This window comes from Anticarsia gemmatalis, chromosome 3, assembly GCF_050436995.1.
Source record: "Anticarsia gemmatalis isolate Benzon Research Colony breed Stoneville strain chromosome 3, ilAntGemm2 primary, whole genome shotgun sequence".
Lineage (NCBI taxonomy): Eukaryota > Metazoa > Arthropoda > Insecta > Lepidoptera > Erebidae > Anticarsia > Anticarsia gemmatalis.
This window is the reverse complement of record NC_134747.1, coordinates 3703938-3821705: the sequence shown is the minus strand read 5'-3', so window position 1 is coordinate 3821705 and position 117768 is coordinate 3703938. Positions and strand designations below refer to the sequence as shown.

The following is a 117768-nucleotide window of genomic DNA, read 5'->3' as shown; positions in this document are numbered from 1 at the left end:
GCATCGTTGGACGCCACGCTCTAACTTTATGTGTTTGTCTTTTATGGTTCTGCTTCCTCGATATTTTTTGTTCAATGATTTACAACACTGTTCCGAATATTCTTTTTAAGTTTCTCTAGAAAGAGTTATTGTGATTTTTATGCGATATCGATTCAATCAAAAGTTTTATTCTACATAAATTATACAAATCTAATTTCTATTTCGTTCGATTCTTGTAATAATTTGGAGACGTTTGTCACCATTTTGATCGGAGAATAATAATTTATAGATATTAAAAGTTAACTGCTAATTAGATGAATATTAATTATTTTTTAAATGGAATCAATTTTTAATATTTTACAACCCTGACATTATAACTTGTCTGGTTTGCAGATGTTGGTGATAAGCAATCAATTGAAAAAAAAACACATCAAATTACTTGACGGCAAGTGTACCTGACGATATCGCATTATATAATTAAAATACTGTTCCAAAAATACCCATAGTGTTTTTTTAATACCATTCCTCATTTGTAAGTCATGAAACAAGGTTGTTCTTGGACTTTCTGTCACTCATCATCAATCAAAATTATCGGCAACAAATTGTTTCAAAGAAGACAATTTTTAATCAAAGGATTGAACTAAAAGCTCAAGTTAAAAAGTTTCAAAGTAACAGCTATTTCACCAATTTCTAGTTCTTCGAATATTAACCAAATAAACTCAAATACAAGCTGTTCGTCTATTTCCTTCATAAATTCACCTACAAACAATTATAAACAGTTTAATTACCAACAGACACCATATTGCGCCAAAACATGCACAACGATTAAGCCATAACACGATTTTATAAGCACTAATAATATCCAATTACCTTCACAAACTAATAGCTTGCATTAGAACTCGGTCCCGAAACCCAATGGTACCAATTAATACTAAATTATACATACTATATACTTACCTATATAATTTTTTATGGCATTATATTGATTAGTATAACGAGGTATTCGACTGTTTGATGATCGAATTAACATAGAAATTAATCGATTCTGTATTTATATCGATATTGTATCGATTGCCATAAATGTCTAGTTATCACTGATGGTTAACAGATGGCGTTTGTGTGAGAAGGTTTCCTGTCTCTTTGTAATCGGTGGAATGAAATAATTGTGGATAGTTATTCGAGCATTAGTTTAGGTTTGATGATTTCTTGATGTCTCGATACGCTGATGAGACTCATTGTCTTAGACATTTTCTTTTTTCTCTTAAGCCCTTCTCCCATTACGATACGCCCGCGCGACTCTAGTCTCGGAGACTAGTCGCCACGAAGTATCTCACATACATTTGTATGGAGACTCTCACATTACGATACTGGTATTCTACGCGTTCGCGACTAGTCTCGCGATACCCGCCGTGTTGGTCGCTTGTGCGTCGCGTCTCGCGTAGACATGCGCTTAACATGTTCGGGAGCGGATTGAACATGGAATCATTCATTTCCTAATTGGAACTATGTTCAGGAAACATGTTCGCGGAACTATATAGTTCCACCACGTTTCAAGTTTGACAGAATCTAACATTTGATAATATAGGTAGTTCCTCAGTTCCTCACAGCTCCTAGGTGCTATAGAAACTGTGAGAAATTGAGAACTGCTTTATAGTTTATACATTATTTGTTACTGTATAAATGTAGAAAATATCCCTTGATTTACCTTCATACTTTACACAGGCTTAGGACTGTCAACCAAGAGATAAAATATAAAAAAATATGCAATCTACAGTTTTGACTTTCCTACGATTTTATTACCTATAATAATATGTATAGATTGAAAACGGCTCAAGATGCAAGTAGGACTCTTTAGACATTCGGTAAAAAGATAAAAATTTCTTATCATCGTGTTGTAGTTCTTGTGCGGCTACAAAAACTCTACAATTTATGTTTCTTTCAATATATGGATGAATCCAGTATTTTCTACTCTTGCGTTGACGTCTTCTATTTCTATAAAACAAAAAAACTGCAAGAGCTTCATCGTCACTGGAGTCGCTCGACATAACGTCAGTCTACAAAAAACGAGTTTGCACAAATGATGAATTTAGTAACTTTTAAGTTGCATAATATGCGAGCATCGGGTAGCGAACATGTATCCAACTAGTATTATACTCGAGTATCGTACCCTACAAGTATCGTAATGGGAGAAGGGCCTTAGTAATAAGCCAGTCACCGGTTTTAGTACACAAGACAAAGTATAAACCGGTATAAATCTGTAATTTCCTTTGGTAGTTTAATGCTTATTTGAGGATATGATGTTTGATACATAAAAAAGAGTATCAATTTCTTGGTATTTTTTACGAAAAAAGCTGCTCACATGGGACATATTTTTGCACCTGGCCACAAATGAATTAATCATTGACATATTTGTAACGCGATTCCCTACAATCGATATTATCAAGTACTAAGTGATAACAAATTGATTGAAAAAAGTAGTGTGATCAATTTTACATACATGATATTAATTTCAATAGCAAATGCGGTAATCGATAATCCAGAGTGGTATGAAATTGACTTTTGTATATCGTTGGGTAAAATATTACTATACCTTTTTTTGTAGGTACTAAAGTTTAACTTTTCCGTTTTTACAACTTTTATTATACCTGCTCCACTCTTGCTAGGCACAGCGTGATTTTATATAACCCATAGTTCTCCTTAAGAAATAGACTATTTAACACAATATCCTTTTTAAATTCAAAGTAGTAGTTATAATTATAGTATGAATTAAACAAACAACAAAACAAGCCAGCTTTACAATAAACTTACGTTCAAAAACTTCAAAGCTGAATATGAAATAATTTTCAACATCATTAACTCGGTAATCCTGCATTATAAGTACTTTCCGTAATATTATCGTGGCGAACATTGTACTATAATTGCTTTAAAAACTAAGGAATCGCCGACACCTGGGCTTATTAATAGTTTAGGAATAATTAGTTGCCAACGGTCGTGAGCTTTCTAAGTGCTTGCGCTGGTCTCTGACATTTGCAAACGGAATGAGGAAATTGTAAAATATTCCGTAAGTTAAGTTGAGAGTACGGAATTTAAGAGTTCGATGATGTAAGACGAGATAGGGTAGAAATTGGTATCACGACATATAATCGACAATATCGACAATGGTAGTACGACTGACTTACATGGTAGATATGTTATTTAGAATTAATTATTAAAACCATGTGTGTCATATTAAAAGATAAAATATAATGAGTAAGGTAAACATGAAAGAAAAACTGCGGTGAAGTAGTAGTAGAGACGTACTAAATCAGAAGTAAGCGATTCTAATAATATTTTCTACAATACATTATATATTTTAAAGAAACCTCCAAACTAGGCACCTAATAGAATTTGATGAGAAAATATAAAAGTGACTAAAGAATTCCTTGACGTCAAGAGCTAACTATGTAAGAGCCACATAGTTAGCGCATGTGTAGTGCCGTCTTCATACTTCAATAAACATCGTATTAAAATCCAACCTATCTTTTATAAAACCTTACACACGTACAAAGTTCTAATACCTTAGTTAATAAGCAGTGAGAGCCATCTATCGGTATTAATCAGTAAGATGTTGTACGATAAACTAATTACATGTATTGCAACATTGTGGTCTGTTTTTATGAGTTTCTTTCATTAGCGTTATTACGTGGATTGAAGCAGATGTTGGATAGACCTTTGACATTAATACATCACCGACTAAATCTAATTGACACGTGTCAGTTTATAATTCAGGGGACTATCACGTATTTCAGTTGACAACTATTTGAAAGCCACTGTGCTGTACATTGTTTTCTCCCTTAATTTATAGTATTAACACGTTACTTTTTACGTTAAAGCAGCAATGAACTGAATAATGACAATCAATATGACGTAGACTCATTGTCAACTTAGATACGTGTTAACCCCGCTGGATGGATTTTCTGACATTTACTATCGACAACTGACTATCGGAAAATATTACTTAAAGTAAAATTTTGGACTGATTTTTCCGTTTTCGCTACGATTTTTGAGGCGCATGTTCTCGTGAGAATGAATGAACATCAAAAATTATCAAAACATGATAGAATATATACGACACTAATGAGTTCACTACTCAGATCGTGCATTTTTTACTTTTAATGGCTAGCAAAATCGGCTTATTTTTATAATGTCAAACACCAATTTTATCGATGGTTATTCAGATCTTATTTTCCATGTTTTCATGCGAATTTCCGAATAATGATATGCAGAAAAGGTTACAATTCACTTTTTTGCACACTAATCTTGTCGCAGGGACTATGACAAAACTACGAAAACTGGACAACAAAGAATGATAATAAATATACCTGCTGAACGTCATAAGCAAAAATACGACACTTAGTGCTGAAAAAAAGGTCAAAGATTTGCATTGGCGACCAAATAAATCTCCTAAGATCAAAAATATCCAAGCCCATTATACCCGAGGGTCCTAAGACCCACAGTCATTAGTCTAATTATAAATCAAAAAACTAACCCTAAAATTTTGACATTGGACATGTTTACGCAACACATATATTATCCATTCAATTCTTTTAATTTGATACTAAATTATAAATAAACAAAAAAATTGATTACTCATAATCAAGGTGGAATCAGAAAAACGAATGATCGCGTAAAGCCAGTTGCACACAGTAGTAAGACGCGAGATTGCGTTATGCGATGCGTGAAATTAATTTTTTAACACATTTAATATGTACGTGATAATTTATTACTATTATTATATTAAGTTTACTTTTACGGAATATAACGTTTCAAACAGTATTATTTAACTAGTTATACTTATGCAATTTAATGTAAGATTAACTAACAACTAATAATAGCTTACTTACTTATCTCAGGTGGAGTAGTAAACCTTATAAAATTAAATATTAATGGATTTAAATAACGTAAGCTTATAATGTTTTGCACAAGCTTTCAAAAGAAAAAATACTTTTTTGAACATAAATTCGATTTTTTTTAATAAATATAATAAAAATACTAAAACATGACTAAACTTGTTTATTTATAGGCTTACATCAACATATTTTACTATAGTCGCAAAATTATTTTACCTTATATTTTATATTTTTACAGCAAATTCAAGCCGATTGGTATCCAAGTATCTTGCAGTATACCACCGGCTTTAAAAGCCGACGAAACGAATCCGTAGTCAAGTCGTCATCGGCTAAATTAAAACTAATTTATGTTGATTGAATTCATAATAGAAAACTATCAACACGGCATCGGTACGGCGCTTGTACTGGCCAAACAAGCCGACTCTTTTATGATCATCTCTGAATCGTGTTATGAGTACGTTAGAATATACGAGGGATTAACGAGTGATCAAATGTCGTGGGATTTTGGTAATAGACTCGATATTAAAGTAGTGCTTAGTACTTAGAATATGATCTAGTGAAATGGCAGTTAAGTAAACAATCTTTGGCGATTTGTAAGAGTGGTCAGGGTCTTCAAGCTTTTTTCTTTGGCCCTACCTTCGGAACTGACGGTAAATTTTCCTACTGTAAACTCCAAGTTTTTTGAATGTTTCCCTTCTTTACAGTGTTCGCCAAAAGTCAGTTGGTCTATTGTCTTCAAACAACTTACAACTTGTACTCTTTGACTACTGAGGTAAAGAACCAATAAGCTTTGGCCCTACAACAATTTTTTTACAATTTATCATATAATGCTTTAAGAATACATTTTGACGTAGCGCAAGTACAATAATAATGCACTAATTACAGTTACCGTGTTACAAATTAGTATAAAGACACAGGCTCTCCATCACAAAGAAGTTCTTCTCACACGAAAATAAAGCAAAACTAAGATCGTCCGTCACTATAATCACAGTCATTACGCAGTTTTAGTCGGTCGACTAGACAAACCGCTAATGGGCACAGCACTGGGAGCCGGCAATTTGGCAGACCGCAGCACCGACTTGTGCCCACCTGATTAACTTGAATGTTCGACGAACGAGCCGTAACTGTGTCACGAAATACTTCTATTTGAAATAGAATTATACGCTCGAGTAAATAAACCGTAATATAACTGTTGCGGATTAAAATATTTTTTTCTAAATTTATGTTTTTTTTTAGATGCAGGCAATGCTGAATAAAATACATCCACTTTTGCCGTGTGCCTGTATCATTTGGATAGTGTTCAGTTGTGTTACCAATCTATCTACTTCTATTGAGAACATTCGAACAGGAATATCATTCAAAGTACCTCGGATTCGGGTGGCGTAGACTTTACAAGTCTGGGGGACCTGTTACAGTAGACATCGTTTCGTTGACATGGTGATGAATACCACTTACGTTGCTCGAAAATCGAACTTATAAACTGTATTCGATATACCTTTTTACCTACCTAGTCTAATCCTTAGTAGAGAGCCGGGGTATGCTCGGGATGAGGGGTGTTAGCAAACGCAACGACCATTCATACAATCTGTAACCAAGTAAACCCTAATCATCCACCGACCATAAAATAGTTTGAAATTACACAACAGTTTTCAAATCAGTTTGCATAACGATAATTTCCTATAATAATTTTATGTTTTAACATTTCTAATGGCTGCTCTGTTCAATTGTCTCGGATGGATAGACAAACAGACTGGCCGATTGTGGTTTTGTAATCGTTACGACGCTTAGAAAGAACATTTCTTTTATTATCTCCGAGTTTCACGAATCGTGTTGAAATTGGATTATATTGATAACCTAATTGTTTTTACTTGATTTATTAGGCTTGACATTTTCACCTCCACTCGTAGAGTTATTATAATACTGTTATATTAACCGCAAAATATACAAGTTAGATATCTACTGTATATTATTATGTAAATACGAGCTTGTGCTTTTAACTGCCTCTTGTTTATGAGGTAAACAACCCTATGTTACTTCAGGTTACAAACTATCTGTGTGCCAAAATCGTGTTTCGTTAAAATCCGTTTAATCGTTTTTACATGAAAACTGAGAATGTAACAATAATTCTGACTTACATAGACTTAAGTCAGAATTTTCGAATTCATAATATGAGTAGGAAAAAAAACGGTTACATGTCATAGTTCAACGATCACGGCTGTAACTTTTATACCTAACTCAATTTCAGAGCTACGTTCAATAGCTGCCAGAACACAGTTAAAAATTTGACTTGTAATGTATCAGCGAATACAAGTAATTCCATCAAAACTATGCCAATAAATCAAGCTTTATACAAATTCTGAATGTCTATCTACATTAGATTTCATAGCTCTATGTCTGGTTACAATTGCGAGCGCGTTCAATTGGCATCGCACGCGACTTCCGACGCTCACCACAATCGCTTCAGAAACATCGACAATGATGTTTGCTTTTGTTCTTATCTGTTATTATCTGTGGTGTAAAACGATCCTGCTCTATGTCTATGGGTAATCAATGGTTTCGATTGCTTTATTTTCTTTTTTTGGCGCGAATTATGTTGGCTTTGATTTGAAAATCTCTGTGATTAGGCGTGTAAAAAATGTTAAGAGTTTTTATATGTTTTTCAGGTAAAACTGTTTATTATATAGCAACGTATCTAATGATATAATACAGAAAAGCAATGCATAAAAAACTAAAAAAAATACTATAAACAAACATTATTACAACTAACAACCCAATATTCAAAGGCTCTAAGATCTATAAACAGCTTCTAAGTTACTTTTGTGCCCGCTATCTACGTTTTTCAGAATACCATTCTAAACATAACATTTATTTCTAAAAACACTTACCTACCTATTCTTTGAATTGTCGTCGTGAAACAGAGTTTAAAAAACCGCAGTCACGCATAATAATTTCTTAAAAGCACAACAATAGGTACAGAATTTAAAATGCAGATCATATTTCGTGGCTAAGTTACGTGGTCGCTCGGGTTATCAAAAGTCTAGACGCCATTTGTATCGACGGAGACGTTCCGATTTCAAACAAATTTCAAATCGAGTTCTTTATAAATGTCATTTGTTTGTCGACTCGGCGCGTGCCCGCTAATGGAAAGCTTTACCCAATGATTCGTTTTTCGAAAAAAATTAAGAACTGTCACGAACTACATCTATCAATCTATTTCAAAGTCAATTTTTTAAGCAGTAAAGTCTAAATTCGAATGCAGAAAAAAGAAATTTCGGATGATTCGACCCGTGTTCGTGCTAACGTTATCAGCCAGCGTTATTTGCTTCGAGTTTCGATGTTTCTTTTAAACCTTTTATCGAATTCCCAAAGAGTGTTTTGAATTAAAACATTATTTGCGTGTTGTGAGCGAATTTAAAGTGCTTCGCGATTAATCGAGTCGAAACACAATCGAGTGTTTGATTTAATCGATATTAAGATTGGTTCCTAATTATTTGAGTGTGTGCATGTAAAATACAGTAAAGGTGTCAATGTGTGCAGTTTATTGATTGGATTTCTTATAAATAAATGATATTGATACCGAATGTCACAGTTCCATTGTGTAGAATTCAGACAAAAAATTATAATAAGCAAGGACGGAACTGTAAATGTTGTCTATGTGTATGATTCATGAAGCAAACGATTGTTATATTTCTTAATATTTTTGACGTCAAAACTGTCTAAATAGGTTAGGAATTGCAATTATGTTTTGTTCTAAAGTTCTCAGTATAATAAGAGTAATCATTCGGACTTTTCAAATCAAGACACTTTAAACACTTATATCCAGTTGCATTGTCTCATGCATTTGCGGTCTCAAAAATATATACAGGTACATTATACAAGGAGATACAACACATCAACTATTATCATAACGTCACGTTCTCAAAACTAATTAAGAAGGAGCACTCCGTGCCTATTACCGTCCGGCTATAAATTGGACCAAATTGAGTTATCGACAGAGATCTTCGCGTTTTTTGCCGTGCCGTGTCGGCTTTGTGCCGGCAACGCGACGCAAGGGTTGTGGATCGAATCGGCCGCCGTCCGGCTTTTTGTCAAAGTTTAATGACTCCCGGCGCAGCCTTGAGACGACTCTGATTGAATTTTCGTCGAGTTTAATGTTCATACCAGTTATGTAATGTGTTTTTTTGTTATTAAATAATATTAATAATGTTTTCTCTTGAAAAAAAGATGTACAATATGTACTTACCTGTATTTACACGAATGATTATTATCAAATCTTTGTGTTTCAAAAGGTACGTTACATGTCTGTACCTAATCTATACTAATATTATAAAGCTGAAGAGTTTGTTTGTTTGAACGCGCTCATCTCAGGAACTAATGGTTCGAATTGAAACATTATTTTTGTATTTAATAGACCATCTATCGAGGAAGGCTTTAGGCTATATAACATCACGCTACGGCCATGAGGAGCGGAGTAGCAACGAAAAATGTTACAAAATCGGGGAAATCTTTCTCTTATGTGACGCAAGCGAAGTTGCGCGGGTCAGCTAGTATCATCTATGTTAGCAGTTCTTAAGTCGTGTCAGAGAGCTTATTCTTAGGGTAACCTGAACAGACTCGACTCTACTTACTCATTATAACGATAATTCTTATCAAATTCGGTTCTCCTTTCGCTGTATATGGCACAGACCTGCGGCAAAGGGTAAATAAAGTAAACCTATGGATCTTTCCAGTCTGAATGGCAATATATACAAGTAATGTTTCTTTCACTTTTTAAAGTACGTTATATGTATGGCATATACCACACAACTTTACAAAAACAATATCCGTTAGGTACATGATATATGGCGGGCTACTATATACAATATTCCATCAGATATCAGTAAAAGCCTTACACAAAGTACCTAATCAAGTACCGTACTAGATTTGTCTCTACAAAAAACATTTAAAACTCGGAGAAATGATCTCGGGTATCATTGGAAGCCGGGTCAGCTAGCTACCAGTTATGAATAGTGTCGGTAGGGCCGGCGCCGGCGCATAATTACTAAGTATTATACCGGTGTGTTTCGCAAATCATCGTCTCTCGTTTATACAAACATTGTATCGAGTACTGGTGAGAGCAGGCGGCTTGTTACCTTACCTTTGTTTTTATATTGCATACTGAAAAGATACGCCTATAGATACTTACATTTGGATGCCTAAAGCTCTAGCTTTTACATCTGCAATAACACTCCAGAAAAAAAATTGTAGTCTTTTTATAATTTTTCAGAATATGAAGTGTAGAAAATAACGTGGTTTTTGTCTTTATCAAATATTTTTTAGAAGTCAGCAGTGTCGTCTTTTTACCTATTTACAAGTAAATGGAATTTTCGTTTTTTATTAGAATTTAAGTACCGATATACTTAGTTTACATGGGCAGATAATAGGCACAGCAAAATTTGTGAAAGCTTTAGTATATTTTAATTACATTGTTGAGATATCTAATGTGTATTTTTTACACCAAAAATTTTGCAAACATGCCTAACTTAATATAATTACGCGCAAAACGAAATCTTACAAATAATTATGATTTTGAACAAAGTAAATGAACAAAGTAACTTAAACGAGGTTGTAAGCGATTGTATGTTACTTCACATGGGGCGATGTAAATTGAATTAGTGGGCGTGTACACGGACAGTACCGTACCGACTGCCGTCTGCCGAATGCCGAGAGCCTAGAGCCGACTGCCGAGGGTCGTGTGCCGCATTATAATGTGTTTGTACCTTAAGCTGGATTTAAGAAATATTTATATCGAAATAATTGACAATGCTAGGACAGATTATTATAGCTAATATACCTATTTAGCTTTCATTCTGTTCCCCAGAATAATATCTCAGCCTAAGATAAAAGTAGAATTATCAGGTTCATATTACTTGTTTATGTTTTAAGATCTTTAATCGTGTAGTTCCTACGATTCTGCAAAATAATTCGTTTATTTATAATCTGTAATTTAATTAAAAACACGCTAAAGCATGCATAAGTTTTCTTAAAACGTCCTACAACGTCAACCTCAGGTATTAAAAACCTAACTCAATACAAAACTCTAACTTAAATATTAACCTTTTGGTCCCATCCGTAGATTTACAGTCACATATTGTGACAAGTGTCTTTAAATAAACGTCTACAATAAAATATAACGTATAGAGTTGCCTTAAGTAAGGCGTTAAACAATTTTATATTCCTACGGCTTTTGGCAGTTAATTAATGTTAAGTTTATGCGCACACGCATACATACGGTTGGTTATAACTTCCATAATTTAGAAAAGATCTTATCGTACGTGATGAGGTTTTATTTGAGAATCTCAGATTGTTTTTTGTAATTATGTTAGTTTTAATTATGTGTCGTCATCATCATACGAAATCTTTATTTTATCTTTATAGTGTATTTTATTATTTTTCTTTTAAAGGCACCGTTTAAAAGATTGATGTTTGTTTGATGACAAGTTTATTTTAAAGTTTTGCAAGACACAAGACGTGTCTTGCAAAACTTTAAAATAAACTTGTGAGAAAATGTATTGTGTGGACCACCTGATAAACAAATATCATTCAAATAGAAATAGTGATCGAACTTTCACATGAGACACTACTCTTTACATAAGTAGCTAACTTTATGCTGATGATAGATTGTCATAACATAAAAAAACTTAAATTTATTGGGTTATGAAAGCCTATTGTGAGATGGAATAGAAGCGGAAGATAAGTGTTGTTGGAAATAGACATAGTGAATGACCCGGTGAGTCATATCAGCATCTAAAAGGAAAAAGATCCTTCGGTGTTGCTACATGCCAGCACACACTATCGGAAACTGTACCTTGGTATACTGCAACTCCCTTAGACACGTTGAGAAGTCCTTATGCACAATAAGGTTATATGTATAGATACTCTGTGCAGCTGGCTTTAGCTTGCACGGTAGACGCACTCTGCATATAACACACACACGCAGTTAATTTTCACAGTCAGCAGAAATAAGTGCGGTAAAATTTAAAAGAAAACAAACATTGTATTCTCATATCATTAATTCGGCATCTCATTAAATAGCTCCCATTTTTCGGTGTCCTAATGACGAAATTCGCCATATTGTTAGCGGCACCGGTTGGCGCCGAGCGGGGCTTTGAAACAAAGCGGCGCGGGCGCAGGCTGATTGCGCGCCGGTGACTTGCGCGTTACATCGCCCCAGGCTCGCCGTGAAATTGGGCACATCTTATGTACACCCACCTTTATATACCTTATAATATAAATGATAAATTAGGAGGAAAATTGTGAATTTTAAAGAATGAGTCAATCTCTGAGTGTGAAAAATTGGGGTTTTGTAGGCTTTTATTTCGTTTCATTGATGTTAGTTACGGTTAAATATTAGCGGGCAAGAAGTAGGTATGATTTATAAAAGCGCTGTAATTTTGTTACGTTGACTTTGGGTATAGAGTTTTTTATAACAAAAATAAGGGTTTACCATTAACGCTGATAACAGTTAAGATATTGACCGCATGAGAGACTTTAGTCAATTATTTCATGAAATGATTAAAAAGTAATTTCCTCATGTAGAAAATATATATCTTCCTTTAACACCAAATGAGGATCAACTGATTCTAGTAAGCCCTAAGATCTGATGAAACACATACACCTATAAATTTAAAAAATACACCTACACGATCAAGGAAAAACCGTAAGCAAACAAAAAGCAATCATCGCAGCTCCCCACTATCAATCAGACTTTCTTCTCAAATCTTTTTCTACATCATGTATAAGTTATAGGCGGTGTATCGCTTACAAAGTACGTCTTACTAATGTATTTATTGATTCAATAGTAGTTCCGCGCCCGCCACAATGCACAAACAAACAACAGTAGTTGATTGTAAAAACGTCGGTCTCTTTGTGTCCGACTAAACTGGGATGGATTTAGGTTATACGATACGAGTACGACACGATTACGATAAGGTACGTTACCCAAGACCCTTAGTAAATTCATTGTTACACAGTTTAAGGCTGAAAATATATTGAACACCTGACCAAGTATTGATTTATAAAACAAAAGATTTCATTAGGAACGTAACATACGTTCCTAATGAAATCTTTTTGCGGGGGTCGAAATGAATATCGACTTCTATAAGCTACTAATAGTCTTACTTACTCCTATAAATAATGTGTGCTACTATTCAAATTAATAAAAAGGATGATTAAAGTTAATTTGCTTTGATATTTCTTTCCCCGAGTTTAACTGTCTTGAACCTTGCCAACCATCATCATGATGATATCATAACATCATCGTATCGGCAACCATAAAAAGCTCTGATGACTATAACATTTCGCTTTATTAAACCAGATATAATACTACTTATATAAAGAACTTACATAGCTTCATTGTAATAGTTCAATATTAAAACATGTTGCTTTTATTTCCTCTCTCAATTGCTTTTATACTCGGTCATATTTGATATTTTTTGTTGTATAGAAAATCGTTGATAATTTGAAGTGGATATGAGACGTATAAGAAGTTAATGTGATTTGAACTAGCGTTAAATTAGGTAAATAAGAAGCTGTATGTAAAGTAGGTATTGCTGTCGATTGCTTCCTTGGTAGAGAACTGTATACTTATGTTGTTACTATTCTGTATGAAATCATAATAATATATGGAGATTATCAACAATTAAAATATGAACATGTAATTATAAGGCAAACTTTTATTATTATAGAAAACTACCGCGGGACTCTTCCAATAAGTTACGCTACTCTACATTCTTTCGAATCAAAATTACAACTAAAAGACTCTTTGTACCGTCCTTCAAACAATATTTTGAAACAAATTAAATTTTGATAAAAAATTTCACAGATTTTTTCCAAAAAATTTTTTCGTAGCATTGGAGTCAATTAGGATGCTCTCAAATTCATCTATTCACCTACTCCAAAACCACACACATGACAATTAAATCTCCAAACATCCACAATAAATCGAGATTGGTTTTTGTCTTTAGTAATGAGTGCATTACCATACAAATAGAATCAGCCGCGTCCCCCGTATAATTGGGTAGAGCACCCCGCTGGCCGCTTTGAACGGCCGCTTGGAGCCGCGTGGCCGCATGTACCCGCGTGGCCACTTGGACCCGCGTGGCCGCCTCGACCAATGCAATTTATACGTTACTAGCTAACGCCCGCGGCTTTGTTTGCTTGGTGATCTGGAAACGAAAGATTTATGGGAATCGGATGAACAAGTTTTAGCGAGAAATTGTGGGAAGTATGTGTTTTCGTATAATGAGACAAGGTGTAGGAAACAAATGTGCACATATTACAAGTATCTATTTGAAATTGTACTAGATATACATCCTTTATTAGAGTATTAATTCACTTTTTATGTACGTGGTTCTCTATATAGAGAATATAGAACCTGCCCTATGCATTGGAAACACTAATAAAAAAAAATACTTCAATTTCCTGATTCTTTACACTCACATTTCTTATACAATTGTATCCTACAACATATCTGATCACCTGGCATTTCATCAAACAAATCAAACTAAAATCGGTTCAGCAATTTAGAGACAGCGATACAAACAGACAATCCTTACAATCAATATTAACTTACCTACGTTAAAAGTCTGTTCGCTCCACAAATATTGGTCATCAATGATTGGATGCGTTATTTGTTTATTAGCCTGCACTTTCTATAAAAACTGTTAATTGTTTAGCTTGAGGCGCGGTGGACGATAGCCGATAGAGTCATGTTTGTTCGAGTGAATCCTAATGATTTTCAGCGATGATAATATACGTTAGTAATTGTTATTTGCGTTTGTTCGCAGTTCTTTGTTATAGAAAAGGGTCGTTGCAATTATAGTTCATTTCATAAGTATATAGAAAAGTTGTTTGTTTGTTGTTTTTAAAAAGACAACTCCCGCACTAAAAATTGCTCTTGTGTCGCGGGGACTTTTACAAACATACAAACAACGGACACAAAGCACAACCAGACCCGAAACAATTATTTGTGGATCGCACAAATAATTGCTCCGTGTGGGTAGTAGATATTGTTCTATATTACTTACTTACAAGGGCTTAACACAACCATATTTACCCCAATTTCAATTGACGTTTCGGCACAAATGCGGCTCAGAAGTACGGTGTAGTCGATTTTATTTTAAAAACTCGAGTTATTCGATCATTTTAATAACTAGAGAACATTGCTACGCAATCTGCACTTGTCGATAACTCAACTAATTCATCTCCATTTGAGTGACAAATTAAAAATATTGATTAAATAAAAAAACGGATGCGTATAAATAGCAGTTGCACCTATTTCTACACAAGCTATGACATTTACAATACTTGTTCTTGATTAACATAATATTGCAACGTCAAATAAACTCGCGATAATATTATCTATTAAATTATCTGCAATTTAAATGTCTGTCAATAGCACAATAGCAATGCAATCAAAACATTTAATAACATAATTTTCAAACAATCATTGCACCACTGTCCTTTAAAAGGACAATAAATAATTATTGAAATATTGCAATTACTTGGTACTGCATTAATATGATAATAAATAAAAGGTAGGCTGAACGAAATTTGCCTTTGCCTGAAGCGCTGCCATAGACAAGATACTAACTAGAATTTATGGCGCGTTGACAAAATTGCGGGCATAGATAAATCTGTGTTTGTTTTGTTAGGGCTTAGTACTTTGTAGACTATACACTAAAATAAGATTTGAAAGCTTCCTAAAACGATAAAATTGTCAAGTCAAGATTGAACAAGTTCCCTAAAATTTGGTTTCAGAAGTAATCTAGAAAAATGGTGGTGTATTCATATATTTTTTAACTTCATGTGTTTACCCAAAGTTAGTCTTAAATATGTACTCACTTTCCTGTCTAAGTTCAATTTACCTAATAAACGACGGTCCTTAAAATAACAGTATTTATTTTCTCATAGGTATAGGTATGTTGTGACTTTGTTGCAGCCCTGCAAAGCCTTATAAATAGAAGTGTCGATGTAGATTTATCAAAAGGTATCACGCCAACTTAATTGAGGTATAACTGGTTGAGATTAGATTCCTAGATTGACAATTTGTTTGCATATTTATCGAATGTATTATTAGATTAGTATAGATATTCAGGGTTTCATTCCTTTCTCTTATCATCAGCATAAAGATGCTTGTCCCGCGGTGAGACTGTAATAAGTCAAATTTATTTGAGTAAAAAATATCATATATAACTACTAATATTTTTGTACGAAGACAAATACAATGTGTAAAAAAATACTCACAGAGTTAAAAACTTTCTTTTCGACCTAAATCATCTTGTCATTGTTTGCAGGATTGTCTTTTCTTGTCAGGTAAATATCCTCTGAGAAACAAATCATTTCACACCTTAAAAAGCATTTTGACCGACCGACTTGATGTTAAAGATCTTTCACGCTTTTGACGAAAGGCGAATGAGTTCGTGTATCGCAATAGCTCCGATGGAATGCAACGTTAATTTGACGGTTGGACATAGAGACGTAAACATGAAAACATCACAATAATACCATCTGAAAAACTCTTGTCTAATAGCTTGTAATGTCGACTTTAATAAGAAGTTTTCTCGTGCAAGGAGCCCCTGTCTACGGTTATCATAACTCCCTTCAACTTATGTATACATCGTAGTGACACATGAAGAATTCAATTATTATAATACCGACAACTAGATATCAACTATAATTAATTCTTAAACAATTTACAAATAATACCATTTAATAACATGTTTAATTGACAAAAAACAAACAAAACATTCCATTACAATTATCTTTATTGATTTTTTACTATTCATACGACGGAGGTCGCGCTCGCCGCTTGTCTAATTATGAAAATAACGTGACACCTTCTTACGTACCGCTGCAATTATGTCAATAGAACCACCGCTCCTAATAAATAAAGCTAGCATAAGAAACTTCAACACAAGTATGCAACACATTAAGAAAATTACGACAACCGGTGTCTTTTGTAACCTTAAACACATTGCACTTATCAATAAACGCAATTAGGAACTCATTAGAACAAATCGATCGAGCGGAAAAAATCGCGTCGTAATTGACGACTAAAAAGTCGCGCGGTTGCATTTGCCCGTTCGTGGCGCGATGAGGGGCGTGCGGCTCCGCCTCCGGAGGCGTAGGGAGGGCCGCGCGAGTGCGACGGCCGAGGAGGACGGAGGACCAGTCGCCTTCACTACCGCGGAGTTACCGCGCGTTGCGCGCGATTGTCGCAAAAATTCGCGCACCACTCGCCGGCGGGGAACATACGTGTTGTCTCTATTTGTGCAACCCTATTTGCTTATCATTTGCATCCGAGTGACATAAGTCTACGCATATGCCTACTTCGGTGGTAATCCGATAAAATAAAAACACGTAACAAATCTTGTAAATAAGGAAGAAAATTGCAAGCGCTAAAAACTGTGACAAAAAAAAAAACAAAGTGGCCAGTGACTCGATTAGTGAAAAATTTGAAACTTTCTATAGAAAACAAATACTGAAATGAGTTCGAATAACGAATTGTGTAACGGACTTTCCCGCGCGGCGTGACCGAAAATGTCAAAGAAAAACAAAAGTACTGTTCGAAGTTTGAATTTGTGTGCCAAGACTGTTGAGGTAGCTTTTGAAGATGGACTTGACGACTCGCCGGGGAGACATGATCGAAGGTGGTGGGACCGAAGTACTTTCGCTGAACGGGACCGAACAGGTGTGTCGGGAACTAGTGAATGGAACGGAGGGAGGGTGTGACGTCAGCGGGGTGACGTCAGAAGTGACGCCGTCGCGGAAGACGAACTCGTTCAGTATCAGGAACCTCGTGGGTACTGAAGACTCGGATAGACCTGCCGACGGCAACGCGAACGCAAGCGATGGTAAGTGACAATTTGATTGCCAATTTCCGACTAATTGCAATTAATCGGAAAAAATAAAACAATTTTAAATTGATTTTTCCGCAATAAACTGAAATTAGTGTTAGGTAAACAATTACCGTTCCAAACGGAAAATTAAACTAATGTATTGACAGGAATTTCCTATAGTATTTTATATACTAGTAAGACATTTTAATTGCTAGACCATAATTCAAATGTAGATTTTCTACATACTTTGCTGATTACCTAAGTTTATTACCGCTAATTGTTTCGAAACACTAGAATTATAATTACTTTGATTTGAATATGCGGAATTTTTTATCATCAAATTTATTTTCCGTGGAGAATACGTCTAGAACATCAAAATTGCACAACAAACGTTTTGTGATGATAGAAAAATCTGTTTTCAGAATTTATCCAGGTTTCATTGGCAAATACAAGGTTGAAATAGTGTCATTTACATATTTTTACTTTTGACAGTACAAAAGTGACACTCATTGACATTTACGATGGGGCGTCAATCAAGCCGATTAGCCGATGACATCAATAAAATATTCTAATCGAGTTTTAAGGCTCATAAAATATTTGTTGATTACAAATTATAGACTTGATTATGTAAAAATAGAAGATTGATGTTTAAGTAGGTAAATATGTTTAGGTATATTTATAATTAAGTTATATTAGGTCGGGGGAAAAGTCTTTTCGCATTATAGTATGTATGAACTTGTAATAAAATCTCTTTGGCTTCAAGAATCACAAATGAGTACACGGTTCATTAGGTTTCCTTCAGTGAGCTGGAGAGGTACCCAAATATCGAGCTTTTTTGTGTAGAGAAAAGATTTTATTACAAGTTCAAACATACTATAATGCGAAAAGACTTTTTCCCCGACCTAATATTTAAACACGGCTGTTAAACTGCTGGGCAAGGGTCTCCCGGAATGGTGGAGGGGTTAGACCTTGAGAACTCCACGCTGGTAAAATTCAGGTTGGAGACTATGCATTCTTTCAAAAACTGTAAAAACTCTAAGAGTTATGGGTTTCTGGGGTTTGGAAGGTTTCATCACAGGGGTTTTTTACAAAGGTTTAATTTGGGTAGACTCAGAGCCATCTATCGAACTAAATTTGAAGCTCTACATTTTTTATTCCTTTTTGTTCTAAAATGGATAGTTGCGGCCAGTTGCAATGTGAATTGAAACCGTTGTAGATATCTTACAGTATTAAATAAATGCTTTTGTTTGACCAGAGAACTCCACTCTGTTATGCAAAGGAAATAGGTATTAATTAATTTTTGCAGTCTATTTTTAATTAATTATTTAAATATTTTTCCTAATTGTTAATAGATCAATGCCTTGTTACTGGCTAGTAATTAAAATTATCTACATAAATGATGTAAATGCTTACAGACGGACAGCTTATCTTCTAAAATACATATATATAAAGACAAACTGAATAAATTTTACTACGCCATTTACACCATCTAAAACAGTAGGAAATTAATTTGAATATTGGTTATTTAATTTTATTATCAAGTATTTTCCTAATAAAAGTTGTTTGAGAATTAACTTACTAAATACCTTCTTGTTAAGACGGTCATTACGCCGTTACTACTCTATGCAACTATGTGTATTATTTGCTACACGAAATATTTGAAATTATTTTATAGGGAGTGAATAAACTATTTTTATCCTATCCAAATGATGTTATTATACCCTTATAATATTATAAATACTCAATTTTGTGAGGATAAAATGTATGTTTGTAACTAGCTCTCAAGCAAAAACTACTAGACGGTTGTTAATAAATTTGGTACAAGGATAGTTAATATTTTATTTTGTTAATATTAATGTATTCTACATTTAATACATAAAATACTTTCTCCCGGGGCCTATTTCGCGAAACAGAATATAAATACTTGTGTTGTTAACACAAATAGTCAGCACTAATATTTACACTTGTAAATGTACACAAAAGTAATTCTTAATGCCTTAAATATTTTAAAATAAAACAGAAACAAACAAATGAAACTCCTTTTATAACTGAACAACATAAACAAAGTCGGTAACGGGTCCACAAAGGGTCGCACCGTTCACTCCGAACCCTGTGGGTTATAAAGGCACCGAGCTTAGCAGGGGGTTGATCACAATATTTTATTAATATCGTGTAAATAGCTTACTATATTATAATAACTTTGGGAAAGTTATTAGGTTTTGTTAACTGCAATTAGAGACTTGCATACCTGAGAGTTCTTGACAGTTCTTGAAGGTATGCAAAGTCTCTAATCCGCAATTGGCCAGCGTGGTGAACTCAAAGCCTAACCTCTCCCTCATTACGGGAGGAGTGTTCAGCAGTGGGATATTAATGGAGTAAATTTAATTAGGGACTGAGTGATGTTTTTAAAGTTTTTAAACTATTGTGGCTTGTGCAAATAAAACTAAAATGCTAAGCGGGAATTAAAACAATGAGAATTTTAAAGGTTACACTTCTTATCGACTTAGTCATGAAAAGACTGGCAGTAAGTTTTAGCAGCCTAATGAGTATGCAATAAACCTATACGCTAGTACAAACACGTGTCCAGTTTAAAAACGTACAATAAAATAAATTGAATAAACTACTTGAATTAAATGAATTCACTTCATCGAAAATAATCTAAAAATATTTGAACGATTTGTTATTTTCGGCGCTCGTTGATGTCTTTAACTTGTGAAAGTAATTGAAGCGACCTTACTCATAGGCTATTTACTTATTCATTGAATTTCTTGAAAATAATAGGTTTCATGTACATTTTTATAGCCTCTATATATTTACACCCACTATGTTTTGATAGATGGCGACCCTTTTACCATATAATACCTGTCCCTTTACTATAATATAGACTCCGGGCTACTGTTGAGAATATTTATAATGGCACTTGAGACCTCCTGAACAGTCACATACAGTCTACAAAGGCGACTTTTTATATTTCAAGAGTATCTACAGGTTTAATTTAGTCTGCTGAAGAGCTTTTAAGTACTATAGAAGCTTAAAAAAATATTTAAAACCTAACACAAAGCTCAAAGCTGTTTCCTAAAGCCTTCAATCGAAAATAGGCTGTTATATCGTTCTTATTATTGCTAATGTACTTAGAAGAAGAGTGTAGTACCTGTAGTAAGAACCTATACAGTTACTCAAATATAAAGAAAGTTCTAGCAAAACTATTTTTGTATTTGTGACGTCACGTGAGTATTTAAGCGCTATACCATTTGTTTTAAACGCATCGCTAGCTATGCGTAGGTCAAAGGTAAAAATAACACTTAATGACTGGAACTATAGGGACTCTGTTTCCTACACTGTAGGGTTTCACTGTTTCCTACAGGTTGCTACACCTAGGTACTATCGAGTACTGAAGTTTAGACAAAGTAAATAACTTCTGATCAGATTTTCATACAATTTTTAAAATAAGTACTTTTTACATCAATAAATTTTCTGCATATTGTATTGTCACAACATTAGTCATCCTGTAATTAATATGCTATTTTAACAAGAGTCATTTCGTTTGCTTTCTTGTCTTTTTTGTATCAGAGCATACTTAACAATTCAAAAACCTATCTTTAATGTAACATCCCAAGGAACATTATATCACAAAATACTCTAAACATCGAATAGAATCATTCCACACAAGCAACAAACAACACATATTCGTCTATACATATGCATATTAAGGTGCGAGCACAATGCACTGGCAGGTGCGCAGTAGTAAGGCTATTTCCTTACCGCTAGTAGTAGTGTGAAAAGCAGCTGATACCCTTATATTGTATTAACTTGCACGCTTTATAGGTGTTCCATGGGCTTGTGATACACGATTTTAAACTATCATAAAGATGCTAAGGTTTATGTTCGTTAGTACGATTTAGACAAAATATACGGAAGAAAGAATTAGTGCGTTGAGTGAGCATTGTAGCCCCTTTAAAACTGATTGTAGACTAATTTTAATATCAAAAAGTTTTTTCCCGACAAAATGCCGTAAGCGCCATTACAATCATGGAACTTACGCGTTCTTTGTCAACGGGTATTTTGTCAGCGGGCTACAAAAGCCTAGTAAAACATAAGTATTAATTATATACTATTTAAAGTATTATCAAAGTATGTGTGGAGTTCTATAATGCTGTAAAATTGACACGCTCCTAGGAGTCAAATAAAATACATTAATTTCAACTATAATAGTATCTTGACATAATCCTGGAAGTAAAAGTCAGTAACTGCAAAAAATGATTACTACTTACTACAAACAATAGCCTTAAATCATCTCTATGTATGTTAGAAATGTTTTTAAAATAAGTCAATCGTTAAAATATTGTATTCTTTAGAAAAATACATCTAGGTACTATTAAACAACTAGGTATATTCAAAATGGACGGCGCATCGGATATCGTACTGATATTTTTAATTAAATAGCCTTACAAAGTCTCACAACCGTTCCATGGGCTGGCTATCACCATATTTGTATAGTACACAATTCTAAAGTTGTTTTCATAAAACCTTCACACTTCCCTTATAAAAGAATTACCTATATTATGTATTAATAAAATACGAGCATTACGTGTTTGATATATTTATTGACAGAGAATGCCAAATCGTTATATGATTAATATATGGCATCTACCATAGAGTAGAAGGAGTTTAGGTGGAGTTTAGGTTCACCACATTTCTCCCCTCCTAACCTCTTAGCTGTTCTGAATATAAGATGCAGCCAACACCTGGTTGAGGTGTCGGCGCCAGACATCGCCGTTGTCGGTGCGGATCTCGTAATGAAGTCGGCCTAGACGTCTTGTGATAGTACCAAACTGCCAACGGTGCGAAGCACTCGTGTAGTCACGGGCCTGTACACGTTCGCCGACTTCCAACTGTCTGACCTTGATCTCTTGATGTTTTGATGTAGTTTCCTTATGGGTGTTTAGAAACATGCAGTGTAATGCTGTTCGAACTTCTCTTCCAAACATTAACTGATAAGGTGTCTGACCATTCAAGTTTGGTGTCCGTCTGAGGCGAGTTTTTACCATAACAAGTTTCTCTTGAAGATTACCCCTTTCTCCCTCTAAGCTTCGTAAGATTCTCTTGACTGTTTGTACGTATCGTTCAGCTTGTCCATTGGTTGCAGGGTGGTATGGAGCAGAGGTTTTGTGCGAAATCATACAGTCTTTTAGAAATTTTTCGAACTCTCCCGATACGAATTGTCGGCCATTGTCTGAGACAAGGAGTAGAGGTGTTCCATAGGTGCAAAATAGTTCTTTCAATTTTTGGATGCACCAAGAGCTTGTCGTTGATTTAGTAGGTATAATCTCTGTCCATTTCGAAAATGCGTCTACAACTATTAAAAGATAGTATCCGTAAACAGGTCCGGCAAAATCAATATGAAGCCTTTGCCAGGGGCCCTTTGGGTGTTCCCAGTGGTGTAGTGGTGCTTTCTCTGGTTCATTTTGTTGTAATCTACATGTTCTACAGGACTTAACTTTTGTTTCGATATCATTGTCAATTCCTTTCCAGTATACAAAACTGCGGGCCAGTAGCTTCATTTTCACAATGCCCGGGTGACCGAGGTGTAGTTCGTCCAGCACTCGTTCGCGTAATGTTTTTGGGATTAAGACTCGCGTTCCTCTTAGTATACATCCATCTTGTAAAGTAAATTCATTATCATTGTAACCGAGCGTTTTAAGTGATCGGCCAGTTTGTAATGCGAGTACTAATGGTGTATAATCGGAATCAATACTTGTCTCTTTCGCTATGATATTTGGGTTGACATCAATGGTATGTATTTGTTGAAGTTGAAAGCTGTAATTCTGGTCCATTTTGTTTGCCTTTGTGTTTTCTACTGGGAACCTGGATAGGTAATCTGCATTTGAGTTGTTAGGCGAAGTTCTGTATTCAATGTTGTAGTCAAATCCAGATAAGAAATGAGCGTAGTGGAATAATCGCATTGTACTCATTGCTGGTAACGTTTGATGTGGGTGGAAAATTATTGTCAGTGGTTTATGGTCTGTCACTAGGATAAATTTTCTACCGTAACAATAATAAAAGAACTTCTTCAATCCCCAGTATATGGCAGTAGCTTCTTTGTCAATTTGGCTGTACTTCTTCTCGCTATCCGATAGTGTTCTGGAAGCGAATGCTATCGGTCTTTCTGATCCATCTGGGAGTCTATGTGACAGTACTGCTCCGATTCCCAGTGGAGATGCGTCTGTTGCAAGAACCAAGGGCCTCTTGGGATCAAAATGTATAAGTACTCTTTCGCTTAGAATTTCTTTTTTAATGTGTATAAAGCTCTGTTCGCATTCTGTAGACCATCGAAAACTAGATTCTTTCTTGAGTAAGTTGTTCAGTGGATTCGTGATCGATGATAGGTTGGGTATAAATTTGTTGTAAAAATTTGCCATTCCAAGAAATGTCCTCAATTCTGCGGTGTTGACTGGGCGTTTTGTTTTAATTATTGCGTTAATCTTTTCTCTGTTTTTGTGTAGACCTTCTTTGTCGATAGTGTGTCCCAAATAGTCGATGCTTGTTTTGAAAAAGTGGCACTTATTTTTGTTTACTCGTAGGTTACTTTCTTTTAGTTTGTCTAACACGAGCTTAAGTCTCTGTAGTAATTGTTCTTTGTTGATGCCTTGAATGATGATGTCATCAAAGAAACATTTTACACCTTCGAGATCTTGAAGGAGTTTATCCATAAATTTCTGCCAAAGGCTCGGCGCGACCTTAACGCCGAACATTAGGCGGTTCACCTTAAAAGTGCCTCGATGCGTACTTAGTGTTTGTAGCATTGCGCTTTCTTCATCCATTGTCATGTTGAGATATGCCTGGGTGATGTCGAGTGTACAGAATAGTTTACCTCCGTTCATCTCTGCAAATATATCTTCTATCATAGGTATTGGATATTGTTCATCTTGTATGACTTTATTTAGTGTAACTTTATAATCAGCGCACAATCGGATACTCCCATTCGGTTTGACAACTGGTACCACTGGAGTACCCCAATCAGAGTGGTCGACTTTCGTGATGACACCCTGTTTGCATAGTCGCTCGATCTCTTCATCCACTTTGGTTTTTAAAGCGTACGGTATTCTACGTGGTTTGATAAAAATTGGTCTTGTGTTTTCTTGTAGATTTAGGTGTCCTCTGTAATTGGGTATTTCGCCTAAGTCGGATCGAAATACTGATGTCTTGTAAAGTTCCAAAAGCTGGTCTAATTCTAGATTTTCTGATTGCTGTAAAGTTTTTATATCTGCTAAATTTAGAGTTTCGAGTTCTTTCATCCAACTCCGGCCAAAAACGGGGTCAACGTTGTTGTTGATGAGGTATAATTTACCGTGGAATTCTTTTCCTTGGCATCTGCATTGAACGTATGCAACACCTGCAGGTTCGATTACTTCGCCGGTATATGTTTTGAGTTTTATATTAGTTTTAAAGATTCTTTTGCCGATTTTCAATTTTCTGTAGTCTCGTAATGACATAGAAGTAAGTGTGGCTCCAGTGTCAAATTCCATTTTTATCTTAGCATGTTCAATGTGTACCGTTATCATGTATTTTTCGGATGTTTCACCAGATATAACATTAATATCATTCCATTCATCATCATCGCTTATCGCTGAGTCGTTTAATTGATTTATATCCGGTGTAGTCTTACTGGGCTTCGCATCTGAGCGCCGTTGTAGACACACACTAGCTAAGTGTCCGACCTTCTTGCATTTATAGCATGTTATGTTTATAGCGCTACATTTCTTGGTTTCGTGATTTAAACCACAGCGGAAACATTTCCCTTTTAAATCTCTTGGTGTGATTCCTCTAAAAGGAGATTTTTTTGAATTATTGTAGGAATCAGTGGAAATTTTATTGATATTGTCACTACTTGGTTGTTCATTCGGAAGCATTGATGTATTTTCTGCTTTACTCATTTCAATAGATGTTGCAATCTGTGTCAGGTGTTTAAATGTACATACTGTTCGGTCTTGTAAAATTTTTGTACGTGCGTCGCTATCTTTCAATCCTCTTATGAGTTGAAGAGATAAAAAGCTTTCTGAAATGTTTTTCTGGCAGTGTTGACATTTAAATTCGCAGTTGGTAGTGAGCTTTTTTAAATCTGCGGCGTATTGCGCTACTGTTTCATCCGATTTTTGAGTTCTCGATATAAATTTATGTTGTAGAACCCATTTGCTAGGTTTTGGGTCTAAGTAGTCGTCAAGTGTTTCAGTAATTTCGTTAAATGTCTTATTCAATGGTTCGTCTGGTGCTATTAAATCACATAATTTTTCATGGAGTTCTGGTGATAATGTAGACAGAAGAATATTTGTCTTCATGTGGGGCTCAGTAATTTCATTAAGTCTAAAGTACACTTCCAGACGTTTTTTAAAGTTATTGAACGTTTCTGATTCATGTAAAGGATTAAATTGTATTTTTGGTATAATCTTATGGTATTGGTATATTCTATGTTGGTCTTCCTGTCGCTGACCTTGAATAATGGTTTTTTTTGTTAAAAGTTTTGATACTAAAATAGTGTGAAGTTCTTCGAATTCGTAGCCGTAATTTTGTTCGTGTAAATACGCTGTTTCATCGTTATCATCTATGGTTTTGTTTTCTATCTTCTCTTGTAACTCTCGCAGTGCTGTTATGGTGTCCTTCAAGGCTGCGGAGCGAGCGGTGATGTCCTCGTCAGACATCGTCGCCCTCTGCTCGATGTAGGTATCGAGTCTGGTGAGCATCCCACGTAGGGTGCTCCGTTTTTTACGTAGCTTTTCCATTTAGGTTCAGTTTTTCCTCGTCGCCAATATTATGTATTAATAAAATACGAGCATTACGTGTTTGATATATTTATTGACAGAGAATGCCAAATCGTTATATGATTAATATATGGCATCTACCATAGAGTAGAAGGAGTTTAGGTGGAGTTTAGGTTCACCACAACCTACGTTTAATTTATTAAGACGATCACTTTTCAAGGTAAATATTAATTTCCATCTGTTTCGATGTAAATGGTTATTGACACAATTATACTCTCTTCCTAGTACAGTCGAGGGCAATAACTTATGATCATTGACAGGCCTTTATCATACGATATGCGTTATAAATTTGTTTTATTTTAATTAATTAATTAAAAAAGAAGTAACCACAGTATATTTTGGTACTCGTAAATTAACTAGGAATTCGCGTCCCTGCGTGCCAAGTTGGTGGAAATCAAATGGATAAGTGTAATAAAAATCTCTATATCAAAGACATAAATGTTACAACACACTTTAATATTAGTTTCGAATATAAATTATAGTAATATCACATCGTATTTTAATGCCCACGACTGTACAAGCAATACATAATTTAAACAAGTACATAAAACAAATTATTACGATTTACATACTTGCAAGTTAATGTCCACAATTATTATACGTTCATCATAGTTCATAATAAAATAACAGATGATATCATAACTACAAGTGATTTTATTGCGCTTTTATGAGCTCTATAACCATAAAATATACAATGTTGGAAACAATTAGAAACATACTTTGCATACGTTGTGAGGAGTGACGTCATCACTTGGTAGAATGTTTATACCAGACTTTGCAAAATGGAATAATCGATTTTATTGATTCATGTTTATTCTATAAATGGTTATATTCAAACTGCAGCGTATGGTCACTTAATCTATAGTTGATCCGATCTAAGGCGCTATCATGTATGTCAGTTGACAACTAGTTTACCTCAAATTGATGGTCACTATTTAGTACATTGCTGATTTGACGTAACGTGTTAGTATATTAACATATTTATTAAATGTACTGAAGGACCTTTTGTTAATGACCATTTTAAATGTACGTTTGCTAAAATAAAATAACTAAATGTTAAAGTCCAAGTGCAAGGTAATAGAAATAATAGTTTTTACTTCTAGTTAGCAAAGGAAATGGCTCAATTTACGTTTGTAGTTTTCAAAGAACTCTTTTAAAGGCTACACTAGGTTTTTAAATGTGTAATGTTAGTGTTGATGCAGTAACTAGTTTTAATTCTATTATATATTTTTTGTTTGAACATAATCGTATATTTCTAACGTAGTGAATTTAGTATACTTTTTTAACCTTTCCCTGATATGCATGTAAATATAGAATAACAGTTCATCGAAATACACCCATATCAAATACGTGAAGAAACCAAAATACGAGCTACTCTACTTAGAACAAAGCAATTTAAAAACTGATAGCAGTTTGCATCATTTAGGAATCAAAACTGAGATTTCTAGATGTGCTCTAGTAACGTAAGCTAAATATAAAATCTTAAAAAAGCTGAAATCTTAATGGCATGCTTCATTTGTGAATAGAAACCGAGACTTCGAGAACTGCACAATAAGTCATATGTAACGTGAGCTAAATATATTCAAAGCTCCTAAAACAATTAGCATGTAGGGTATATAAAACGATTGCATGAAATATAATTTTAATATTTTACGACACACTAAACCATTTATTTGCAACAAACATCATTTGGTATAAATTACGATGACCCATTTCGATATAATTTATCTTTGTTGGCACATATACTAAAGTTTATTTACTTTATTGATGCAAAATGTACTAATAAACAACAATTAGGAGATATAGACAACACATGGCTTATTTCAAATCAATAAATATTTTTTATTACTTACTTGTATATGTCGTAGAACTCGTAAAGACAGATTCAAAAATGCAGACCACACATTCGTTCCCTATTTAGTCTTTACAAAAATATAATTAAAATAACTAGTTATACGCCTTATGTTTTCATATTCACCGTTCTTAGTCATTTCCTTAACAAATCGAACGAATCACGAAAAATGAGAAAAGTGATGAAGAATTAAAAGTGACCACCATAATTAATTGCAATATGCTCTTTTTAAATAAAAAAAACACACAATTCAAGCTTCTACATATTTACAAATGAGCTGCTTTAGTTTATTGGCAGAATCACTTAAATCAAAGCATACAGCTAAACAGCTATACAGCAGAACCACCCTGTACTGAGAACTGACGTTTACCCCTAACCAGCCACTTCCGGAACTAAATTGGTACAAGCCAACTTTTCCAAACTAATTTCTGTTTATTTCATATTATTAGCTCTATATTTTTGTTTCTATTTGAAAGGTTTTAAAGGTCTTTAACTTAATTCAGGTAGCTTTTTTTAAATAACCAAGATTTCCCTTATCGCGTATATCGTGATAAAATCTTGCATGGTTATAATTTATTTTACACAATTCTTGAGAGCAAGCAAAGTCCCCATTTCGCAATTACCCGGTGTGGTGGACTCAAGACCTAACGCCTTCTCTCGTTCGGGAGGAGACCCTTTCCCAGCAGTGGGACAAGTACGGGTTAAAAAAATATATATAATTAAAAACTGAATTATTATTTAAAACAAATTACTTTTAATAACGTCACTTATAATTTGACATTTCGTGAGTAAAGGATATTTAGATGTTCCTTTATTAACGAGGTTTCTCGCATAGTTATTATAAATTTAATTAAATTGGTGTTAATGTGCCCTCGTTATCATGTATCGGGATACAGTGGTCTAATTACACACAACGATTAAACTAGTAGCCACGTATATGATTGTAATGTAATTACTTTTCCACATTTATTGCTATATTCCTTTTGTCTTTCGAAAAAACAATATAATTTTGCTAGTTTTTATTTCTTGCTTATTTCTTTTAAGTCGAAATGACAGGTTAATTAAGATACTGTTGGTAGTCATTTGTTTGTCAGGTGGTTAAGCAACCTTTGATGCGCACAATAGATAGATGTGTGGTATTTTGCTGAGTATATTCGTGCGAGGCGCACTTTAACCACTTGGACACCAAATTGTCCTTCAAACACGAAAACTCGGCCGCTTTTATGCCCTGAGCGTGTATGTGAATGGTGATCAAGAGATCTTGGGCATGATTTCCCGTTCGGACTTTTATTTAACTGTTCTATAGTAGCCCTGGGTTTGGTAATATCACTAACAAGCTCGTCCCCTATTACATGATACGATAATTATAACTGTTGAAACTGGGTTACATTTCGTAAGTTACCACTGTATAAATTTTAGGGTATATCACGAGTGATATGATAAATCACAAACTAAAGTTACGCAAACATTAACTCACAAAGACTATTACATTATGAAACAAATCTTAAAACAAGCTCATCCGTATTATTAACTAACAGTCGCCCGCGAATTCGTCTACATTATTGTTACCGTCTACACAAGTTTTTGTTTATTGCTGTTCCACTCCTTCTAGTCATAGCCTGATATTACAAAGCCTATAGCCTCAATAAATGAGCTATTTAACACAAAAAGCATTTTTCAATTCGATCCAGTGGTTCCTGAGATAAATGCGTTCAAACAAACAAGTAGACAAGCAAGCAAACAAACTCTTCAGCTCTATACTTTTAGAGATATCTTGACAATAAGCTGATCCATATTATGAACAAATAGCAGCTTTGTTATATATAAACTGTCATGATGTATCGTGAGGGTATTACTGGATCTTAGCCCGTCACGATCTGTACCACTCAGATTATGATTGTATCTATTGTATTGACAAGTTTAATACGAATCTTTCGACTGCTTGTCATGTGTTGTTAGATAACATAGGGCGGGGCAAAGGTCAGGATTAATTTGGGACGATTGTTTTTTTAATAAAAAATTTGGGTTTATGATATGGTTAACTTAGTTAATCCATACTAATATTATAAATGCGAAAGTAACTCTGTCTGTCTGTCTGTCTGTCTGTCTGTCTGTCTGCTACTCAATCACGCCTAAACTACTGAACCAATTTGCATGAAATTTGGTATGGAGATATTTCGATACCCGAGAAAGGACATAGGCTATTTTTTACCCCGGGAAAATGACGCATTTCCCGGGAAAATTCAGGTTGCGAAAAAAGTCGCGAATAATCAATATATAATGACATTAAATTAACAAAATTCCGTTGTCATGGCAACCGTTTTAATGGCGGATATGCCTTAGCGCGACTTCGTTATATTAAGAGATATAAATAGTTTTGAGAATATTATTCGTGATAAAAGAAAGCATATTTTATATCATCACGCTACGACCAATAGGAGCAGAGTAACAGTAAAACGTGTTACAAAAACGAGGAAAATTCTGACCCATTCTCTCCTAAGTGACGCAAGCGAAGTTGCGCGGGTCAGCTAGTGAGATATAAAACATAAGTGTCGTACTGAATAGGAATTCCTATTTATGTCATATACTGCATAGTGAAAAGCTAGGTATGATGATTTTTGCATCCACCAGATGACTTTTGCATTCACAGCTTGATAAGGGTTGGAGTTGTCACAAAACTTGGCTATTGATAGTGCATCTATCAATAATATGATACTTTTCATTAATACGATAAAATAATTATTTCAATTTAAACAATGATCATTTCCGTTGCAAATGTATTTTATTTATTATTAATTAAATAGACAGAAAACAAACATAGGTAGTTACGCAATATTAATTGTTAACATTCATACTAAACGTATTTAATTAATGTACGAAAACAATAATTACTTCCCTATTTTATTGTTTTTTCTCCTTCGGTGGTCCTTCCAGTAGGGGACACTTATCCAATAAATGGCATAAAATTTTCAATGCCTGATAACCGGTAAAAACTAATTATTATTCTAATTAATACAGTTACTTAATTAACTGAAGATGAGTTCAGCGAGTAATAATTAAATGTACATACGTAATTAATAATTAACAATTACAATTAAGGTAGGGGACGCAATTGATACTGTGGTATTAAGATTATCATATTATTATAGTCCAGTTACCATGGGAATCGTAGATAAACTATATACGATAGCGAATGCGTTTTGTCACACTTTAAGACATAATTAGATGTCCAAATGTGTTAAATGAAAGAAAATGAGCATGTTCGATTGAATTAGGTACGTTTCTTGTCAAAATTCCATTCGTCTTAAAAATTTCATCACAAAATGTAAGTTAAAAATAGAATGTAGAGGAAAGCCGTTGTTGGATAAGCAACGTCCATCCAACTCAACCTGTACAAATGTCAGAAAGATGTTATAAATGGTATTGAAACCCTCCCCGCGTTACCAAACTCTGGGCTACTATTGAAAAATCTTCCAACAGAAATAACAAGACAAGACCAATAGCACTTTACTTTGATCGACCCCAGAAACTAACCTGAGACCCCTTAATCAGCACTCCAAAACACTACTTTCCAAACGCCAAAAGCTTCCTTGAGCTCACAACTTGTACGTTAACTACAGTAGTCACACTAGTAACGCCGATCTTTAACTATAGTTCATTTCTCTTGGTATACCACAAGCAGATGTTTCATACACATAACAAGTCACCATAGTTTTTGCTACGTACAAATGATACTGCTAATTTTGAACATCACCTGACGACCAACTCTATACAATTGATTATACAGCGTGTTTCATAAAGTTCTAGTTACATTTTATAGTAAAATTAATAAATGGTTGACTGTTTGGTGATCATGAGTACCGGGTTCGATTCTTGGTCGGACAAAGTACTATTAGTATTTTCTAAATTAATATTTCTCGATAGTAGCCTGAAGTTTGGTAACGTACCCTGTACATGGCAATAAGCTCGCCCCCTATTACATGGTAATAACATTGGTAATAACAAAATGTGAGTGTATCTCATACATGTTTGCCTTCACCTTCGGATATAACAAGCGGGAAGGCGTAAGTAAGAAGTTTGAAATTTAGGGATGAATTTCCTAAGTCATTACTTTGACCAGATTACGTTTGATGAAGTGTAATATTTCTGTTATTGGATTTTTAAATAGAAACTCTAGTAGATAATTCATTTTATTATCTAGAGTCCTCAGTAATTGATTTTATTTTCTGAATGATAAATGCCCTGAGAACATGCAATGTCAATAAAATATAATTACTGTAATAAGCAATGACAAAGAAAATTATGTTTCTCATTAAAAATATGATTATTTTTTCTTATAATTAAAACACTATATCTTACTCATCGTATTTTTTTATAATTTGAACGTGAAAGTTTGTACTAATGTATTACTGTTTGTTACTCTTCCACGCAAAACAACAAACTAACTAAGAAATGGATTTCATATCGTCGCTTAGGTAACAATACCGCGCAAGTTAAATTTGACATTTTTCCAGGAGAGATAAAAAACTGATTATTATCTTTGAAATACTTCTGACATGTGTACTGAAAACATAAATAGGTAGATATTAAGTTCGTTCAAGATTGGACAATTTAAAAAAAATCTAAAATCATTCGATGCGCGCTGACAAAATCTATCCAATAAAGTATAAAACGTCATATGACCAATTTTCGACTTACGCGGTATTGTTACCTAAGCGACGATATTATATTTTAAGTATAACAAACATGCGTATTTTGTATCTCAGTTGACAATTAGTGTACGTTAATATTATAGCCTAGTGGTTATTTGCTGCTTTGACGTAATGTTCTAATTACCTTAGTTAAAGGAAAAAGTCAATGAAAGGTATAGTGGCTATCGCACAGATTTCAACTGAGATACAGAAATACTCCCCAGGTAAAAAGTATATCATGTCCTCAGAAAATTTTGCTACGTGGACGAACTCGATTATTAAAATACGAAATTTCGTAAAACATTGAAGATATTCCTTTATGACCTTTCTCTATTTTATTTAGACCCACAATAAGCAGCGAAGAATAAGCATTCTTAATATAGAATTGTGATAAGAAACAAACGAAAATTCATCGTATATAATGTTTGTTGAATATAGTAGTACCTTAGAAACTCGATAAACGTGAAGTTTCTCGTCGCAACAAGACCACACCTTGTACCATAAATAAAACAATGTCCAATTTGTGTCAATACTGGGAAATAGCGCGTTCATCCAACAAGAATATTTCAATAAAAAATATATGACAGTTGGAATGTAAAAGTATGTAATTAACTATTGTAATGCGGGCTTGTACTACAATACTACAAATATCTTGCGACCTAAAAACTACCAAATGACCTACTTAACAATTTTTTCTAGTTATCGACAATGTATAAAGTAAGTCCAATATTTCTTTTTTGAACTCGTTTTTGAGCAACGTAGTGATCAAGTGCGATGTTAGCTACTTGTATTAATTTTTATTCTGTGGTCGGATCGCGTGCCAATATGTCTGGAAATAAAAAAGTTATTCTACAGGATATATTGATGGTGTTATGAAGGTGGCTGACAATGTATTTTGCGTAATTAATGTATGGCTGTCAATGTTAGTTTCTACAACAACATTGATTTTAAGGTTATTTCGTATGCAGACTATACTACAGTAAAATAGCTAGATTCACTGTATTCTGCATACTAAGTCATCAGTCAGTCGGTCAAGCGTTTTTTAAGGTGTGGGTTGTTGTTAAAAATGTTTTATTCTTCCCATTTAAAAAGTTTTAACACACACACAATTCTTGAAACAAATACAGATATAAATAAGGACACAATATCTCGTTAGTAGAAAAATGACAATGTCCATATTTTAGCTCTACCAAAATAATACCGTATCGTTAAACACAAAAGTGTACAATAACGCCAATACCGTAAACACTCCACCTGTTACAAATTCAAAAAATATAAAAAAAAAGCCTCATTAGTATCCTACATCTAGGCAAAAAGTCTACAGGAATGAAAGACGATACCGTAAGCGCAAATAATTTCTTGAATGTCGCCAAATAACGCAAAACAAACGGCTTTTTATCAAATATTCCGTCACGTATATGAACAAAAAGCGTGACCATAACTTAGTACAATTTCTATAGTAAGTAAATGTGGTAAGTTTAACAGGCGAGTCACACATATACGGGCCGCGCAGGTGCGTCGAAACATTATCAATTAATTTTGCACATAACTTGTAACTTGGACACTAAGGTCCGGTCAATTGATTATTATTTATGTGGTATGATTCTACTAGGTAGATGTTTACCAATGAATGTGTTATTGTATAAACCCAAAAAAGTCGCAGTACTTTTACTACACAAATAGGGTTCACATGTGACACAAATAGTTGTTCCGGGTCTGGTTTACTTTCGTTGCTTGTACTTTGTGTCCGTTGTTTGTATGTTTGTAATTGTCATTAAAAAAATAACAAAATAAGTGTAGATCTACCAAAGTTAGCCAAATCGGTCCAACCGTTTACGAGTTTTAGCGAGACTAACGAACAGCAATTCATTTGTATATATTATCTAGGTACCTAGATTACTTTAAAGACTGAAACTCTTTTTCCACATTATGTGCGAAACTACCTAAGTATGCTTTATAAAATTATAAATCTGTAATTTCATATAATTCCTTAATAAAATAGTGATGAATTATTGCTAGGTAATATAATAAAATAATAAATGGAAAAACCGGAAAGCTGTATAATAATTGTTCGACAATTAGTTACTTATACAGCCATGTAATATATTGCTTATAATATAAATGAGAATTATATTTATAATGCTCATTGCACCGTGAAAAATAATATATTACAATAAAAAAAAACTAAATTAAAGTAAATATTTATATATTTTTTTATATTTTTATAAAAGAGTTTTAATAGAAATAAATATAATATTTCATAAATGACTTAAACCTTTTACAATAAATATATTGATTTTAAATTGCAATTTTATGGTCGATTGAATTGATCGTTTTTATACCTTTATCATGGTTTACGATCCAAACCATACTTTACTACGTCTAGAAAAGTGCATTGTCGTAGCTTTTCTATCCTATTAGTACTTCTTCGTCAATTACACAATTGTGCAATAAAAGAGGAAAAACGGAAGAAAGAACTCAAGGGCCAAATAACCATCGACTTTAGTACGTGCCAAATAACTTTGGGTATCAGTTAGCCATATTGAAGATTAAAATATGGGACGTTTGACACGAGTGCGGATGATAGAGATATAATAAAGACGATGTGAATCCATTTCTACTAGACATTAAACGCACATAAGACCTGGATCACACCCCAACATTTTCAAAACTATCAAGGAAACACCAAAATCCCGGATCCGCCACTGAGACAGAAGCTTACATACCGAAAACCAAACAAATCACAAACAACTATTTCCAATCAGCTCCTAACTGTCACCAAATAATTTACGACTAAAACGAAAGCATTCCAAATATTCGAAACGCGCGCACTAAACAAAACAAAACAAAAAATTGATATTCAGAAAATCTTGACTCTAAATAAAGTGCTGATAACTTAACAAATGACTTATGTTTCTGGAATTTAAAGTATCGAGAAACAGTAGATCAAAAAGAAACTTTACGATCTTGAAATACAGTTGAAATTTGCTTGGACAGATAGGTGTTTTTATTCAGTGACAGGGATGTAAAAGGATTGAAAAGTGAGAGTTATCACAGGGACCCATTTGTACCGCACGCGCTGCACTTGTAGTAAAAATGTAAAAAAACCATAGAATCACTTATTGAAGGTCGTAAAAATAATGTCGTTTGACCATTACAATGGTTGATGAGGGACTCCCGTACTAGTAGTGATAACATGAGTGCGCTCTCGTTTTTTAAAGTGTTATGACAAAAGTGGGTATTCTGGATATTGTGATTGACAAAATTTTATTTTTCGCGTTGCATGATATTATTCGAGAACTATTGGGAATAATTACTCTGTACTTTGTATGCGCTAAGCAAGGTGAATTGTCGACAAGAAGAGATTTTTAGTGATCTATAATAATGTTTTTTTCTGAAAAGTTTGCACAGATACTATATGTGTAATTATGTAAGAAATATTCCTTACAAATTAAATACAAGAATACGATAGCTCGATTTTGTCTGGTTTACTTCAGGTGTTTCTAGCGCGTTTTTCTTCAAATGTAACGACAAATTCAGACCATTCTAGTATCCTAGTATACGCTAGGCAAGGCACTGTTTTCCAAAAAAAATGAAAGAAGGTATAGACTCGATATGTACCTAAACAGGGTCGATAGGTCTCACGTTGGTATTCATTCTTATTTTAGCAGTCTGTTGTCTGTAGCATGATAGTTCGATACTAACTATGTAAATTACCAGTAAAATACACTTTTTTTAACTCAACTTATTACAAAACAATCTTTCATTGCACACAGGAAATTAAATGATGTAAAAAATATACACGATTGTAATAGAATGTGCATAAAATATTGTTAAATAAATGTTCCTGATGACTATACAGCGGCCATCTTGGACTGTGGTCCCACCATGAGCGGAGCGGAAATAAAATAATAAATAAGGTTTTTTTTTATTTTGATCAAATGTTTCCATATTCTAAATGCTTAAGCTATGTTGAATATTTTTTTTCATATTGGTGAAATTTAAAATGTTTACGAACGACACACAAATACTAATTCGAGCCAAACGAAAATGTTATATTTGAGACGTCATTATATCAGTAATTGTTTGCTAAAATGCGTTTTTGACGTTTTCGTAGAAGTTGATTTGAAAGCTACTAAATTATAATGTTTTATCATATCATATCATATATTATTCATGACTTTAATTTTATGGTATATTGGGGGTGTGTACATGTCTAAAAAATGAAAATAAATATTGCTTTTTTATGTATATTTCGTAATATAGGTATGACGCTGGCATCCAGGAGGATTAGTATTATTAAAGGGAACCAATAACAAACAATTATATGAAATAGCGCATTACAAGTAGCACAATAGCAAAAATATTGATGTATTGCTAATGATATATCGAAATCAGTTTTATTAAGGCTAGTTTATCAATACTTATTAACCAATTGTTAAATTGGAAACTTAACTAATTGGTTTATTGCATGCACTGGAATTGCATTTACACCTGTTTGAGTGTTATAATTGAATTCTGAATCCGACAAAAATATGAGATAAAAATTTCGGACAAAAGGGACTCACTTTGCAGAGATAAACTTCTACGAAATAATAAACTTTTGTATCTAACAATTTCAATAGTGTTAATCTATGTAATATATAAAATTCTCGTGTCACAGTTTTCGTTATCGTACTCCTCCGAAACGGCTTGACCGATTGTCATGAAATTTTGTGAGCATATTGAGTAGGACTGAGAATCGGCCAACGTCTATTTTTCATGCCCCTAAGTGACACTTTTTTTAAATTTTTATGGCAAAACAACGTTTGCCGGGCCAGCTAGTTTATTATTATAAAATCGCTATCAATCGCACCTCCCTTACTTTCCGGTAATTTGACGGACAAGATGCAACATTAACAGATAAGCAGAAATAAAATAAAACAAACAGCTCCGCGGGTAATTTGCTAGCTAATGGCGTGCCTTATCTGGCTAATTAAAATGCGATTTGGCACAGAGTACATGAATGCGGTACACACTTATTGTCACACTGGTTCTGATCGCTATCTGTTGATTGCACTGTGGTTACTCTAGGATACGATTTCCGTTAGAATTAGTGTCAAGAGTGCACATAATGGTTGGGGGTAATTAAATACAATTGCGATGTTAATAACTTTGAAGATTTGTTTTGTTTATTTGTTGTAATTAGGTTTTTATTATGTGACATGTGTATGTTGTGTCATCGAATTTAATTATATTCCGGATAAAGTATGCAATAAAATAATTTAGTTGGAAAAATATGATAATGAGTGTGTGAGTCGTCAGATTCATAGTCAATGTGTCTTAACTGGAGCTTTACATTAATTGTAATCGCGAGAGAGTTTCAATCGTTAATGTATTGTAATTTCTAACAGGGATACTGAGTGGTTAAAAATATATTTATTTATAAATCATAGGTAAAACATACAACATTAAATTAAGGATGCATATCATGATCTAAAGTACGAAGATATACGATGTTTATGCGCTTTACTCCCTAACAACACTATTAGCAAAAAGTTTCCATAATACGAAAACTCTATTTGTAAAAAAATAAATGGCTTTCTGCAAATTCACTACTTAATTTTACCTGCGAACAGCCATATTACGAATAGACTACAGTCGTTAGATTACGTATTTATTATTACAATCGTTTTCTTTACTATTTAAATTTTAAACCAATCGTTTGTATTTTTTGCTAAATTCAATATATCCGACCTCCCACAAATAGATAACGAGATTTTTTGTGTTTTACATTTAAATAAATAAATGGTTTCTGCGAAGATTTAAAATAGAATAATACTAGTAAAGTTAGAATAGGCACGTGCTGATTTAAATTTTAAATTGATTTTAGTTCTAGACTGGCTAATAGATTTTCATTAATATAAGTATCACTAATGATTACGCACACGAGCTAAGTATAAAAGCCTTCTTAAGATTATCTTAAAATTAATTGATACCTACTTTTAGTGTTCCAAGATGCCACAAGTCTTTTGCGAGTCCAACGTGTTTGGTTTAAGTTTGTATTTTTTAATTTTATCTTTATTAGTATAAATATAGCCGAAATTTATGTACGCGTATACTTTTGCACACTTAAACCAAATTTAATATATTCGTAACTGACGGAAAAAGGTTTATATGGGATCGATGGGATCAAGATTCCCAGGGGAATGGAATAATAGTATGAAATCATATTATACCCGGACAAATCGGGCCAATCCGCTTGTTTTATATACTACATGTATAATTTCCTTGATTGCTTTCTTTAGAGCTTCACATTTTGATAAATACAATTATAACATCATGTCGAGTATTCATTGATTTTATATTTTACCAATTATCAAAACACCGTTAATCAATGCACTTTATTTCCTTAAATTTGTCCAACCTGTTACCCCAAAAAAACCTTAGCTTTTTCATTTTTTGTCCTAAAACGTTGACTGCACCTTAAAATTCAACCCTTCTACCAAACCTACAATAAGAATCAATTTGTAGCACATCACTAAATGCGTGACGTTAAATTACACCTCTTTGTGTCGCTACATCACTATTAGTTCGTAATATATTCTTTTTATTGGATTATTTGGCTATTACAATATGTTTGAGGCCAGATGGTTGATGACAGCCTTGAAATTACTCGCTTGTAGGTATTTTTTGAGTTGAATAACGCTTAGACTTAAAGAAAACCAGATTTCTTGTAAACAGATGTGTAGATACACTTTTATTTATCGTTTTGTTGTATATATTATATTAAATTAGGTACTAAAGCTCTTTGCTTGGATTGGACTCAATCAACGCTCAGGAGTTCAGATTGTTGGACTATGTTGTATTGTTGGTTTACCCGCCTATTCTCGCGCAAAAGAAATTTGCCCAGCAAAGCAGAAGCGAATATTTTAATTTTAATCTTTTAGGTCCCAAATCTGTAAAAAACAGTTTTTCTGTAAAAAAGCTGTCTATAACTTCGATACCACGTTACTTCTGAATACTTTGTTTGTACATTACATGGTACAGGAAACTGAAACATACGCATAAAGAAATATACTATTATGTTACTTGAATATCTCGGGTTTAAGATTTTGCATTATTGATTAAACGTTTAAAAGTAAAACTCACACCTGTAATTAAACTAATTTCTGAATTACTCAAACTAAACTTAGCTCTTATTAATTACATTCTTGACTTTCAACAGACTTTCCAGCCACATTAAGACGTAAACATAAAGTCAGCAATAGCTCTCTTTATATTCATAGCTTAGCTTCAATGATGGTTAATTGCGTAGATCGATGGATCGATAAAGCGCCTATTAACGATAGTTTTCACCCGTGGGCAGATCCGGGAGCCATTGCTTGTTAAATGTCAAAGATATTGAAATGGAAAATAGAGTGAAAATTAAATTAACTTTTATAGTTTCTGGCTTTATTCTCTAAATTATTGTTTATGATTACTAAAATATTGATATACCTATTTATTAATTTAAAACCTATTGCTGAAAGCATAATCAGGAAGAAGAACAAAGAAACAAATGGATTTGAAAACAAATATCGCCTCAAAAAAAATCTTATTAAAACCATCAGACTTCATAACAACGCTCGCATTGAACATATCGCTGTAATCGTTTAAGAGCCTTACGTTTCTAGGTATCTTCGATGTTACACAGTCTCTCGTACCTCATATAAAGACAAATTGAGAGCACTTAATTAAAATCAACACATCAACAACCAGTGAAGTGTCACGTAATGTCTTTCAAATAAACCCTTCTCATCCGCAATTATATTTCCAAACAAAAAGCCTCACAATTGAATCCCTCATCACACAAGCCGAAATCTTAACCCCACCGAAACGGCGACAAATAATTAGTTTATCATTAACCCACGCACTACCAAATGGGTTTTTTCGCCCGCCAAATTGCCGGTCAGCCATCCGAGTATTAAAATAACATTAGTTGGTGGTTACCGTAACTGTAAGCGATTACTCCTGTGTGATCGAGTTATAGTGTATTGTGATTATAGTATCATGTGCCACGGCAAAAACGAAGACGTAAATCGTTATGAAATCAAGCGTTTTGAGGGCATTTTGTTCATGTGTGGATGTTTGTGTATAGGTTTAGTACACGTGTGTGTATCGGCAGTTGATGATGTAATAATGGGCTGATTTATGTAAAATGTTAAGTTGTGCAAGTTTAGTGTTCACACAACAGTGCAGGTTCTACATGGAGACGACTTTAAGTCATTTACAATTCAGCAGTCCAATTTTCCACGATCATTAGATCAATCACACTGAATTTCAAATTAGTTAATTTCTAGACCTAAGTAAGTACGATAGTGGTATAACATTACCTCTTTGTTTTTGCTATTTTTGACTACAGTATTTGACTACATCGCGAGGTATTGACAAAAAAATATTTGGGTGATAGGCGCCTAACTGCCTATTCCTTGCGACAAAACATTGACACAAACAACATTGATAAAACTATTGAGCCTTTATAATTCCATGCCAAAACACTGTATCCACAAGCGACATTGTAAAGTAAACATAGGACGCGAGACGCGCTAATTACGAGTTAGGCAATATCCTCAATTTGTCACTTATTAGACACAAAACACACATGACAGATATTTCCTATTTCCCAACTTATAGCCGTGGCAATCGGATAGCTACACACTCGTACAATGTTGAATAAAAAGTCATTCTATCTTTTCTGGTTCAAAATAACGATCCATACTTGAACTCTACTAGTAGCTTTTTCAAACAAATGTCTTTACACTATTTGAATTTTATATATAAACAGGAAAAGTATTTGTTTTGAGTAGGTGTGAGTACAATATTTGATACAAAAATTGTGTTTAGAAACACAAGAAAATATCGAACATTTGTGCTAGGATAAAAATATTTCATGTTTCATTTGGCAGTGGGCAATATGTAACTACAGACTTTACAACCATCTAATAGCCAAACACAATACAAAAAACAAAAGGGGATCATGCCAATCTGTGTTTAATATATGGCTTTAATATTCTTAAAGATCAGCAACCTGTGTGTTTGATCAAAATAACACCATGTAATATCTAATTTCAAATGTCTTTATAGCAACAATGAAGACATTTCGCACTAGTTTCTATGTAGAGCGCAATTAAGGTAATATTTAGAGATAATAGAAGAAACACACCCAACAATTTGGTCCAATATTTGACCAATCATTTGAACCAATATCTCAATACAATCATCAATCAAACTTAAAATCACAATTTAGAAAGCAAATGTGCTTCTAAAACAATTGTATTATTATCGAAATGTTGCAAAACTGATACTTAACATTCGAAATATAATCACATAATATTGTAAGCAATCCAATCGAACTTATCGTAACGATCGGTAATCGTTATCATATATTATTACCCCTGTTATTGGATTAATGGGCCCAAAATTGCTCAATAATGTACAACCTTAACTATTGTTCCAAAGTTTGTTCTTTCGTTTCGTAATGTGACTTCATTGGGGCTATAAAAATAGTTGAGAAATTGTTATATTACTATTTAAATATAATGATTTCGGGTTTTTCTTTTGCTAATCAATATTGGTGGGGTACCATTTGAGGTAGAGACATTATAAATGTGTATGAATTTTTTTATTATATTTTAATACAGCGTTTGAAAAAAATCGTCTCTGCAATTTCAATCAGAGATAGAGCAGCTTAAAACATTTGTTATAATGAACAACAACACACGAAAGTCTTTATCGATTTATTTGTAAACTTTCAGGCTTTTGGTTGTCCTGATAAATAAAGAGCAGATTAAAACAATTGCTTTAAACAATCATAATCAATTTACTAGATGCCTTTCAAGTTTTTTGTTGTCTTGAAGAATCCCCAGATACGCGTGTTTACACAAAGACAATTGGTGATTAATCCCTTAACACTGCCATACCCGTAATAGCGTTGAAAACTCCACAACTACTTTTTAGCAAAACAAAGAACTTTTAACCTAGTATCCTATAATTTGCACTGTAACGAAAGTAAACACGTCCAATTTGAGTCTCAATCATCGTTCCTTGAAGAGAAAGTGGGTAGTTATTACAATAGTACAAAGTAACGTGATGGGCTGGGAACTACTCGATATATCGTGAACTAAGAATTAGTGGCGGAATACTTCAATTAAAACTTCAGCACTTATGCTTATTTAAGTTGTAGGTGCTTGTTAAATGCATTGTCGAAGGATCTTTTATGTAAGAGCTCTAATTGTTGGTTTTTGTTTTGTGTTTATCGACAGAAACGTGAAGTGTCATGAGCGTTATAGGCTATTTTTGTCGTCATTTTTCTATTCCTGGCTTTGTAATTGTAGGTGTTTCTTTTGCCAATTATGTATCCTGTTAACTGGCCTGGGTTTATTGCAGTAGGTATATTTAGCTGAGAACAGGATTTTTTTTAGGTTAAGGGATTCAGTTTAGCATCTGTTTCTCACATTTATGTCAAGGCTACTTTTTCAGGAAAAATCTTTTTCACTTTTTCAGAAAAAAATTGATTTTCAAAATGCAAAGTAACTTTATAATGCTCTGAAATTTACATAATTTTCAGACCATTCACGCTGAGTAAAAGACAAATAAGATCTACTTTAACAAAAAACACTAAAATCTTGTAAAAGCTATACTTAACAAAGCTTACTCTAGTATCGCGCTTAACCATAATCAATGTTTCACTTGAATGTTAGACTATACTTGACGAAATAAGTCATCACTTTGACTTGACCGCTCCATCGCTGGGGGACTAATAATGCCCATGCTAATGGCTTTCTGACACGGACATGTAATACAAACATTATGTTTATAGTCGTGTTACATACTTGAAGGATGTTTCCTTGTTGTCGGCAAATAAACTTTGAAATGAAGTTATAAACTTTTTGGTGCGAATAATAGCGCGAAAGAGGAAGGAAATTGTCTAATTGACTTTTATGTTATGCAATGCAATTTAAATCCGTATGTTTAAGTTTTTTGACAACTTTATACCATTTGTTTTCAAATTCTATGTATGCGTCAATCGTTTGTGTTCCTTGTATTTCATTTAAAGGGTAATAAATAATATATTATATTAATTTAGTTGTATTAAACGAAACTTAGAACCTTATTATGATGATATTCCCACGGGAGGTCTCACTAAGCGACGAAAATAATGTCACTAGATCAAAGCCAAACGCTGATACAATTATAATGACATATTTTGATATATTATTATATAGTTATTTAGTAAGCAATTAACTTGAAATTATATACACATTACGAGTGCGTATTTCTTGGAGTACCGCATCCGGCGCAACAAAAACTAACATCTAGTGCGCGTGCGCAACCACAAATGATTTCTTTCGCCGCTTTCAATGTAAAATGTATTTGTATTGCTAGTTGCCTGTGATTGCCCACAGCGGACCTCAACATTTTGTACCTACTTTTTGATTACACCAATGTATTTTTAATAGCCTCGCCAGAACTAGAAAATTATATGCCATTTTATATGACGGACAAATAATTCGCATTTAAATAATAGCATGTGTTTTTCTGACAAACGATCAACTGAAAAATTACGTACGGATTGCTACTTAATTCTCACTGGTCACGAAATAAATCACTCGAATGGTTTACCCACAATAATGATTCTTCATGCGATATTGCAAATAAATCGACTTTTCATTCGATTCGTCATAGTTAAAGCGCGTCAAATGTATCTGTAAGTAACCCGCGCTCTATAAAATGATTGATTGGATAAAAAATGTTGCAAATCTCTGTTTGGTACGTGGCTCGTGTCACCGCGGGCTGCGCGCGCGCCGCTCCATTTCACTCCGCTCAATGGACGACCATTCAAATTGCCCGCAAACCGCCATCTTTGTTTTTTTGTAAAACCTCGTTTTTCCGTTCCTACTGTAATCGTTGATTAAACTCGAGTTCAATAAACTTTGTAATCACTTCGGCTGACATTTCCAATATCACGTCATTAGATGACTCGATACATTTCGCAGATGCACCGGAACACCCACATCACATCACCTGACCTTATGAGTTGTTAACACGATGATGATCCCGTTTAGTCTCGCTCTACCTCCCTTTATTATACTCAAAATTGAATTTTCAGCAAATCGCCGGAACATATCTGCCGTTACTTAAAAAAGGATTCGACTACGCCAATTTGGAGGACAAAGATGTTCATCAGAAACAATGCAAAACCGATTTGTACTTAATGAATTTATGAGTTAACAGATTTCCAACGTTCGATTGGATCCTCTGAGAGCGGAGCGGAAACAATGAGACGCCGATTGCCGCTATAATTTCATAGTCGATCCGTTAACAATATCTCGGCGATGATAAAAAAGTGATTTAGTATTATTAGGCGGGCGATGCGGCGGAGATGCGATCGCGGAGAATCGATTTGGCGTCTCTGCGTGAAGTTTGTTTAGCGGAACGGTAGCGAGGCGCGGGCGGCGGCGGAGGAGACGCGGGGCGGCGGGGCGCGGGGCTCGGTGCGTGCGCCGGCGCAGCGTCACGCCCGCTCCGGACTCGCATTACACTCTTTACAAACTTTATTGGACTACATTTAGTGACGCTTTACTAAGTAACTATGAGTTTGTTTTTCTACTTCTTTTTAACACTGCTTCGCTTCAACGCCGCCCGTTTTAACGGTCCCACAATTCACCGTCCTAATGTTATTACCGCTGCCGTTGTTTAGATAAACATCTGTAATGTAATTTCGAAAATGAAATTATCATGTTTGTAAATGACGTCGAGGGGTTGAAAGTAAATGAGGTGGCATTTCGTGTCTAAATTTACGTGGCGCGCGTTAACGACAGTAAAAAACAATAATTATAAGGGCGGAGATCTCTATCTGTGTAATCGTTTCAGACTAATTCCGGAGCGGACAGCGATCACTTCCCGTTTATAATCTATTTACACTTGTAACATTACCACGTTGTATTTAAAAGTTGGAATTGCGCTCAAACATTCAATCTGGTTTTTAAATTATTGTAATTACACCAAACCCTTACTTTTAGATGTCATAGATAAGTGCAGTTACATCCTGTTTTACAATATAATTATATATAATATGAGCATGCGCTAATGTACTGCACGCCTAATTGATGTGTAATTAGGGAAATTTACTCGCTTCATATAATCATTGAGGATAAATTGTCGATTCCCATCGATTATTTCACAACTTTTATGATGATGATGTTGGAGTAATCTGCACAGATTTATGTAGTTTGGAAAATCGTTGTATCTACGTAACATTATTTCGCCGTTAACAATAATGTCGGTAATAGAAACCGAATCTCCGGAAGATGATAATAAAAATGTTCTCAAAACATCTCATGATGACAATCTCGACTTCCGGGCCACACCGAGCGAGCCCCTGCTCTGTTATTAAATGCCGACTCTATGTTGACTCGCCGCCACGTGTCGTCAACTCACAAACCGCTGCTAACTATACACCAACTTATACCTGCTGCCGATAAACACAAAATCTGAGACGTCATCCTTGCTATTAGGATGAGAATGGACCAACAAAATATTTATTAGCAATAAATACGAGGCAATCATAGTTCTAATTCACACCACTGAAGAAAAAAAGACAACAAAGCTACTGGCGCCTTATCATTAGCAACTTCCGAAAAGGGGCACATTTTTTTCACGTCCATCGGTCGGACCTCAAAAGGACAACAAACTGACAAATTGTACCAACAAACAATGCTAAAAGCAAAAAAAAGCTTCCTCGAAAATGAATTAGTGGTACGAACAAAGAAAAAGGTTTACGTAAGCGAGTAATTGTCTGCACCGAGTCTTTTGTCATTCCAAATGACAATGAGCACGATGGCAAAGGATTCATTATTTGTCATTATCCTCAGAGCCACCTTAAAAATATGTTACTTGAAATTGAAACTGCAATGCATAATGAAAGCCAGACTTAACAATTGCATGTGTAAGACAGTATGAATGCGAGAAAAGAAAGAAGCTTCGGTTAATCCGCTTTGTGTTTTGCGTCGAGCTTTACAATCACATTGTGTAAGTTAGACAATCGACGATGAATAATTACGTATTCGAAGCATCAAAATCCTTTTAAACCATTTCCTTATCAACAAGGACTAAGTCGAATGTCAGTCGTCAAGCAAAATCTCCGAAAATAAATTAGTTAATGTGCATAAAGTGGTCGAGCTCGTGACTGAGCCGCCGATGAACCCGGAGTCGAGACCAGAATACAATTTTTATCTGCGCGTCAATTCACTTTTGTAAAATATTGATACTGATAAGCCAATAACTAAGAATTTCCTGTTTGGTACGTCAAAACTGATCTCCGACTTCATTTGTATAATAGTTACTAAGTCCAAAACCAAATTAGTTTTGCTACCGAACAACGTTGAACATTTTTTACCAGTAGCGGTAACGACTCGAAATTGATTACCCACTTAAAAAAAATCAATCGAACGTTGTAATTGCTTTCTATCTTCTCAGAAATTCAATTTGTCAATTAAGACATTAAAAATTACTCTTGTTATAGTGGAGCGACCGGCTCAGTCGTGATCATCGAAATCACGTTTGTTATTAATTGAATATTGCAAATAATCAATCGGCACCCATAAGCAATTACATCTGCGACGTTGGATACCGTCGGCCACGGCGGGATGATATTATCGGCAGGTATTAATTTATTGGCGAAATCGAATAGGGCTAATTTAGAATAGGAAAGGTGGGGAAATAAGTTTATAGCAGGCGGAGTTGCGTCGTGTGCTCGATGTGTAGGCTATTGGCCGGCGTACCGCAGGGGCGGAGTTTGGGCCCCATGTTTTATTTGAATTATGGATGAGGCATGCTGCGTTCGTTTCTTCAAACCAGTTGTGAGAGCCGCAGCCTCGCGCCCGCTCGCCTCTCCCCTTCTAATTAATTGATGTTTTCATTTAATTGCTTGTTCTTTAATTACTCGGTCATATCTGAAATTAAGTGTTTAACTTTATTAGATTTAGTGTTTACAGTACGTCAAGCGGCTAGAGATCATCGCTACACGTCTCACTGTAAGTGCCAAATTTAATTAAACTTATATTTTATCACTTTGCCAATTATATTTTGGACTTTTTTTATTATTTTATTACCTATTGAGGTAACGTAATAAACAATAATGATTGGCAAAAAAAGTGTTGAGTCCAGATATATTATTCTAGTTTTTAATGTTGCATTATTTTGAAACGAGCTGTCTAAGTAGGCGATTAAATTTGTGGTTCGTGTAATTAAAATTGTTGTGGATAATTGATAAAAATGTTATAAACCACGAGCTAAAAATATATAATCAGTCTAACATTTGGTTTCTTTTAGAGTTATTTACGTGTATATTGCGTGCCGACGGAACGTTCGCTCAATGAGGTCTCGGTTTTTCTTACACATCTTTATTGATGATATGACTACCTTTATAATTAAATTTATCATATTTATTGCTTATTTTTTAAAATTACAATTGTATTATAAAACAATTATGTAAAAATAGACAATGGCTAATAAATAATTGCGTATGTATTTACATAAGTCACGATAGTTTATTTCGTTTCTGCTTCTTTCTCAAGTTCTTTGAAACGAATTATCTTTAATTAAGTTGTTTAAAGTTATTATATTTGCATATTAGAAAAACTTTGATGAACACAAATGATATAATGATGGTTATAACTTCTGATTGGCATTAATTAGTTATTTATTTAATTAACATTTGAATAGAAGTCAGGGTTATTTGTAAGTACCTTCGGAAAATGGACGTCATTGCGTTATTTATAAATCAGAAATGTTTTTAAATCAAACATCAATCATATTATTATGTATATGTACCTACTTACTTATAAAATATTGTTTGTTTCCTCAAAATGAATCATAACTTAAATTATCATTTTGATTGACACAATTAAAAAATACTCATATACCTATTTATATTTGTTGTTAAAATGGAACCACGAAATAAGGTTTCTTAATCAATTTTTAGACATTTTCAGACACATTTTACACGTGTCTACAGCTAATTGACATCAAAAAGCCTATCCTTCAATCTATAACTATCCCTGAATAAGAATTGAACCCGGTACCTCGAGTTTTACAGTCAATAGTTTTATTACAATTTGACCTAGGTAAATGGATATTGGACCAAGCACCTTATAACAAGCAGTCGTCAGAAAAGCACTTGGACAGACTCAACACTGTTATTATATAGCCAAATAAATTCTGCCATCCGGCTAAAACCAGAATGTCTTAAATAGATTGAGACATTAGGCTCTAATATATTTGCAAGCTAAATAAGGATACCAAAATACTCTCGTACATATACTACATAACTAGGTGTGCTTGCATAATTTATCTATACATTTTGCATTTACTATGTCGATAGATAATTTCGATGAGTGATTTATTATGTTTACAAAAGTGAACACGCAAAGGTAAAGCATGCTATGTGGCGGAATTTATTTAATTTTTATGTCCTAGTCATTATGAGCAGTATGGTTGTTTTCCTACAAATCAAATTAAAACATAATGATTTATTTCACGGCTTATTGTTGCTTATTTGTTGGATGACAAAGATGAAATTACAGCAAATGTATGGAACGAATTGTCGAAATTCCACCTGATAAGGTAATCAATACTTATTCAGAAGAGACAAAGTCAGAGCTAAAGTATAACGCAGAGTTGGTCTTATATTTCTACAACTCTCAACTGATATTTGGGAGTTCATAGAGCATAGTAATGTTAAACAAAAGTGTTCTCTCTAATCAAACCTAACCTGGCCTATCTCTAATACTGCGCAAAAGTTATTTTTTTCTTGTCATGATTATTTTGGAAATCTGGAGTCATAGTTTCTGGAGCCAACTGAGGGCTTTTTACTGGCACTGACTTTTACCTTGCTTTGCAAAGGACATAATATATATCCTCAACCAAGCCTATTACCAATCTACCACGCAACCATTTATTGATTAATCCACGTCACATGTAGACAAATCACTTATAAAAATATGTAAACAGAATTCTTGCGTACCACTTTTTGTTCTAGCAAATAAAAAGTCTACTCTTATTCCAATCATATGACAAATTCATTGATCAAAAAGATCATTTAGATAGCTTCATTCAATACACTATACAGTCAATTAATTAACTTGTCAATTACTCTGTTGACGGGTAGTTCTAAAGACAAATTCCCTACAGGACGTCTCACCCTTGGCCCTCAAGGGTCCGACGTTTAACGACTGTCATAGAAGTTTTATTACAAGGATGTTTAACGTGCTCCCTGAAGCGAACACTAATTTATTATATTCTTAAAAACATGTTACTGATGGTGAAAATAATTAAAAAATACTAAATGTCAAAAGGAGAAAGCTTTTACCAAACAAAATAATACAATCAATTTCAGATCTTATTGTTATAGATATACAGTTGTTATTCGTCTGAAGTAATATATGGGTAACAATACGTTTACTGTTTAGTACATTAATTGAGTGGAACACGCACCTAATGCTTAAAAGAATTTACAAAAAAAATTACTGACATCGTAAAGGGCTTTCTAGTGAAAAGCTTTCTGGTAAATACATCATATTATTATCACATCATCTAGGAACAGGTACAGGAATTCTAAATTAGAACATTCGTTTAGCCAACGTATTTTATTGTGTTCAAGCTGCAATAGTTAAAAATAGTTTATTTTGATTAGTGTTTATGGCCAGCAGCTTGTTTAATATTACTTACTACACATAATTCGCAAGGGTTTTAAATGGCAAATACAGACATGCATAAAACATGCATTTCCATATTGTACAAAAATGCAAAATACAGCCAAAAGCACTGTCCTAAGATTCAACCAATCTTTTTCAATTTTTATTTTAAACTGACTATCTACAGTATTTCTTGGTACTGAATATAACTTCAGTCTTGAACCGGAAGACAGCCAAGACAACCAATTATAATCAAAAACATTTTTTTAAAGTAACAGTTTTATTGTTTAAATGTACTAAATATAACAGCTGTTTCTCAAACCATTGACGTATGTTTAAACGTCACATGGATCTTAGGTTGACGTCTTGCCAATTATCTGAAAGTTATGAACCACAAAAGGGCATTTCCCCCAGGCAATCAGTCGCATGTAATTTTTAACACAATTGAGTCTTATAAACAACAATAATTATAGTACTTTCACTCCTTTTACTTTAATAATACTCGTAATTTTAACAGTTAAACTGTTATAAAATCTAGTAAACTGACACCTTTCAAAAGCAAAAGGGTTTTTTGACATTTAATTCAAAGAATTGTTAAAATATAAAGTTCAACGAATTATACGACTTTTCAGAAATAAACATTATACGTGTTAGCAGAAATAAGCCGTAGGAGTTTTTTTTTGGAATTTATAGCAGAAGGGTGTCAAATAAAGTGTTCCATACACCAATTATATGATTTTTCCCCCATACTAAAACAAAAGGACTAGCGTTTGTAAACAAAGGCAATCGGTTACTCTCCCACTACTGGACTCAGATCTGTACAAGAATGAGAGCACTTAAAATTTTGAAGCAAAAAATGAAACAAGCGTTAATATTGCATTTTGAGATATTACAGAAAAAGTGACACACCAATCAAGATTCTAAAAGTTCATCAAACCAATAAACGGTCACAAAACAAATCATAACGCAAGCACTCACGAACCAAAACTTGTAAAAAGGCCTCCAGAATGTGACGGAGGCACGCAGCCTTACCAACAAAGATAACCCTAAAATGAGGACATAACAAAAACTATACGGGCAAAATTAAAAGCAGAAACGTACAAGCAACTAACACACGCTCTAACGTTTTGTGATAAGCTCGTTGGCTTTTTGGGGCCGACGTAATTTGTCGAAGGCGCCTAAGATAAAGGCGGCAATTTGGTCGCGGGGGCCTCGGCACGCCGCCGGAATGTCAACCGGGGTAGCCGTAGGGTTAACACGCAATACAAACACGATCCCGATGAAGGCGTAATGTCGGTAAATAATCATCATAGAAAAATAAGTGAATTATTTTTAAACAAAAATGGCCAGGTGTTACGTTCTCTTTAATGTTCTGTCTTTATCTTACTATGGAAGAGGGAAAGAGACAAATAAGCGACGGAGTGAGCTTTTAATCGTTTCGGAAAAATAATTATAGTACATTTTTATGTTCCATTATCTCTTAATAAGTGCAGTGTTGGTAATAAGACTCGCAGCAAAATTATTTCTACTAACTGAATAATACTCTATGTGCGATATTCTTGCCTGGCCAAGACTAATCGTTTAGTCTGGGTGCACACGATACGAGCTAGATAACAAGCATGTAAGTCATCCGTCACGAAACTCGAACTAGCTCCAATAAGTAAGTTTATTCCATGATATGGATATCGTGAATCGTCAATTTGTTTCTATAAGTAAGTAGCTTTATCTTTTGATATTAACCCGAGTTAGCAAATAGATGATTATTATATGCATGAGCCAGCTGAAACTACTAAATGGATAAGCATTAAATTTTGCACACAGATCGTTTATAAACTTGATTAATACTAATTGAATATCCTAGAACATTAAAAGACTATTACAAAATAACGGAACGAACCGTCAATAACCCTTTAACCTACATAGTTTTACTACAAAAGAATCTCTCTAAAAAATCCCATATCCGTGTTGTGACCACGACTGTGGTCGCGTGTCCCCTCACTAATTATAAGTAATACTTATCGTACGGCCACTCGGCTCAAACCTTTTAGCGTGTGACGTTCTCAATAAATCTTGACGTATCTAACTGACGCCGCGCGCCGGCCCCGATGCCCGACGACACACTATTATTAATTGCGAATATATTAATATTGCTGATAATTCCTAAGAAACCTTTTGAATAATAGATAGAGTTTTACCAACTTTTTGCGGATAGGTTGATCAATAAGTGAAAAAACTTATAAATAGTCTGTCAAAGCTTCTGTACGTTTTTCTGCAACAACACGCCTTCTCCAAATAAATTATTGCTCAGTCTGGTGATAGCAACAAAACGAAAGATTAGGTATCATGATTTAAAGCACCATAAACAAAACCTTATCAGAAAACACGGTGTTTTTACACATCGACTCCATAAAATAATAATATATTCATCGCAAAACGTGTGCGCCTCGGTCGAGCGGGCACCACGTACGACGGCCACGACGACTCGCTCACACACCAAGTATTAATATGTCTCATATCTCACCGACACGACGATTGCCAACAAACACTTTCTGATTCGCGCATCCTTGATTCTATTAATTGGTTTTCATATCGCTGTACGCAATGCTACCGTTTCGTCCGTCAATTAATTCATTTCTTTGAAACTCAGTTATATATAAGTCTACGGCCACATTATATCAACCGTTCACAGAAGGGCTCGACCGCATTTCAATAAGAAATTATCAAATTAGTTTCATCGGAAATAAAAAAAGTTACCGTGCGACCACAAAGGATGGCTGGCATTGTTCACAGATTTTAAAAATCATCCATAATTAAATGGAATTTGGTTTTTATAGGCGCGAGCGTTTCGCCATGATATAAATTCCTGCATCAAATATACAGTTGGTCTGGAAAAAGGAGTAATTTGCCACCCTGCTGGATGAGAGTTGTTAGTCGTTCAGTGTTGAAAGGGGATATCGTAAACTGGGTATAAACAGCAAATCAATAATGATATTGTACTTAAGACCTTCTTTGAAATGCATAAGAACAGTATGAGGCCGTTCGCGGGGTGGGCAAAAACTGGTCGAGTTGAAGTGAGTGATTCCGCGAAGAATCCAGGGAGTCCAGCTCTGGTTATAGCACACAAAATAACAGATTGTCGAGTGTTCTTTATTAGGTACGGCAAACAGCGGGAACGTGGTCGGAACCACCGCGGTGGTCTTGCTCATGCAAATTTTAAGGGACGTGATAAACCGCGAACATTATGCGCTCCTGACAATACTCAGCGTGTGTTTCTAGACACAATATCTGTATTACTTCTATTGAACACATTATTCTTATATCAATGTCGTGTGTAATAGCTACTAGCTAATAAATTACTTACTCTATGTGAGTAGGTGTGCCGTTTGAAAGGTTAAACGGTTTTGAATAAAATTACTCGCGTCCGTAAATGTCTTATAGCACAATGAGTTATGAAGACAGAATAGTTAAAATAGATATACCACTTATGCTAGTGAGTGAGTTGAATTGCTTATTTGAATTCATTTAGGAATAAGCTTGATTCATTGAAATGACTTCATGAGTAGGTGTCTTATAAGACTAGGTCTAAGTAATAAACCGTCAATACAGATCTCATAGTAGCCATTTGTTTCGCTTTTAGGCCGGTAATGAATATAAATATCGCATAGATGTCGTGATGCATATTCTAAAGAATGAATTCACTTGAAAGGTAAACATTACTTTGATTTTCATTTAGATAATAAAATTGCTATCAATTTTAACTATGATGATATTCTAACCATATAGATCTAGTACCTGCCTTCTATTAGGTCGGGGAAAACGTATTTTCGCATTATAGCATGTATGAATTTGTAATAAAATCTCCTTGGCTTCAAGAATTACAAATGAGTACACGGTTCATTAGGTTTCTTTCAGTGAGCTCATGAGGTACCCAAATATCGAGTTCTTTTGTGTAGAGAAAAGATTTTCATAAAAGTTCATACATACTATAATGCGAAAAGACTTTTTCCCCGACCTAATATATTATACTCTACATTTATAGAGTAATGAGAGAAAACCCAGATCCGAGATTGTTTTACTATATGAGAGTATTTTTTTATTCTTTGCTTTCACAAAAATTAGTTGTCAATAAACAGGCATAAGTATATGTTACAGTTGTTTTTACTCAACAAATAGCGGATATTGTTATAAATAAACAATAATACAAGTCAAACTGTCACACTCTTTCCATTACAAACGTGCGAACTACGTCATAAACAAATGAATGCGACATAGAGTAATGACATATTATTTTGTCCGTTCGTAGTTCGCACATTTATAATATCCCGGGTTATATATATATATATAGTATAGTTAGAAAGCCCGGTATAGTTAGAAATCTATCCAATTTCTTAATCATCAAATTGATATTATAGTCCAACAACTGAGTATAGAGCCTTGTATGCAAGGGCCGCTGGTGAAGGTGTACATAATTTTGAATTTAGAACTTCAATAATCTTGGCTTAAAAGAGTGGCCGTGAGTTTCTTGGTAGCTCTTCTCATAAAGCTCTACCCCCTTTCCGAGCTAGTGGTAGATTTAGTAATTGTAACGACTGTCACAAGTGTCAATATTTAACCTAAATTAATAAATGATTTTGATTTTGGCTTTTGCAGCTGATTGTAAATGACCTGTCTGGTATATCTGCTTTATTTTGGAGCCACACATACCTCTTAATTATAATCTGGATAAATCGTCCATACCAATTTCTCTACTAAGTTGTCAGACTATAAATAAGTTCACGTTTTTGCTTGCCATCATAAATGATTTCATTTAATTAGATCTAGTTTTCAGATTCATTTGAATCTAGTCTACAATTTACATCCTAGTTTGTAATTTGCGACTTCCGCTATAAATGTAGCCTAGTTTAGACCGATGGGAACTTGTTAGGTATTATATTTAGTGCCTATTAGCATACCTAAGTGTTCATAATGGGGAAGCGTTTATTAGTTGGGTGTGGGAGTTAAAATGTTCAAATTAAGATGTTGCAGTTTTGGTATAATGGCCGTCGAAGAACCGTGACAAAGTGCTTTGGAATTTGGATATAAAAACATTATTATAATTAATAGGGACGAGTTGTGTTTTGAAGTCCTGTGTTTAGGTAATGGACAAAGAATACCTTCGGTTTATTTGGTATGAACCAATGATAATAAAATATTCTTCGGTATCAACATTCTTAAAGATCAAAACAATATCTAAATGAATTGCTCTCCTTAATAAATATATAGAATCAAATCTTATTATTAGTTGCGCAATAAGTTAACACTTTAAGCATCTTGCACAATCATTGTGCAATAACTTTACGGTACGGTTTCAGCTTGTCTATATCAGAAAAAAGCGTGAGTACACAGCACCTACCAAGTTAAGTTAACAAACAATGACACATATAAATTACTAACGATATCTTTCAATATTAATGAAATACCTTTACTTCATAACGAAGGAGAATAACTACTTATTTCTTGACATCAGTCAGCATTCTTCGAAACAGAGCAATGCTTGACAAAGCACGGAAGTGCGGCCAACACGCCCAACACCTTAGTATCAAGCACACGTCTACATCAGTATAGAATAGGAACATAAATTACAAACATAAATAAAGACATCTCGATGTAAACGTAATGATCATTACACTCAACAAAAACGGCAAATTGTTCTGAGAAAAAGTGAAATTTCTAGATAGAAACATCAGTGGCGACATAAAATAGAAATGGCTGAGAGAATTCAATGCAATAGGTGAAAAAAGCGGCGCATAAGTGCAGATCGGTATATCTGTCTCGGCTCAGCGTGAGGCTAATTATGCTATGGGATGATCGAAGGACAGTTTTTGTACGTCTCCCGCCATTACACTTGAGTTTCGACTCAGAATTGAGTTTTTAGTTTGGCATAACTTAAATTGCATTTTTGTCACCCACCGCTCGGGTCGTGATTGTAAGATCTTTTTGCTGGCTGATTACATCGCTCATGTTTATTCTGTTGTGTCTTCATTAGTACCGGTATTTTGTAGGTTTTTGTTCAAAGATAAACTCGGATACGATGTTATAAAATTGTTGATTTTGATTCGATTAGGCCTGTGGTGACGCAACAGTGATTTTTTGTTGACGACGGCTTCTGCGCTTTTTTATGTTTCACAATAGATGTGTAAGCACTATTAAGAAGAGACAAGCAGCGATCAATGTCATATTAGAATAGGAACTTTCAATAGTATGAACCACATTATTGGAAAACAAATTATCAATTCTCTCTATATTTTAACCCAATTTACGCAAACCGAAACATTAAGGAAAAAAGACGGTTGCAGAGCTCCTTAACGAGATATCGTCTCTTAAATATTTTCAATTTTTATTTGCTAATAAACATACGTGTAATGATATGTGTAGTTAATATAATTAACATAATATATCCACAAGCACTTCCTACAATTAGTAATTTAATAACACTTGATTACAATTACTCAGAAGCGCCTATCAATATAATAACCTACTTTAAATATCATCAGCGCTGAGTACACACTTCAAGTGTACATTATAAAACAAATTACTTACTAACTTAAAAATACAAGCTTTAACGGCAGCTTCACTGACAATTTTTTAACAAAATTTTCCTATATTATTTCCTGGAACACAAGCTAGTTAGCTTTAGCTCTTTGCTAAATCTAATCGCACCAACAATAAAACGAATTCAATAAAAAATGATTGAGAATTATATTCAATTCAGCCTACCACTGCTGGGCAAGAGTCTCCTCCCAAACGAGGGAGGGGTTAGGGCCTTAAGGCCACCACGCTGGCCAAGTGCGGCTTGGAAACTTAAATCTAATAAGCTACTGAAATATTTTTTACTTAGGACTATATACATATGTAGTTATGATAAAAGATGCTTATCACTATCAACTCACTTTTTTAAAACCACAACTTATTAAACTAAAATATATACACCAATTACCCTTTAAAATACCACCATTGTAAAGAGAAATATTGTATTTAAACTCACCAAACCCGCCAACTCAATGTATTCACATTTACAACTTACAAACAAGCGAACAAACAAACACGATTTGTTTCACAATTTCCCCGTTTGAAGTTACCGATCGTCCCGGGTCATTACCGGCTACTAAGTACATTTCCGACGCTGAACGAAGCCGTGGAGTATCGCCTGTTTGCAGCACAACCTGATTGCCCCGGGCTTAATTAAATAAACTGTTTCTTAGTACTACAGGCACAACCTTTTACTGAGTGCGTATAATGATATTACGATGTTTTTTAAACTTTTTTTTCTCAAAAATGCTTTTGCAGAAGAAAGTTTTCTTTCAGAACAATACCAGTTGCTTGAAACTTTAGCTTTAAAACACTATGTGCTAATTCTGGACATACAACTGAATTGATCTTGCTAGTTTTCCTAAATTTCAATTTTGAATTTAACAAATGCCCTCTTAAATTAGTCAATTGTATTGTTGTATCCTGAGTATATCACCAACAATGTTTTTAATGAACAATCAACGTACCAACGAGCTAGCATCTTCTTATCGAAAAGAAGTAAATACTTAATCGTATAACCTTTTCGGTCTATCCTTTCGTCAAAATTTTTGGGAACTAAAACCAGCCGAGGCAATGGCACTCCCGTTGGAAGCAAACTAATGAACAAACAAGACACAAGTTAAAAATTGTACCGTCCAAAGGAATTCTCAAAACATTCTTACCCAAAATTGGACTTCCAAAAACATAATTTGATTACTTTAATCACAAGTTTGCAGAGACACAATAGAGCTATAAAAACTTAAACACTAAACAATTAAAGTTTTTTTTATTCAAACTCCTAATTCTGTTAAAAATGTTGTTCCACGCGAATTGCCGGGATGTTTCTGTTGGTCAAAAATCTAAATGCAAAAAACGAAACGATTTCTTCCTGTGAAATCATAAGAAGAAATCACAGGGTAGGGAACATTCTGAGGCTCTCAAAGTTGGAAGCCACTAGTATTACGCATTTAATGTGTCAAATAAACTATTAGTTACATATTGTTAGGCGCATTTAAAAACATTATGTCACGTAACAATCTTAGCAATACCCTTAGTCTAAGAGTGACTGTTCTTATGGTTCCAAGTGAGAGATCGTATCTACAAGACAACAACGGGGACAACATTTATCTCTGAAACAAGAAGACGCTCAGCTCAAAACAAAAATAAACCGCTTCATAATTATCAATTACCAATATCAATTAGCATACCAATACCAGCTACAAAGCCAATCTTACTGAAAACAATAAGGGACAAAACTAAGATTTAAATTAATATTAATATCAACAAATTGCATAGTTTGAGAGTCCCTGAAGCGATCGAGGAGCGATTCTGGTGGCTAGTTGTTCGTGGAATCTGTTGGTTCACGTCGGTGGGGCGGAGTGCGGGAGTGCGGGAGTGCGGGACAATCACGGTGAGCGCCGTACGTTCCGTGATCCGTTCAAACGTTCGTAGTCGCGTGCTAGGCGCGTCAGCGGTCACGTGCCTTAAAGTATAAGAGACAGCGATCATCCGATGACTTTACAATTACTCTGAGCGTTTGTCACATATCATTCCGATACTTTTTTAAACTTAGATCTTAATCTAATATTCATTAGAACTTCATTCATTTGATAGGTATGGCGTTACATACTGTAAACAACATCAGTTTATAATTAAGAATTTATAATTGATATTACGTAAACTTAGTTTATGGAATTTATCTATGGGCAGTAGCCTGAAATGATTTTGATACCTTTTTTCTATTATAGGCCGAAAAGATGCTCAGATGCGACACACAATTGTTGTTCCTGCAAGTTGGATATTAGGGTAAAAGATGTAATAATTTATAGTAACAAATACGTTAGGACTAGATCAAAACAATACTTTAATTCTATAGATATACTTACTCTTTTTTTCGTAACAATGTCGACATAATATCTTTAACTATGAAGCTAGCACCAGCGACACAGGCAGTAAATCGCTCTCGCTACCTCTTATACCTTGGCCCACTCACATCAACTCTGTGTTCAGTGTAAGCGGCCGCGGAAACGAGCAATTTCCTCTTCCATTATAATTGATTGGCGTAATTGCGAGCGGATTCTTTCGCGAACGGGCCACGTCGCGCAGTCGACAGTCGCCCAAGCCACGGCCAGTTATTAAGCCTTTTGGTTAGGGTTGTCATTACTCTATCAAAATGACAATTTATCAATGTCACTCTGCTCTTGAAACCTTTAGATAAGTTAACTAGTAATATATTATTAGCAAATTCGGGCATAGTTTAAAAGTTAGCGTTATACGACTTAAAAAAGTATTTGAAGGCTAAAATCCATATCTGTTCATCGTCACAGCAATCAAAATAATAAAATGTGTTGATTCAGAAAAGCATTTGGAGAGACTTATACCCAGTTTTTCTATTTCATCGTCAAAGAAAGAGAATTCAATAAAATGTGTCGATGATAGATTAACTACTAACTAAAATAATTCACATGTGAACTAATTTTACGTTAATTGTTCCCTTAAAATTATCCCAGGTATCCAGATTAACTCCACTGGAAAATACAAGCAACCATTAGCCCCCTTACGCACTAGCGGTTAACCGCGGGAGCGGCTAGCCGCGCGGTTATAGTTTAATATACAACCGCCTGTGAACCGCAACATAACCGCCAACAATTTTGTCAGGCAACTGTAACCGCGCGGCTAGCCGCTCCCGCGGTTAACCGCTAGTGCGTAAGGGGGCTTAAGGAAAACCATAGAAAAACAAACCTAGCAGTAACACTTTTAGCAAATCCCTCGAAAAACCATTAAACATCATGTGAAAAATATTTTCCATAACATTGTGATACGTAAGTGATTTAGTACTAAGTATATGATTGATCTCACCCGCATCGGTTTTTACTTCGCTAAGTACACACTTATGTGTTACATTGTTATGTCTCACATGACTTATTAGATGTTAGGGCTCGGTATTTGTTACTCGTAAATATGTAAAGGAAGATGTAGTGGTATGTAGTAGTTAATGATAAAGCACTAGGAGTCATTATTTTTGTTGTTTAATGTGGGCAATGAAAGATCGCTTTCATGGAAATGACACTAGAAATTTTTGACAGCTGTGCTAAATAAAGTCAACAATTGAATAAGTAGGTATTACCACTGTATTGATCTATGACGAACGATTTTTAATAGCTTTTCTTTAGTATGTAAGCGAATCCTTAATCTTTTGTTGGGTCACCTCATCAAATAACTTAAAGCCTATATTGTTTTTGAATAATTTTATATAAATTTCTCTAAACAACAAAGGGTTGAAAGTTTCACATGAATTAAGAACCTCCACCTTTTTCTGAAGTCGTTTAAAAACTACATTATATCCGAGGAATTAAGAACCTCCTCCTTTTTTGAAGTCGGTTAAAAAAGGAAAAGCGCTGTGTACACGGTTTTTAAACGTAAGAATGTCACGTCAATTGATAATACATTACTGACATAAACAGCCTTATGAAACTTAATAAAGCCGTCTAACTACAAGACCATAAAAACATCCGACATGTTGTTTAAAATGACACTAAAATTTATATCACGCGGCAAGAAATCACCTTAACATATCGATTGATTTATAGACTACAAGCATTTGACGTAGGCAACATTTTTGATTTACACAACTACTTCATAGAACATTTTCTTTCATGTCTCTTTATAATGACGTTAGAGGCGCTTAACGATCGGTGAATGAGTGGGTTAACCTTAGTGCAGATATTTTATAGATGGGTCGCATTATGGAATGAATTTTTCATAGGATACGTCAAAAGTCGATTCCAGTTGTAGTTAATTAAGATTTAAATCGCTAAGCCATGTCAAAGGTCTTTGGACATCTTGAAGAACTTTGACACGAGGTTGACCGCTAACCTTACGATAGATTACTATTACGTGCTATTTGATCGCGATAAAATTAAAATCTGTGAAATAGCTGTGCATGCAGTTTCCTCCCGGCATAGAGCAATTGCCGAGAAAAGGTTTTATTGTAAAATTTATTTATTAAAGTTTTGGGTAAATTAACTTTTCAACTCGGGCCTGGTTGGGCGCTGGTAAACAATAATAATGACGTTACCAACCTTTGGTACATCTACACATTGTTGCCAACCTAATTGCAGACGATTACTGGCTATTAATAATCAAAAGTATCAATTTAAAGGAAAAAAATAGCTATAAGGAAGTATGAAAATGTCAACACCTATTGTTCGCTCTGAGAGAGTTGGTTTCATGGAAGTGATCAGCTAATTAGATCATTTTCTCAGTTAACCTGTGGTTAACGATTAGATATTATAGCTACAAGAATTATGGGTAATTTTACAGTCACGTTACTAACAGGATTAATGGATTAGTGCTTGTTCACGTTGGAACTCGCGGGCGCGGTGGCGGTCGCGAGCGCGGGGACGTGGCGTTTTGTGTTCACGTTGGCCGCCAGGCGGGCGTTTGGCTCAAACTGGCTCAAACTGGTTGATCTTACTTGACATCGCGAGTGAATCGCACCCGCCACCGCTAGTTCGACGTGAACACACACGAACATCTTCACGCGTTTGATATTGGCGCGAGCGCGCCACGCGGGCCGCGCGCGGCGCCGCTAGCTCGCCCGCGACTTAGACCGCGCGAACGGTTTGTACGTGAACACTTGGGTACATCGCCATATGTTTGATATTTCGCGACCGCGCCCGCGAGTCAACGTGAATGAGCACTTAGAGTTCAGTGGGGTTTTCAGGCGACGGATTTTTCATTATAATTGCGAAAAACTGTTACACTTGTACTGCTTAACTGCAATACCAAGTTGCATAAAATTTTGCGTGGAAGTAAGTAAACTTCTGTATTCAAACACGGGCTTTTGTTTTCATTTACATGACTTTTTATTTTTCCTTATTAAATGCGAGGTTATCCGAAATTATATAAATTTTCTTTATTAATTACAAGTTTCCCAGATAAGTATTGAAAAGTAACTTGGACTTAAGTAGCGCTCAGAGTCTTTTTGACATAAAATAATGTCAAAATAAGAAAAACATCTCAATAGTCCACCTTCCTTTACACAGTTAGTTTTACTGTTTCTATGTAAATATTGGTTAACTTCACCAATATAATTTTTGTCGACATTTTATCAATGGCTTAAGGTATACGGTACGAAATTATAAGTTGAAAAACACAATGGCTAATTAATTCAATATTCGCTGATCGCAAAAACTATCCCGTTCGCAACCGCTATAGTTTGACGAATTATCACTAAAAGGTTATTCGTACGATCGGCAAACAAAAGTTGCTAAACTTATGAATATTCCTAAAAACCATTCTTTGATTGTAAAATCGTGCAGATCCAAGAGATATGATTGATTAGATTTATACAGTTCGAAATAACACTTGGAGTTGCTAATCGCTTAAAAAAAATAATTCAATTCAATTTAAATTCGGAATCATCACCAAAATCATTTTGATTGTATAAAAAATATTTTTTCTATTGTTTCTTTTATTTTGTACTTGTCCTAAGGCAATCACAGAAAACTATTTGATTTAATAAAATAACTTTTCAACAATAATTACTATGTCTTTACCACATCTCGGGACTATGGAGTCCCGGATTTTTGGAAGGCGTGCGTGGGGCCGAAGCCAACACGTAGAGGCCCTTTTCGACTGCTTTAATATTTCAATAATGTATGATGTCACAATCCGGTGATTATCCCTGTTTACACTATAAAATGCACCCAAGGACAATCACCGGATTGAGTGGAACTATGGCAAAACTAACGGGATATACTACTTGGGCTATTGGGATGGGGTGCTTATGGACTGGGAAACTAGGAAATTACGGGAACTATGGCGCCTGCCTATAACAATGTAAATAACACGTAAAAGTGGCAGGCGGAGACTTGCCAACTCACAAACTGGGCCCCCTAAACTAGTCGCTAAAAATGCAACAAGGGGGCAACAGGGACGTGAGCAGCTGAAGGACGGAGAGGCCTCGCTGGACGTTAAACTCAGCTCACGCGCCTTTGCTAGGCTCAGGCATCACTGGCCCACTAGCCATCTTACGCTCAGCATCCGTCCTCCGAACAGAGTGGGAGCTCTGCTCTTGCGACTCCACTCTGGACGGCCAATGAAGGCAAGCCAGAGGCGGGGGACCGCTTCCTCGTCAGTTTTCACTCCGACCAGCCAACTAAGGCAAGCCGGAGATGAGGAAGGGTGACTTCCCCCTGGAGCACTCAGGTACCGCGGGGTCGCTACTCCCCGTCACCTCGCCTCAAGGTGCCCTGCGGGCTAATTACTATTATTATTATTAATTTTACTTAGAGCTGCTGCGAGTGTGGTAACATAATTGAACACCTGAATTCCAATAAAACCACTCATTATTTCGGAAACCGTCATTATCGAAACTTACTGGTAGCATGACGTTTCGGCAACATAATCATCTCGTGAAAATTTAAAAGTGTTGACTTTCATTGCTGTCTGTACCTCCGTCCTTGATCCTATGTACAGTTGACGTGTAACATGTAGTTAACCAATTACAAAAGAACGCAAGCATTTCTCTCGAATACCACCAGTTATAAGTAATTCCGATGTGGGAACATAATCATTTGATACTGTGCGTTTTTGTTTCATTCCCGTGCGAATGATATTGAGAATACTTTGACGTGTACCGCTAATACTTTAATAGTTCGGTTTTATACTTTGTTAATACCGATGAAGGTGATTTTAAGGTATGCTATTAACTGGTAGGCGCTAGGTCATGGCAGAAGAGTTAGTGCATAAAAAGAGGGAGTGGGAAGTTTACCTATCCTCCTTAACCCTACTTACATACACATACTATTGACAGTTTGATAATAAATAATATTAGTAATTTTCTGATAAAAAATAATTTTGTTTCCTCAGGAGGCTTTATAAACGCTTCGTAGGTTGAACGAAATATTTGTTCAGATTAGGAATCAAACCTGTTACAACTGGTCAAGTGGAAGCCGCTGTGCAGAATATTCACACAGAAAACTTTTCAGTATAAAACTAGCGTTCCAGAACACTTTGAGAAGTCGTCATTTCAACCCTATAAGACAAAATTATACCTACTTAACTCTATCAGTCCGTTCTTTTCCATCGATACCAAAGCTACTCAATGTCCATACATTTTTAGATTATTCGCTAATCCTCTTATACCACCGAAGTGCATTAATTGCAACCAGTCAAAACAGCATCAAGGATCTTAGCTTCAATAATTTATTGACTGACAAATCCCATTGCTAACAAAACCAAAAGAAAAGTACACATCCAATAATTCTTATTGCTGTTGACATAAGGTTCATTTTTCACTGGCTTAGCAGCATTAAATTTTGTGCTGATCGATCCAGTTTGGTTAAAGGCTGTCAAAAAGACTTTTTATTCGTTTTCAACAGACTCGAATCCTGTACATTGTTGCGTGTGTATTTTAAAAACCGGCTTTTAGTAATAAAATATTGATATGTAATAAACTTGTAATGGGGTCTGTATGTCTGTATTAAAACGATTTTAGTTTGTACAAATTGGTTGAGAGGATATAAAGGTCATTTTGTTTTTATTCTGACACAGAATTGGGGCGGTCTGGGGGTTAGTGCTTACTTTACGCGACTGGCTAAAGGATTTTAAGCATAACGACCCGACGGTTTCAATAACCTATCGTTAGATATGCATAGATTGGTTAACCCTACTGCTGGTATGTTGCCTAAATACTCTTATTAATTGCGTTGAAATAACAGATTTCAATTTTTCATTTGTAATATTTGTGTGAAAGTTATGGACTTTCTATATACTTAAGTATTTACTCAATTAACGGTACATTACTATAAATGAAGTGTTTCAAGCAGCTATTGAGTCAAGTACTGCTTCTAAGTATTGCAAATTATCGACGGCATTTATGTGTTCTTGGATTATGATGAAATAATATTCTTATCTACGGGAAGTAGATTCATCGAAGTGACTTATATCCTGACTTAGGAATAAAACTAACTGAAAATTACTGGGTTATTTGCTTATTGCGTCATATTGTGTACATATTCAAAGAACGTTTAAACAGTCACTCTTTCTCTGCTAGTTTTGATAAAAAATGTGTAGACCTATTTCGTGCTGTACCTATGAGCTATGGATATAAAGAGGATATAACGTTGTTCAACCGTTGAGGCATTAAATTGTTAGGCACATAGCTATTTCGATTTTTATTTCACTGACTTCTGCTTGAAACTTCTTCCGTTTTGATACTCACTAGATTTTCCAACTTACAATAAAGACTTTAGGTAATATACCTCTCACTTAGTAAATAACAAAAAAGGTTTAGTATTTTGGAGATAACCCCTTACAATCAAACAAGCCTGACAACGATCTGTGGGTGAAGCAACCGTTGGCGCGGTCATTCTATAGATGGGTGACCGCAAAATGGTATTTGTGCTGGGCGTCCCCGTGCTTCGGAGGGCACGTAAAAAGTGTGTCCCGGTTGTTGTCTACTAAGATAACAGTCGTTAAGCCATGTCAAAGGCCTTCGGGCGGCTTGAACAACTTTGACACTAGGTTGACCACTAATCATACGATAAGAAGAAGAAGAAGATCAAACAAAATCATTTTCTTTATAACATTACTAGGTAAATATACATATCTACTCGAAGCATAATCAACAAAGTTATTCACAGACACGTGTAGTATTAAAGTAGTTAACGGGGAATAACTGGTTCAAATAACTGAAGTAATTCCCAGTAATTAAATTAATAACTTATGTATTATGTATGTACTATGTACAGTCAGTGTTAATTACTTTTCAAGTGTGCACTTAATTATAAATCCTTGATAGGTGACGTGATTGTTGTATGACTTCAATAGATTATACTACAGTAGCGCAATTGGGTAGTTGACTGGGTTAACGAAAAATTATTAAACTCGTACTCTTTCGCTTGAAATTGTAGATATTACAGACTGAAACATTTTATTAGACACTCATTTGATACCAACGAAAATATGACATAGTGACGTCACTACGTCGTATTTCTATACTAAAATGCGTTTTTGACATTTCATAAAGAGTAGTTGATTTGACTGGTAGGCAACTACTTTATTCTCTGCAAACAGAAATAGTTCCTAGGACGGCTACTAGAGGCGCTGATCCGATATTCATACAATTTTTTTTGATAACTAGCCGATTGTAGACAGTTGATAGTGGTAGAGAATTGCGCTGCTGTTAGTTTCATTTTGTTTGCAGGTTTCATTTTCACTTTAATGTTGTAGTTGCATAATAAGTTCTTCTGTGGCACCTTCGGTATATGCGTCTCCGTGTAGAGGTCTCGGGTTCGAATCCTGGGTCGGGTCTAAAAGTCTGAGGTTTTCGATAAGCGTCTCGTCGCGTCGTCCCACAGGGTTATGAGAGTGCGAGAATATTGTAGGGTATAGTGCACACACTTCGACACTATTAGATGATATGATGTTGTTTCAATCAATATTTTCACAAAAGATTTTCGATTCTGATTTCAGTTATCTTGCTTTTGCTATATAAAATTATACAACACGGATACAACTATATACAAATTAATCAATTACCTAACACATTTCTAATATAAAAATGACGTATTTATTTATTTATCTTTAATTAAGTTGTCAACATATATCCATTATGACACGGCACTATCAGATAGTCATAGTAATCTATTAATTATCATACGTAATTAAACTTGTTTCATTAAACTATATGAATCTATGATTAATCGCACCGATATACTATGTACCACTATCTAATTGGAATAGATGTTGCATAAAATTGTAATATACTTGTGTATTCATCTGGCTCGGCTTGTTACTGGGTCAGGCAAAATATACAATAAGGACCTTTCTTAGGAATTTCTTAAAGTCAATTTGCAAGACTTAACCCTAATTTTGCATTATTTAAAGACTCTAAGGAGCAAATGCTTCTATGATGATCACTCGCGTTTGAAAAATTATAAATTCTTGAAATACGCCGCAATATTATATAATTTTGATGCTCAGATTGTCTTACAAAAAGGATATAAGTGATATTATTAGATTAAAAACAAACGAACTTTAAACCTAAAAGACAAGTTTTCGTAATAAAGCGTATACGTCGCCAGAATACGTGACTACATACAGACAGACTGATTGCGAAGCTGTTTATGATATTACAATGTATGCAAAGGATTATAATGTAATACGGATGCTGGGCAATCTGTTGGATAGACTAGGCGGAGGCGATTAGTGTCGAGTCTATCTCGATGACCGATAGCGTTGCGAGAGGGTCACTTAGCAGGTTATAGCTAAACAGATTAGTTTTTGCCACTAATACACTTTCATTTATAAGTGTTTAATGTTTTTATGGTTCTTATTTACTGAACTAAACAACGCAATTAAAATGTTATCGACTGCAAAAATTGTAACAGTGTTTTAAGTTATATTTTATTTAAAATTAACTTTTCAATTTATACGAGTATAAACAAAGACAAACCAAACAAATAACTAAAACAATAATTCAAAACTACTTAACGAAATAATAAATTACATAGCAATCGGCAAACGGCGAGATATTCAACCCGTCAGCGGCGGGCCACCTAGAGAGGCCAGCGTCGCCAATTCGCCGCCCGCGCCACCACTATCGCACTATCGGCCTCTCCCGCGAGATTTATGCGCGTCATAAAGTTGACGCATATCGCTCGATAATACCCTCGTCACCACTCCAATCGCCGGGAGCATGACTAACGTGCCACGCACTATATTAGCACTACCACTCGCACAAAATATCACTCGGATGATTTCTGCCTCATCATACCTCATAAATTCAATTCGTTGCCATACTTAAATGTAGATCGAACCGGTCCCTTAGAACGGTTAACGCTCGAAGCAATAGTATCATTGTGGAGTCAGCGTGCGCATCTAATGTCCTTACACAAAGCTGCACTTACATGCGGGGAAACGATCCCATAATTATGGGACTGGTGTTGGAGTGCGCAGGCGCGAAGGGCGATATTTGTTTGCAATTAGTAGCCGCACGGGAAGGCGATGTCCGGACGTCGCGGTAATTTATGGTTACGCGAAAGTACGAGTGGAAAGTGAGGCGCAAGGCGTTGAGGCCGCTGTGGCCGGTGAGGCCGGGAGCGCAGCTGCCTCGGTTGCGACTGACATTTCCGCGCGCACTGCACGGTTAAATTGCTCCGTACTGAACGTTCGTCAAAAAGATCATTAACAATTGGAATTTTAAATAGTAAAACAATAGTTAAGTATCATTTTAGTTGGTTAATTTTAAATTTTTCGGGTGTAATGTCACGCCTGAACCTAATCATCATCAAAGAAAAGGTATAATTTAAAAACGCTATTTTCTCTTTTAAAATCTATTTACCGTAATTAATAATAATGAGAATCTAAAACAGCATAACCTGAACCAAGTTAATTATAACAATTTAATATTCAATCGTTATAAACAATAGGTACAATAGACTAAGCTGACCAACAATAACCGCAACAATATTTGCACTACAAATTATATTTTCACCTGGCGTTTATTAAACATGAGTGACATTTTGTTGTCAGAACAACATTTGATGAACATAGAATATTCATTTATTCCAAAACAAGTGTGATGGAAATACGTAAACACATCATAAAGTACAATGTTCACACCCCTTCCCATAGAAAATTAATAGTTCTACATTCTATAACATTCAATTATAAGTCTATAGATAGAGCGGGCTTGAATAGAACCTCTAAATTATCAAACCATAGACCACTATTAACTTCTTTAAAGTAAGATCAGTACTACCAACACAATAATAAACATAAAATGACCAAATTAATTTAACCCATTACTGTCCCACTGCTGGGTTAGTATCTCCTCCCATAAACAGGCCTTAATTTCACCACCAATACAATTTTAAAAAATATAACTTCTTTTAAACATATCGGAATAATTTGTCAATAAATAAATAATAATAAATATGTAATAATTACTTTGTAAATTCATAATTTAATTTGTCATTAAAGCATTCAAATATTTTTTATCGTCTAACAGATGGCAGGACTGTAGCAAAAAATATTAATTACAAAAAAAAATAACAAATTTTCCTTCCTTTTTAACCATTATAGCTGACATTAGTTAAGTCTCTAAACAGCTTTCAGCTTACTAATGTGTCCATATGTTCGTTGAACGGTGAGACAAACAAATAATAGTCAATCGTAATTGTCTATAAGCACGAATGCTTTTTTCATTAGAAGTTCTGCAAAATGTATTTTTATTTCTATCGCTGTATTTAAAATTGTTAAGCAGCAAATAAATTATAAAGTTTGTTGAAAACAGTTATTGTAAAACTTTGTTAACTAACTTGGAAGGCTAGACTGATGGTGATTGTAAAACGTGTAATAATTTGGTCTTCCTCGGCAATGCTCAGGATTTCTAATTTACACATACTAATATATTGTAGCTTATTTCCATCTATTATAATGAAAACTTTATAACTAAAGGAATGTGATTTGTTTTTCTGACTGACTGACATCTTACTGGACTCAACTTATGTACATTATTCAGATTAAAACACCACAAACTTACAGTAATATTTTCGATCTCTGGCTGCAAAAGTACTTAATTTAAATTAGTTTTGAAATGTCACTCCCTATAATTTAAAGCAATTAATATATCGTCCTTTAATAAAAGCATATGACGCTAAAATGTTTATAAAAGTACTACAGTAAAAATTTACTGCTAGAGTGACGATATAAATCATCATTGGTTATAGTGTAATAGTCTTTTATGTCCAAGATCTTGTCACTATGAAAACACGATATAAGCAATACATCATAGAACCATTGTTTACACCTAAAGGATGTTCATTCAACCATAAAAAGATGTAACACAATTTACATGCATATTGGAAACGATAGGTCAACATTTGCATACAACGCTTGTCGTTTTAACTGTAATATTCATCAACGTTTTTCTTTAATCCAATAAAGACAGCAGCCGAGTGGTCTAAGAATGCACCTCCTACATGGTTGGAGCCCAAGGCAACACACCAAGTGACTTTTCGGAGTTACTTTGTATTAGAAGTAATTAGCACTTCCAACGGTGAAATAAATCATCTGCCAAACTTGCATGTCTGAGAGTTCTTTAACAATCTTAAAGAAATGTAAAGTCCCCAACCCGCACTTGGCCAGCGTGATGGACTCACTCATTACGGGAGTGAACCCTTGCCCAGTGGAAGAGTCATGGGTTAAATTTATTTTATTTTATAAGGAAATCCTGACGTCACATTGCCCATGATTATTTTCAGTCGATGTAAGCACTATCGATCAATGTTTTTACCAAGCTAACACAGATAAAATCAACCCTGCGCGCGCCGCACCGCAATTAGAACTCATTGAATTACTTTTAATTTAGTGCGACAACACACGCACTCTTGAATTTTATTTCTTTCAAAGTTAATAGTATCAGTTTTTTACAAATTATATTAGCTATGTGTTCATCTACTATTGTTGTTTTTAATGAACAATTTATACAGTATCCAACGTTTACGATAATAGAATTCGCGATCAAGATAATTGCATTAATTGTCAGAAAACATTCACCTGGTGAAAAAGGTAGCTAGCATGACTTCAATAAAGTGTTTTCGATTATCATTTTAAAAGTAAATGTGCTTTCGTAACGTTTTATTGTTGACGCTCACGTATCAACACGGATAAATCTTACTTTTTTAATGCTTTATAGCGAAAGAACCTATTTTTTGTGTAACATGGTTAATGTGCTTTACTGTTTCAAATTGCGCACTTTTGTAATAAAAGTCTTCATTCTTTATCCCGTCCATCTATACAGAAAACATTATTATAAAATTAATTAAGATTTAGTAATCATTTAATTAATTACAGGACATGTACATTTACTTAGCGAAAGTCGGCAAATATGAATGTTCGTCGAATCGGTAGCTCGTTTGTACTCAGTAATTAATGTTTGATACGATCTAATCGCCAAAAAAATCGTGATTGAAGTCTATTTAGATTTTAAAGCAGATAAAAACTGTGTAGTTGCATATAGCGACATCGATTGATAACGAGTTCTATAAGCGTAGAAAAAACTTTATACATTAAATTGTGAACATATTTTCGACATAATAAATCACATTTGAAACATACGGCTCATAAAATTTCATGAGAAACTCTTCTGCTAATAAGCTATGAAAACAAGCAATTTAACGAAATGACAAGCACTATCTTACGGAAATATTGCTTCCGAGAAAATAATCTTAGGTACTTTTCTCTTTAATCACAAACATCCGATCAAAATGCCGGATTTCTTTGAACATGTACACTATCAGGTGTTATCTTGAACAATAATGGCGCCGAAAAATTAACATCATATCTGTATCTGTATTAAATAAGATAAAACAATGGGCGCCAAAGTCATACGATATGGAATGAACGCGGCTGTTTGTACCGTCATTTATCTATAATCAGTTTATTTACGTAAATAAAGGATATTTTTTTCTTAATTTGATTTATTTGAGATAATTATCTTGTAACAGGCCAGTGCCAAATTAGACTTCATTAAAAAAAAACTCTTTAACTAAATATTACCTAATACCGCTGTACAGAAAAAAATCTAGTGACTTCTTATTTTCCTTTTTAGGAAAGTTGATAATATTTTTCCAAAATAAATAAATATGCCAACTACGAACAATATCAATGTGCCAGTTAGATAATAATCTAATCTTGATTCTAGATTAATTAACATATTTATTGCAATCAATATTTTTTAATTTAATTATTCGAAATCAATTTGATCTTTACCTTCAATCGATATTGAGAACATTATAGTTAGTCGTGATAAAAAAATATTATTTTATTTATGATAAAATTAGCTCTAAAAACGTTATGAAATTAAATTATTACGTTTATACCGCTTGGCCAGCATGGTAGACTCAAGGACTAATCGCTCCCTCGTTCTGAAGACCCTTGCCCAGCAGTGGGACAGTAACGGGTTAAAAACAAATACTGTGACGTGTTCCGATGAGTCAAGTTGAAGAGTTTGTTTGTTTGATTGTTTGTTTGTTTGAACGCGCTAATCTCAGGATCTACTGGGCCGATTTGAAAAAATCTTTGAGTGTTAGATAGCCCATTTATCGGGGAAGGCTATACGGTATATAACACCACTCTACCGCTATAAGGAGCGGAGTAGCAACAAAAAATGTTACCAAAACGGGGAAAATTATGACCCATCCTCTCTTATGTGAGTGCCGTAAGCGAAGTTGCGCGGGTCATTATTCATTAAAATACGTAATACTTAAAGTATTCTTAAAGCAACTACCTACATAGACTTGTAACAAACAACATATTAAAAATAAAAATAAAAAAGCAACCTGTCAACTTGACCCCAGCAGTTAAGGGTTAGCGCCGCCATTTTGAAACATGCGTACGCACACTATCTCTTCCTCGATCTATAATTGGTTCGAGAAAGTCTCACTTTTCCCGCGTTTTTGCACACCCTACACGTATTCAATACAAATTACTAACGACAATGTTTAAACGTTTATAACATTTTACAAAGATAAATGTAAAATTAAAAGACTGTTATTAAAATGATTAATTTTGTTGAAATTTATGAAGAAAAATGAGTTTTATTAAATAGTGATTTTTATCATGTACTTGACAAACACATAGTAGTAGTAGGTGCTTTTAATTTTTTTTAAAGTCGGACTTAAATTACATGTTGTATATCCCGTGTGTGACGTTCATATGCATATTTTTTTCAAGCTGCATCGTATTTCATAAGTCCACTTAGGTTACATATGTCATTTTTTTTATAATATTATTTATCAAAAGTTTTATAATTACACTGTATCATGTCTGAAAGACTCAGTCGGTAATAAATCTATAAAACATTCCAGTTATAAATGTCAGTAGTAATAATTCAAAATTAAATTAGTTTTTTCTACAATCAGATATTCACAAACCTATAGTTACAATGAATTAAATACATTTATATAATGTTCATAACACATTTCAATTACTGGCCACAAAAACATTATTACAAGTGTTGAACAAAAAATAGACGCCATAAAAACTCAGCAAAGCAAAAAGGAATAAAAAGATCGCTATATTTGATTAGCCCTAATTACATTTCTGGTCGTAATTAACTTGCACGTATCATTCCCTTTGTTTTATTACAAACAAATACCAACATAAAAAAGCTACAGTTTAACTAAATGTCAATCAAAATTGAACTCTATTCCGACACGTATAAGAGTTGATGAATCGTTATTGGATGGTAGTGTGTGATTGGCAACGGTAGATGTCTTACGCCGAGATAAGCCCGCATATTATTAAGGCATAATTTACGATGGAAATTATGGCTATTTGTTAATTTTACATTCAGCAGTGTTATGTCGTCGACGGATCGTTTGTGTAACGTGATGATTTGTTTCGGCCAACAGTGTTTGCGTGATGGAAACTAGAATAGCTCAAAGTGGAACAAATTAAACGTACAAAATAAATTATAGTATATTCATAGATAATGCCTCTGTAGCGCGGTCGGTAGGATAACCGCCTGCTGATCATGGAGTCTCTGGTTCGATCACCAGGTCGGTCAAAGTACTATCTTAACTCTTTTATTGTGTTAGAATATTTCTCAATAGAAGTCCGGAGTTGGACCACATGCCTGGCCACACCATTGCCCCCTATCACATAGGACTAAGGTTGTTAATAGCAAACCGGGGGTCTATTGCATACATCTCTGCCAACACTTTCGGATATAACAGGCGTGATATTATAAGTAAATAAGAATAATAAAATGTATACTATACAGTTTCTTCCCCAAGAACAGGAGTCAGGAAATTCATAAATATGTATGCATCAAGTTTGTAAAGATCATTATTATTCTGCTTGTACCTACTTACTCTATTAAAGTCTATTAGTCTGTAATTGAGAACCACACTTAATAGCACGCCAAAGAATATTTTAACTGTCTTACTAATAAACGTCGGGTAACCTCTGATTTCTTATACAGTGTTTTGTCCTTTTCATTCCTATACGGTTTTGAAATTGATTGGAAGTGACAAAATCCTATGTATATGTTTCTTTGTAAAGCAGTTACAATATAATATATCATGTGAAAATTTTCATATAAAACTGTAGATGACACAGTGACATCTAGTGACAGGAATCAAAAACTTTGTTTTTTTGTTTGCCTGCCCCACTGATGGGCATGGGTCTTCTCGCAAACGATGGAAGGGTTAGACCTTGAGTTCACCTCGTTCAAGAAACGTGTTGAATTTTTAAGGTATGCAAGTTTTTACGTCAGTTCGTCACTTCGTTAGAGTAAATGATAATAATTATTTCTAATACACATATAGGTACAACTTCGAAAAATCATTTGTGTGTTGACTCTGGTTCGAACCATCAACGTCTTGCGTGCGAGTTGCCAGCTTATGCCACTCGGCTATCATTACTTCGACTGCTTCGCTTAAATTACAAAGGTTGTCAAAATATATCGTGTGAATTTTTAAAAGTAAACCTCTCGATGAATACCTAATGACATCTAGTGACGTAAATCAGAAACTTTTATTAAATTAAAAACAAATGCGAAAACTAACAATCATTATAAATAACAGTAATTATGTAAAAACCCAAAGGCAAATAGTGTTCGCAAACAGCGGTGTCACGACCTGCGCGGGCGCAATTAAATAATTACTTGTAATCATTGCCCACGCGCATCCGACCAAGGCACCCCAACTATTTGCTCTCATGTCGAACTATAATCGCTTTTAAATCATTAAATGTATAACTAGTTGCGGACATTGAAGAATGACTTAATATATGTATAAAGGATTAATTAATGTCATTTCCTAAGAATTATTGACTGATCAAGGCTAGTTATATTTAATTAAGCAACTATAATTTAGCAGTTGATGTTTCAAAATTACTAAATGACTTGAACATTAATGACAATTTATACCAGCGTACGACAAAATAATTTGAGCACGTAAGGCACATACATACTGTCATGTCTGTTTTATACGAAGGCTTAAACAAAGGTGTACGAAATACACCCGCATATTGCCATTAATCATGTTAGTCTTATGTAATAGCGGGTGAACCTATTACCGTATACAAACTTCGAGCTACTTTTGAAAATATTCTAATATAAATGATAACAAACCTTACTTTTTGCCGACCCAAGCATCTAACCCGAGACCTCATGATCGACAGTCGGATACAACATCTACCGTGCCATAGATCCAGACACGTACTTCATCAATAAAGAAATAATACATTTAAAAGTAATCCCATTATCCTTATTAAATACGCCATAAGCAACTCAAGGACCGTCAATAATACACGAACAAATTAAAACGACTCCACAAATAAAATGCACGAGATCGTTCGATAGTACTCAATTGAATAGTACCTGGAACGCAATCAAACATTAATTGTGGCTCTATTAAGCTACAAATTGCCCTACATACCGAGTGCATTATAAACTTAATTGCATATAGCTAAAATTGTATTCCTAATACAGATAGCAACATGCTATGGCTATACTGTTATTAGAATTAGCTGGTTCGAGTAAATTGCTACTTCATAAATTCGATTCCATGTACTATTGAAGTGCCACCTGGATTTTCTGTTAGAACTAAATCGGTCTGAAGATTACAATGAAACGACAAACGATTATCGTATCAATAAAAAAATATAAGTAGGTATATTCGCGTAAAATGATTTCCCGGGGTGTAAAGTACCACGTTATATTAGAAGTACTTCAGTAGTTTTTGCGTAAAAACATAACAAACAAACATACAAACAACTTTCGCATTTATGATAGTAGGAGGATAGGCGCGATTCTAGCGCATGAAAAGGGCACTAATTTACTGTAAACAAATGTCAAACACTACTAAGACCACTCGACCTTTACGATTCGTAAAGAATAGCCGTCGGGTCGCCGACTAAAAAGAAATACATTATTTTGCATAATCCTAGTTTCTAATCGAAGTATGAAACGACAGCCTTATCTAACTAGAGTCGAGACGTATCAATCGTTAAAGGAAAACCTTCTAAGAAAATCTAGCTCCTTAGTACGATCAGCAAAAAAATATCTTGTGGCGTCAAGATATAAACATGTATTTTGCAATTCATATTACAAGATGGCACTTTTAGTAGCTATATTGCCGCATATCTGAATTGTCAAAATACCACTGCTCTTGTTTCCATAACTTATTTCGTAAATTAATTAAAAATTACCTTAATGATTAATGACTGATTAAAAAAAAACAATTTTGGCGCTTGAAACAAACTTCCTCTCTCTCATCTAATTGCCGATAATTCTGTCAATAACATCAAAAACTAGTTATTCTACAATATTTTCTGACAATTGAAAAACTAGCTCTAAATGTTTCTAAAGTACTGATAATCCGATAACAATTTGTCTAGAAAAACATACTAATCGGTGCCAAATACAAATTCTTGTGAAATTTCTCACACGTCACAGTCTTTTCCGAAAAATATGAGACTCAGTATGGCTATCGCTATTCAATTATAATCAAATATCCTACATCTTATTCACACCAGATAAGGGCGATATTAGCACACCGATACTTGGAATTATTTTGTATAACATTTCCGGCTAAAACACGTAATTACCCAAATTGGTTGAAGGAAACAGGAAAACTACGGAAACAAAATATATGAGATAACTTTATGATAAAATGGATGAATAAAAAATTATGATGTCTGTCACTTACATAAAGCGCTTGATTAGAAATGATTGCGTCTAATGTAGACTTTGACATTTTCATTTTTATCTTACTTATTCACATTCTATAAAATGGTTATGAATTAAAACAAAGCGTAACAAAAAACAAGACTTATTCACTGTGAGAATCTAAGAACTATTATTTTATACATATCAATCTACTGAAACTACTTTGAAACTTAATTGCAACCTTGTTCCATCAATTTACTACGGAAATAACCAATATCAACATCTAGATCTATTGAAAATAGCCTGCCGAGTTTCTTGTAAACAATTACCGCAAGCGTTTCTTCAGTCTAAGGCCGGGCAAGTTCACTCAGTAGATAATGAATTGATACCTCGTGTGTACGCGAGTGTACATAAGAAGTAAATTGATTAAGAGCCTTCTAGGTAATCCCATCACGTTGTTGATTCATTCGGTCATTAAGTACTGTTGAATACATAAGGGTAAAACCATAAGTGAGGTAACGATTTCTCTACGTTTACCATCTTCCCGTAATATGTTGGCTTTCTATAGGTAGTGTTACACCTAATGATGGTGTTAGTACATTTCTTACTGTAATTAGTGGCTTCATTAAATTGCTGTTAGTTGTTTTTACTCGTGTATTGATGAACTTGGTGACTACTTTCTCTGTATTATGTAAATTAAGTGCATTTATTACCGTACTAGCGAACTTTTATGGCGTTTTCAATGCGTACTTTTTGTCAATATCAGCCACAGTTTTATGATCAGTGATCCAATTATATCCACAATGGAAGTATTCTACTATACAAGAAATACGGCTTGAAATTAATCCAATTTCCCACACACGTGTACAACATAATAACTTTAATTGTACATTATGCCACCGTAATTATTTATCAGAATAATTTCAATTTTCTAATTGATTTTTCTGATTCCACCGATTTCATTACAGATAACGCAAATGGAGACCGTGGAATAAAATGTAAACTAAATCAAAAAAATGTAAAATAATGTAATCAGTCGCGATCAAACGATCTGTAATCATTTTATATTGTTTTCGGGTGAGTTAGTGAGTCAGCTCGTATGTATCGAAAGGCGCTATCGTCGACATATTGTTATCGCAATTGTCATCTAATCTTACGATCTAGAGTTCGGAACTTTTGTGGTTAGATCAGATTTTATTTGTAAAATTAATTAGATCGAATACTGCATTACTCAGATTATTTAATTTTATCGTAATATACGATATATTTTAGGTGCGATAGCTTTGATCTTTGTCTCTTCGGTAATTGCTTAATCGTGATGGGAGATAACAAGTCGCCGAGTACGCGATGAATGAAAGAATTGATTGTGATAGCCCAAATCTATTTTAGTTTCGTGTCGTGTTTTAAATAAAAACTATTGTTTAGTGGATTATCTATTAATATTATCTAAATTGAACAAGCATTGTTACTTGTTAGGTAGAGAATTTAATGTTTGCTCATGTTACTACGGTATTTTGATTGTAATAAGTAGTAGTTAACCACTGACTTGTCATGACTTGAGTCTTATAAACTTCTTTAAAATGTAGAGCTTACGTCTATTGATCCTCAATGTCCTAATATACAGGGCGGGTCCTTTGGTGTGTTACAAATAGGTCACAAACTTTTAGGCCTTCCGCTTGGAATAAACTGATAAAAACAAAACCACAGATATTATATTCATTAACTTAAACAAAATATTGTTAACCGTTTCATTAAACTGGTTAGTAACTATGACCATCGTAGAGCGATTTTCTACGCTTGGTACAATCGCACTGCCTTTGTGTTTCCTATTTGACATATTATACAAGTCACTTGTCAAAATTAGTTCTTTTAAAAGACGCTAGACGGCGCTGATACATTTTCGGTTCAAATTTTCACGTTGGTTGCAGAAAATCGACCATTTGATCTTTTATATTATCGTTTACGTACTAATAGCTAAAAAATAAATATAACTATACTTTTATATATTTTTATAGTATTTCCCATAGAACAGCTATTACATAATTATTAACGTTGCTCTTAGACATTTATCGCTAATTACAATAAAACGTTGATGTACATTTTTTATGTCAATTCAATTAATTATTTCTTAGAACTAATTATTGTGATATGTATTGAATGAAGGTATTCTATAATAAATGAAGACCTTTGATCTATGATGGATTAGACGCGTGTGCAGTGGACAATTATTTGGTTCCGGGTTCGATTCTTGGATTGGAAAAGTTACACTTTGATTTTCTTAATACATAATCCTGGTAGAGGATAGGGTTCCTAAAGAAATTTAGTCATTTCCAGTATAAAATGTAAGTATATTTTCAGAAGTGAAGTTAAGTATTAATAAAATTGATCTTGATCAAATCAATACATTAGTACTTCATAAAAGAAAATTATAGCATTTTTTCGCTGCGAAATGGTGCCAATAAAATCGTACATCATGCAATAATTTATACAAATTACCGAATTTCACTCATAAATAAAAAAAACCGAAAAACTTCTACACCTATCGCTCACCCATCAACTTCCAAACCGCACCCACATCCCTTAACCTTGTAAACACGGGCCTAGATAAACGGCGCTAACAAAACACCTTCAAACGAATAATCAGAATAGTAACATACACACGTAATCCAATTCGCTATGATAAAATCAGTAAGGAGCTGCATTATCAGGCGTTATCAGCCGTTTTAATAGAACCACCTCATTTGTGAACCAGCTAAGGTGAAAAGTGGATGAAATGGGTGTTTGTGCAAGTGAGTGACGTGTAGTGAATATTTTTATTACATACGTATTTTTGAATAAAAATAAAGTTAGTTGACAAGCCTTATTTGAAGGTTGAAAGGTACGGTGTCATCACATAAAAAAAATAGGAGTGCTAAAAACAAAAATATATGTTTAGACCCTAACTGTAAGGCCTAATCCTGCCTCATTCCGGTAAAGTACCTTTGCGCGGAATGAGCAGTAGAGCAGTAATAGGTTTTTTGTTAATTTACACATTGATAATACATTTTATTCGCCTACACTCTCACTACAGGCGGACACCCGCGCCCTGTACTACAAAAATAATGAGATCATATTTAATTTTTAAAAATATCGAACAAAATTCTAAGTTTGCATTAGTACAATTTACCTGGCGCTCGAGATTAGTAAGATAATGATTACATGATTTCTAATTTTAAAATAAATATCTAATGCAAAATGATTAGATGCCAATAGTTTCATAATGTTTAATTATATGACGTACGTAGTGATTTTTTGAGATAATAATGATTACTTAAATGTGCTTTACGCGGAAATGAAAAGTAGGAATAAAAACACATAGCATTAATTAATTTGGAACAAAATCAAATTAAATTATGGGTAAATGAAAGAAACTATGTTTTTTCTATGGAAACCTGATCAGCGCCCCTGGCAGAAGGACTAATTGTTCAGTACAATTTTTATGTCAGATTCTCGACACTCGTTTGTACCGACTGTAGAAAATCGTGCTACAGAAGGAGGCGTAGTTCTTAACACATAATAAAGAAAAATAAAGTATTAATCAAATAACAGCACAAATAAATGGCGGCGCAAAAAAATCACATTTAATTTCAAAAATGCTTCCGTGTTCCGCGGCCAATTTGTAAATTTTATTTCAGTCATTTGTTAATTCAATCGCACGCGATCTTTCGTTTCCGTTTTAAAATATTTATTTTGGTTTTTATTTCCTTCATTCCGCATTATTTTGTATGAAAAAATCTGATGCAATTACTGCAGCGCAATTTTCAACAGTCGGTAATATCAAGTATAGAGAATTTGACATCTCAAGTGTATTATAATTTTATTAGTTCCTATTGTACCCACTAGGGGCGCTGATCGGGCTTTCATCAAAATTTGTCTACAGCTAGCCAATTCTCTATCAACAGTGGTAGGAAAACGCCCTGTAGTTGCAATTTGCATAAACTGGTGGCGCCATCTATAACGTACGATTTTCATTTTTTTTTGGTCATTTTTTCTGTGAAAATCGTTTAATCGAGGAAAGAGTGTTAATTGACATTTACAGACAATGAGGAACATGTCACAACTGATCACGGATAATTACGAATTTATTGGATTATGATGTAAATGTGATATTGTTTTCTGAGAACAATGATACAAGGATTCAATCATTAATTGTCTAGGCTTTTCATTAATTAGTGTCACTTCCATTACGATTAGTTTTTTAAGTCAGAATTTACACGCAAAATGCTGATTTAATGTATTTTCGTTTCCATTTAACTCATCTTTCAATCATCCGTTAATCTATACTAATATTATAAAGCTGAAGAGTTTGTTTGTTTGTTTGTTTGTTTGAACGCGCTAATCTCAGGAACTACCGGTACGATTTAAAAAATTCTTTCACTGTTAGATAGACCATTTATCGAGGAAGGTTATAGGCTATATATCATCATGCTACGACCATTAGGAGCGGAGTAGTAACGAAAAATGTTACAAAAACGGGGAAAATTATGACTCATTCTCTCTTACGTGACGCAAGCGAAGTTGCGCGGGTCAGCTAGTTATTACATATAATAACAGCCCTTTAAAATGAGTGTCGGATAACCTATCCAATAGATAAACTGTCAACTAAATCACTCTCAAAATTCCGCCTGTTAACCTAACTACTGATTTAGTGTTAGATTAAGATAGTGTTTTATCCGGGCTAAACTGAATTATAAGTTAAAATACATATTTCTATCGACAATTTACTCTCAATGCAACAAAGACTAGAACAAGTTTATATCAAAGTAGTTGTTATACAAAGTCTATTAATTATAATTGATTTATCGATGTGTTTCCCCACACTTCTGGTTTACATACAAAAGGAAAAGATCCCACTATTAACACACAGTATACGTAACTCGAGATTACTGGAAGATATTAACATTTATCTACATTTAATGGATGCAGTTCTATTTATATAGACAAATAAATATAGTAGGTACTATATGCATTATACGTCCATACTTTTGTTGCAAAAATGTGTCAGTTTATTTTTAACACTATCGCAGTCAAAATGTGGGTCAGTATTAGATTACGAATGTATTATACTGTTAGGCCTTTAGTCTAACTATTAGAACAGAGATGAAATATAAAGCAACTTTAATTTAAACATCATTTTGATTAATAATTCCAATCATCAGAAATACTATAAAATATTCTAAAAACCTTTTTAGTATATTATGCAAGTTAGAACTAAATTAGGATGCCGTAGACACCTTGAATTGAATATTAATGCCTAACAAAAAAATATCAAACAAATATCAGTCCTGGAAAGTCACAGTTATTTACCATGTAACTAAGTGTTCAGAAATCATTACAGATAATTATTTACGATTCATTTTCTAGTATAAAGGTCCAATTAAAACCATAACACCATAATCAGTGATCAATTATATTAATGACATTAAGTGAAATTAACGACACAATTGATTACAAGAACTGAGGTCAGGTAATTGTTATAGTTTTATATCACGGCAACATTTTTTAATATGCCTTCAATAATACAATTAATCTACTTTGTGAAACAAAGGCCTTAAATAATGAAACTGTTGTTTAAAGATTTTTAAGACGGGTGAATGTCATCTTAGCCAAATATCGGCTATGGCGAAGACTTTAATTAAAACTAGACAACTGTAGCACGATTCTCTACAATTGAAACCATCGAGTTTGACGTGTGAAAAAGTACTGCCAAAATAATTTCCACGACGCCCGCTAGAGGCGCTAAACCGATTGTTTAAGCCTCGGCGTGTCAACCATTTTTTTTTTTATATCTTCTCACAATTCAGTTTTTCCATATTAATAAGTCTTAAGGAAGAAATGTTAAAAAAATTGTGTTGTTGGAATTTTCAATAATAGAAGGAAAGTAATTAACATTGTTTGATCTCAAACAGAGGGGCTTTTTCCTACTGCTATCTACTATCGACAACCGGCTAAATATGAAAGATTTTGTATGACAGTCCGGCCACCAGCGGGTTCAGTGAGACCCGGTACTCGATAGTAGCCGCTGTAGAAAAAGGCACTTCTGAACACTAGCTCGTGACACATATGACGATATTTCTTTAGCCCGTTCGAACAAGAGTATAACTACTAATTTGTCCAGTAATCAAGTTTCTAATTGGCTATGATTACTTTGTTCAGTTCATCAAAATAAATTGTTGTTTACAATACATCGCTGTATTTGTATTAACAGTCACACGCATCGCTCTACCCAGCCTTAAGTAATTAGCGCACAAATTGATTCTAACGATTATGTTCAATTACTATAAAGTATACACTTATTTGTATACATACCACGTGTACTGAGACATAATAACTCGTTTTAATGCAACGAACAAAAAGTTGCAAACACAGCAATAAACTGCATTTTTTTTAACCAATTACAGTTTTAAAAGAATAGAGTGCTGCACTATTTTTACAGGTTTCCTGTACTATCGAATGACATGCGAAATTATGAATTGATATAATATGATTTGTTTGGCAAATTGGCTATTAGTTAATAAGTTTCAATCCCGATTCTTGCAAAACAAACCCAAATTTTTGATAGTGTTCATTGTTGTGTTTGATATACATACCTTTAACTGGTGGTTTGTGGGACAAACATCGTTGCCCTCTAAACTTACCTAAGCCAACAAAAAGAAAAATACCTGCCATTTTTATAGCCTTGGCGACACCACATTGACGACAAAATATTAGTAGCATATTTTATGTTTCATTACAATATATTTCGCAAAATAAATTCGTTTTTAAATTCCATAAGCCTGATAAGTCGTTTTAATCCCTGTCAAAGTTTTACTTCACTGTATTATAATATTTGTTCATTATTTATCGGTATAGAAACTAACTCGTCCGAATGTAAAATGTTATTACTTCATAATTCACCAAAACTGATCTCATCTTTGATAGAATCATATAAATGAATTCTATAATCACTTCATTTATAACAAAAATAAAGACTTATTTAATCTCGTTATCATATTTAGGTCATGTTATTAATTTACTTTAATTCCAACGCTTCATCGCGCTTGTTATAAAATATATGAATTACAAATAACTTCTGTCTGCGGCTTAATTAAAAGATCTTGATCAAAACAATTGCTATAATTATTAACCTACATTTATTTTCATTTTTTCCTCCAGTATTCGTTCAGTAATTAAAAGACTAACCTTCTAAGGGCTTACTTATTCATCGTCAATAATATTATTTTAAAAATTATTTTGATGTTTTCATAGTTAATGTCTATCTTTCAAACGTAGTTAATATTCGATAAAAAATCAAGTGATAAAAAAACCAACCATAAACCAAGTTAAGATCAAATTAAAACACACATATATCACTATGTATTAATAAACTTATTATACGAAAACAGACCATTTAATCAAAATTTTCTTCTTTCCAGAATACTACACCCAGAGCCAAGAGTATCAAAAATACGCTGCCAGCATGGGGGTCTCAGAGGCCCCTAAAGACGACTCTCCCCGGACCACCCCCGAGCTCTCCCGCGCCGACCAGTCGCCCTCAGACCGGCCGGTCCCAGGGTCCGCAGACAGCGATGATGCTGATGAATTCGCGCCAAAAAGAAAGCAGAGACGGTATAGGACCACCTTCACCAGTTTCCAGCTTGAAGAACTAGAGAAAGCCTTCTCCAGGACACATTATCCTGATGTTTTTACTAGGTGAGTGTTGTGGTGAGCATTTTCAACTTATAACCTTTATAGAAAGTGCTATCGTTTGGGAAATGCGGGTGCCCAGGTGCTTATATGAAGACAACTAAAGTTGTTGAATATAGTTACTGCATCTAAAAAACTGTATATAAAAATAGTATTTGATTTTCTCTGATAGTCATACAGTTTTACGTACGCCATTTTGTAATAAAAGGAGTGCAATGTTGACGGCTACTTACATCGTAATTAAACCTTTTGTAATTATACCGAAATGTGTTAATCAGCAAAAAGTGATAATAATAAAATTTGTTAGCACATTGCATTAATTTATAATTTATCAACGATAATACCGTAGTGTTAAAAACGATAATAGTCGTGTGTTTCTTATTTAATTCCTTATTTTATAGGGCAGTACTTGATAATTGCGATAACAGAATTCCTTAACAGATACAGAGCAGCTTAGTAAATTAATTGCCCCGGATTATTGTAATCCACTCTAATCCTAACAACAATTTATTGCACTTTATCTCTCATTTGTTGTTTTGTTAAATATTATAGATTAAAATATTTATCACACACATAACATACATACGAAAAAAAAGGAAAATTAAAAAAAAAATTGACAGCTGTCAAATAATTTCCCGCGTAATCATAGACAGCTAACAGCTTATGAAGACCAAAAAGGTTTGCATTTCTTATTACATAAATTAGACAACCTGTGTACAGACAAAGGTAGTAAATTTTCTCATGTTTTAAGAGGCTACTAAAGAATATTGCTATGAAAGAGTCCACCTGCGTAATAACTCAATATTGTGGACGTCTCACCTTGTCACATGTAGTAATTAGGAGCATGATCGCTACACCTTTATACGGAGTCAACTTGCAACTCAAACGCTCCATTATTCACTTGAATTTCCTATAATCACTAGAAATTACAAACTATTTTTATAAACATGCTTCAGTATTTACTGGCATATTTAAACTCTTTTTTTGTTTAAAGTATAGATAGAAACATGTTCTAGCTAATATCTAATCGCTTTTGATGGAGTAATTAAGGAAAAATAAAATAATATTTCGTAAGGCTTTCAACACTCATTATCGGCCTCAATATCGGCCTAGCCGGTGGGGAAAAATCGAGTTTGTGTCATAATGTAGATGAACCCGATCGGCACAGGCCAAACAAGTGGGTCGAGTCGATTTTGTTATTCGATAAATATTGTCGAACCGAATATTAATGTAGCACAAGCCTAACAAGTGAAAAAATAATTTGTTTTATTAAAAACTATTTTTTCAGCCCGGAATCTTTATCTCCTTCAATTAATCACCACTTAAGCATTTTTTAGTAAAGTTTTAGTGATACGATAGTATTTATTGCTAAGAGTTTATCCTTAATATTAAACTCTTTTTGTTTCAGAGAGGAGTTAGCAATGAAAATCGGGTTAACAGAAGCTAGAATACAGGTAAATATTAATTTAATTTCAAGAACTAAAAAATATTTTGTATACTTGCAATAGTTACCGACGAAAATAGGTCTTGACGGGTAAATGTGTCCCATAAATAAAAAGCACATTTTATAACACTTTGCCAAGATTACAATATATACTAGTAAATTGACAACCATAATTTATTGTGTTCTTTGAACATTATATTTTATATTATATGCCGCCTTTTTTATATCACCATAAAAAGAAAAATAAGAATCAACTAATTGCACTAAACGGCAGTTTTTCATCGTCTGACAACTTAATCCAAGGAATAGTTAAATTACTAAACATTACCTGTCATTTACGAAGACGAGACTGTAAGGGCATAGTTTCCTATGACTGTTACAAAGAAAACAAAAATGAAAAAGAATCGCTGAAAACTTTGCTCAAACTTACTACTTACTAGACACCGGGTAGTTTGAAAGTTATTTTACAAAAATCTTTACAATTTTAACACATAAACCTTCCTCTTGAATCACTCTATCTATCGAAGAAACTGCATCGAAATCCGTTGAGTAGTTTTAAAGATCTAAGCATACATAGGGACAGATTGTGGAAACCGACTATGTAGTGAAAATCAAAATGAAGGTTGTAGTTGTTTCTCTAAAAATAAATATAGGTTTTCTACCTTTAAGCTAAGAGTTATCAACTAAGTAGCAACAGAGTAATAAAAAACGAACGTCTTTTTAGTTTATTTGCCATTATCCGCCATTACATTTACTTAGCATACCAGATAATTATTTAACAGGTAATAACATTCAGCTGATATCTCATTACAAGCTATAATTGTGGTCCATAGCATGTTCGCATTAATGAAATTACGTACTCAAGAGTAAAGGTCGGGACACACGGGCGACGTCAGGTGATAGCCTATAGTCTATATCCAATACATTAGGTTCATGGCTTAATATCAATTTTGTACTTAATTCGTGATGACCAAACTGTCTTAATTGCTTGTAAAACTGATGAGTGTTCGTTACATGGTTGTTAATTGCGTGAAAAACAACTTAGGAATATTGTTTACAACTTTGTAGCCAACTCAGCTACTTACTTTTTGTACAAAAATGACACTTATTTCAACCTAGAATTCAAGTATACCATTTGACGATATTTAAGCCACTCTGATTATTATAGAACGGGGAATAGCTATTTAATATATTATATTTTAACGCGTCAATTATCAATGCCTGGCAATGGGCTCTTTATTCATTGATGGTATAATATGTACCGATTGAGGATTCATCCCCTTTTCAGTAGAACGTGTTACTCAACAACACATCACAATTCTTGTTATTTATAATTTTAAAAGATAATTAGTAAATATACAACGCTACATTATTGATTTTGTAATACAGTAATTTGAATTGAAAGAAGTAAAATCTATCAAAGCTAAATATTTTTTTGTCTAAAGCGTCCTAACCCCAGTTATCGTAGAGAAAAAAAAAATCACAATGAAAACATTTATTCTGTAAGTACTTATGTACTTTACCCGTGGGCTAGACAAACGTTGTGTATTAAATTGATAAACAATTATATCAGTTTCGTATCAAGTATTTTACATTATTGATAGCATTGCATTAAAAAACCCTTATTTGCAAAATAAAAGACAATAGAAATAATTGTTTAAAAATAAGCTAAAGAATCGGATTATTTTCTCTTAAAACGGAATCGCGAATTTAATCGAGGCTGTCTTAACAATGCAAGGAAATAGCGGATCATCTCTTTGGAGTCAGCAAAACTAGTTGATCAATTTCTTTAATTATAACCAATCAACTACGCCAAATTTAGGGCAAATTAGACTTTGACAGACGTTACAAACGGCGTCAATTTAAATGGAAGCAAATTGAATCGGAACACCAGTTAAAAAATAACTTTCGCACGCTCCAAAAACAACAACCCACTTGTAATCTTGCTAGTTCCGTATCATTCTGCACGTTCCTTTACAATACGGTCACAGTAACCACTAATTCCCATGGGTCCAAGGACCCGAGTACACAGCACAACCTTCAATCAAACCAGACCGAATCGAATGAAACAGAGAAACGACCACAGTGATAACTATAATAAACTACGTACTACATTCACTGAGGAATACGCTCGCGGATACGGCAAGTTCAGGCGGTGAATGAGAGTAGTGACACTCAGTATTATATTATATATTCGCTAAGTTATAATACTTTGTAATGTTAGTTTTGGGAAAAAATGCTGACTGTTCTGTTGTTAAATATCTTGCTTCTAAGAAAAGTTTTAGCATTCAGTCCAAAGCATGGTAAAAGATTTTCTCTATCGGATAATAAAACGGTCGCAGTTCACTAGTTGGTTAGTTATATAAATCTAATGCATAAAACTTGGATTATCCGAGGAAAGAAGTAGGTACAAAATCGTAGGTAATTCCACAAACAAATTAAAGTTAATTAAAAAACGTTTGAAGCATAATACTTTAATAGACACGCAAGTTTCGCTAATAAAATCATCATAAAACATCATCAAATAAAGCTGAGCCCATAAAGAGATGACAAAACCTGATTTTTATACACGCAAGGCTGTATGTTAATCGATTACTTCATAATCTTACTTATTAACCACAATTATAAATGTAGATATTGAAATTATTGTTAATGTATTAATTTATATTAATACGAAATGACTATTTATTAAAATCTAATACTTTATCTTATGACCCCCGCGGAGACGTGGCATGATTTTTAATTTTTATGACTTTTTACGAGTCGTTCGCATACTTAATCGTGTGTGAAAGATTCATGTAACATCTCGTACTTGAATCAGATTTTACAACTAATTTATACACACATAAATAAAATATCCACGCAAAAAACTAGGCCGTAATAAAATTTAATGATCAAATTCCTGAATTTTCTCATAATTATTAACTGGCGTAGTCAATAAATATAAAAGCGAGTCAATGAGAAAATCGTAAAAACAATCGCGTGTCAAATATTTCATTTTTAAGATGGACACTTAATTTAATGTGTAGGTAAATTTCTTTTTAGAGTCGTATAAGTAGAAAACATTGGCGTGGTTATATTTTTTATTTATGTCACAAAATTCCTTCAGGTTCAGCAGCTATTTAAAAAAAATAAGACGTTTCTTTGCCTATGTCATGTCTTAGCTGCAAATCTTACTGACAAAGACCTTACTTAACACACCAGCTCTATGATTATTTTAGCAGCAAAGAAAGTATTCAAACAATAATAAAACCACCGCGTCCATTCACAGATCCTTTACCGCTCGACATTCACGTTTTTTTAATAACAGAACATACCCCACACTTAGTTGTCGCAACGTTTTATTTTGTGCACAATCGATGCGATTACTCGAATACAAATTAGTGGTACAGATAAAGTAATCGAATCGTACAATGGATCGACTCGAACTGGTATAATAATCGATTCATAACAGATGTTGAGTTGTAAGTAAATTCATGGAATTAATTTGCTGGCGACATTGCTTTTATACAAGGGCATAATTAATGGATGCAATACCTTCATACGTCGTAAAGGATAATGAAATAATGCAACAACTATAAGTAAAAAATAACTTGGTACGTTTAAGTATGGAAGGAATTCATTGAGGGCGTTTGTGGACTGACTCTCAAGTTAAACTCTAAATTTAATTAAAATTCCTTTGTAATATGAAAACACAAAAAATAATTTCAAAAAGTCTTGTCTTGCTTGAATTTAAATTAAAAAGAAAAGGTGTTAGCAGTGCATAGATATAGGAATCTGATTAAACATACCTGCATGAAGACGACTTATGTGAGCCATGTAAGTACCTAAACAGTCACGCAGCTTGATACTTAGCAAAAAAAGCTAATGTGAAATAAATTAGACCGGCACAGGAACAGAAAAAACTATAATGAGAGGAGCCACACTGAGTGTACGTGTACACAGACCGATTAGTTAGCTAGTTAAACGTAATGCATTTACAAAACTTCTAATGTGACATCTCACGCGTTAACAACTAGAAAACAACATTAATTGCGATGAATTTGTAAAAATAATTGTAATGTTTATTTGACGTGACAGTCGTTCATTGTCCGCCATTTAAAAAAAGTAAACGGCCGCTTCATAGAGGTAGGCAAAGGAACAGATGTATTCAGCCAGTACTTTCTCGAAGGTAGCACGTCGGTGTTTAAAGCTGCCACATTGTTGCTGGTTTTAAATACAGTAATTACTCGGTGTTGCCAGGCTACGGTTACTTTGTCCCGCCTTTAGACTACCAGCTCTTTGAAGTGCCGTGATTAGCTTCGCGAATCGGTTAACGTGACGTGATATTTTTGTTTGTTTAATGAACGAGTAAGGAGGACAGCCATCAAGAAACGGGTGAATTGAAATTAACGCTAGTACGTGTCATCTTTAGCGTCATCGTTGGAAGATCTTTAAATGTTTAAACAGACATGCCTAATGCTTAAAACCAAACATTAGAAATCATACAGAAAACTAATATAAGCAAGCTTTGTGTAACCTACCTCTAAAACTTCATGTCATTGTAGTCGCTTATGTACAAAATAATCACATGTAAATCATATACATTCAAGTACATAAAAGTGGTGACACCTTTCCGTGACTTGTAAGAAATGTTAGCAGTCTCAAGATCCAAGTGCTACCATCCATTTCCTTAATAGTAGCGTATTTTTCAAACCCTTGTTTATTAAATGAGGTCATTAGCAATTTTCTTGTAATATTACCAGCTGATTCGATCATGACCGTGGTTGGCTAAAATTGCGCTTTGAGGCGAGGATCGATAGCAGAAACATTCTGTCTGTTAAGAGACTATCTTTTTCAGTAAAATTAAGAGAGTTTTCTTGCTTTCTTACGTGTGTAACATTTAATATAATTGTGAATTCGGTAACGGATACTATAAAATCATACGTTGGCATTGAAAAAGTAGATATAAATCAAGCAGCACGTAGCATGTAACATCTCAAAGATATTTAATAATTCTTCTGTGAATAGTCCTCCATTCGACATTTCTCAACATTCTCATGAAAGGTAACAATTTGTTCCCAGCAGCTCTTTGGTATTTCGCGCACGCATCTGTCAAAACAATTCCACGAAGGTAGTGAGTGGGCCTGGAGCGCTGTTTTAGCGGCTCGGCGTGGTCGATCGCAGCGCGGTCGGACCGACGTGGTCATTACCTTAATGCGCGACTCTGTTAAGCTATTAAACACGGCACCTGGGCCCAGTCGGTACCTTTTTGCACACCGTACCCGCATGCCGTCCACTCGCCCCACCAATTACAACATTTATAAATTCACAGCCTCACCGCGTATGAAGTCATATCCGTAATGGCCATTGTAAACTTAATAGATCATACTCACAGTATCAAAGTTCAACCATATAACACAATGTTAAGACTCACTTTACATTGTACTCGGTTACCGTAAACATAAAACGTTTTTGTTTATCACAGCATCCGCTAAAACCGCATCGACATTTACAGAAACGCGCTTAATTTTTTACAATACACAATTTATCATAAGTGAATTAATTTAAATTGCCATAAAAATAACAGTTTACATAATCGCTGTACGGTTCGTGACAAGATTTTTTACTTGTTCTGACATTTCTGTGTATATAAATATTTCATACGATGAGAATTTTGTAGTTTTTTGCTACGAAAGTAAGATTTGTGTTGATACAAAATATAGCTTTCAGTTTCAATGTAGCAATTAAATTTAAATGTCCGAAGGATATAATTGTATAAAATGTATAAATTGAGGTGGATTGTATCGATAGATACGCGGTGTTATTTGTCGAGTTACTCATTGAAAGTGCAATAAATAAGGCGAGACTCGTGACACGCAACTTATGTCTCTATATTTGCTTTATGGGTCTATTTATTTCTTTTATTGAGCAAAAACATGTAAGGAATGCGATACGCGTTATGATGTAAGAATAACTACAAACGTGTTCAAGAAATGAATCAATTTCTTTTTACCTTCATTAGATGTAGCTTATAACGTAAGGTAGGCTGTAACGATGTTTTTCTGATGAGATCAGCGTATAAATAATTGTAAAAGACATTTGACGAAATCATGAAATATGAATGAGATTGTTCAACAATCATTTATCGTTGTTATATGTAATAAACTGCTGTTCGTGGTCCCATATTTTATGACAAGCTTTGGTTTTTTACTGTAGAAGAACTCCCAATTGTGAGACATTGTATGGAAGGAACAGTGTAAAAACTGATTCCATGATTTTTATCGTCACTTTGAAGCTGGTCAACAAACCCTCGGAGTAACGAAAAAAAATAGTTTTATTTAAACATTATTTTGACGATTCTCTCTAATGGCCAGTTTCTTTATACATATCTGAAGTAACCGCTAAAGCCATTGACTTTTTCATTTCTTCATAAAACTATTAGTAAATTTGTGAAGAAACAAAGTTGACTGTCGTTTTTACTTACTTTGTCTTTTACTTTTGATGAAGAAACTGGCCTTAAAAGTGATACACGTATGAACTTTCCAAAAACTCCCTAATTCGAAAAAGGCATAACAGACATTACAATGCCTTAAGACATACCCTTTTTGGAATTGCATACTAAATTATTGTCGTTTTTTCAGGTATGGTTTCAAAACCGGCGCGCTAAATGGCGCAAGCAGGAGAAGGTGGGTCCCCAGGCGCATCCCTACAACCCTTACCTCGGAGCCGCTGGTGGTGCGCCCCCGCCGTCCGTCGTCGCCTCGATGCCTAACCCTTTCTCACAGCTAGGGTTTGGGTTTAGAAAACCATTTGATGCTAATGCTCTGGCGTCGTTTAGGTGAGTTTATTCATCTGTACTTTTGAGACAATTGTCTCCAGTTGAGTTTTGCATGAAGAACAAGCTTCTAGAGCTTCTAGAATACTTTAGTTATAAATTATAGTTTATTCAGTAGTGCTACAAAAAAATGTAATAATAAATAACTCTACTCGAAGCAACTTATACAATTTTAGCAAAGTCTTCAATTACCAGTTATACTTACAATGTATTTATTTAATTGTCTACAGGTACGCTGGAGGCCCAGTCCTAGGTGCTCAATACCTCGGAGCTCCATTACCTCGACCGCCGCTCTTCAGCGCCCCTCTCTACACCTCCAGTCCTCCCTTCCATTCGCTCCTCGCCGGCCTTGCAGCTCCTCCCCGACAGTCCCCAGACCCTCCCCCTGTCTCACCCCCAATATCTCCTGGAAGTGAGTCTCCCCCAACACAGCCATCAGCTCCTGAAATTGAAAGAAGAAGTTCGAGCATTGCAGCTTTAAGAATGGCTGCAAGAGAACACGAATTGAGATTGGAAATCTTAAGACAGCGGCACCATACCGACTTGATTAGTTGAGATGGTGTGACGTCTTGTGGAGATCGAATCTGTTTCCTATGGACTTTATGGTGTCGGCTAATTGAACCTATATGGAAGAAATCCTCCTTGCAGAAAATAGAATGTTGCCTTCGAAAAATAAAAGGTTTGAAATACTTATGCCAGTATGTTTTCGTACAACAAGTTCGTGTATGAAAAAAATGTTTAAAAAAAGCTCTCTATTTTTTTTTCATAAGTATTTCAATCCTTAGAATTGTCTTTGGTTTCGTTAGGCACATTGATCTACTTAATTTATTTTTGCTTTCTCTCCTTCAAAATTGGTAGATGAAATTAACCATTCTGTTCTTTCTTAATGAATCAAAATTATTTTTGAAGTTATGTCGTCAATAAAAGGTAATATTATTCTTCCAATTTAGGAAACTATAAACTCAGTTCCAGTTAACTATATAAATACTATAATTTGGCAATAAAGCCGTGTAAGATATCTATTTTAGGCAATATTAGTGCGTTATATGTTTGTATATTATAAGATTTCTGTAGTTACTCGAAATCCGTCCATTATAGGCCTTATTGTTATTTATTGTAGATTATAAGTATTTTAAGTCTTTTTCATTAAAGGGATGAATATAATGATCTATGGATTGTCTATGCCTTTATTGTGCCTTTAAAAAGTATTACAATTTATCTATGAATGCAAAACACGGACAATAAAAGGAGTTACTATACCAGTATTTATTCTTGATGTAAATATTTTTTTCAGTTTCTGTTTGTATTGAATTTATGTTACAAATTACATTGTATACAGTAATCGTAAAATGTTTTATTTTTATGTATGAAAGTTAGTTTTTCGATCTTCTTTCTTTCCAACACCAATAAAAAAATATTTGTTCAGCATAATGGGATTGCGTAGAAATTGTATAAGATTTGAAAGTGGTCTTGGTGGTCATTAATCATTAAAAAAATATATATTAGTGATGACACTATGTTAGGAACAAACGCATTTTTGGTTCAATGTTACTACGGTCTTTAAAAAGGATTGTTGTTCTTAAATATATCAGAGACAAGAAAAAAACAAAGGACCCGGTACTATTTTATTAAAATACAAGCTATAAAGCATAAAAACATGGTGGTTCATCACATAAATTGTCACATTTGCGTTTTTTAAAAACGTTACATTAAGTTGCACCAAAGAGGTTTGCAAACCACAACGGTCTGGCTGAAGAGAAATTATTAATAGCTGCACAAACCACAGAGTCTACGCTTCTACTATTTGTTAAAACAAACATTATGGATTATCTTGTATAAAATAAACAAAGTATTGAAACATTTTTATCGTTTTATTATACCTACAATGTTAGTTATTCACTCCACATCCACTTTTAGCCATTTTCATTACTTCTGGAGAAATATCTGATGGAGTTTCATATATTTACTGTCTCTTTATCAAAACAAATAGATTATATGACACTTATTCACAAACTGTAAAACTCTTCGTTAAAATGATCAATACAATGTATTGTATGTTTTGTACAGTACCTATTTTTATTAAGAATAGACCATGGCAGTGGGTTTCATTCTACACCTTAACCAAAGTGAACTTAAACTGATTTATGTAAATCAAATAAAATTTTAGAAAAGAAAAACAAGAATACGCATAGCATAATATAGTGCGCCAACGACTAATTCACACGGTCATAAAAAGGTTATTACATTACAGCGTATTCAACGCAAATCCATTAAATATTTACATCACACGAATTGGTACAGCCTATTAAATGATTCGATCTATTACGAGAAACTTTAAAACAGTTAAGCAATACATATTCGATTAACAAGAAGATATCGTTGATCGATGCGTATTCTGGTAGCGCACCGAATCTGATCATTGTACATGTATGTATGTACACATACAATCAGACATATAACATTCAATAAGCGAAAACAGCACTCGTTAAGAGATATAATGTTCGCCTTTCAACATTCTCTTTCATCAATCAATAGCTTATTACATGTCAAAAGTTGAAAAATATGGCAGCTAACCGTTCACGGGTCGGGTCATCCATCACAACCGACCTAACAATGGCGGGAACATTAATTACATAATCGAATTTAATTAAAATGTAATTCAATAACGTGCAATTACATCGGATATAGTCGGCTATCGTCGGGAATCGTCGTGGGCTGCGCGTGGGACGAATCCGATTGGTTTGTGATTAACCATTAATCTAAAATTCAATTATCTCATGATTTACCATCGTTTGATTGAAAGAAAGCCGTGACTCACGTTTATTAGTTTTTAATTTCGACGAAAAATTTTATGGCTACTTTCTGTTTTGCTGTAATCAGTGAAATCGGCTGTGCCTAATTATAAACTAATAGAATTTTAAATAATTTTCTTGTGATTTATGGTATGCTAATAAAGTATGTGTTCATTTAGGCTTTTTTATATTAAGTATAAGAATTAAAGTGTGTAAATATGACAGCTTAGTACTTATTACAGGGTCTTAACAATAACAGTATCTCTGGCTATCTAAGCACCAGGTTTATTAGATGTAATCGAAAGGTCCTACTCATTCTAAAAGTGGATTCTAGGTAAAAACAAGAGATTGTAGATAAAACAAAGTGTTATTTCTCGTTTATTCTTCTCCGTGTCGAACAACTCAAATTTTATCGGTCGAATATTTGCTATAATGTATTTTCCATCGCTGTTTGTCCCTAAGTACAGTTTCAAAGTACAGTATTCTGTACATGGATTCTGGAAATTTAAACGAATGATATATTTACAACACAAAATAAAATCGCTGCATAACCATAAGTCAAATTCATTCATGGTCAATTGGTCATAATACCTAACAAATATATCCAAAGGTATCCTATTAAAACGGCGTATCGACTCAAATTTATTGCCACCTAAAAAAATAACATGCCACTACAAAACACCGGTTTGAAAATCAGATACTTATTAATGTAAAATAAATATGAGTCGGGTTAATTTAATTGTAATCGAATTTTTATCCTCCCGAACTCATCTACTCGGGAACGCCTCCCGACAGCCGCTTATTATCCAATGGATTGTGTTATGAGCGATAGCGAGTTTTATGTACGGTGTATCACTTTTGTTACTTATCGAACACCTCAACCGAACGGTACAAAATAAGATTTCTACGAAAGTAAATAGCCATAATTTGAAGGTACAGTTTTCTTATAGATTGTTTTCATTATTATTTTCAACACTAAAAATTTAATAGATTTTTTAATGGACCAGACTTTAAAACAGTGTTATATGTATTAAAATAGAATCTGGAGACATTATGTTATTGTCTCAAAATCAGATACCGATCATACAACATTTTTCAGGTGAATAATTCTTATAATAGGCATCGATTAAGTGGCCGTCCGTCACATCTTTAAGTTTATAACTTAACCCAACACACAGTTGCCGTGCAGGGTGGACCCTCGCCAAATCTAATTATGAATTCACACAAAAAGTAAGAGCGAAAACAACATTTTTGTATGTTTTGTGACCTCCTAGAATTCACCCGTGAGAAGCTGACAGGGTCTGTTGTGACAGCCCATTATCATTTTATGACTGAATTCTTTAAGACTGGTGCCGAGGGTGTGGGTCTTAATTATAGAGCATTGTAATTAAGATAAACACAAGCTGATTTATAACGACACAGTCCTGGAATTCCACTGTTTTGTGGAGATGTATGAGAAACCTCCTTATATTTCGCTTAATCGTTTGTAAGCCAGCCATTTTATGGCCGATTCAACATCACTTGTAATCCTAAGCAAATAACATTTTAATAATTTGATATGCCGTACGAAGATGTAGCATAATTGAATATGAAAACGATTTTAACTGGTCCTCCTTTTTCCTATATTAGACGTACATTACACTTACATGGGAGCAATCATATTCACAATAATTTATTTGAAGACCAGAAGCAAGGCTCACCAAGTACCGGGTAGTCGGCTACGCGGGAGGCGGAATCCAAAGTAATTAAACAAACACGAGATCGGCTGGTCTCGTTAGCCCCACCACGCCTACACCTAATCAATTCTCATAATTAATCGGTACGCCCGATCACGATACTATCAATACATCCCAATATCGATTACAAATAACGGACTATCGACACAACTCCTCATAATGCACGCTTTGTTAGTAACCAAATAAAGTATTATTTGCGCGTGCGATTCGATTAAAATATTCCGACGTCGCGAATGTTTCTAATTCGTGTCGAATCGTTAACTAAACGATGGGTGATTTTATACAATAAAATTAATTCGAAATAATAGATTTTGTACGCTTCGTTATGAGCGTGGCGAATCGATGAAATAAAAATTTATTAACGATTAATAAAAGTTATACAGAAAAAATACCGATAAAAGTAAATGTTGTTGGGTTGAAACAATACCGAGTGAGTTCTGCTCAAATAACATTACTTTTACGACTTGTAACATGTCGAAACAACATGATTACTTTATCGAAACTTTTTTTGCTGGATATAAAAAATTTGATAGTCTTTGCCTGTCAGATTTTATATGCAAAAATATCAATATAAAATGAAAAATATGAGAGAGAAGTATTGATTTATAAAGGCGTTGACGAAACACAGGGATTTTTATAAGTACTGAATGATAGTCTGGTTTTAAAGTCATCAGCACACATCATTACCGTGTTACGCGCACTGTGCCCCTAAACAGTCGATAAACTGAGCCGCTTGTACTCCATCAATCAAAGCTACATCCAATGAGGCTCAAGAAGCGCCACAATGATTTATCAGCGAGGCTGCTGCGCCCGCGCATTATACCCGCCCGACGTCACGACTCCAAAACGAAACATCCGAAGGATTTTTTTTGAAAATATGTAATTTGATTGTGAATGTTTAATTGTGGGAACTTAGTTAAAGAATTTAAATAAAACTTCTGTTTTATTAATGACCAGTTTTGGTATTCCCATATGAATGTTACAAACTCTAAAACATTTTATACATGTACAAGAGTGAAACAAAAGTAGTAATTATTCAGTGCTTATTCAAATAGCTAAAAGAAACGTTAAGAACAACATGCACCTGAATAAATCAGACAAAAGTCATAAAAAATTAAGGTTATTTTTAGACAATTAATAGTTCACCTACCACTGAAAAGGTCAAACATTCCTAACGTATAATGAAATTATGTTTTTTAAACAACTATTATTTATTGCAATTAGTCTTCCAAATATGGCATTTCAAATGATGATCAAATGAAAATTATCGTTACAAGTCAATATCTCTGTTATTAATAGCTGACCATTTTGGTAGCAAATTGTCCTAGAGTTGTTTACAAACGTTTTTCTTATATGTTGTTGTACAATTTCTTGGAAAGAAGCAAAAACATAACGTTTTTATCGTGTTCTAAGTGGTACAAATTGTCCTCAGGGTACCTATAAAACGTGCATATTTTTTCTAGAATCATGCTTTTAAACTTCGATAATTTTCATAGTTGAGCAAAAAAACAATCGTAACTGCTACCATAGCTAATTAAAACTTCTTACGATATAATATGTTTATCAGTTATTTCATTAGTTACCATCGTACTAGCTCTGCTTAGTTTGGCTTCAAATGACCATGTGTGAGTTGTCCACTGATATTTAATATTTATATATTATTAATTTTTGGTAATGCTGCAATAAGATTACGTTAAGCCTGTTACTTAATAATACGCCTTTTGCATTGGCCCAATACAATAAGCGAAAAGATCAAGCACCTCTGACTACACCTTCGTATAAAACGTTCATGAAGTTTTAAAATAATAAGCTTATTTTATGTTTGTCTGCAATTAACACAACACACTAACATAAGCAAGGATACAGTTATAATAAAAAGCCTAGCTGAAAGCGAAAATATATTTTTCAATTACACGTCTTTCGAGTAATTTGTAATAAAGGACTTGTTTAACACAAACCCATAAAAACTGATGAACAGAACTGACTTGTCACTTTTTGCTGAGCAGTTCTATGTGCGTGGAAGTGAAAGGTGCAACTTCAGACGTAAGGATGGCCGAGTTATCAGCTTTTAATTTGCTAATCGTGTACTTTATACAGGTGTTGTGGGTCACGATCATATGATTATGTAATTAAAATGAACCTAGTATCCCGCATGTTATCGCTTTAATTGTTAAAGGCATAAAAATATAAGCAAAGCCGCCATACTCATATTATTCTTTGAGGTAATAATTAGTGTTCCATCAACTGACAATCTGATGTCGTATTTCTTACTTTAATATAATTTTAAACCAAGCGCCACGAGACTTATTTATCATGCCTTAAGTTTTTTTCTTCGAAACTTCATCGTATCGACCGTAACTTTTCAAATAAATCAGATCATATATCCAAATATTAATACGGCAACATCACTAAATTAAAATAATAAATTGGTAACAATTACTCATACCAGAGACAACGAGTTAAAAACAAAACTACCATAGACAAACAGTAACAAATGAGGCCGGTTGAAATTGAATGGGCCTGTTTTAATGCGATATTTTTGTTATAATATCCAATTATGGGGTTTTAAATTATTCTGGACTTTTTCATCGGTTCGAAGGCAACTCTTGAACTAATTAATGATTTCCTCACAGTCGGGGTTCGCTGGCGATTAGGCCGCCATGTCGTTACTTTTAGTTTTTGAAGAGTTAAGGATTAATGTTGAAACAGAGTTAAGATTTTTTTAGTCTTCAGAACTCGAAAGCTTAATGAGTCGATTTTTATTTTCTATTTTAACGGTCCAACATTAAGGGGTTTTGAAAATATATTAAGCTATAAAATTCTTTCGCATTTCTTTGTTGCATTATTTATTCAGCTTTAATAACAATAAATTCTTTATTTACAATAAAGGAATAATATGCAATTAATGAAACGTTATAGGCAAACAATAATAGACGCATAAAATCAAGTGAGGAGACTCGCAGGCAAAAGGTAGGTTGGCAATAAAACTGGTAAACATGCCAATTAGAAACGCAGTTGTACCTAACACAATGTCCTGGCTCGCACCATTGATTACTTAAGAATTACTTTACACTATACAAGTCTACATTTACGGCCAATAATTCAGTGTTGCCATTAATAACATATTTTACAACCATCTTTATGGTTTCTGAACGTTTTAAAATAAATTTACATGAGTATGCAATTTTAATCGTAAAACATCGGCAATTATAGTTAAATAGGAGATTTCCCTCAGTTATTATGTTATTAGTCAACCTTTGGTATATGTAAATGCTAGTGTATTTTACGTGCTTACATAATGTGTGAAGTTTGCTTAATGTGTTTAGTATTAGACACGAGTGGATCTCACTAATTTTCATTAAAATTTACTTTGACTAACGGGACGTTGTATGTGTACTTTAATATGACACTATATTCATATTAAAATGTAATTACTTCATTAATGCAACATAATGCATGCGAGACGCCTGAATATTTTCCATTTATTTATAATTACAGCTAGTTTTCCATCCACCGTTTTGCCCATAATTTCACTCCTTCGAGTTTTTGGCGTGGCCAAAGTCGCGGGCAAAAACTAGTAATAAGATAAATCAGACGCTCTGTCATAGTTTATTTGCGCACGAGTGACTTAACGCGGTGGTTCATTGATAAGCGTTTTGTTGTCACGTCGTAGAGCCTGCCCTAGGCTAATAACCACGCAATTCATTTAACTAAACTAATTGTCGCGTGACATTATTATATTTTGTGGAGGATTAGGTGTGTATTTAAAATTATTCTACTAAGTGATTGACAGACAAGAAGCTGAGATTTGGCTTGTAAGTTCCTTGGAGAGTGTAAACAAGTACTCAGAGGGTATTTTTTGTAATTTCCATTAAAGTTTAAAAAGGTAAAAGTACGTGTTAATTCGCACAATACATTACATTAATTCCGAATGTCATCCAAATCCGTTGAGTAGACTGCGCGAAAGAAAGAAAAAACAGACATCCGTACTCATATGCTTAAAAACTATCGCACTTTTGGTATTAGTAGTAACTATGCTCGTAGTTTTGCTAGCGGTGGTCCACTTGTCTAGAACGCATAGCCTACCTATTTTTCGTAAAAGTAACTATAATACCTAAAAATACTTTTTAAATTCAACAGTGAGTTCAGTAGATTTTCTTGTACTTCTTTAAGAACTGATTAAGAATTTTCTAACGCTAGAGCATGTGACTTTAAATCGATGTTTCAAACGGGAAACTGCAGACAGACGGTGCCATCTTCCAAACGACATTACATTTCCCTCAGAACCGAAAGGTCTTATATATTAATCACAGCGCGAAGTAATCGCAGTCGGTTTACATATATAATGAATTATCACATCAACGGCATATGAATGACATTATGAACAAAAACGTGGGACAGGAGAAATGTCAGAAAACTAACGGACTAGGAAATTATCATACGGAATGTAGAAACGGAGAACATGATGAGTTTTGCAGATGTCTTATGTCTGATTTGATTCCGTTCCATTTGTAAAGAACTAAGTTTTTTACGGTGCATGAAAAGATGATTTCGATGTAGTGTTGCACCGTCACTTGTATCGCATGCACATTACTCAGTGCCGAATTTATGCAACTTGATGCCTTAATCAATCTTGATGCCTCAATCTTTTGTGGCCCTAATGTTCATAATTATGCGCGTTAAATGGCAGTATACACGCCCCCTATTACAATTATTTAAATAAACAAATAAATCGTCAAAATATTTCCTTCAGTCAAAGTTAATTTTCCACATATTTTTTTAAAATAAATTGTAAGTAATACAAAAACCCTTAACTTTTAATCAAAGGCATATATTACTTAAATTCAATTGTATTTTATACGAGAAGCTTTTGTTCATACAAAAGGGCGTATTTTCTTTACTTGCTAAGTTACTACTTATACTTGATAAGTTGCCGCTAACTATCAGATAAAGATCTATTAATTTATTGTAAATAATTGTGACTATCGTAGTTATTACTGTTTCAAAAGTCAGGAGCACGCACTTATTAAATAATATACACACCTTTATACCCGGCGGTGCAGGCAGAGCTGTATAAAATACACCTACGTCATGTCATTTACATTTAGGGAGCGAGCCTATTGCCATTTACCGGACACGTTACCAAACTCCGGGCTACATATTACATGTATTACACATATACAATACAATATCATTTTTTCCATAGGGGTAGGTAGAGACCAAAGAACGCAAATTGGTTCGATCCTTACCAAATAAAGGAAGTAAGTGGTACAGTTACTTGTTATTATGTTTATAACAAATATTTATGTAATTACATAGTTTTATTTCATTAAATTATGTGCTACGGATCCAGTTGATTACTAATTGTAGACTCAGCCGATTTTAATTTTTAGTAGCACTTAAGAAATCTCATCAACGTTTTAGTACAAATCGTCACGGTATCTGGAACTCAGACTATAAAAAGAAGATTTTTGGTCAATCTCTCCTAAAAAGGTTTTGTAACTCATTACTGTCCCTCTGCAGGGCAAGGCTCTCCTTCCAAACGAGGGAGGGGTTAGGCCTCGAGTCCACCACGCTGGCCAAGTGCGGGTTGGGGACTTTACATGCCATCAATAAATGTATTAAACAAATTTTAGGCATGCAAGGTTTCCAAAATAAAAAGGTTGCTAATGAATAAATTCTATAAGCTGGGTAGTCTTTAACACTTGGGTCAGAGCCTATTCGTCCCCTAAAATTCGTCCCCTAGTATAAAAGTTGTAGATTCGGCCCCTACATAGGTGCCCATTGGTCTCCTGGTAGGGGACCAATTAATATTTTAATAAAAAATATTATTTTTAAGGTACCCATTCGTCCCCTCCAATATATATACAATATAAGCTAAAGATTCGGCACCTATTCAGGTGCCTATTGGTCCCCTGAGATAAAATTAGCTTTATTTTACATAAGAAACGGTTAACATAATACACTTGTGAACAGTTTATTAACGGAATTAATTTAATAAATCATAACAGATCATTGAAAAAAGAGCTATGATGAATCCTGAATCGATTGAAAATGAAGCGAGAATAAATCGCATAATTAGCCAATTTTTTGAAAATCAGATTTCACTAGGCCACTGCATGGAAAAGCTATGCATATATTATTAATTTAAAATGAAAAAACAAATATAAGATTAGTTTTGTACTAAAATAATGTTGATTTGTTTAATCTTCAATAATTATTGTGATTTTAGTCATTTTTTGTTATTGTAGTTATAGTTTGTTAGATTTAAGTTATTATGATTTTGCATGTAGTTGGTAAATATACAAAAAATACGGTGATTTTAGCCAATTTTTATGTAGGTTACTTCTAGTTACAATTTATTAGATTTAAGTTACACATATACATGTACTTATATTAGAAGAATGAATAAAAATAAATATTCTTCAGGGGACGAATGGGCCCCTCAAAAGTTCCAGGGGACGAGTGGGCACAGGGTGCGAATCTTAGGGGACGAATGGGCTCTGACCCAACACTTTACACATCACTTCTATAATAATAATGCTTAATTGAATGTAAGTAGAGGTAAAGCATTATTATTACGAAAATGACCGAAAGTTTTAAGTAGCACGAGTAGCTCGGAAAGTTTATATATTTTAGCAGAATATGTAGTGTTATGAAATCTTTTTTTTACTTTCAAAAAGTTTCCACTAATACCGGAAACCGTACATATATAAGATATACAAATGACAAATTAAAAGCTAACATTACTAGGAAAGTCATTAGTTGGCACAAAAACCACGTTAAGCACAGCTATCATTACTGTGATATTATTATGTACGTGATGAGGAGATGAAGATGTCACTCGAGCTATTATGTAGAGTGGCTAGGCTTTGGTAGACTGGTAAGATTAGGTATATAATTTTTTCGGTTTTAGCATGAATCTTAAGTTCTAAAGTAGTGTAGAGATTTTCACTGGAATCTGATTTTGTCACCCTGAGCGAACGTATTTTGCACTGTTCTTATAAATCTTGAGGTAACAAGCTATTATCGGATTGAGTAATGTTGCCTTTTGAAAGGTTTATGTAAGAGGGATCTGTAAAGACGTCACAGTCTATGACGGTAGAAAATCAACCCGAAATTTTGAAAGCATGGTCTTGGTAAATTAAAAAGGAACGGCTATACACTGTTTTAATGTAAACTCTTAAATTTGGATCTAGTAGACTATTAAAGGGTCTGTTTTATTCTCATTATTATTACATTCATTATTAAATGTCATAAAGTAAATAACTTCACACAATAAAACGTCACTACAATTGTCTATTTGTTATATAATTTACGAGTAGCTCTTACATCATAAGTCCTCGCCCACATCGACCCCATCACGGAAGGATTTGAATAAATTTCATATAACATAACCCTACGTCGATCATCAAAATTGAATATATTTCAACCTCTGACCCCTACCTCATATCAAACACAAGTTCCATTTGATTTTATTACTCGAATAAAAAACACTGTTCTTTAACGTTCAGAAACATAAAGAAACATTCTTTTATTGCGTCACCACAGACAATAAAAAGTATATGACCGTCTCCACATTTCCGTTCTAATTAACATTTTCATATTTTACATAATTATTTGAATGAAGAATAAAATTGTCCGCTTTATTGTATTCTATTCACCGTTAGACCTAATAAGCACAAACCACATTACTTTTCGTTAACTTAAAATATATGATTGAAGTAGGAAAACTTAAATTGTTTACAATATCATTACTTTCAACCAATCAATGGGAATAACATCAATATTGACATGAAACAACATTTTTATTGGCGTCTCACGAGATAACGATAGAATAAAAAGCAATCTACATTTACATAGCGCTATCACACACGACTCGACTATTAGAGCTCATGAAACGATCACAAATATTCAATTACCGAATATTTTCTTTATACGTACAATTTTTTAAATTAAAAAAGAAAGGTAATCAGCGCCGGTATTAAATAATGCAAGAAAAAAACAAGGGGAACATTTAGAAACAAGCAAACGAGCTTGATTAGGGCCGATGTCACGCCGATAAAAGCCGTAAAGCCGAAAATTGAAAAGGTTACTTCATTAAAAATGCTATATTTTACAATTTTTAAGCGGGCAGGTGAACCCTATGGCGGCTAGCAGGGTGACCATAAACTAAAGCGTGGAGAATTATTGTTTGTTTGTAGGTCTTTTCTTTAATTTGCGTGTAATTTTTCCTCTTTAATATAATATACACGTTTTATGTGACTTTTTTAATACCTACGAGCAGTAATGTGTTGTAATAAAAGTATTTAAAACAAAATATATTTTAATTAATGTGAAGAAAAATACGAATTGAAATTATACGAATGTAAATGTAGAAATATTGTTATGTAGTTCCAGTTTTACTTCCCTTCAACACAATTCATAATTATAAACCTAATACTACACTACAATTCCACCGAAACCCACCATATCTCAAAACGGGGCAAAGCCAACTCCTAGCCGTTCACATACACACCCTACAGCCCGGCGTCGACTCCTGCGCACCCCGCAGCGCGGATCTAATGAAATAAACTGAAAATCAACACGCGTACCCGCACCGCGCCTGCTTTGAGCACCGCCGCGGCCCACTCACGATATAATTAACACCGGAATTTATTATAATACTGTCCCGAAATTATCTTACGATGCGTGGACACGCCATTGTTGTTTTTTAATCAATATTATTGCCAGTTTGTTTTCGCGGGATTGAGATTCGAATTTCAATTATTGGTTGTTTGTTTCGCTTGTTTTTTTTTTAAGTTTTTATTTTTACGCAAATATTTGCTCGAAAATGTTTCCTTTATAAATAAGCTGTAATTTTGCTGAAGTATTAATGGAGTACTGCGAGTTTCATATTTAACTTTAAAGTTACTTGACCATTTTCATAAGTTGTTCGATGGCAGTTGTGAAATAAGAATGTAATTACACAGATGTAAGAAGATTTCGTGAAGAGTACTTGCGAGAATTGAAGTATTGATTATGGTTTATCGCTGTGACACAACTCTCTTCTATCAGCAGTCGCGCTGCGGCCCAAAATGCAACGTGATGAATTGTAAAAATAATTTCAGTCTAGTTTATAAAATTGTTATTGTTTAGTTTTCGTGATCTTTCAGCATTCACCAATCATACCACTGCCTGAAGCGACTTCCTTTTATTGTGAAGATGAATCCGCCCTACCTCAATAAAACTGAATTGTACTAAACCTTACACCTTATAGAAAAATATATCTAAACTCAATTTAAAATTATTCAAAACAATACTACAGAATACAAATCAACAATCAGTCATAACCCGCGGTACACAGGTAGGGTCAGCCCCTCATTTAAATGATTGATACGACTAATTCAATCAGCTAGAACAGCCTGTAGTAGCCGATTGGCCTCTCACTGAGTGATGAATTACACTTATTAAGTTAAGAAGTTCGATATAAAAAATATAATTTGTATTATAATTTTCGATTAAATGAAAAAAATATGTTGATTTGATGCTAGTCTAGTTATTGTTACGTGTTATTGAGCCTTCGGTCTACCACAGAGCTGGTCTATATACATACTATAACTGTATTTAGTAGCTTTAAAGGTTATAGCAAAAGTGCTCCTGTAATTCGCAATTGTAATTATATATTATTATTTGTATTATTAAAGTCAACTTATATTGTATTCGCTCACCTGCTATAAAACTTCAAACCTAGCCACAATGAAAAGAACGCAATATAACCAAGTCGTATAAACTCCGCTCATGAATTCAATATCGTATTGTTATAATGGCATTTACATCAATAGTAAATGTACGATATTTTGATTACATTCCCGATAATAAAACTTAAATCGATGCAATATAACAATAACATTAATAAAGAACTAATATTCTTGTGTAACGGTCGGGATGCGCACACGCAGCGTGACGTCGTTCGCTACACATCTTAAGAGATGTACCCACACGAAATCGATTACGATTTGCAGGTGCAAATAATGATATTTTTTCCCAACAAAAAATAACAGATGCTTTCTTCAACTTTGATGATGTTATTAAATATTAATAGATTAATATTATTATTTCATAAATATTGATAACTTGTTAATAAAATTATTGTTCGACTGTGAATGTGTTTTATTTATTTGTGTAATATATTACAACGTTGGCGAATACCGTTATAAAAAGTTAATATAGCTTTCAATTTTGTAGTTTTTGCATGAAATATGATATACGATGTATTGGTAGTAAATAATGTCGTACTTATGACATATTAATTTTCTTGCGTATTCTATAAATTAGAACGGTTAATTCAAAAGGCAGCCGAACCGTTTTAAACGACTTCGTTTTTTATTTTAATTTGGTAGTACAGCATGCTTATTGTTTAAATATTATTAACTGCAAGTAGTAAATAAATTTATAATAAAAAATACTGAAGCGCAAGTGAAATTTAAGTGTTTTTTCAGCACGATAGTCATATTATTTTGTCATTATTAAAATGTTCTGTACTCACTTCAGGTGAAGCATATTTTTGAGGCAAATAAAAAAATCTGCAGTACATGAAATCACGGCAAAGATCAAGGAATACCTGAAATATTTAAAGTAATAAGAAAAAAGAGCTTACTATGAGAAGTGCCCTGTAAAACATTTTCGTAAATTGAACTTTAAATAGGATCTAGACTGGCGCCGACCGATGACGTCTGAACTACAAAAAGTATAATAACGTTAGTCGGAAAACAATTAATCATTTACGTAACAAACCATTTTAAATCGTTAAACTATCAAATATATCACGACTTTATATTTGACACATAGTACACTAGCTGTTTTACTAATAAATGCTGTGTTAGCTCAGATTAGTTATACAGTGGTCAGTCTTTTTCACTCATATACAGTTTTTAATTTGATTGACATTTACAAAACAAAGACAAGTTTAGTGACGTAGTCCTGTAAAATAAGAAATACATAGTAAACGAGATAACATTTATTTATTATCTAAATTAGTACCTGTGTTGTATTATTTCCTGGATAACATTCTGTTGTCAAAAAGATTTGCTGAAAATATACTTCTGAGTAAAAGTTTTCCGTCGGGAAAATTTAGAATCTGTAGTGATACTTTTTCTTGAACGGCAAGCAATTTACCAACGTTACAAAATGAAGTGAACATCAAACTCTAATGTGACTCCTGCAATATAATTCTATCATTTGAAAGCCTACGAAGTCACGTTTCAAAGATTTATTTAAATAAAACCTGGTGACAAGCCTTCGAAGTCAAGTTTAGATTTATTTCGTTAAAATCCTATTACTGCGAATACAGCCAAACCAAAGACATGAGAAAGTTGGAAGAAAGGGTTTAAACCACATAAAAAACACAATAAGGTAACATACTATCACTTCTTAAACATATTCATATGTATATAACTTACACAAAGACTATCACGGCGGCAAAGTTATTCGTTTCATTTAACATTGTAATGAGACACGTCAAGCACATATAACTGACGACGATGAAATATTACACGTCTATGATTTATCGAAACAAATCATCTTTTTCGGCCATTCCGGCCCATCTGTGAATGTAAATAAAGTGTCTGACGGTTGATTTAATAATATCGAGACGCCGGTGATCAATTCCTTGTGTTTGAATATTTAATGTCGTTAACTTTTTGTTTTTCTATGAACCGATTGTGAGAGTTATACACTTGGCTGTTGCACTACCGTGTGCGATAATCAATATAATTAATCTACATATACATCTCTAGATACCTCTTTAATCTATAGTTCGCCAATAAATAAATCGTGTATTGTCGTCTACCAACCAATTCGACGTTAGTTTCAACCGTTCGAGAAAGTTCAATGATATATGTATATCCTTCTTGCTAAAGCTATAATAAACTTTGATTCCACAAAAGGTCTGTTGCCCAAAACCCACGGTACACGTGCCCTCACTAATGAGTTTACTGGAAAATTACACAATTAGTGCTGTCCACCATAAATAGGCATATACAGAAGTGAGCGATAGCTTGCCCCGGGCAATCGGCGAGCCAGTCACGAAGACCTCTCGGATTCCCTACCCCAGTACACAAAATCGCAATAAATCACATTTCAGAAGGGTCTAGTTAAACTGGATAAGTTAAGTTCTATGCCCTATTCATTTGCGTTGTTAAAATGATTGACACATTCAATTAGCGAGGTGACCGGCAGACCTCCCAGCTCGGTTCTTGGCTATTAACGTCACCAGTGTAGCGTGACCCTTGAACCTGTACCAAATGGCCCCTGTTTGTTCTTAAAAGCTTAAGGTTAAAAGGAGGGGTGGAGGTCAATGTTAAGTGGTCTTGTAAAGAGGGTAGGGTTATCGCATTGTCTTGTGGTTTCACTGTTGTTTTCTGCAATTAGTGAACGAATAGCGTGTCTTTGTTTAATAGGCCTTTCAGCGATATACATCGTGGCTCAACAAGGAATTGTTTTGACAGTGATCTATTGTTTTTAACGTCATTGTGTGGATGGGAGTTTTTAATTGGTAAACTGATGGATTTGAATTCCAAATACGTTAGTTAGTCAGACCAGAATTAGATTCATAATTCAATTACAAAAAATGTATTTTGCTTGCTTTTGTATGCAAAACTAAATTTACAATTGGGATCTTTATTTGCAGTAAAAATATTATATTTATGTCTATAAAAGCAAATTGTGGAAAACAGCCCTTATGCCTCGTAAACAGTTAACACATTCGTGCTACGAAAGCGGTAAAGCAATACAATTTTATTTCGCATTTACAATGGAAGACAAGCACAAGTACTCTTTAGTTATTTCAATTTAATACTTTCCTCTACTAGCCTGGCTACATATTATTATCATAGTCACCACAATGACAGACCAGAGAGTATCAAGACATCATCATAGACTCCATTAAATTAGCCTCTACTTTTTTTATTTGATTTGCCGTGACAAAGGCATCGTGGGGCGTTCAATCTAGAAGCACTGGCCACTTGTAATGAAGTTGTATCTAATTCAGACTCCTTTCTGATACTTTTTATAGACCGTTTCAATTATGAATGATAATAGCAAAGGGTAAGTTGCCGACGTTACATAGATTATTGTTGTAGATATGATGCTTCAATTCTGGAGTGCGATAATTCATTCTTAGTTGTTATAAATGTTTGTGTAAAAATGAGAAACGATTCTATGTTAAAGAATACAATTTTATTTTTTGACATTTATTTAGTATTATTCTTTCAGCCATCTTTTCTGTCCCACTGGCATGCCCTGGCCTAAGTAATAATGTAAGCTATCACGTCAATTAAATTTAGAATGATCATTCCAGTATTCATATTTAAGTAAATGTTATTTACAAAGTTTACAAAAAATCGTAAGTGCTAGACTGTAAACTGCCTATACAACACATAACTTACCCAACAGGCAACAAGATATTCTATGACGATATCAAGTAAGACGTTGACGGTGTCGGCGCAGGCGCAGCGCAGCGGGGGCAGATTGCGCGCGCATGACACAGCGCCACCCGACTACACACGAACATAGCCGATTGTACCCGAAGCTCGTGCCGGCCATTAAATCGCCAATTCTTTTTACTCCACATGCCTATTGTGCAAACGAAAAAATGTTTATCTCCATTCTTTGTGTATGATATAATGAAAATGTTTTTGGTTGCGATGCATTTTCAATTTGACAGCGTATTATTGTTGAGTAGGATGAAAGATACATATAATAGCGAACAGGGAAAAAACGTATAATAGCTTTGAACTCTATACAAATGTCAAAAGTTGCGCTTTAATGCTTAATGCTAAACATTTTGGAGATCTTTACAGAAGTATAAAAAGCCATACCTAAGGTAGGTGAGAAGGAATACAACCTTAAAATTAACAGTGTTTGGTTGCTTAAAATATGTGCAACTTTCTCTGTCTCGCTGTCGTCCTGTTTTCTGCCGTCTTAAGGAAGTCTTTTCACAGAAATGACATTTAATACTCCATAACTCCAGCTTTGAATCCCAAAGCAGATTATCATCATTTTTCTTGTCATCAACAAAGAATAACGATGTAATCAGATCATAAACACGTCACGGTGGACTTCGAAGTATCATAAAACTCATCAGGCATCAAACAGTTGCTTTGAAACGGCGGCGTTTAATAATCTCATTGAAAATGTTGATTAAAGTGAGAAGACGCCTCTGCTACAGGCTTTATTAATAGGCTTATGATTGCGACCTCTATTAAAAGTTATCACAACTCTGGCGGACAAGTTGGACGAGATGAAAGTCGCTTCAAGTGCATGGACACAGATGAATATACAGACGTGAATGTCTTTTGGTTTGTGAACGAAGTGTGCCATGTGGAAGATTTAAAATATCATCTTTTATGATGATTGGCTTTGTAACGTTCGTATTTATAATCTTTCTAGTCACTAGTTGTGATTGGTGCGGTCCAATACCAGCGACAAGACATATGGTTCGAGTTCTTCATACCGACCAGTAAATAATTTCTACATCTATATCATTTGATTCCATATCAAAGTTCTTCAGTGCACTTTGCAGATACGCAACACATTTACAAGAGTAAGAAAACGTAATCGCTTTTCCACACTCTGTCACGATTTCCAGCAATGTCAAACATTCGATACAAAGTCGTTGCAATCAAATTGAAAGTTCATACCCGCACTTCTGCTTTTCCACCACTCTGAACTGACTACTCTTTGGTCCGACGCGCCTCTGTAGTGGCTGAGTGATTGAATGCGAGAGCAAATTATAGGTTGTATGGACACCTTATTACTGCTCTCGGACTGTTAAAGCAATTTAGCTGACATTTAAATAATTCCGCGCCGAATGGGGGCAGCGAGTAATGACGGTTTATTTAATATTACCCTGGCAACACCGTGCGAGTTCGACGGTGAAAAAATGTCGCGTGCTATTAACTTTACACATTTTACTGTTATTAACAGTTTTGTTTGACTCTTTTAAAAGCTTTGTCCGAATTGAAATTTAAAAGACTTTCGTATTTACAATTATTACAGTAATTTGCAGTAATAGGATAATTAGAGCTTTAAATGCAGGCATACGAAAGTTTATGGGAATAATTAGTATTATTTTAACCTTAAAATTAGTAAAATTAACGAAGTGGAAAATGTTTTCGTTTAAACAAAGATGTAGTGTTTAAAATATTCGCAATCTGATGAGAAAAATTTAAACTGCCCACTTAAATGCAAATCTTCAAAAATAACAGTTTTTATCACAACAGATAATTGCCTACACAATCACATAATTACCAATTTCCCCTCACTTATCCAATAAAACACAAAATTAAACACACTAATCAACATTTCACAAGCGATTACACATTACATTCTCACAGGCATCGGCAATAATCGGAAGAGATCGGCAACTGTCGGACAAGATCGGCAAGTTTCGGCCGTGATCGGGGACGATCGGCAACTAAACAAATCCAGCGGCAATTACAAACGTCTCCCTTGCTTCGAAATGAACTTGGGCCTAATAATAGTGGTAGTAGCATGTTATGGAAGGCAATTACGTGGTGGGTAGCACAACAAATCCGGTAGTTAATTATCCTAAATTGTATAATGGCGGTGCGGCAGTTCGCGACGTGTAATTGCCGGCCCCGAGGCTTCCCATCCTGAGCCGGGACTAAGAAAGCTGGTGGTAATTCTTTGATTTATTAACTAGTTTTCACAACATTCTGTGTTGCATATTTTTTATAAATTTTAAAGTAAATTATACTTTTTTTATTTCGTTCTGCTCTTGAGACAAAGAACGCTACAATAACAATTCCAACAAAAAGAGCTTTTACGTATACCTAGAATAGGTACTAAATTGGAGTCTATCCTCACACATTGTAATTCCATGTTAGTGGTAGAGCTATCGTCGACTGCACTGACTCTCTATTCCTAACCAAGTAATAACGATCGTTATACAAATGCGCTAAATTATACATATTATTTCTACTTCTAATACACCTGTCTCATGGGTGGCCTCGTCAACTGGATTTACAATACTTTAGCACAATTTTCTATAGTCTTTACAACTATGGAGATAAACCTATCAAGAAAGGTCATGTAAATTTTGACTGCCTCCATGACGCAGTGCCGCTACCTTTACGTCGGGAGACCGTGGGTTTGATTCCCACCAGTAACAATTATGTGTGCGATCCACAAATAATTGTTTTGGGTCTGGTTGTACTGGTCTCTGGTCCGCTGTTTGTATGTTTGTCAAAGTCCTGCGACATAAGACAAATTCTAAAAGAGGGAGTTGTCATGAAACCAAAATTATATTAAATCAGTATTTCCCTTTTCCCAATAATTTTTTTATTTTTTTTTTGGAAGAACTAATTTAAGACAAATAGTTTTAAATGACAATTAGTCGTTACGATAGTACCGATTGTAGAAAATCGCACTAATATTCTGCTAGTACAATTAGATATAATTAGCTCGAATTAGCACCCTTACTCCGTCATAATAAGACTTTTCAGAGAATACTAATAATGTTTCCTTTAGGACATCACGATCACCTGTACAATTTTCTTAGAAGATACACAATTATTATAAATCTAGTTCAAGGAAACAGACTTTACACCAGGCACAAGGTAACGTATGCATTTGCGACTCACCTCCTTGAAATAAAACCACAGGTTGCTGGCAAAATAATTGAAATATTAAAATTTGTACGTTTTTCGGTCTCGTCTACCAATAAATTCAACAGACATGGTCAAGGGCTTGGTTTTTTACTACTAGTATTACTTCAAAAGATGTTCTATTTAAAGAATAAAGTATTTTTTTACTTTACTATTAATTACATACGTACTACCACAGGTCACCCGTATTCTGAACACCAAGTGATCAATGTAACTAAAACTCATTGATAAAAAAGCACACATACATTTCATTCACTCCGACCACAAAGTTAGGACTTTACACTCAAAACCAGTTACAAGTTTATAACGTAAGTACTACAAAACTATAATTAACTACCAAATCACTCAGCTGACGTCCAATTAATAATGACCGCAAGACTTGCCTCACATAATTCAAATTATTACCCGACGGTGTGCGGATAAATAAAAACAAAATCAAATTATGGGCCATTTATATAAACCAATTTGCATAGCAAACTATTACGGCCGGCGACACAGGTACATTATCTGAGAATTGACCATTTGAGGCCAAACTAGTATGGGTTATGGTTCAAATACGTGTGTTCATAGCAACAAGTTGACCGAAAAGCTTAAGACTGTAGTGTCTTTACATCTACTTTCCTTAAGATCGTCATCATCAACCTAACCTAACTTTTTCTATCTTTGCTGGATTTGGCTTCCAGTCTCTCCTGATGCAGTCAAATATCAGTATTTTACATGGAGCGGCTGCTTATCGGACCTCCACAACCCAGTAACTTGGGTTCCTCAGATATCTACTTCTCTACAGAAGACTTCCGGAAATGTAAAACTATTTAGAAGCCTTTTAAGCTGGTTTATTTCTGTGGTTTGTTTTCAATATTGTAGTAAATCTTATTTTATATACTTCTGCAGAGGATGTTTACTTAGCTAGAACATACCACAGATCAGCCAACATAACCACTCCAACCAACAAAACCCTGTTAAACGACATTAATTATTCACATTTTCATATCGTATCATTTAATTGTGAATGGCCAAACTAGGGCCATAATTGTACTCTATTTTGAGTATGGCCAGTTATTAGCATAGGTTCCTATACACACAGAACAGTGACAACCTACCGAGCATGGAGTTCAAATTTCTAATCTCAGTTGAACATTTCATCGTGAAAATGCCATAACATTTTCCCAACTAACATTTCGACTATAAAGTAAAAGATTCAAACTGTTATTCTGCTCAAATATTAAATAGTACGAGCGTTTAGTTTGTTTTAGAATGACTTGTGATGGATGGATGGTGAGAACACAGTCACGATGTTGATTAAAATAATGTTTTAGTAGTAGCAGAAAGCACAAAAAATACAAACGTTTAATACTTCTGACGTACGACGTGAAACTTCGAGTCTGTTTGTTTTTGCTGTAATTAATTAACAGAATATATTTCTGTGTTATGCAAATGCGAATATTAATTTAAGATAATTTTAAACGATTAGGTGTTGTCAAATGTTAAATGACGCTTAATGTTTAGGTATATGAATCGTCTTATTTCAACCTGTTATATATTATATTTCTACACTTTTTGGTCTTTATGCCCTTTTAGAGAAAATGTTGTAAGTTTTCTGAAATGAAGACAAATAGATGCAAATTCAATTTATTAAAACCTTTGAAAATACAAAATTCTATTCGACTTCACTTTTAACATCAGTGCAACCATAAATCGTCGAGCACTGCCTCTATGTAACAACGTTTTATTACCATCTTTTCAACAAATAAAATGAATTCATTCATATTCTTGTATTCACTATTGCATTGTTGAAAGCAATAGCAATTCTCACACGTAACTGTGATAGCAATCAGTGGTTTAATCGAGCGACTATCACCCGCGGCCATTCGCTTGACATACGACGTGCGAACTCAGCAATTACCGAACTCACTGATTACAGCCTGACTGACGACGGCCTGACGATTGCTTGACGATGACTGACGACTGACTGACGACACTGACTGACGATTGACAATCGAGAGTTACCGTGTCGTGTTGAAAGTAAAGTCGTGAGTTTAATTAGTATTGGTAATTAAATTATTGGCATTAATCATTACTGTATGAAGAAATATTGATTCGTCATGTTACTAAATGGTTTTTTGCAGTTTTGAACATTAATAACTGTGATTGCTGCATTTTCTAAAGTAGAACAGGAAATTGATATTTGGTAAAGGTCTTTTTAGTTGTATGAAAGAATAATTTATTAAACTAATACTATTTATTAATTAAATATCAAAGTACTGTGACAAGAGCAGATAATATTAAAAAAAAAACGAAGTTCATAAATAACTACGCCTCACCCTAACTACATTACGTGTATCTGATTCCGTCAGAAGATAATCGAGAGCAACTAAGAAAATGCTTCGTAACGGGTTAATGTGACTTGCATAACTTTAAATCCACATTTTAGCTTACTTTAGTATTTATTCCAAAAAAAAAATAGAATGTTAGACTTGACATTATAGACCTTTAATGCCTGCAAATATTAACAGTAAAAACCCAAAAAAGTAATTGAAAGATTTATACCATCACGACCGAATCCCGTATTCGATCAAACACAGAAACATAGCTCAGAACCATAACGGTATTCAAATCAGAAATATAAATCTGCAAAAACCAATAAATGTTATTTTATTTGCAAAACTAGCAGAAATTAGAAACGAATGACCTGCGATTTTTTCACGACTTTTTACCTAAATATCGTGATGCACCCCATGAGGACGTCGAATAATCGATGAAATAAATCGTGTCTCGTTGCAAGTCAAGATGTCGCCGGTGGCGCAATGACGTCCAAGGTATCGGCTGATCATTAAGTCATTAGCCAATATTAAAATGTATTACACGAACAGTTAAAAGCAACACGTAACGAAGGACACTCCTTAATTATATATTTTTGACTCTAGCAAAAACAAGTAAAATTCTGAGCCCCAGATCACTTTTATGGGTAATATATTTTTTTGGCAAAGTAAGTGGTTATTTCTTTAATGAATGATAATTT

The 117768-nt window shown here is 34.2% G+C and overlaps 1 protein-coding gene across 1 annotated transcript; it reads left to right on the top strand.

Moving 5' to 3' along the window:
- Nucleotides 1-17081: 17081 nt before the first annotated feature.
- Nucleotides 17082-95411, top strand: LOC142987226 (homeobox protein ARX-like). The gene is made up of 5 exons (XM_076135847.1): nt 17082-17764; nt 85020-85296; nt 86699-86744; nt 93358-93554; nt 93782-95411. Exons 1-5 carry the CDS (start codon nt 17524-17526, stop codon nt 94104-94106), a joined length of 1086 nt encoding a protein of 361 aa, XP_075991962.1. The 5' UTR covers nt 17082-17523; the 3' UTR covers nt 94107-95411.
- Nucleotides 95412-117768: the final 22357 nt, after the last annotated feature.

Bases quoted from the DNA above. Each gene is read 5' to 3' on its own strand.
- LOC142987226 (XM_076135847.1), top strand. From the start codon at position 17,524: ATGGACTTGACGACTCGCCGGGGAGACATGATCGAAGGTGGTGGGACC. The intron at 17,765-85,019 runs GTAAGTGACAAT...TCTTCTTTCCAG, and splicing joins CAACGCGAACGCAAGCGATG to AATACTACACCCAGAGCCAA. The intron at 93,555-93,781 runs GTGAGTTTATTC...AATTGTCTACAG, and splicing joins AATGCTCTGGCGTCGTTTAG to GTACGCTGGAGGCCCAGTCC.